Consider the following 102,415-nt stretch of genomic DNA (forward strand, 5'->3'; position numbering starts at 1 on the left):
TGAGCTGTGTGTGTGTATAACGTCCATGTGACTGAGCTGTGTGTGTATAACGTCCATGTGACTGAGCTGTGTGTGCGTATAACGTCCATGTGACTGAGCTGTGTGTGTATAACGTCCATGTGACTGAGCTGTGTGTGTATAACGTCCATGTAACAGCTGTGTGTGTGTATAACGTCCATGTGACTGAGCTGTGTGTGTGTATAACGTCCATGTGACTGAGCTGTGTGTGTATAACGTCCATGTGACTGAGCTGTGTGTGTGTATAACGTCCATGTGACTGAGCTGTGTGTGTATAACGTCCATGTGACTGAGCTGTGTGTGTGTGTGTATAACGTCCATGTGACTGAGCTGTGTGTGTATAACGTCCATGTGACTGAGCTGTGTGTGTATAACGTCCATGTGACTGAGCTGTGTGTGTATAACGTCCATGTAACAGCTGTGTGTGTATAACGTCCATGTGACTGAGCTGTGTGTGTATAACGTCCATGTGACTGAGCTGTGTGTGTATAACGTCCATGTGACTGAGCTGTGTGTGTGTATAACGTCCATGTGACTGAGCTGTGTGTGTGTATAACGTCCATGTGACTGAGCTGTGTGTGTATAACGTCCATGTGACTGAGCTGTGTGTGTGTATAACGTCCATGTGACTGAGCTGTGTGTGTATAATGTCCATGTGACTGAGCTGTGTGTGTATAACGTCCATGTGACTGAGCTGTGTGTGTGTCTGAGCTGTATCATGGAAGAGACCGCCCCCTGTGTGCAACTGAGATCAGAAAGAGCTGAGATTTAAATGAGTAAATTTAAAGATGACTGAATCCTTTCCCCCCAAACTACATATCAATCTGCTCTGGTCCTCCTGCTATATAACATGTTGTTCACAGTCAGCACTGCATTTCATGGTAACAGGTTCTCTTTAAAAGCTATTTACACCTTTATGGGCAAATTTCTTTATGATTGACTTTTACTCAGTTTGGTCTTAAAATAATTTTTTAAAATTGGTCTTTAAAAAAAAAAATCACTAGTAATAAAGGGTTAAGTTTTAGCCTATCTGTGAGCATCTTTCACTTTCACTTTGAGATGCCATCTGACGGCTATGTAAAGCCCTTATTAAATACTGTTTTATTCAATATTCTTCTTATCAGTTTGATAAAAATGTTATCTATAATGAGTGCTTATGAGCTGTCAGGGGTCAGAGATATGGCTTCACATGAGCCATCAGCTGAGTTTCCTGATGGAACACAGTGTAACTGAGAGCCTGCCTCTAGAGAATCTCAACACTGGACAGAGAAAGGGGCTGAACATTTTTATAAAGCTAGAACCAGCCCTGTACATCACATGGAACCAGAGGTCTCTCCATTCATTGGCAGTTCAGGGGAAGTGTCCTTTTTCTAGGGTCATTCTGTTGTAGTTCTTTCCCTGTAAGGCTCCATTCACACATCCGCAACGTGTTTTGCGGATCCACGAAGCCGCGGAGCCGCAAAACACGGAAAGCGGCAGTGTGCGTTCCGCATTTTGCGGACCGCACATTGCCGGCACTAATAGAATATGCCTGTTCTTGTCCCCAATTGCGGACAAGAATAGGACATGTTCTATTTTTTTGCGGAACGGAAGTGCGGACCCGCAATTCCGTGTCCGGGCAGCACATCATGCTGCCCCATAGGAATGAATGGGTCCGCAATTCCGTTTCGCAAAATGCGGAACGAAATTGCAAACGTGTGAATGGAGCCTGTCACAGCTTCTAACCGAAGATATGCTTCGTGGCACAAAAAAAATGAGGAAAAGAACAAAAAGCAGGAGGCGCGATACAGATACATTTTATTGAATAGCTCAATGGCTATACTAAATTTTTTTATTACATTCAAATACAAAAGTATTTAGATCCAGGGGCTGGATTGGAATATTTTTCATGACACAACCTTTTTAAGGGTCCATTCACACGTCCTGTTTTTTTTCATCCTGAAAAACGGTCCGTTTTTTGCGGATCCGTTGTTCCTGAAAATGTTTCCGTATGTCATCCGTATGTCATCCGTTTTTGCGGATCCGCAAAAAACGGGAACATGTATACATTTCAATAATCAAATAAAGTTGTTTGGATTTCTTTGAAAAAAAATTGAAAAAATAAATAAATAAATAAATAAATAAAAATTTGTTATGTGTTTCCAGGAACGGAATCCGCAAAAAACGGATGACATACGGAATGACATCCGAATGTCATCCGTTTTTTGCGGATCCATTGACTTTGTATTGTACCAGGATCCGTTTTTTCAGGACAAGAATAGGACATGTTTTATATTTAAACGGACATGCGGAACGGAACAACGGAAAGTGTGCTGTCCGATTTTTTCCAGGACCCATTGAAAATGAATGGGTCCAGATCTGGTCCTGATCTGTTCCTGAAAAAACGGAACAGATCAGGAAAGAAAAAAACGGACGTGTGAATGGACCCTAAGGGTAGCTTTGCATACAAAGAATCATTTGCAGTTTCCTGTGGTTTATTATATGCTTGCCTAGAGTGCCATTTACTGCATAGGAAAACAAATGTACTGTAGGTAGTGTGAATAGTAGCCTAGACATTTGAACAAACGAGTTCATTAAATGCAGAGGGATTTAGGTTTGCACTTGCTTTTGACTTCTTTTTAGCTATCTTGCCACTAGTTTTCACGTATTTGTCCTTACTATGGATGACTTGGATGTATTGGTCAGTGCTGCTGTTTTGCTGGTCACTGCTAGATGCATTAGATACTGAGTCAGACTCTGTAAGACCATGTTCAGGTTTGTGCTTTGATTTTACTTTTCTATTGCGTTCCACAAAGTGTTCATCAACATCATAGTTCCTCATATTTAGCTTTTTGCGATGATGTGGTGGTTTATCAGAGTCAATCGGGAATCCTCCTTCCCAGGATTTATACTGTATTCTTGCTGAGTCTCTTCCTGATAGAATATGACCATCTGTTCGATCACCAATGTAAAAGCGAGAAGGATGGCGAAGATCTGATAAGGAACGAGGCCGGGCGGATCTGCTGATTAAATCTCTCTGAAGTTCATCATCTTCTTCCTCACTGAGGTGCGGTGAGTAGGATCTTCTTGGAGTTTGAAGAAGATACCTCCTGACATTCCTTGGGTATAACTCCACTATATCCCCAGACTCATCCATTCGGAAGTGTCTTGGAAGCCTAGATGTTGAGCGTAGGAGCTTCTTTCGAGACTCATGTTCATTAACAATAAAATACCTTGTGTGTGGACGGTGGGACACAACATTTGGGACACTGGATCCATGATGCTCAGGTGTTACACGCCTGATTCCTTTTCTGAACAAAGGTTCTGATAGGGCATCTTCAGTTTGCTTCTTAGGCACTACTGGATTGTAGTTCTTGGTTCTGCAGATATCATTTGAACTTCCCAGTTTTACAGTAGGTGGCCTGTGAATAAAGGAGCATTAATGCATCAGTATACACATTTGAAGTGTATATACGATCTGAGAAATCTTTGGACAGAAGCTTTAACCCCTTAGTGACTAAGCCTGTTTGGGCCTTTATGACCAAGCGTTTTTCTTCCTTTTTCATGGTCTCGTTCCAAGAGCTATAACTTTTTTATTTTTTCGTCTATATAGCTTTATAAGGGCTTGTTTTTTACGGGACAAGTTGTAGTTTTTAATGGCAATATTTTGGGGTACACATAACTTTCTGATTAACTTTTATTAACTCTTTCTGTGAGGGAGAAAAATAGCAATACTGCCACTGCGTTTTTACATTATAAATTTTACGGCGTTCATTTTTCGGTACAAATAACATAATATCTTCTCTGGGTCAGTACGATTACAGTGATACTAAATACTTATAATCTTTTTTAAGTTTTACAACTTTTTTTTCCAATAATTTTTTCCAATAAAACCCCTTTTATTAACCCAAAAAATGATTTTGCATTGCCACTTCACAAGACCCATAACTTTTTTTTTTCTTTTTCTATGGAGTTGTGTGAGAGCTTGATTTTTGAGGGACAACTTGTATTTTTCATTGGTATCATTTTGGAGTAAATGCCGTTTTTTGATCGCTTGTTATTCTGTTTTTTTTCTGTGGAAACTAAGAATAAATTAGAAATTCGGTCTTTTTTTTTATTTATTTTTTAAGGTGTTCATCATAGGGGATAATTTATGCAATATTTATGATAGTCTGAGTCGTTACGGACGCGGCAATACAAAACATATTGGGGATATTTTCTTTTTGCAATTTTTTTCATTGAAAAGCGTATTTTCAATGGAAAAAAAGCATATTTTTTTATTTTATGGAATTTTTTTATTTAATAAAAGTGTATTTTTTTTCTATTTTTTTACTACTTAAAAGTCCCACAAGGGGACTATAATATACAGTATTTTGATTGCTTTTAAAATGTAATGCATTATCTCTATATGCCTGGGGGAGCCGTGCAGCGCTTAGACTGGGCCGCTGTAAAAACCGTGCAAGTGACCATGGCCATGCACTGCCAGGTGTAAACAGAGCAGGAACCGGAAGCTGGGGGCAGCGCAGAGGACCAGAGCGGTGTGGAGCAGGTAAGTATGAATCTTCTATTTCAGAGGCCATGCTGCAGGAACTTGTTTAAAACATTTTTACCAGAAAAGTGGCGACATTTCCTTCCATCCTGCCTCCTATTCATAAATCAGTGCTTTGCTTTACTGCAGAGGACAGGACTCACTGGTTATTACCATCTCCTGCCAATCCAGTTATAGGCGCCCTGCGGTAACAAGTAAGCACTTTACCTTGCTAGTGGGGAAGGCGCTTATTGGTTAACACTTTAATGACTAGGCCTGAAAAGACCTTAATGACCGGACACTTTTTTGTGATTTAGCGCGCGTGGTGGTTCAAATTGTGGTAGCTATCTGGTATTTGTTGGGCTACCAAAATAATTTTAGCAACAATTTTTATATGGGGAAAACTGTACAAAACATTTTTAAAAAGTATATATATTTTTTAAACTATAGCTCCTTATCTCCTTATTCTTTAAATATGCAAACTTACACCAACCTAAATTATTAAATTTAATTCCCTATTATGTGTAGGCTATTTTGTTATATAATATGTATAGTTTCACGTGAATGGGGCAGTATAATGGTGACAGTTTTGGTTGGTGTGGGTGGTTTTTCTTTTTTGTATTACGGTACATTTTTTTATTATATTTTTTTAACTTAATTTTTAATATATTTCTGCTACATAATATGTCCCCAAAGAGGTCATAAAAAGACCTTGGGGGACACCGGCACTTTTTAAAATTTTGCACTTTTTCCTTTTTATTTTATGCTTTTATTTGTATTTCATTAATATTTTATTGTATTATTTTTTTTTTATAATTGGTTTATTACTTATTTTAAATGTATTTTTGCCACATAATATGTCCCACAAGAGGTCATAAAAAACTGTTGGAGGACAATGAACAAAGTTTTATTTTTTATTTAATTTGTCTTTTTTATAATTTTATTTACAAACCGGATTCCAAAAAAGTTGGGACACTATACAAATCGTGAATAAAAACTGAATGCAATGATGTGGAGGTGCCAACTTCTAATATTTTATTCAGAATAGAACATAGATCAAGGAACAAAAGTTTAAACTGAGAAAATGTACCATTTTAAGGGAAAAATATGTTGAATCAGAATTTCATGGTGTCAACAAATCCCCAAAAAGTTGGGACAAGGCCATTTTCACCACTGTGTGGCATCTCTCCTTCTTCTTACAACACTCAGCAGACGTCTGGGGACCGAGGAGACCAGTTTCTCAAGTTTAGAAATAGGAATGCTCTCCCATTCTTGTCTAATACAGGCCTCTAACTGTTCAATCGTCTTGGGCCTTGTGGCGAAACCAACCTCGCCACTGGGTTTTGGAGAGGCCTGTTTAAAAGCCTCTTGCCTCAGGATTATGGCCCATACTAACTTTAAAGAAGACAGGCCGGCCGCACAGCTTAAATCTGTCTTTGGAATTGTATTTTGTTATGTGAGGGTACCCAGATGGCTAGTTTAATTGTATTCGTGTGGTCTGAGTGTCATTCGCCTAATGATATGCACTCAGACTTGAGCTATCTGGGAATATGTTAAATGTCTGTGGTTGCTGGGATTGTGTGACATTGTGTGTTTAAATGGTGATTTCTGTCCTGTTGTCCCCACGTGTGTATTGGCGATCTCCCCTTTGTCCTGAGAGATAATTGGATTATCCCCCGGTTGTCTCTGGGGCAGGGAGGAGGAAACCATGATGCATTGTGGGGATGTTTTGTATCTGTTCGGTGTGTCGCAGTCTCCATTCTGGTCCCCTGGGGGCGTGTCCACCAGATATGGACCTGCATAAATACGGGCGGGTAGCCCTCAATAAAAGGTTCCTGTTTTATCCTTCATCATGCTGAGACTGGTGTTTGGATAACTGATCAAACTGGGGGATTGCTATACGCTGAAGATTTGCTATACTCCCCTGGCATAACTACTAGCTCTTGTAAGAGCTGTTCCTGCTCTCTGGCTGGAGGAGAGGTTCACCCACTGGAGCCTGGAGCCTTGTGGTAGGTCCAGCGTGGGTGGAGGACGGTGAGACCCCAACCAAGCTGCGGCGGTTCGTGGGGTCTGTAGGGCGTACGGTGTCAAGTGGAGTGCTTGGAGTCCTCGGAAAGCACTAGGAGCATCTATCGACGGAGGTACCCGGTCGGGGTGCTAGGAGATCCGTTACAGGCCTTCTTTGTTGCACCTTCCTCTTTATGATGCGCCAAATGTTCTCTATAGGTGAAAGATCTGGACTGCAGACTGGCCATTTCAGTATCCGGATCCTTCTCCTACGCAGCCATGATGTTGTGATTGATGCAGAATGTGGTCTGGCATTATCTTGTTTAAAAATGCAGGGTCTTCCCTGAAAGAGATGACGTCTGGATGGGAGCATATGTTGTTCTAGAACCTGAATATATTTTTCTGCATTGATGGTGCCTTTCCAGACATGCAAGCTGCCCATGCCACACGCACTCATGCAAACCCATACCATCAGAGATGCAGGCTTCTGAACTGAGCGTTGATAACAACTTGGGTTGTCCTTGTCCTCTTTGGTCTGGATGACATGGCGTCCCAGATTTCCAAAAATAACTTTGAATCGTGACTCGTCTGACCACAGAACAGTCTTCCATTTTGCCACACTCCATTTTAAATGATCCCTGGCCCAGTGAAAACGCCAGAGCTTGTGGATCTTGCTTAGAAACGGCTTCTTCTTTGCACTGTAGAGTTTCAGCTGGCAACGGCGGATGGCACGGTGGATTGTGTTCACTGACAATGGTTTCTGGAAGTATTCCTGAGCCCATTCTGTGATTTCCTTTACAGTAGCATTCCTGTTTGTGGTGCAGTGTCGTTTGAGGGCCCGGAGATCACGGGCATCCAGTATGGTTTTACGGCCTTGACCCTTACGCACAGAGATTGTTCCAGATTCTCTGAATCTTCGGATGATGTTGTGCACAGTTGATGATGATAGATGCAAAGTCTTTGCAATTTTTCGCTGGGTAACACCTTTCTGATATTGCTCCACTATCTTTCTGTGCAACATTGTGGGAATTGGTGATCCTCTACCCATCTTGGCTTCTGAGAGACACTGCCACTCTGAGAAGCTCTTTTTATACCCAATCATGTTGCCAATTGACCCAATTAGTGTTAATTGGTCTTCCAGCTCTTCATTATGCTCAAATTTACTTTTTCCAGCCTCTTATTGCTACTTGTCCCAACTTTTTTGGGATTTGTTGACACTGTGAAGATTTGAATCAACGTATTTTTCCTTTAAAATGATACATTTACTCGGATTAAACGTTTGATCTGTCATCTACGTTCTATTACAAATAAAATATTGACATTTGCCATCTCCACATCATTGCATTCAGTTTTAATTCACAATTTGTTTAGTGTCCCAACTTTTTGGGAATCCGGTTTGTATTTTTTTCAGAATCTTCTATAATTTTTTTAAATATATTTTTGCCACATATGTCCCCCAAGGGATCATAAAAATACTGTTGTGGGACACTGAACACACTTTTATTTAGCACTTTTATCTTTTTATTGTATTTTATTTTTAAATTTTTGAATAATTTTCTATTTTTTTGTGCCACATATTTTATTTATCTTTTCTTTTATTTATATTTTATTATTTTTTTATTAATTTATTTACTTATTTTTTTATAGATATATTTTTCCCACATCATTTTTCCCCAAGAGGTCACTGAAAGACCTTTGGGAGACAATAAGTCACTTTTTTTTGTACTATTTCCACTGTAATTGGAGCATCCAAAGGAGCCCCAGTTACAGGAAAACCAGCCTGCTGGGGAAGGGGGGGGGGGGGGGCTTTGTACCAGGGCAGAGCTGATTGGGGTCTACTGACCCTGCAGCTCTGCGCTCCTCTGCCCCCGAGACACCCAGCGATCACGTGATCGCCGGGTCCACACTGCAGATGGCTCTTAGAGGAGAAAGCAGAAGCGCTGATAAAGCGCTTCTGTCTTCTCCTCGGCTTCCTCGCTCTCACTAATAGCTGAGGACTCTTTCTGCTCTTGCTACAGTGCAGTAACAAAACCTGTGATCCATCCGCTGTGCGGCGCTCCGGGCAGAAACATAGCTGATCGCAGGATCAGCTATGTTTCTGCCCAGCAGAACAGGGGATGCAAACTATGGCTCTGGGGGCTGCAGGTTATGCACCCCTGCTCTAAAGGAACAACTTTTAGCAAATGAAACAGTGGAAAAAGGGCCCAAGGGTCATTGAAAAGTTTTTAGGCAGAAACCTTTCTGTCCTGTGTGTGGGGCCTGGTTTGATCCTTGCTATGGGTCCCTTCTCTATGTACACCTATGTCCTGAGACATGGTTTTAAAAAAAATTCTGCAATACATTTTTGGTTCCCCCTTGCGCAAGGATGCTCTATTTGTTGAACCATTGGTCCACCATTTGTCCACCATTACACTGCCCACCGCCTCCCTTTTTTGTTTGACTGACAGTCCCTGGTATTTCAGAGCTGGTAGCAATGATGCAGGGAAAGCTGGATGCACCAAACAAAGCAGCCCTGCCCACGGTGCACTGAAAATCTTATCTGCATAAAAATTAAAAGAAGCATTTCTCAGGATTATAGAATCATATTTCCATAAGAAATGTATGGTTATGTTTGAAGCACTTATCCTACATGGTGGTATGCTTACTTAGGAATTTTGGAGGTGACCGACCCGTAGCTCCTTAATCTTAGTGCCTAGTTGCAGTGGCAGAGAGCATTTACTGATATATGTTAAGTTAATATTTTCTGTAGGACATATTTACAGAATATTTCATTGAATTTTAGTGCACACCTACCTGCTGGAAATGTTCTCCGCCCTCTGCTGTTTTACTCTAGATGCAGAAGGGCTCAGGTTTACATTTGGGATTTGGGGAACAATGACTCGTGGGGCAGATTGAGTGATGGTCTGTATTCGACTGTGTTTGCTGCCAGGGGATTCAAAGTTTACCACACTGCCATTCTTTCTTGGAGTTGAAGAGTGTACAGATGACTCTTGGCTGACTATGTCACTGTCTTGTTGTTCTCGTTTTTTGTCAAGTCCATCCTTGTTCTGAAACCGGGCTGAGTACACAAAACATAATTATGTATTAATATTGAAACCACGGTTCAGTACAAGAGATCTTTGCACAGTAGAAATGGTATATGATGTACACTATGAAATCCTGTAGTCTATAATGAGTATCTAAGCTAACAATTTCACTGAATATGAGGGTTCATATAAAGTTTATAAAGTTGGGCTGAAGTTTGATGAAAATCGAAAATTTTAAAATTGATCCAATGCAAATCATGGTACTCCACAGCCGTAAAGGAGTGTTTCGTTAAATGGTCACTGATACAACTCTACAAAATACCATAAGAAACTTTGTAATATATCTTATCAGAAAAAAATGCCTTGTTCTAAAGATATCAGCTGCCCCCCCCCCCTCAACCCACACACACACACACCTCCTATTTCTAAAATGACTTTGTCTTTGAAAATCATGAGAAATCTCTCTTGAACAGCTGCTGCTGCTCACTGAAGGATCACATCACATTTCCCCTTACGAGTCTAGGGAGAGGTGAAGGGGGAAGAGTGAGCAGGAACTAAGGAAGACACTAGAGAGAGACGCACACACACAGCAAAATAGAGTAACGGGCAGTGGTTGTGGACCCGCTGTGCCAACTAATCACTTTGACTTTGGGCTAAACCTAAGGGTGTTGTCCTGGCGGGTCCCTGGTATTTAACCTCTGTACAGGGATCTGGACTTCGCTGTAGAGAACTAACCAGGCTGCTACCTACTAGAGTAGTCCTGGTTGATGGCTAACCCCTGGGGGGTCACAGACATGGGTGCAAAGAACCAAGGACTCAGGAAAAAGTGTAGTCTGTAAGTCCAAAGGCAGGGCAGACTTACTACTTACAGTGGCGGAAATAATTATTTGACCCCTTACTGATTTTGTAAGTTTGTCCAATGACAAAGAAATGAAAAGTCTCAGAACAGTATCATTTCAATGGTAGGTTTATTGTAACAGTGGCAGATAGCACATCAAAAGGAAAATCGAAAAAATAACTTTAAATAAAAGATAGCAACTGATTTGCATTTCATTGAGTGAAATAAGTATTTGAACCCCTACCAACCATTAAGAGTTCTGGCTCCCACAGAGTGGTTAGACACTTCTACTCAATTAGTCACCCTCATTAAGGACACCTGTCTTAACTAGTCACCTGTATAAAAGACACCTGTCCACAGAATCAATCAATCAAGCAGACTCCAAACTCCCCAACATGGGAAAGACCAAAGAGCTGTCCAAGGATGTCAGAGACAAAATTGTAGACCTGCACAAGGCTGGAATGGGCTACAAAACCATTAGCAAGAAGCTGGGAGAGAAGGTGACAACTGTTGGTGCGATTGTTCGAAAATGGAAGGAGCACAAAATGACCATCAATCGACCTCGCTCTGGGGCTCCACGCAAGATCTCACCTCGTGGGGTGTCAATGGTTCTGAGAAAGGTGAAAAAGCATCCTAGAACTACACGGGAGGAGTTAGTTAATGACCTCAAATTAGCAGGGACCACAGTCACCAAGAAAACCATTGGAAACACATTACACCGCAATGGATTAAAATCCTGCAGGGCTCGCAAGGTCCCCCTGCTCAGGAAGGCACATGTGCAGGCCCGTCTGAAGTTTGCCAATGAACACCTGAATGATTCAGAGAGTGACTGGGAGAAGGTGCTGTGGTCTGATGAGACCAAAATAGAGCTCTTTGGCATTAACTCAACTCGCTGTGTTTGGAGGAAGAAAAATGCTGCCTATGACCCCCAAAACACCGTCCCCACCGTCAAGCATGGGGGTGGAAACATTTTGCTTTGGGGGTGTTTTTCTGCTAAGGGCACAGGACAACTTATTCGCATAAACGGGAAAATGGACGGAGCTATGTATCGTGAAATCCTGAGCGACAACCTCCTTCCCTCTGCCAGGAAACTGAAAATGGGTCGTGGATGGGTGTTCCAGCACGACAATGACCCAAAACATACAGCAAAGGCAACAAAGGAGTGGCTCAAGAAGAAGCACATTAAGGTCATGGAGTGGCCTAGTCAGTCTCCGGACCTTAATCCAATCGAAAACCTATGGAGGGAGCTCAAGCTCAGAGTTGCACAGAGACAGCCTCGAAACCTTAGGGATTTAGAGATGATCTGCAAAGAGGAGTGGACCAACATTCCTCCTAAAATGTGCGCAAACTTGGTCATCAATTACAAGAAACGTTTGACCTCTGTGCTTGCAAACAAGGGTTTTTCCACCAAGTATTAAGTCTTTTTTTGTTAGAGGGTTCAAATACTTATTTCACTCAATGAAATGCAAATCAGTTGCTATCTTTTATTTAAAGTTATTTTTTCGATTTTCCTTTTGATGTGCTATCTGCCACTGTTACAATAAACCTACCATTGAAATGATACTGTTCTGAGACTTTTCATTTCTTTGTCATTGGACAAACTTACAAAATCAGTGAGGGGTCAAATAATTATTTCCTCCACTGTATATATTCCAAATAGCAATTCCTAGGTTGGGGAAGGAAGAATACATGCGTAGTCCAGGTCACAATTCCAATGTAGGGGAAGGAAGCAAGGAGCAGATTCGGAAGACAGGCAGGGTAGTTACAAGGGTATTCAGACAAGAAATAAATCACCTTTGCTGGTTATCAGAGACTAGCAACCTCAAAGCTCCGGAGAGGGGGTGGAACAGTCCAACTAAATAGGGAGGCTGGTCAGCACTTTGTCATCAGATGGACAGAGAGCAAAAGGGAAAGATTAACTCCCACAGTGCTGAAAGGAAGTTCACTGAACACTAGTCCCAATATACACCGGGAGTGGAGCGACGCCCGAGACAGCAGGACAGCAGCAGAGATAGGCCAGTAGCCTAACATACTGCACAACTAGTTTCTCTCTCAGCCAAAGTTCTATATTCACATCTATACAGGTCAGTACTTCTCTGTAATGTCCTCCATAATCCTGGTGCTGCTTCTGAGTGTGAGAAAGTTGGGAAGTAGATTCCTTTACTTTCTGTGTGCAGTGGATGCCAGCCAACCTCCACCTACCAGATGTAGGAGAACAAGACATGCAGCATGCACAGGTGAAAACTTCTCACTAATATGTGATACAAGTTATAATGGCCAGAAATTGTAATTCATGTACACACTGTACTAATGATTAACGCCTTCAGGACACAGCCTTTTTCACCTTAGGACCAGGCCATTTTTTGCAAATCTGACCAGTGTCACTTTAAGTGCTGATAACTTTAAAACGCTTTGACTTATACAGGCCGTTCTGAGATTTTTTCGTCACATATTGTACTTCATGACACTGGAAAAATGAAGTCCCAAAAATTATTTTTTATGCATAAAAAAAATACCTAATTTACCCAAAATTTGGAGAAATTAGCAAATTTCAAGGTTTCAGTATCTCTACTTCTGTAATACATAGTAATACCCACAAAATTGTGATGACTTCACATTCCCCATATGTCTACTTCATGTTTGAATTATTTTGGGAATTATATTTTATTTTTTGGGGATGTTACAAGGCTTAGAAGTTTAGAAGCAAATCTTGAAATTTTTCAGAAATTTACAAAAACAAATTTTCAATTTTTAGGGACCACTACAGGTCTGAAGTCACTTTGCGAGGCTTACATAATAGAAACCACCCAAAAATGACCCTATTCTATAAACTACACCCCTCAAGATATTCAAAACTGATTTTACAAACTTCGTTAACCCTTTAGGTGTTGCACAAGTTATTGGCAAATGGGGACGAAATTTGAGAATTTAATTTTTTTACCTAATTTTCAATTTTAATCCATTTTTTCCACTAACAAAGCAAGGGTTAACAGCCAAACAAGACTGTATCTTTATTGCCCTGTCTCTGCCGTTTACAGAAACACCCCATATGTGGCCGTAAACTACTGTACGGCAACACAGCGGGGCCTAGAGTGAAAGGTGCACCTTTGGGTTTTTGGAAGGCAGATTTAGCTGGACTGGTTTATTTACACCATGTCCCATTTGAAGCCCCCCTGATGCACCCCTAGAGTAGAATCCCCATAATAGTGACCCCATCTAAGAAACTACACCCCTCAAGGTATTCAAAACTGATTTCAAAAATTTTGTTAACTCTTTAGGTGTTGCACAAGATTTAATGGAAAATAGAGATACAATTTCAAAATTTCACTTTTTTGGCAGATTTTCCATTTTAATATTTTTTTTTCCAGTTACAAAGCAAGGGTTAATAGCCAAACAAAGCTAATTATTTATGGCCCTGATTCTGTAGTTTACAGAAACACCCCATATGTGGTCGTAAACTGCTGTACGGGCACACGGCAGGGTGCAGAAGGAAAGCAATGCCATACAGTTTTTGGAAGGCAGATTTTCCTGGACTGTTTTTTTTTACACCATGTCCCATTTGAAGCCCCTCTGATGCACCTCTAGAGTAGAAACTCCAAAAAAGTGACCCCATTTTAGAAAATACGGGATAGGGTGGCAGTTTTGTTAGTACTAGTTTAGGGTACATATGATTTTTGGTTGCTCTATATTACACTTTTTGTAGCAAGGTAACAAGAAATAGCTTTTTTAGCACCGTTTTTTTTTATTTATTTACAACATTCATCTGTGAGGTTAGATCATGTGGTAATTTTATAGAGCAGGTTGTCACGGACGCGGCGATACCTGATATGTACACAATTTTTTATTTATGTAAGTTTTACACAATGATTTCATTTTTTAAACAAAAAAAATGTTTTAGAAATTGAAAACTATTTTGGGGTGCATATGACTTTTTGATTTGCTTGCTATTACACTTTTTGTGACGTAAGATGACAAAAAATGGCTTTTTTTACACTGTTTTTATTTTTTTACGGTTGGTCACCTGAGGGGTTAGTTCATGTGATATTTTTATAGAGCCAGTCGATACGGACGCGGCGATACCTAATATGTATACTTTTTCTTATTTATGTAAGTTTTACACAATGATTTCATTTTTGAAACAAAAAAAAATCATGTTTTAGTGTTTCCATAGTCTAAGAGCCATTGTTTTTTCAGTTTTTCGGCGATTATCTTGGGTAGGGTCTGATTTTTGCGGGATGAGATGACGGTTTGATTGTTATAATTTTGGCATACATGCAACTTTTTTGACCACTGTTATTACCTCTTTTGGGAAGTAAGGTGGGCAAAATTTCAATTTCATCATAGTTTTTTATTTTTATGGCGTTCACCGTTCAGGTAAAGTAACATGACCGTTTTATAGATCAGGTCGTTATGGACGCGGTGATACCAAACATGTGTAGGGAATTTTATTTTTTCATTTTTAATCAGTGATAAATGTGTTTTTAGATTTTTTTTCACTTTTTTTCACTGTTTTCACTTTTTTGACCCAGACCCACTTTGTTCTTGAAGATCCAGTGGGTCTGATGTCTGTATAATACAGTACAGTACACTATATAGAGTATTATACTGTATTTTACTTACACTTTGTCTGAACAGATCTATGCCTTTAGCACAGATCTGTTCAGCACCATGCACAGCAGGATGCCTGAGAATGCGTCCTGTTGCCATGGGTACCTTTCCCCCTCTGCTCAGTTGTGGCCACAACTGCGCAGACGGGGAAGGGTAAGGAGGGGGTCTGTCTGGGGGCTCTCTCCCTCTCCATCGGGGGGCTGCAAAGGCACAGCAGCCCCCCGATAGGGGAGGGAGGGAGCTCCCTGAGCTGTTAACCTTTTCCATACAGCGGTCCGTACGGACTGCGGTATGGAAAGGGTTAAACGGCTGACATCGCATCACAGATGTCAGCCGTTTATACCAGGGTGTCAGCAATGTGCTGGCACCCTGGTATACCCACTGTACACCAACGATTATTCAATGGGCGGCGGGCGGGGATCGCGATCCCGCCTGCCACACCGCCCGCCTCCCGCACCGTCCGCAACCCATCCCTCCTGCACCCCGCCAACATGAAATCATTCAGGGGTGCGGGGGGGGGGGGACATATATATTTTAGGCATAAAAAAGTTTCTGATCAGAAACTGCAAAAAGTGCAGCAAACTGCAGGTCTGAATTGACAATGATTTGAGCAGGCACCTTGTTCCGATCACCGCCGGCCGGGCGGCAGTGATCGGAACACCACATGACGTACCGGTACGTTATGTGTCCTTAAGTACCAGGACATCCGGCGGGCAGTTCCAGTGTCGGAATTAAACGCCGGATTTAAACAACGCTAGTGTGAAAGTAGCCTTAAAGGAGCACTCCCACAATTTTTTTTATTTTGATGATCCCAGAGAGCTAACTGTATACATGATAGTACCTTTGTTGGACTGTGACACTGTTGATCCAACTATATGGACAAAAGTATAGGGACACCTCTCCTAATAATTGAATTCAGGAGTATAGCCATGCAGACTGCCTTTACAAACATTTGTGACAGAATGTCATTCTAAAGAACTGCTGAATTCCAGCATCGTCCTGTAATAAGATGCCACTGCTGCAGCAAGTCAGTTTGTTACATTTCTTCCCTCCTATATATTCCACCAACAACTGTGAGTTGTGTTCTTTCAAAGTGGAACCACAGAAACTAAGCCAAGAAGTAACAGAACAGGATATGGTACAGAGCGAGGCTGCCACTGAGATGCATAGGCATAAAAGTCACCAGTGCTGTGCTCACTCAATAACTGCAGCATTCCAAACCTGGACTCGTGCAGTGGAAACATCTTCTGTGGAATGATGAATCGCACTTCTCTGACAGTCTGAGGGACAAGTCTGGGTTTGGCAAATGCAAGGAGATGCCTTGTGCCAACTGTGTAGTTTGGTGGAGGAGGGATAATGCTATGATTTTGCTGTTCATGGGTTGGCCTAGTCCCCTTAGGTCCAGTGAAGTAAAATCTTAATGCTTCAGCGTACCAGTACATTTTGGACAATTGTCTGCTTCCAACTGTGTGGGAGCATTTTGGGGAAGGAGCTTTTCTGTTCCAGCATCACTGTGCCTTACTGCACAAAGCAAGCTCCATAAAGTCATGTCCAGACTAATAAGAAAAATCTTAAGCTGGCCTTATTAAACCTCACTGTGGCTCTATTTGCCCAAAAAACATTTTTTTATAACCTGTCAATCACTTACTTAAGGTGCCCAAGGGGAGGTCCGTTAATATAGGGTGCCCAGCCGCACCCCTCGCCGCCCGGTGCCCAGCGCCGCCTTCCCTGTCTTTAGCGCTGCCTTCCCTGTCTTCAGCGCCGCCTTCTACAGCTCAGTGCCGCCTCTGCAATCCTCCCTGTCCCTCTGCCAGATCCCGTGCCTGCGCACTAGGCTCAGCCTGATGGGCCCGTGCGGACTCCGGGCAGTGGCTTTGTTGAGCGAAGTGCGCATGTGCTGGCGCTCAACGAAGCCGCTGCCAGGAGTCCGCACTGGCGCATCATTCTGAGACTAGTGCGCAGGCGCGGGATCTGGCAGAGGGACGGGGAGGATTGCGTGGCGGCGCTGAGCTGTAGAAGGGAAGACAGGGAAGTCGGTGCTGGGCACCGGACGGCGAGGGGTGCGGCCGGGCACCCTGTATTAACGGGCCTCCCCTTGGGCACCTTAAGTAAGTGACTGACAGGTTATAAAACCTGTTTTTTGGGGCAAATAGAGCCACAGTGATGTTTAATAAGGCCAGCTTAGGATTATTTTTATGGACATGAGCATATGTTTAGGTTAGAGGGGTTAAAACTGATGACAGAATCCCTTTAAAAAATGCTCGTCTAAATGACTGAGCAAAAATCCTGTAGAAAACCTTTCCACAAGAGTGGAATCTGTTTTAGCTGGAAAGGGAGCAACTATACTCCTGTATATTCTCTGTCAGCCCCAGTTATAGGGGAAGCAAGGAATTTGAAGATTTAGCTGTCAATTATATCAGGACAGTGCAGATGTGACATTTTCTGGATAAAAACATGAGTTACATGTGTGAGCAGGATTATTAACAACAGGAGTATGCTGAAAGTAAACTTCTTTTCAAAACCCACCTACAGCCAATTGAAACACTTTTTTCTTGTCTTCCGTCCTTTCCTAAAAGAAAAGCTCCATGTTTAAAAAGGGAAGTGGCATAAGTAATTATGGTTTTGAATGATTACTCACGGCCTCTACTTACAGTTTGGATCTGTGCTCTTAGCTGATTATTGGTGAATTTTAATGACCTTGCAATGCTTTGAAGGTAATAAATCAACATGCTAAGATAAAATAAAATACAGAAATACAATTATAAGTAATGAATGTACTTAGACAAAAATCATTATTTTGTGACACTAGCAGAATATACCAAGCCAAAGAGATCATACCGGCTCAAAGTGTAAGGCTAGTTTCACACTAGCGGCAGCCTTCTCTGGCAGGCTGTTCCAACGGGTGAACATCCTGTTGGATTCGTGCTGCCGCTAGTGCACGTGTGCTGCCGACATGTCATAGTTTTATTCCGGACGTCTCTCGGCATGTTTGCCGCGCTGCCACCGGAACTCTGTCCCGTCCCAACTATAGTCAATGGGGCTGCAGAGGACCTCCGGCGGCACCTGTGCACTAGCGGCAGCACGGATCCGGCAGGCTGTTCACTAGCCTAAGGCAGTATACTTTTTAAGATGCATTAAGCAGTTGAATAAACAGACTATATATAATATTAAGAGCACTCAAATATCTGTGAAGTGTAATGAAGTTATACCTCATACAGATAAATATAAAAAATTATAAAATGTTATTCAAATTATTCCAAAAAAAAGATTCTCTAGATAATCCCACATATACACAACATAATTTGTAAAAAAACATGATTGGTAAAAAAGAAAATGAAGAAAAAACAAAGAAAGGAAAATGTATAAGTTCACCAGTGTCTACTCATTGTGAAATCAATTGATTAAAAAAGATCGTATTTCCAGAATACTGTATATTTCACAGTGCAAATTTTGGTGCATATACTGATTGCGGCAATAGTCAACAAATTGACTCCGCACTGTCACTGCGCTGATATATCAGATAGCTGGAAAATAAGAGATTCGGAAACACCCGTTCAGATATACGGCTAGGAGGCTCCACAATATTACTAGTATACTGAATTGCTGGAGATATGAAGCTTGAATAAACCAGCTATAAATTACTTGCAAAATGTCACTGCATTGACTTCCCAAATTGCTGAAGATAAAGGGCCAGATTTATCATGACTCTGACAGCTCACTCCACTTTAACATATGGCTAAAGTCAGTTTTAGCCAAGTCAGATTTATGATCGGCCCTTTAAGACTGTAATAAATGTGGTTTGACGGTAGCAGTTTATCCATCAGTAAGCAGCTTTACAAAATTCGCACGTTTTTATGAAAAAGTCGCATGTTCTATTAAAAAGTCTCATAAGATAAGCATGGTCCTCACTGGAGTGAAATTGCGACTTTTTAAATAGTCCCAATAGTAAATCTGTCTAGAGATTCATTTACATAAGAAAACACGCCCACTTTCAGAAAACTGGCGAGCATAGTGCAGAGCAGAAAAAAGTTGCAAATTTGTGCGCAGTTTTAGCGTTTGGGACTTTTTTGGGGACTTTTTCACTCCATTATTCTGACCTGAGCTAATAATAAATCTGGCCCAAAAAAGCTTAGATAAACCAGCTTAGATAAGCAGCTAAAAAAGTTGACAGTGTGTCACAGCAAATTGTAACGTTCAGAATTTGCAGTATTCATAATATCCAAAAGTTCAATATAATTTGAGTTCCACTCAAATCAAACTCAATTGTTGGAATTTATGATCTTAAACAAGCCAGCTCTAATAAGCAAAGTAAGTTGCGATATGAGTAGCCTTTGAATCGTCCCATATAATTGTATGATTTTCCTAAAATATGACGTAAAGTCATGATTTTATGAAAGACACGGAGGCGAGTATTGCTTAACCCTTTCTTTACTGACACACAACAGCAGCAAAGAATTCAACAACAAAATCAACCAATGGGCACACAGCCCTCCCCCTAGCCCCAGTATAAAGGGACCACCCCTTCAGTCTGTCTTCCTCTTTCTTTGTCTCAACAAGTCCATCAACGGAAGAACTGGAACAACCGGAACCAGGAGAACTCCAATGAAGCGATCACCACGTCCCCGAACAACCAACTTGGAGGCACGGCGTCAACAGAAACCGCAGAAGATATCCACAGCAGGCCAACAGCAGCGAAGGATCAACCTTAAAAGAAATAAATAATAGTAATAATAGCAAGAACGTCAAGAAGCGTACATGGTACACCCATCCGGAGCACCCGACGCGGCAACAAAGCAGCAATAAATTAATATCAGTCAATCATGAACAACAACCTTAAACATCAACATAACCCCATAAACAGATCACATAAACCCAAGGGAGGGATAAACAAAGGGCGGGGCAATACTCGCCTCCGTGTCTCATAAAATCATGACTTTACGTCATATTTTAGGAAAATCATACAATTTTATTTCAAGACACGGAGGCTCATATTGCTAGTTTAAAGCCTTCCTACAATAGAGGTGAAAAGATGAGGATCCGGCCTAAAGTAAAACTCCCTAAACGTGGAGACCCGTGACCAATCCGCAAACCTCATGACATCCTCCAGGCGAGCACCAGATAGAGCCAAGGAGGTCGCCGAAGCACCACGAATGGAATGCGCCGTAAAGATGGTAGTGTCAATGCCAGACAGAGACAAGATCCATTTCACCCAACGCGAAAGGGTCACAGCGGTCACCGGAGCAAAGGGTCTCCGGAAAGATATGAACAGCTGTGAAGCAGAAGAGGACCGCAAAGACCGAGTCCTAGACTCATACTCTTTCAGACAGGTAACCGGACAGAGCGCCACCGAAGACGGAAAAGCAGGGTAAGACACAGACGTGATATGAGTCTTGGTACGCCGAGAAATGTGAAATGTAACGCCCTCCGGAAAGAAAGACCGGGCGTCATGATCCAAGGCCCGGACATCTGAAACCCTCTTGCAAGAAATAAGGCAAAAAAGGGTAACCAACTTGGCCGACAGTTGGCGAAGGGATAAGTCCTCATTGGAGTGCCAGGAGGAAAGAAAAGAGAGAACGGAGGAAACGTCCCAAGAACTAGAAAAACGAGGCCTGGGGGGCCGCGCAAATCGGGAGCCCTTTAGCAACCGGCACACCAAAGGGTGACGTCCAGCTGGACAACCATCGAAACCCCTATGACCGGAAGAAATAGCCGATCGAAACACATTTATAGTGCGATAGGCCTTCCCATCATCATACAAGGAACTGAGGAATTGAAGCAACTCACCTACAGCAGCTGTAGAGGGATCCAGGTTCCGAAGGAGGCACCAACCAGCCCAAGATCGCCAAGCTGCCCTATAGGCTCTTCTGGTACCCGGGGCCCACGCACTTTCCAATAGGAAAACAGCCATCTCCGAAAGTCCTTCGGTCTGCCAAGACAACCCGACACTCTGCAAGCCAGCAGACGAAGGGACCCGTCCATCACCAGAGGATGAGGATGGTTCAGAGGATCCAACAGCAGTGACGTCCGGAGGGGAAGCAGAAGGGGAATCTCCATCAGAAGTTCCAAGAGCTGAGGGAACCACGACTGAGTGCCCCAAAAAGGAAGCACCAACACCAGCTCCGAGGCATGTAGGCGTATCTTGGCCAAAATCCGCGGGATCAGCGAGAATGGCGGAAAGGCATACATCACCCCTTCAGACCACTGTTGAAGAAGGGCATCCACTGCCTCCGCTGCCGAGTCCGGTCTCCAACTGAAGTATCTGGGAAGTTGGGCGTTCCAGCGTGAAGCGAAAAGGTCGATTGAAAACGGACCCCAACGAGATACGATGACAGAAAAGACCTCCACGTCTAACCTCCAGTCGCTGGCATCCGAGATGTAGCGTGAGTTCTAATCGGCCAGCATGTTGTGCAATCCCGGTAGATATTCCGCCACCACCGAAACGTTGCGGTCCAGGCAATAATCCCAGAATTCCTTGGCCAGATGAGTCAACATCGACGACCGGGTACCCCCCATGGAATTGATATAACGGACAGCTGAGATGTTGTCCATGCGAAGGCGAATACATGCCCTGGCCCTCCCGCAGGTGAAGCTGCGAATGGCAAAGGAACCCGCCAGAAGCTCCAGGGCATTGATGTGCAAGTGAGACTCCCCCGTGGACCAAGGGCCACCTGTGGAAACCCCCTCGCAGTGGGCGCCCCAACCGTGAAGGCTGGCGTCCGACTCGATCACCAGATCCGGATGGGGGCCAAACAGAGCCCTGCCATTCCAGGCAGAGAGGTTGGCAATCCACCATTCCAATTCGTCTCCGGATCCAAAGAGACCAGATCCGCATAAGACGCACCGGCCTGCAGGTGAGCGATTTTGAGACGTTGGAGGGCCCGATAATGAAGGGGAGCCGGGAAGATAGCCTGAATGGAAGATGATAAGAGACCGATCACCCTGGCCAAATGATGCAGTGAAGCCCGTGGAAGGGAGAGAGTGCGACGTAACTCCTTGCGGATCGACCGCACCTTCGAAGGAGGAAGACTCAGAGTCAAAGAGAGAGAGTCCACTTGGAAACCGAGAAACTCCACGGTCTGAGCAGGAACAGACAAGATTTCTCCCGGTTGAGTATGAAACCCAGGGAGGATAGAAGACGTACCGACAACTGAAGGTGGGCCAGGAGCAAGGCCTGGTCCGCAGCCATAATCAGAATGTCGTCCAGATAAATTATGAGTCTCACCCCCCGACAGCGAAGCCACGCCACCACCGGGCGCAACAGCTTGGTGAAGCACCAGGGGGCGGACGAAAGTCCGAAGGGGAGACACGTGAAGCGCCACACCGACCCCTGCCAGCGGAAACGAAGAAGGTCCCTGGAGGGAAGCGCTATTGGAACCGTCAGGTACGCATCTTTGAGGTCCAACTTGGCCATCCAGTCCCCGGGAAGCAGCATGTCCCTCAGGAGGTGAATGCCCTCCATCTTGAAATGCCTGTACCTGACGAATGCGTTTAGGGCCTTTAAATTGATGACGGGACGGAACTGGCCTCCCTTCTTTTCCACCAGGAAAATACTGCTGATCACCCCATCGCGATCGAGAGGGGCCGGTTCCACCGCCCCCTTGAGATAAAGGGCCCGCAATTCCACGTCCACGAGGCTCTGCGAAGCCTGCGACCGGAACGTGGAAGGAAGAGGGGAGGGAACCACCGGGGGAGCGACAAGCTCTACAGGGAGTGCAGAATTATTAGGCAAGTTGTATTTTTGAGGATTAATTTTATTATTGAACAAAACCATGTTCTCAATGAACCCAAAAAACTCATTAATATCAAAGCTGAATATTTTTGGAAGTAGTTTTTAGTTTGTTTTTAGTTTTAGCTATTTTAGGGGGATATCTGTGTGTGCAGGTGACTATTACTGTGCATAATTATTAGGCAACTTAACAAAAAACAAATATATACCCATTTCAATTATTTATTTTTACCAGTGAAACCAATATAACATCTCAACATTCACAAATATACATTTCTGACATTCAAAAACAAAACAAAAACAAATCAGTGACCAATATAGCCACCTTTCTTTGCAAGGACACTCAAAAGCCTGCCATCCATGGATTCTGTCAGTGTTTTGATCTGTTCACCATCAACATTGCGTGCAGCAGCAACCACAGCCTCCCAGACACTGTTCAGAGAGGTGTACTGTTTTCCCTCCTTGTAAATCTCACATTTGATGATGGACCACAGGTTCTCAATGGGGTTCAGATCAGGTGAACAAGGAGGCCATGTCATTAGATTTTCTTCTTTTATACCCTTTCTTGCCAGCCACGCTGTGGAGTACTTGGACGCGTGTGATGGAGCATTGTCCTGCATGAAAATCATGTTTTTCTTACCTTGCAGACTTCTTCCTGTACCACTGCTTTAAGAAGGTGTCTTCCAGAAACTGGCAGTAGGACTGGGAGTTGAGCTTGACTCCATCCTCAACCCAAAAAGGCCCCACAAGCTCATCTTTGATGATACCAGCCCAAACCAGTACTCCACCTCCACCTTGCTGGCGTCTGAGTCGGACTGGAGCTCTCTGCCCTTTACCAATCCAGCCACGGCCCATCCATCTGGCCCATCAAGACTCACTCTCATTTCATTAGTCCATAAAACCTTAGAAAAATCAGTCTTGAGATATTTCTTGGTCTTGACGTTTCAGCTTGTGTGTCTTGTTCAGTGGTGGTCGTCTTTCAGCCTTTCTTACCTTGGCCATGTCTCTGAGTATTGCACACCTTGTGCTTTTGGGCACTCCAGTGATGTTGCAGCTCTGAAATATGGCCAAACTGGTGGCAAGTGGCATCTTGGCAGCTGCACGCTTGACTTTTCTCAGTTCATGGGCAGTTATTTTGCGCCTTGGTTTTTCCACACGCTTCTTGCGACCCCGTTGACTATTTTGAATGAAACGCTTGATTGTTCGATGATCACGCTTCAGAAGCTTTGCAATTTTAAGAGTGCTGCATCCCTCTGCAAGATATCTCACTATTTTTGACTTTTCTGAGCCTGTCAAGTCCTTCTTTTGACCCATTTTGCCAAAGGAAAGGAAGTTGCCTAATAATTATGCACACCTGATATAGGGTGTTGATGTCATTAGACCACACCCCTTCTCATTACAGAGATGCACATCACCTAATATGCTTAATTGGTAGTAGGCTTTCGAGCCTATACAGCTTGGAGTAAGACAACATGCATAAAGAGGATGATGTGGTCAAAATACTCATTTGCCTAATAATTCTGCACTCCCTGTATGTGGAAACCCTGAACCGTGGACAGTACCCACGGGTCGCTGGTAATGAACGCCCAAACATGCATAAAATGTTGGAGTCTGCCCCCTACATAACGGTCCGAAAAAGGGAGAAGAGGAGGTAGACTTACCAAATGGGCGTCTGAGGATTTCCTCTGTAAGATCTTCCTCGGCCCTGAGCACCACGGGAAGGGAAGAAGGACGGTTGGCGCCTCTGGTCTTGGACAGGCGGGCGGTAGGAGGTGAAGGAGCCTCGACCCGAACCTCGGGTCTGGAACGAGGAACGGCCGGACAGACGGCCCCCTGTACTGCCAGCCCTAGTGGAAACCCTTCCGCTAAATACCCTACGCATTGACGTCTGGGCTTTATCAAGGGCGGTAAAGGTCCCTACGAACTTCCCCAGTTCCTTAATGAAGGGATCCCCAAAGAGGAAACCTTGGGCCTCTTTACCTGATTCTGACAGAGCCATGTTAGTCAGCTTAGGCTCGATTTTTAAGAGGATGGCTTTGCGCCTCTCAATACTCAGGGAGGTATTTGCATTTCCTGCCATGCAAATGGCTCCTTGGGCTCAACCACGGAGTTCCTCCGGGTCGACCAGCTGACCTTCCGCCACGGCGGATTCCGCCAAATCAAAGATTTTTGTCAGGGGCCCCATAATGTCTAATAACTTGTCCTGACAAGCTTTGAGAGCTGAGTCTAGGCCTCTCTTGGGGCTAAATCCCGTTTTCGACAGGAATTGGACCATCTTTGGGTCCACGACCGGGGTTTCGCATACCTTATTAGGTATCGCCGGTCGAGGGCATTCAGCCCGGAGCTTGTTCCGTGCCTCCTTGCTAAGCGGCTTGCGGACCATGGAATCCAGATAATTGGCAACGTGAGGTGCCGGAAGCCACTCAGCGGACCTGGGGTGGTGCAGGGAGTCCGGGTCAAAAAGTGGGGCACCCGCCGGATCCAAAAGAGAAACGGCATGACCGGGTTCCGCCTGGTCGACCTCTACCGGTCGCCGGGGCAAAGGTGAAAAGGAGACAGACGTCCCTTGGAGGGGTGACCCATCAATATCCAGATCCCCGGAATCATCATAGGATTCCAACAAAGCCTCCTCCTCGGATTCCGCATTTGAATCAGACTCAAGCTCGGGTTGAGACCGGGCCGACTTCCAGTGCCGTGCTCTTTCTGCCTGGGGCGGACAGGCTCTTTTGCGCGGCCGAGGCGCGCTGTCATTAGATGGGACCAGGCCATCAGTCATATCAGTTCTGGAGGCATTAGGGGCAGGCATGGAAATGGGATTAGGGGTCACTGCAGCTGATGTATTAGCAATGAGCACCTGTGAGATTGAGTGGGTCAAGGCTGAGGACATGGACCCCATGGCTGACACAATGGCCTCAGAAATGGACCTCTGTAGGGACAGGGCCTGAGCATCAGTGGCTAAAGGGGCAGTGCCACCTGAAGTTATAACCCCCATAATCTGAGGGGGCAGGGGGGAGCCATCATGAGAGGGGGTCCCCAGTGTTGAGGGGAGCGCTTTCTGGGAGGACATGGTAATGCTCAGAAAAACGCCAGGCCAATATGTCAGGGGAAAGGTGCAAACCTAGCAGGCCTACTAGCAGAACAAACTGACCCTAAGGCTAATGTGGCTGACTAAACTAACTAAGCAGAGTAAGTCACCCTGCATGTGAGGAGCCGCCGTACCGGTGCCGCTGTTGGAGAGACCGCCCACCGAATGAAACTAGCGGTGCGGCTCTCCCAAGATGGTGGCCGAAATCTCGCGAGATCTCGGGCGCATAGGAGAAGCGGTGGGAATGAGCGGCAGAGCAGATGAAGGAGGCCCCGAGGTCCCGCAATATCGCGAGACCTCGGGCGCAACAGTACAGCGGCGGAGAAGGTAAGGGCGCCGCTAGAACAACCCCAGGGCCGCGATAACAAGGCGAAAAAATCTCCTAACCAGGAACAAAACGGCGACAACAAGGGGAGTTGCAAGAAACCCCCCTCTCCCCCAGATAGCTGGGCGATAGTACATAAAAACGGGCTACAAGTCCAGATACAATATGGATAGATAGAACCTACAGATCTAAACCACCTAGATATATATGGAACAAAACAATATAAACATATAGACCACCAGCACCTGCAAGCAGGAGGGTGGAATACTTAACTTGTGTGCAGCAGCAAAGAAAGAGGAAGACAGACTGAAGGGGTGGTCCCTTTATACTGGGGCTAGGGGGAGGGATGTGTGCCCATTGGTTGATTTTGTTGTTGAATTCTTTGCTGCTGTTGTGTGTCAGTAAAGAAAGGGTTAAGCAATATGAGCCTCCGTGTCTTGAAATAAAATTCACTGCATCATCATATCGCAATATTGGAGATACAGATTAAGTAAGCTTAGATATACAGTTTTGATATGCAGTGCACGTTACCACTCTTGAGCTTCGGACTTGTATGGCGATCCTTCCAGACTCTCGATCTGCAGTAAGTCTCACCTAATCAGCGTCCCACCTGGCGTCCCTGTCGATCCTTCCTGGTGATGTTTGTTCCAATGACTATTGCCGGCTCCTAGGAAGGATCGGCAGTCCCACTACACGTGGGACGCCGATTAGGTGAGACTTACTGCAGATCCCGAGTCTGGAAGGATCGCCATACAGGTACGAAGCTCAAGAGTGGTAACGTGCACTGCATATCAAAGCTGTATATCTAAGCTGTTTATCCAAGCTTACTTATCTAAATCTGTATCTCCAATATTGAGATATGATGATGCAGTGAATTATATGGGACAATTCATAGACTACTCATATCGCAACTTATTCTCTTATTTTCCAGCTATCTGATATATCAGCGCAGTGACAGTGCAGAGTCAATTTATGGACTATTGCCGCAATCAGTATATGCACCAAAATTTGTACTGTAAAATATACAGTATTCTGGAAATACGATTTTATTGAATCAATTGTCACTATGAGTAGACACTAGTTAACTTATACATTTTCCTTTCTTAGTTTTTTCTTTTTTTTTACCAATCATGTTTTTTTTTTTACTAATCATGTTGTGTATATGTGGGATTATCTATATGTATTAATTTGAATAACATTTTATAATTTTTAATATTTATCTGTATGAGGTATAACTTCATTACAATTACCAGATATTTGAGTGCTCTCCATATTATTTATATTCTCTTCCTTGCAATCCTCATCAGCATTGGCTGTTGCTGTAGGAGTTTGCAGCCACTGAAATTTACTATATTATCTTCCAGTTGAATAAACACTTTATACCTAATCTGTAATTTGACCTCCCCAAAAATGAGTGAACACTGGAAAACTGTGGGAAAGAAAGAAACCCACTCAAGCTTTTTCAGCACTGAGGGTTGTCCCCAACAGACTGGAGCCATTCATTGGCCTCAGTGGTGATGCATGTCCAAGCTGCACATGACCACCATCACTGGAACACAGCAGTTTTGAATAGGTGAGTGAGTTTCTTCCTTTTCCACACTTTTTTGGGGGTTGGACAACCTCTTTGATTGTGAAGTTATTTCCTGGGCAATGTAGTCGGCCATTACATCAAAGGCTTCTGACCTAGCGCCATATTCACTTTAAACAGGAACTAGCACTCATTGTTCACTTTAGGCTGGATAATAATAATGGATCCATTTTTAACAGATTGTATCATTAAACATAATGCATAATTACAATATCTTCTGATTGATCCACATTTGTGACTGTGAGATTTTGTGACTTCTGCCAATCATCAGTATGGAGGTACCATGCCACCTTCTTTATTCGGACACGGTAACTTGTCATCTGTGCGGCCATGCCTATTAGTTTTAGTTATTCTACTATGCCTTGATAAACTCAGATCCAGTGAAAAGGGCTGAATTGCTATACTAGTCACAGCTGTACATAAAGATGAGCTGCTGTGCCGGAAGACACTGGGAGTCCCAGGAATTAACTTCCACCAGTCACCATTTAATGGCCTAGTTTAATAGTGGCCACCGCTACAGCAATTAGACACGGTACACTGCTACTCTTTGCTTATCTCCCTGAAGAGCCATTTTGGTGAAAAACTTTATATGGGTCACCCTTCTCAGGGAAAACATTCCAACATCTGCCTGTCACAGGGCCATTAGATACACATTAGTTAGCCAGTATAGGGTATATATGCAATAAGATTTAACTGCACCTATTTCCGTGCCCAATAAACTCCTGGCACTATTGTACAGCGGTTGTGCTTGGTATTCACTTCAATGGGGCTGAGCTGTACCTAGGCCATGCGACCGATAAACGTGACTGTCACGGCTGAGGATGGGGAAAACCCTCAGCCGTGCGATGCCAGAAGATGTTAGGCTGCTCGGCCAGGATGACAGAATTAGGGAGCAGGTCACCTCCTAAAGCGTCCCTAACCTGACCCTAACTCCTAGCTGCATGGGCCGACCTTGAAGGTAGGAGGGCCCATGCTCAGGAACCTCGGATTCCTAACTCACCCTCCGACCGGTCCCTGAACTAGGAGTCAGGGTAAGACGGCCTGTTTCTTCTGGACACGGAGGAAGAGGGGTCTCACTGGCCAAGCTGCAAGGAATGGGGAAACACATACAACATACAGATATGACAGGCGAACTACTAGTTCCACACGTACCTGTCACAGCCACGCTGACTGGAACCCATGCATGCACTACTAATGTCCACAGAACAACTAGAGGACACAGCACACATAACACACAGGTAACCAGGACATCCGTAGTTGCAAATAAACAGAGACAAAGGAAAACATCAACTGAACATCAAGACATAAACTTCACAGATAAACCTATGACCACAAGGGTGGCCCCCACTGGCAGATGATATACACAGGAGGCTGCTCCAGCTAAGCATGGCTGAAGCAACCCACTGACACATGCCAAACACAGAGGCTTTATAGGCCTGAGAGGCCACACCCACGCAGACACACCCAGTGTCACACACACAGAAAGGGAGTTAACCCTTCCAACACCAGGGAAAGGAAAACACCACTTAAAGGGAAAGTGCACACAATAACATAAAACCAAGTGCACACATACCAAACGCAACCGCATGCACAACATAGCAAGCTGCCACGATACAGCTCAGACTGCTATGCTGCCACATACATACTGTTGCCAGAGGCAACCACAGGTGAGGCAAATGCCACAGCCCTCATCTGTGATTGACAACCAAACCAAAACCGCTGACAACCGCATGCGGTTCAGGAGTCACGACCATGGCCGTGACAGTGACATCACATGGCACTTATGCGAGCGCCGATGCCTTCTCAAACAGCTGATCAGCAGGGGTTCCGGGTGTCGTACCCCCATGATCAGATATTGATGACCTATCATGAGAATAGGTTATCGGTAAAAAAAAAAAAAGGAACCCAATTAATGCTAATTTCACATGGGTCAAATTTACTATGGATAATTCTGCTGAAAATCTGACCCTCATTCTGCAGGGAAATCTGCCATAAAATCTACACCAAATCATGCTTATTTGCTGTGAAATGTGATGTGGATTTTCTACAACATATTTTAACAGCTAACCTGAAAAAAAAAGAATGGTGTTCTCACCTTCTGCTGCTCCCATGCCGAGGCTTTACTGGTCCCCCAGCCAGTCCCTGTACTTCCAGCTCCAGAAATGATGTCTCAACACGTGTGACCTCTAAAGCCCATGATTCTCTGCAGTGGTCACGTGTCAACACAACATCTCATTGGAAGGGGCCAGTAAACTGAGGCCAGCTGGAGGACCAAGGAGTTTGCAACAATTGGGTTTTGTTGCAGATTTTCATTTTACAAGTGACCTCAAGAGGAAAAGTTCACAACAAATTTAAGGCCCATCGGAAATAGAAATTGACATGCCCCAGATTCATAAATCTGCACTGCAGGCCAATTTTAGTGTGAAAATTTTCCACTTCATGTGGATAAGGCCTTATGCACACGGCCGTGTTCCGCGGCCGAGAGCGGACCGTGGAAACCCGGCTGGGGTTCCTCCTGACAGCATGAGCGTACGGCGTCATTGGTTGCTATGACGCCGTGCGCTTCATGCAGCCGCTGCTGTACAGTAATACATGAGGCCTTAGATTTATTAAAATCTCCTTTTACATAGCTAGTACAGTAACCCACTTCCGATTTTCCATATGTGAATCCACATGAGAAATTTGCAGTATTTCCAGTATGTGGATATTCACCCTAAACGTGCTTTGGTTTAAATTGACTATCACTCGCACTGCATTCAATGGCTTGGATAGGGGGTGCAGTCAATGTGACTGCATCTATAAAACATAATAAATTCTAAAGAACATCTGAAAGAAGCAGATGTCTATAATGCTAGGAAACCTCTGTATTTGGAGTTAATGCTAGAAGTAAAGGGAGCAAATGCTAGGAGGACAAGACTATTGTAGATGCTGAAGCCACCTCCACCCATCATGTCATGTCATGTTATTTCTTGACAGCAGTTTATTAATAGGGTTCAATGGTAGCTATTTGCTCACCCAGGAAGTGACATTTTATAATTTCACCTTGCCTTTTGAGCTATATGCAATATAAATCATGGTCAAATATTTTTTTATAAACTATCATGGTTCATAGATCACTTACAAGAGAAGGAGCAGAGCTGGAACCACCACGACAGGGCTACTGACATAGCTCATGACCTTGTTGAACCAAGCTGGGAAATCTGTTTCAATGGTTTCTGAAATGATGTCATAAATCTTCTCTTGTCCACTGTTGGGATAATTGTTACAGAGCTTTACCTACATGACGAATGTCTCCAATGGAAAAGAAAGTAATAAGCATGGGCTCATTTATACATAAGAAAGTATTATTTTACCCCTTGATACTTAAAGGATAACTGTCACACTTAGACCCTAATTTCAATTTTCATATATGTAGTTACTAATAACATGATATTCCAGAATCAGTTACTATTAGACTGACTTACCCCATATTTAATAAGATTCAGCCCTTAACAACCAGTCTGTATAAAACAGGCAAATTCACTATTCAGTTAAGATGGCCGCCACTGCCCTCACCCTGAGGCTAATCCCGCCTGCCCTCACTAGCCAGTAACAATAGCCCCCCAAAAGTGTCAGTAACCAGAGCCCTCCCCCTAAAGGGTTAATCTCCTGCAGCACAGAGGGGTCCTCGTACCACATGTTGCTTTCATTTATACACTGAGCAGATGGCAGATCTCCCTTCCCTGCTATGCGCTGCTTCGACCCTGCATTGTCCAGCTCTGCTGAGTGAGGGAGCGTCTGCCAAGTGCAGGGACAGGGAGAAGTGCACACAGCCCAGGCACTGTTATCAGCTGCTGGGGAGGACCTGGCTTTAATCATTTACTTACAGTCCCTGGCTGTCAGTAATGTGACCTTGCACGCTGCGTGCTTCTGCGTCCTCCGTCCTTCAACACAGAGACGGACCATGCCTAGCAACCTTATTTTTAAGCACAGGTAAAAGTAGGCAGTACAGGGAACAAAAATGTGGAATTAAGGGGTAATTGAGTACACAGTGAAAAGTTGAAATAGAGCCACCAAGGAGATATTAATCACCACAATCCAATACTCCCCCCAAAAAATAAAAAATATGACAGTTATCCTTTAAATGTAATGCATGTAAAGCATCCGTGAATGCCTCATGGCATCAAAAACAATAATAAAATAAAAGTTTTTTTTTTATATGTTTCATAAGTGTCACAATCATATTTCATGCATGTTGTTAGGCTTAGTTTGAAAAAGTAGTTGAATTCAGCACAGTTGTAAATGTGAATATTGGCTTTGTTTAAATAAATAAAAAAATCTGCAGCAGCAATGGCACAGATGACATGACCGCTAGTGTAACCTGCAGTCTTACTCGCAGCACGTGTTTCCTGGTTTACCAACACTGATGGCCAGTCGGCTCATAGGGAAGCTATGATTATTATTTTTTTTTCCTACCCTAAGGGCAATAAAGACTGGTGACAGATCACCTTAGCAAAATGCTCTAATGGACTCGGCCGATTTGTTTAAATCTTGTTTGGGTCAGTTCAAGTAAAGCAGTGTTCACACTTCGTTGATTTCCATCAGTGATTGTGAACCAAAGCCAGTAATGAAGCCGACACAGAGATCAGGTATAAGGGAAAGATCTGCTCCTGCTCTGTGCTTAGAGCCGCACCTGGTTTTGGCTCACAATCACTGATCACTCACCAAATAACTGAAGTGTGAAGGTCTTAAAGGGGTCGGCCACTTTCTGGTTATTGTTGACCAATTTGTATATAAGATAATTATACAACACTTACTAATAAAGCCTTTGTTAAAATTCTGCACCATTTTCTTTATTTTATAAGGTACACAAAGTCTTTTGTGCTGTCCACACAGAGATCGTGTCCATAAAATGGCTCCTGAAAGGCAAATCACCTCCATGTGAGGTCTCCTCCATTCAGATACACTGCTCCTGCCATCTGCACTTGTTTAGCGCAGGTGCAGTGTATTTGAATGGAGGAGACATCACATGGAAGTGATTTGGTCACATGACCTTCCATCAGCAGCCATCTTTTGGACAAGACCTCTGTGTGGACAGCACAAAAGACGTGTATGAAATACAGAAAATTATGCAGAATTTCAACAAAGCCATATTAGTGTCAAATAAATATCGTATATACACATTGGTCAACAATAACCAGAAAGTGGCCAAGCCCTTTAAGTGACCCAGTTTTTTTACTATAAGCCCTTAGGGCGTCAACAATTGGTAAAAGATTGGCTCTAAGTAAATTCATGAATATTCTAGAAAATACTAAACCATCTGTGGCTTGAAAACACACATTAGATTGTTGTCGGCAGCCGATCCCCTTTGTCGACAGATCGCTGGGCATCCTTACACAGGGGAACGGTCAGGAACAAGCATACAAAATTGCCATTGCTTGCCCGATCATTTGCCTGTGTGAAAGGCCCTTTACTTAATATAAGAGACTGATTAAAAGTGCAAATTGTTCATATGGGATTGCAACATCAGCTGGGTTATCCACAGACACATAGGTGTACAACAATTTATTACCAGTGATGAGCGGAAGGGGCAATATTCGAATTCGCAATATTTCGCGAATATTCGTCATATAGTAGAGAATTTGTGATCTCCAGTCATTATTTTCTTGATTTCGAAAAATGTGCAGATATAGCAGCCTTCTCATTGGCCCACAAGCAAGAAGCAGTGAGGGATCATGGGTACTGATGAAAGAAAATCTAGAATATTTGCGATTACGAAGATATAACACTATATTCTAGATATTGGCGAATTCTCGAAGTTCCAATATTCGCGCTAAAAATTTGCGATTTAGAATATTCGCAATCAACACTATTTATTACGTTTAAAGTGGATGAACCCTTTGGCAATTTAGCGGTAGTAACCAATTTTATGTTTTGATTTAAGAGGTTCTCTGGGAATTCATTATAATGGCCTCCCACTATACAGGTGAGAGGAAGCTCTGCTCTACAATTAGATAAAAGTGATGTGGCCGTTAGTAAAGCACGGCCCTGCATCCCCTTCACCGCCATCTACTGCTACAGTGGGACACACCCCATCTGGTTCACATTCTAGGAAGTTCAGAAACCATTCATCGCAACAAATATGCAATAGGGGAAAAAACTTTTTTGTTAGCAGTTTGTGTGCTTTTAATGAGTGGTCAAGATTTTGCTGATGACTTACCTGAATGGTCCACAGTTTATGGATGGCTTATACCTTACTATAGCAAAAACAGTCGGCAGCATGCACAGGAAAAGCATGAAGAGGAGCATAGCCAGGTAGAAGTTGTTAGACCTGTAAGAAAAGATTGGAAAATGTTCTGTGTCATATTTATCTCATCCTGTACAAGTAGATTGGATACTGTACACTCATTCACAGAGGTCTATGACTAAAGGGTGTATTAGACACCCCGATGCTACGAGCGTTTGTCGGGAGGGAAGCGTTCACTTCTGGCAATCGACAGATAACTAGCAGAGGACACCGCTGCTATTACATGCAGCCAGGGCCGGCCTTAGGTGTTCAGGCGCCCTGTGCGAGCTAACCTTGTGGCGCCCCCCCCCCAAAAACAAACAAAAAACTGCTTGTTGCTGGCATCATGGCATAGGCTGGCTGACTATCCAACCAAGTAGTTACCAGCCCTCACACCCCAAAGGCCGGTGTAATGTTATACTTCCCTAGTTCGTGAGATTTCCCTACCCTCGTCACTTCCGGTCGCACCGGACATGACGTGAGGAGGTGTGCAGCATCGCGCAGGCGCACAACGACAGGTTAGGGAAATTTCACAGCAGAATGCGCATGCGCCAGGAGCCTCGCCGGCGGTTAGGGTAGGGAAAAACTATGGGCCAATGCGCAGGCGCAGTGATCGGATGGATGTTTTCAGCTGAACACCGGCCGACACTGCGCATGCACCGGGAGCCTCACCAGCGGTTAGGGAAGGGAAAAATTTACGTACGGGCCAGTGCTTTTTCCCTACCCTAACCGCTGGTGAGGCCCCCAGCGCATGTCGGCCGGTGTCCAGCTGAGAAAATTAGTTTCCAATGTAGTATTAATAACTAAACAATTAAATAATAAACATATTGCATTGTCTACTTACCACCAGGACAATAAGATGATCTGGACTCTGGCTGCAGTCTGGCTCTGGGGACTCCATTGTCACTCTCTCCCCCCCCCCCTTCCCTCGTCACTCTCATTATTCCCCCCCCCCCATCACTCTCATTATTTCCCCCCCCGCCATCACTCTCATTATTTCCCCCCCATCACTCTCATTATTTCCCCCCCCGCCATCACTCTCATTATTTCCCCCCATCACTCTCATTATTCTCCCCCCATCACTCTCATTATTCTCCCCCCATCACTCTCATTATTCTCCCCCCATCACTCTCATTATTCTCCCCCCATCACTCTCATTATTCTCCCCCCATCACTCTCATTATTCTCCCCCCCATCACTCTCATTATTCTCCCCCCCATCACTCTCATTATTCCCCCCCCATCACTCTCATTAGTCTCCCCCCCATCACTCTCATTATTCTCCCCCCCATCACTCTCATTATTCTCCCCCCCATCACTCTCATTATTCTCCCCCCCATCACTCTCATTATTCTCTCCCCCCCATCACTCTCATTATTCTCCCCCCATCACTCTCATTATTCTCCCCCCATCACTCTCATTATTCTCCCCCCATCACTCTCATTATTCTCCCCCCATCACTCTCATTATTCTCCCCCCCATCACTCTCATTATTCTCCCCCCCATCACTCTCATTATTCCCCCCCCATCACTCTCATTAGTCTCCCCCCCATCACTCTCATTATTCTCCCCCCCCATCACTCTCATTATTCTCCCCCCCATCACTCTCATTATTCTCCCCCCCATCACTCTCATTATTCTCCCCCCCATCACTCTCATTATTCTCCCCCCCCATCACTCTCATTATTCTCCCCCCCATCACTCTCATTATTCTCCCCCCATCACTCTCATTATTCTCCCCCCCATCACTCTCATTATCCCCCCCCATCACTCTCATTATTCCCCCCCCCATCACTCTCATTATTCCCCCCCCATCACTCTCATTATTCCCCCCCATCACTCTCATTATTCCCCCCCATCACTCTCATTATTCCCCCCCATCACTCTCATTATTCCCCCCCATCACTCTCATTATTCCCCCCCCCATCACTCTCATTATTTCCCCCCCCCATCACTCTCATTATTTCTCCCCCCCCATCACTCTCATTATTTCCTCCCTCCCTCTCCCTTTTCACTCTCTTTTCCACCTCTAGTGTAGCGTGGCCGAGCTCTGTTCGATCCGCGGTACAGGAGCATTTGTTTCCTGTACCCGGCCGGACTGACAGGAAGTGCACACTAAGTGAGCACTTCCTGTCAGTCCGGCCGGGTACAGGAAACAAAAGCTCCTGTACCGCGGATCGAACAGAGCTCGGCCACGCTACATTAACAGCACACAGCAAGCGCAGGCAGGATTCTTTAGAGCGGCAAGCGTTCAGCCTCAGCCACTCAGGCGGCGCAGAATGAGGGGCGCCGCCAGCCGCCCGAACTTATATAAGCAAGTTTTTTTTTTTTAAACCGCAACGTGCGCCCCCTGCTGAATACAGGGGAGGGGGAGATGGAGGGGGCGGGGGGCCCGCCCCGTGGGAAAACATAAGTGCCGCCTCGCCTGCCCATATTACATTGCGAGCTGTCGGCCGCCCGGCGCCCCTGTTGCTATGGCGCCCTGTGCGGCCGCACAGCCCGCACACCCCAAAGGCCGGCCCTGCATGCAGCGATCTCCTCCGCAACATGAGGAGGAGCAATCGCTATGTAATCGCTTGTCCCCATGCAGGACAGTGGAGTGTCGGCGGCAGATGTCTATTAGACAGTGTGATCTGCCGCCGGCAAATCCAGATCTTTCAGCATGCTTGATCTGGACTGCTCGTATATCGGGCACTTAGAGGCAGTATTAGGGTCCATTCACATGTCCACAAAATGGATCCAGATCCGTTCTGCAACGTTGCGGAACGGATCCGGACCCATTCATTTTCAATGGGACCGTAAAAGATGCGGACAGCACACAATGTACTGTCCGCATCCGCACTTCCGTTCCGCAAAAAATAGAACATGTCCTATTCTTGTCCGCAGACACGGACAAGAAAAGGCATTTCTATTAAAGTGCCAGCCATGTGCGGTCTGCAAAAAGGAGAATTCATAGGAACACTCATTACCAATTCTCAGTATAAAATCTGTCAGTCTGATATACCTTTTATGATATGGTCTCTAAGAGCTACTGTAAGGGTCCATTCACACGTCCGCAATTTCGTTCCGCATTTTGCGGAACAGAATTGTGGACCCATTCATTTCTATGGGGCAGCGTGATGTGCTGCCCGGATCCGGAATAGCGGACTTCCGCTTCCGCAATTCCGATCCCGAAAAAAATAGAACATGTCCTATTCTTGTCCACAATTGCGGACAAGAATAGGCATTTTCTATTAAGTGCCAGCGATGTGCGGTCTGCAAAACACACACGGACGTGTGAATGGACCCTAATTGTGTTTTACCATGATGTTGAGGTTGATGCATTTGTTATAAGCAGATTAGTAAAAACATTCAGAAAGAACTGCTACATGGTCAGTTACATCTGAGCTACTAAACTCTGCGAGGACCACGGTTAAAACATTTGTCTTAAACATTTATACCTAAGACCAAGAATCATACTATTATAGCAGATTTACAATTTATTAGTATGTTCTCAGCTTCACAAAATGTAGCCTTGAAACTTATTCTAGTGTAGATTCACTGTTAACTGGTAGATATTCCGAATAATACATTGCTAGTATGGCATCCTAGGCTACGGGCTCCATTTATCTTTATAATGTAGTGGTGAGCTGAAATATTGTGCCTCTGCCTCTTATGAGCTACTTACTACTGACCTTGAAGCTCGGAAAACCTGCTGATGTGGAACATTGCATGTCAGCACTGCCCAGCTTCTCAAATACATCAGGCCTATCAATTTGAAAACGTTGAAAGCCGGCAAGCACGGTGAAAAAAATGCTCCCATCCTAAAAAATTAATAAAAAAAGTTCTATATAAGTTTACAAACAAAAAAAACCTTTTACTATTATGAATAGACACACTTATCAATGCCCAAATCATTTCTCAGAAAGGAAGCTGTCACAGACATACCGAGACATACGGATGTTCCCGCGACAGGTGGCAGGAGATCTGTTACACTGGCAACACGTGGTTTGATCTGACATGTTTTCCTTTTGAATCAAATTACGTCTGTGTTGTTTCTGGTGCTTGTCACCATCTTTCGCCAGGTGTGGCTATGGTGGTCATTTAATTTTCTCTATTGCTGTTTCTGCCACTATGCTTTGCGGTTTATAGCTTCTGTTGAACTTGTTAGCTTGTGTTTGGTTCTCAGCTGAGTTCCTGGTGCTACTAAAGCTTCATTGAAGATCAGTGTTTCCTTTCCCTTTTGTATTTTGTTTATATACAGTACAGACCAAAAGTTTGGACACACCTTCTCATTCAAAGAGTTTTCTTTATTTTCATGACTATGAAAATTGTAGATTCACACTGAAGGCATCAAAACTATGAATTAACACATGTGGAATTATATACTTATCAAAAAAGTATGAAACAACTGAAAATATGTCATATTCTAGGTTCTTTAAAGTAGCCACCTTTTGCTTTGATTACTGCTTTGCACACTCTTGGCATTCTCTTGATGCGCTTTAAGAGGTAGTCACCTGAAATGGTTTTCACTTCCAGGTGTGCCCTGTCAGGTTTAATAAGTGGTATTTCTTGCCTTATAAATGGGGTTGGGACCATCAGTTGCGTTGTGGAGAAGTCAGGGTGTGAATAAAGCCTTCATGGTAGAATATCTGCTAGGAAACCACTGCTAAAGACAGGCAACAAGCATTGTTTGACCATGAAGGAGAGTGATGGGGTGCTGCGCCAGATGACCTGGCCTCCACAGTCACCGGACCTAAACCCAATCGAGATGGTTTGGGGTGAGCTGGACCGCAGAGTGAAGGCAAAAGGGCCAACAAGTGCTAAGCATCTCTGGGAACTCCTTCAAGATTGTTGGAAGACCATTTCAGGTGACTACCTCTTGAAGCTCATCAAGAGAATGCCACGAGTGTGCAAAGCAGTAATCAAAGCAAAAGGTGGCTACTTTGAAGAACCTAGAATATGATATATTTTCAGTTGTTTCATACTTTTTTGATAAGTATATAATTCCACATGTGTTAATTCATAGTTTTGATGCCTTCAGTGTGAATCTACAATTTTCATAGTCATGAAAATAAAGAAAACTCTAGGAATGAGACGGTGTGTCCAAACTTTTGGTCTGTACTGTATATGTGTGTGTGTTGCCTTTCCCTGCTTGTCATTAGGCCTGAGGGAGACTCCTGTTCGTCCTTCCTTTGGAGGAACAGGTAGACTCAGTCCTGACATTAGTTCCAGGGTCCTATAGGGTGAGATAGGATTCTAGGTATCCAGTGTATGAACTTGCCTACCTTTGGGGCCTGTTCATACTGGTAGTCTGTCAGGACTGAAGTTAGGGTTTTCTCTAGGAGGTGTCCATCTTACTTCCCTAGTTTCCAGGCCTTATTCCGGTATCCCCTTTCCCTCCTATGCTCGGTGTGGTGTTTTCCTCCCAGACACGAGCGTGACAGAAGCTGTCGCAATGAATGCAGTCTGATCTGCAGGCAGCGGGTTATAGAGCAGGAAGAGCAGAGCAGATTGATATGTACTGTAGTTTTTGGGGGAAAGAGTTAGTAAAACTTGTAATTTATTAATCTAGATCTCTACCATTTCTATGCTTAGGAGTCCAGTGGACTGACAGTTATCTCTGTATGCACAGGAATAGAGGGAAGGCTGTCAGTCACTGATAGGGCCGACCAATGTAGGATGAGCAGCAATTTGATGCAATAAATTACAAGTTCCATTAAATCTTTTCCTTAAAACTATATATCAATCTGATCAGCTGCTACTGCTGCTATTGACAGGTTACCATTAAAGCCACATTGTTCATGTCTTTGTGCATACATGTATATATGTTTTGTCTGAGACCCCTGCAGGATTTTTTTGAGTTTCTACATAAAATTATTATATAGGTAAACAGCACTAGAAACAAAAGATAAGACGCTCACAGAAGTCAGAAGCCTCTATCACGGCATCAACCTATGAACCAGGTCCCAACCGCCTTACATATACAGTACAGACCAAAGGTTTGGACACACCTTCTCATTGAAAAAGTTTTCTTTATTTTCATGACTATGAAAATTGTACATTCACACTGAAGGCATCAAAACTATGAATTAACACATGTGGAATTATATACATAAAAAAGTGTGAAACACTGAAAATATGTCCTATTCTAGGTTCTTCAAAGTAGCCACCTTTTGCTTTGATGACTGCTTTGCACACTCTTGGCATTCTCTTGATGAGCTTCAAGAGGTAGTCACCTGAAATGGTCTTCCAACAGTCTTGAAGGAGTTCCCAGAGATGCTTAGCACTTGTTGGCCCTTTTGCCCTGACTCTGCAGTCCAGCTCACCCCAAACCATCTCAATTGGGTTCAGGTCCGGTGACTGTGGAGGCCAGGTCATCTGGCGCAGCACCCCATCACTATCCTTCATAGTCAAATAACCCTTACACAGCCTGGAGGTGTTTGCGGTCATTGTCCTGTTGAAAAATAAATAATGGTCCAACTAAACGCAAACCGGATGGAATAGCATGCCGTTGCAAGATGCTGTGGTAGCCATGCTGGTTCAGTATGCCTTCAATTTTGAATAAATACCCCACAGTGTCACCAGCAAAGCACCCCAACACCATCACACCTCCTCCTCCATGCCTTACGGTGGGAACAAGGCATGTAGAGTCCATCCGTTCACCTTTTCTGCGTCGCACAAAGATACGGTGGTTGGAACCAAAAATCTCAAATTTGAACTCATCAGACCAAAGCACAATGTCCATTCCTTGTGTTCTTTAGCCCAAACAAGTCACTTCTGCTTGTTGCCTGTCCTTAGCAGTAGTTTCCTAGCAGATATTCTACCATGAAGGTCTGATTCACACAGTCTCCTCTTAACAGTTGTTCTAGAGATGTGTCTGCTGCTAGAACTCTGTGTGGCATTGACCTGGTCTCTAATCTGAGCTGCTGTTAACCTGCGATTTCTGAGGCTGGTGACTCGGAAGAACTTATCCTCCGCAGCAGAGGTGACTCTTGGTCTTCCTTTCTTGGGGCGGTCTGCATGTGAGCCAGTTTCTTTGTAGCGCTTGATGGTTTTTGTGACTGCACTTGGGGACACTTTCAAAGTTTTCGCAATGTTTTCGGACTGACTGACCTTAATTTCTTAAAGTAATGATGGCCACTCGTTTTTCTTTACTTAGCTGCTTTTTTCTTGCCATAATACAAATTCTAACAGTCTATTCAGTAGAACTATCAGCTGTGTATCCACCTGACTTCTCCACAAGGCAACTGATGGTCCCAACCCCATTTATAAGACAAGAAATCCCACTTATTAAACCTGACAGGGCACACCTGTGAAGTGAAAACCATTTCAGATGACTACCTCTTGAAGCTCATCAAGAGAATGCCAAGAGTGTGCAAAGCAGTAATCAAAGCAAAAGGTGGCTACTTTGAAGAACCTAGAATATGACATATTTTCAGTTGTTTCACACTTTTTTGTTATGTATATAATTCCACATGTGTTAATTCATAGTTTTGATTCCTTCAGTGTGAATCTACAATTTTCATAGTCATGAAAATAAAGAAAACTCTTTGAATGAGAAGGTGTGTCCAAACTTCTGGTCTGTACTGTACATACGCCGGCGGTCGGGACTTTAAATATGGCACCCGCTTGCGTGTGCAGAGGGCTCCATAGCTGCTGGACTCATGTCCGGGACTGGCGTTAACGTGACCACGGCATCTGGAGGCACAAAATCCCGGAAGTGTGTGCTTCAGGGTGTGTTCCGGCTCTCCCTGGCGGAGATCGGGGAAGCTGGAGTGTGTGTGCAGCAGCCCCTGTACTCCTGTGTGACAGAAGGCTGCTGCACATTAGTTCCTATGAAGAGCCTGTCTGTGGCAGGGTCCCATAGGAACTTAGTGTAATTCTCATAAACTGGCATAGGGAATTGGCACCGAGCATCCCTTACAGATGTGGTATGCAGACCTGTCAGTGTAGCAGGTATAGGCAGGAGCAGAAATGTCTGCCCTTGTCAGTTCTGTGCATGATGCAAGGCATATTGTACATGGCTATGGATTACGGATTCTACAGGTGAAACTCGAAAAATTAGAATATCATGTAAAAATGTCCATTTATTTCAGTAATGCAAATTAAAAGGAATTGCATTAATGCAGATTAAAATTAGAATATTGTGAAAAAGTTCAATATTCTAGGCTCAAAGTGTCACACTCTAGTCAGCTAATTAATCGATATCCCCTGAGCAAAGGGTACCTGAGATTGTGACTTTGGGGTTTCATAAGCTGTAAGCCATAATCATCCAGATTATAACAAATAATGGCCTGAAATATCTCGCTTTGCATGTAATCAGTCTATCTCATATATTAGTTTCATATTTTAAGTTGCATTACTGAAATAAATGAACTTTGCACGATATAAAAAAAATTCAAGTTTCACCTGTATATGCTCTGCAGTGAGAAGTGCTACAGAAAGGGCTTACATTTTTTTTAAAAAGACAGGTGCACTTTAATTTCTATATAAAATGGATTTCCCAGCAGGACAACAACTCTGCAATCAGGATGGACGGTGACATCCTTCACTACAATACAGAGTTACCCATAAATATAAACATTATTGTGACATAATACCAGCAGAGTACAGTCTAGAAATACACACAGACAATGGGACAGATTTACTAAGCCTGTGGATGGCATAAACTTAGACAGGCTGTCTAGGCCTGCACCACATTTATCGTCTCAGGCTCGATGATGGATGTGGTGCAGGGATAGACACTTTTGTCTAACTGTATACCAATTATTGGTTGGCTTACTTTGAGACAGAATTTTACGCCAGAATTGTGGTGCAACTTGGTACATATTTGGCCACGCCCCATTTCCTGTTAAGCCACACCCATGTTCCAGTAACCCACTCCTCCTTTAAAAAATATATGCTGAAAGTTTTTCTAAACATAGATGGGCCAAATTACGCCATTTATAAATAGTGAGTACCTCCAAGAGTATATTATGAATATTATATTTATTGATTGGGAGCAAATATAAAATGCAAATAAAAATACAGATATTTGTTCCTGATCAATCTATTTAATATTTTTTATATACTCCTGGAGATACTCACCCACTATTTACAATTTATAGTATTTCATTTTATTCTGTTGGCACCAGATTAGGGAGTTCTCGGACTATATTTTATAGATTCAACAACATCCAGCATTCAACAAGTGAGCCATCTTTAATATTTTTTATGTAACCAAATTACGCCATTTATTGGCACAATTTATGTAAAAATCTAGGAGTGCTCACATTAATAGTGGGAGTACTGTGAGGTCATCAGGATTGAGCTCTGCCCATGGATAAACTTCAAACTATTGGTATATCATTACAACAGAACACAGCCTATAAATATATGTAAACTCAATTGCCACATCATCACAGAGCTGCATCTTACTACACAGATTGTGACACCATCACGATAGAACCCACATTTTACATACACAGTCATTATTGTGATGGCAGGACAACAGTATCACATACTATTGTGACATCACCAACAGAGTGCAGTCTATAGATAAACACACTTTTGTGACATGTCCGTCATTGACTGTACCCTAAAAATGCAGACACCCTATTGTGCCTCTTGTGACTTAACAATAGGCCTGAGCAGACTGCCTTTTTTTTCAGAAGCAATGCCACGCTTGTCTATGGGTTATGTCTGGTATTGCAGAACCAGGGAGAATGGAACCAGAGGGCATGAGTAACCCACATGGCAGTTAGGCTACTTTCACACTTGCGGCAGAGTGATCCGGCAAGCAGTTGCGTCGCCAGAACGGCCTGCCAGATGCGGCAAAATGTATGCCAACTGTTGGCATTTGGAAGACTGATCAGGATCCTGATCAGTCTTAAAAATGCCTGATCAGTCAAAAAAAATGCATTGAAATGCTGGATCCGTCTTTCCGGTGTCATCAGGAAAAACTGATCCGGCGTTTACTTTTTTCACATCCGGCATTCAGGCAAGTCTTCAGTTTTTTGGGCCGGAGATAAAACCGTAGCATGCTGTCTTGAGTCTAGTTTGGGGTATTTACTTGTAGCTAGTAAGGACAGCTCCATACCAGGCAGTTTTTCGCTCTGCGATTTGGGTATAACTTGAAAATGTGCAAAAAACAAAATAACAAAATAAATCATACTTACCTGCTCCATTTGCTTGCGACGGGCCAGCCGCCACCTTGCTTGAAGATCTCGGCCAAAATTCTGTGCGCGATGACGTATGACATCACCACGCCGGCCGCCGTGATGGCGTCATCTTGGGCCACGCAAGATTTTGCAATAGACCTTCAAGCAAGATGACGGCTGGCCCGTTACTAGCAAATGGAGCAGTTAAGTATGATTTTCAATAATAAAAAGATACTGGGCACTCTCTAACTAATGGAACCTAATAGTTTAATAAAATACATCATATACACTTCAATACATTAAGCATAAAAATACGTATAATAACGAAAAAATAGTAATAAAAATAGGTTCCTCCACCTATTGGTACCAATAAAAATGTATGTTTGTTAAAATAGAATGAATGGCCTCTAGGTATTCGGGGTGTAAATCACTCCTTGAGATATATGTCCTTAGGACGAATGACTGAGGAAGGGGTAACAATAGACCCCGAAACGCGTTTGGTGCCAGGACCCCCGTTACATTTGGACATCGAGGACTATTATACCGCTATTATTGGAACCTCTGCTGCTGCAACCACAGTCTTGACGCGCACTCTCTGGGAACGGACTTTAACATCTAAACACGCTCACCAGCACAACGAGTGCAGCGCGAGAAAAGGAGGCTGTGATAACATCTAAGCGCCGGCTCTTTCATCTACGGAGCGACGCTAGAGAAACAGCAGGGGAACCGCGGACTGTCGGCGAAATCCCTGATTCAAAGGACTTTTACAACAGGGGAGCTTAACGCAGGAGTTTAACAGTGAGTAACAGCGGGACGCCGCTCAATACAATCACTGCATCAATTTCTGATTGCGACAACTTGTTCTTGCGGTTCTATATAAAGTCATTCGTCCTAAGGACATATATCTCAAGGAGTGATTTACACCCCGAATACCTAGAGGCCATTCATTCTATTTTAACAAACATACATTTTTATTGGTACCAATAGGTGGAGGAACCTATTTTTATTACTATTTTTTCGTTATTATACGTATTTTTATGCTTAATGTATTGAAGTGTATATGATGTATTTTATTAAACTATTAGGTTCCATTAGTTAGAGAGTGCCCAGTATCTTTTTATTATTGATTTTCTATTTAAAGGAAGGGTGATATCCTTTTTACTGAGAGCACCTCCTGTGTCAGTACCAGCCCAGTGCGCCACTTCTCTTTTCTACTAAGTATGATTTTTATTTTTATTTTACACTAGATTATTGCTATCAGATGCCTCAATCATGCATGAACACCGCACCTGAGGGCTACAATGATGGGGGTGGCGCAACCACGGCTCCCTTTCATTGCACCCACTACTTACAAAGAAATTTGTCACGGAGGAAATTTGTTTATAGAATTCGGCTAGGCAGCCATATCTAATTTTACAATACTTCGGTCATCTCTAGTGAAAATCTTTCTGATTAGACCATTATACCTACCAAATCATTCCTTGATTGTAGACCAGATGCAGAACATTCTCAGCTATTTTGAATTCTCCATATTCTGGCTAAATACAGGGTAACACATTAATATCAATTATAAATTACTGTAATAGTCATTATCTGTTATTTTTCTTCTCAGATTAAAAATGATTACATGGATGCTTTGAACAAACACAGGTCAAATGCTGCAGAGAGGGTTAAATCCAAACCACAAAACAGGGAAATCAAATTATATCTCGTTCTCTTGGTAAACATCCAAATATAATATATCCTAATAGCTATCCATACTCAACAGCAAGGACAGATATGGAGAAATGATCCCTCCACACAGCATCATCTCTACACATATTAAACAATTATGGAAAACACATGACAGTATGACTCAAACCTTATTGCCTATGAGAGATACCAATATACCCCAGTCACATAATGCATGCACTGGATAGTAGTGAAGGCTTCCACATAAAGCTGTTAGTGGTCTCTCTAATAGTGATAAGTAGAGTTGAGCGAACACCTGGATGTTCGGGTTCGAGAAGTTCGGCCGAACATCCCGGAAATGTTCGGGTTCGGGATCCGAACCCGATCCGAACTTCGTCCCGAACCCGAACCCCATTGAAGTCAATGGGGACCCGAACTTTTCGGCACTAAAAAGGCTGTAAAACAGCCCAGGAAAGAGCTAGAGGGCTGCAAAAGGCAGCAACATGTAGGTAAATCCCCTGCAAACAAATGTGGATAGGGAAATGAATTAAAATAAAAATTAAATAAATAAAAATTAACCAAAATCAATTGGAGAGAGGTTCCATAGCAGAGAATCTGGCTTCCCGTCACCCACCACTGGAACAGTCCATTCTCAGATATTTAGGCCCCGGCACCCAGGCAGAGGAGAGAGGTCCCGTAACAGAGAATCTGTCTTCATGTCAGCAGAGAATTAGTCTGCATGTCATAGCAGAGAATGAGGCTTCACGTCAGCCACCACTGCAACAGTCCATTGGCATATATTTAGGCCCAGCACCCAGGCAGAGGAGGGAGGTCCCGTAACAGAGAATCTGTCTTCATGTCAGCAGAGAATTAGTCTGCATGTCATAGCAGAGAATGAGGCTTCACGTCAGCCACCACTGCAACAGTCCATTGGCATATATTTAGGCCCAGCACACACACAGGCAGAGGAGAGAGGTCCCGTAACAGAGAATCTGGCTTCATGTCAGCAGAGAATCAGTCTGCATGTCATAGCAGAGAATGAGGCTTCACGTCAGCCACCACTGCAACAGTCCATTGGCATATATTTAGGCCCAGCACACACACAGGCAGAGGAGAGAGGTCCCGTAACAGAGAATCTGGCTTCATGTCAGCAGAGAATCAGTCTGCATGTCATAGCAGAGAATGAGGCTTCACGTCAGCCACCACTGCAACAGTCCATTGGCATATATTTAGGCCCAGCACCCAGGCAGAGGAGGGAGGTCCCGTAACAGAGAATCTGTCTTCATGTCAGCAGAGAATTAGTCTGCATGTCATAGCAGAGAATGAGGCTTCACGTCAGCCACCACTGCAACAGTCCATTGGCATATATTTAGGCCCAGCACACACACAGGCAGAGGAGAGAGGTCCCGTAACAGAGAATCTGGCTTCATGTCAGCAGAGAATCAGTCTGCATGTCATAGCAGAGAATGAGGCTTCACGTCAGCCACCACTGCAACAGTCCATTGGCATATATTTAGGCCCAGCACACACACAGGCAGAGGAGAGAGGTCCCGTAACAGAGAATCTGGCTTCATGTCAGCAGAGAATCAGTCTGCATGTCATAGCAGAGAATGAGGCTTCACGTCAGCCACCACTGCAACAGTCCATTGGCATATATTTAGGCCCAGCACCCAGGCAGAGGAGGGAGGTCCCGTAACAGAGAATCTGTCTTCATGTCAGCAGAGAATTAGTCTGCATGTCATAGCAGAGAATGAGGCTTCACGTCAGCCACCACTGCAACAGTCCATTGGCATATATTTAGGCCCAGCACCCAGGCAGAGGAGGGAGGTCCCGTAACAGAGAATCTGTCTTCATGTCAGCAGAGAATTAGTCTGCATGTCATAGCAGAGAATGAGGCTTCACGTCAGCCACCACTGGAACAGTCCATTCTCAGATATTTAGGCCCCGGCACCCAGGCAGAGGAGAGAGGTCCCGTAACAGAGAATCTGTCTTCATGTCAGCAGAGAATTAGTCTGCATGTCATAGCAGAGAATGAGGCTTCACGTCAGCCACCACTGCAACAGTCCATTGGCATATATTTAGGCCCAGCACCCAGGCAGAGGAGAGAGGTCCCGTAACAGACAATCTGGCTTCATGTCAGCAGAGAATCAGTCTTCATATCATAGCAGAGAATCAGGCTTCACGTCACCCACCACTGTAAGAGTCAATTTTCATAAATTTAGGCCCAGAACCCAGGCAGAGGAGAAAGGTCCCGTAACAGACAATCTGGCTTCATGTCAGCAGAGAATCAGTCTTCATATCATAGCAGAGAATCAGGCTTCACGTCACCCACCACTGTAAGAGTCAATTTTCATAAATTTAGGCCCAGAACCCAGGCAGAGGAGAAAGGTCCCGTAACAGACAATCTGGCTTCATGTCAGCAGAGAATCAGTCTTCATATCATAGCAGAGAATCAGGCTTCACGTCACCCACCACTGTAAGAGTCAATTTTCATAAATTTAGGCCCAGAACCCAGGCAGAGGAGAAAGGTCCCGTAACAGACAATCTGGCTTCATGTCAGCAGAGAATCAGTCTTCATATCATAGCAGAGAATCAGGCTTCACGTCACCCACCACTGTAAGAGTCAATTTTCATAAATTTAGGCCCAGAACCCAGGCAGAGGAGAAAGGTCCCGTAACAGACAATCTGGCTTCATGTCAGCAGAGAATCAGTCTTCATATCATAGCAGAGAATCAGGCTTCACGTCACCCACCACTGTAAGAGTCAATTTTCATAAATTTAGGCCCAGAACCCAGGCAGAGGAGAAAGGTCCCGTAACAGACAATCTGGCTTCATGTCAGCAGAGAATCAGTCTTTATGTTATAGCAGAGAATCAGGCTTCACGTCACCCACCACTGTAAGAGTCCATTTTCATAAATTTAGGCCCAGCACCCAGGCAGAGGAGAGAGGTCCCCTAACAGAGGATCTGGCTTCATGTCAGCAGAGAATTAGTCTGCATGTCATAGCAGAGAATGAGGCTTCACGTCAGCCACCACTGCAACAGTCCATTGGCATATATTTAGGCCCAGCACCCAGGCAGAGGAGGGAGGTCCCGTAACAGAGAATCTGTCTTCATGTCAGCAGAGAATTAGTCTGCATGTCATAGCAGAGAATGAGGCTTCACGTCAGCCACCACTGGAACAGTCCATTCTCAGATATTTAGGCCCCGGCACCCAGGCAGAGGAGAGAGGTCCCGTAACAGAGAATCTGTCTTCATGTCAGCAGAGAATTAGTCTGCATGTCATAGCAGAGAATGAGGCTTCACGTCAGCCACCACTGCAACAGTCCATTGGCATATATTTAGGCCCAGCACCCAGGCAGAGGAGAGAGGTCCCGTAACAGACAATCTGGCTTCATGTCAGCAGAGAATCAGTCTTCATATCATAGCAGAGAATCAGGCTTCACGTCACCCACCACTGTAAGAGTCAATTTTCATAAATTTAGGCCCAGAACCCAGGCAGAGGAGAAAGGTCCCGTAACAGACAATCTGGCTTCATGTCAGCAGAGAATCAGTCTTCATATCATAGCAGAGAATCAGGCTTCACGTCACCCACCACTGTAAGAGTCAATTTTCATAAATTTAGGCCCAGAACCCAGGCAGAGGAGAAAGGTCCCGTAACAGACAATCTGGCTTCATGTCAGCAGAGAATCAGTCTTCATATCATAGCAGAGAATCAGGCTTCACGTCACCCACCACTGTAAGAGTCAATTTTCATAAATTTAGGCCCAGAACCCAGGCAGAGGAGAAAGGTCCCATAACAGACAATCTGGCTTCATGTCAGCAGAGAATCAGTCTTCATATCATAGCAGAGAATCAGGCTTCACGTCACCCACCACTGTAAGAGTCAATTTTCATAAATTTAGGCCCAGAACCCAGGCAGAGGAGAAAGGTCCCGTAACAGACAATCTGGCTTCATGTCAGCAGAGAATCAGTCTTCATATCATAGCAGAGAATCAGGCTTCACGTCACCCACCACTGTAAGAGTCAATTTTCATAAATTTAGGCCCAGAACCCAGGCAGAGGAGAAAGGTCCCGTAACAGACAATCTGGCTTCATGTCAGCAGAGAATCAGTCTTCATATCATAGCAGAGAATCAGGCTTCACGTCACCCACCACTGTAAGAGTCAATTTTCATAAATTTAGGCCCAGAACCCAGGTAGAGGAGAAAGGTCCCGTAACAGACAATCTGGCTTCATGACAGCAGAGAATCAGTCTGCATGTCATAGCAGAGAATCAGGCTTCACGTCAGCCACCACTGCAACAGTCCATTGTCATAAATTTAGGCCCAGCACCCAGGCAGAGGAGAGAGGTCCCGTAACAGACAATCTGGCTTCATGTCAGCAGAGAATTAGTCTGCATGTCATAGCAGAGAATCAGGCTTCATGTCAGCCACCACTGCAACAGTCCATTGGCATATATTTAGGCCTAGCACACAGGCAGAGGAGAGGTTCATTCAACTTTGGGTAGCATCGCAATATAATGGTAAAATGAAAATAAAAATAGGATTGAATGAGGAAGTGCCCTGGAGTCCAATAATATATGGTTATGGGGAGGTAGTTAATGTCTAATCTGGACAAGGGACGGACAGGTCCTGTGGGATCCATGCCTGGTTCATTTTTATGAACGTCAGCTTGTCCACATTGGCTGTAGACAGGCGGCTGCGTTTGTCTGTAATGACGCCCCCTGCCGTGCTGAATACACGTTCAGACAAAACGCTGGCTGCCGGGCAGGCCAGCACCTCCAAGGCATAAAAGGCTAGCTCTGGCCACGTGGACAATTTAGAGACCCAGAAGTTGAATGGGGCCGAACCATCAGTCAGTACGTGGAGGGGTGTGCACACGTACTGTTCCACCATGTTAGTAAAATGTTGCCTCCTGCTAACACGTTGCGTATCAGGTGGTGGTGCAGTTAGCTGTGGCGTGTTGACAAAAGTTTTCCACATCTCTGCCATGCTAACCCTGCCCTCAGAGGAGCTGGCCGTGACACAGCTGCCTTGGCGACCTCTTGCTCCTCCTCTGCCTTGGCCTTGGGCTTCCACTTGTTCCCCTGTGACATTTGGGAATGCTCTCAGTAGCGCGTCTACCAACGTGCGCTTGTACTCGCGCATCTTCCTATCACGCTCCAGTGCAGGAAGTAAGGTGGGCACATTGTCTTTGTAGCGTGGATCCAGCAGGGTGGCAACCCAGTAGTCCGCACAGGTTAAAATGTGGGCAACTCTGCTGTCGTTGCGCAGGCACTGCAGCATGTAGTCGCTCATGTGTGCCAGGCTGCCCAGGGGTAAGGACAAGCTGTCCTCTGTGGGAGGCGTATCGTCATCGTCCTGCCTTTCCCCCCAGCCACGCACCAGTGATGGACCCGAGCTGCGTTGGGTGCCACCCCGCTGTGACCATGCTTCATCCTCATCCTCCTCCACCTCCTCCTCATCCTCGTCCTCCTCGTCCTCCAGTAGTGGGCCCTGGCTGGCCACATTTGTACCTGGCCTCTGCTGTTGCAAAAAACCTCCCTCTGAGTCACTTCGAAGAGACTGGCCTGAAAGTGCTAAAAATGACCCCTCTTCCTCATCCTCCTCCTCCTCCTCCTGGGCCACCTCCTGTTCCATCATCGCCCTAAGTGTTTTCTCAAGGAGACATAGAAGTGGTATTGTAACGCTGATAACGGTGTCATCGCCACTGGCCATGTTGGTGGAGTACTCGAAACAGCGCAACAGGGCACACAGGTCTCGCATGGAGGCCCAGTCATTGGTGGTGAAGTGGTGCTGTTCTGTAGTGCGACTGACCCGTGCGTGCTGCAGCTGAAACTCCACTATGGCCTGCTGCTGCTCGCACAGTCTGTCCAGCATGTGCAAGGTGGAGTTCCACCTGGTGGGCACGTCGCATATGAGGCGGTGAGCGGGAAGGCCGAAGTTACGCTGTAGCGCAGACAGGCGAGCAGCAGCAGGATGTGAACGCCGGAAGCGCGAACAGACGGCCCGCACTTTATGCAGCAGCTCTGACATGTCGGGGTAGTTGTGAATGAACTTCTGCACCACCAAATTCAGCACATGCGCCAAGCAAGGGATGTGCGTCAAATTGGCTAGTCCCAGAGCTGCAACGAGATTTCGCCCATTATCACACACCACCAGGCCGGGCTTGAGGCTCACCGGCAGCAACCACTCGTCGGTCTGTTGTTCTATACCCCGCCACAACTCCTGTGCGGTGTGGGGCCTGTCCCCCAAACATATGAGTTTCAGAATGGCCTGCTGACGTTTACCCCGGGCTGTGCTGAAGTTGGTGGTGAAGGTGTGTGGCTGACTGGATGAGCAGGTGGAAGAAGAGGAGGAGGAAGCCGAGAAGGAGGAGGTGGCAACAGGAGGCAAAGAATGTTGCCCTGCGATCCTTGGCGGCGGAAGGACGTGCGCCAAACAGCTCTCCGCCTGGGGCCCAGCTGCCACTACATTTACCCAGTGTGCAGTTAGGGAGATATAGCGTCCCTGGCCGTGCTTACTGGTCCACGTATCTGTGGTTAGGTGGACCTTGCTACAGATGGCGTTGCGCAGTGCACACTTGATTTTATCGGATACTTGGTTGTGCAGGGAAGGCACGGCTCTCTTGGAGAAGTAGTGCCGGCTGGGAACAACATACTGTGGGACAGCAAGCGACATGAGCTGTTTGAAGCTGTCTGTGTCCACCAGCCTAAATGACAGCATTTCATAGGCCAGTAGTTTAGAAATGCTGGCATTCAGGGCCAGGGATCGAGGGTGGCTAGGTGGGAATTTACGCTTTCTATCAAATGTTTGTGAGATGGAGAGCTGAACGCTGGCGTGTGACATGGTTGAGACGCTTGGTGACGGAGGTGGTGGTGGTGGTGTTGGTGGTACATCCCCTGTTTGCTGGGCGGCAGGTGCCAACGTTCCTCCAGAGGCGGAGGAAGAGGCCGAGGCGGCAGCAGCAGAATAGGCCGAGGCGGCAGCAGCAGAAGAGGTAGCAGGGGGAGCCTGAGTGACTTCCTTGGTTTTAAGGTGTTTACTCCACTGCAGTTCATGCTTTGCATGCAGGTGCCTGGTCATGCAGGTTGTGCTCAGGTTCAGAACGTTAATGCCTCGCTTCAGGCTCTGATGGCACAGCGTGCAAACCACTCGGGTCTTGTCGTCAGCACATTGTTTGAAGAAGTGCCATGCCAGGGAACTCCTTGAAGCTGCCTTTGGGGTGCTCGGTCCCAGATGGCGGCGGTCAGTAGCAGGCGGAGTCTCTTGGCGGCGGGTGTTCTGCTTTTGCCCACTGCTCCCTCTTTTGCTACGCTGTTGGCTCGGTCTCACCACTGCCTCTTCCTCCGAACTGTGAAAGTCAGTGGCACGACCTTCATTCCATGTGGGGTCTAGGACCTCATCGTCCCCTGCATCGTCTTCCACCCAGTCTTGATCCCTGACCTCCTGTTCAGTCTGCACACTGCAGAAAGACGCAGCAGTTGGCACCTGTGTTTCGTCATCATCAGAGACATGCTGAGGTGGTATTCCCATGTCCTCATCATCAGGAAACATAAGTGGTTGTGCGTCAGTGCATTCTATGTCTTTCACCGCTGGGGAAGGGCTAGGTGGATGCCCTTGGGAAACCCTGCCAGCGGAGTCTTCAAACAGCATAAGAGACTGCTGCATAACTTGAGGCTGAGACAGTTTCCCTGGTATGCATGGGGGTGATGTGACAGACTGATGGGGTTGGTTTTCAGGCGCCATCTGTGCGCTTTCTGCAGAAGACTGGGTGGGAGATAATGTGAACGTGCTGGATCCACTGTCGGCCACCCAATTGACTAATGCCTGTACCTGCTCAGGCCTTACCATCCTTAGAACGGCATTGGGCCCCACCATATATCGCTGTAAATTCTGGCGGCTACTGGGACCTGAGGTAGTTGGTACACTAGGACGTGTGGATGTGGCAGAACGGCCACGTCCTCTCCCAGCACCAGAGGGTCCACTAACACCACCACGACCATGTCCACGTCCGCGTCCCTTACTAGATGTTTTTCTCATTGTTATGGTTCACCACAACAACAAATATATTATTTGGCCCAATGTATTGTATTCAAATTCAGCGGGATATAAATTTGAGGCCTAGTATTTAGGCGCTGGGTGACCGGTATGGATTTAGTGACAGAATTAGACTTGGAAATGCACAGAAGCGTGTGTGTGTGAAGTTATTCTGAATGACCCAATGTGCACCTTGAATATTATATACCCTTTTAGGGATAGATTTCAAATAGCTCTGATATAGCAGAAACCACTAAATTATGAAATTGCTAAATTGGGAATTGTACTTCAACCCAGAACAAAAAATGTGCTTTGACGGACACTAAATATCTTGCCCAGCAACAACAGTACAACGGTGGGTAACGAGAGATTTAGAGGGAATTAAATTTGAGGCCTAGTATTTAGGCGCTGGGTCACCGGTATGGATTTAGTGACAGAATTAGACTTGGAAATACACAGTAGCGGGTGTGTGTGAAGTTATTCTGAATGACCCTATGTGCACCTTCAATATTATATACCCTTTTAGGGATAGATTTCAAATAGCTCTGATATAGCAGAAACCACTAAATTATGAAATTGCTAAATTGGGAATTGTACTTCAACCCAGAACAAAAAATGTGCTTTGACGGACACTAAATATCTTGCCCAGCAACAACAGTACAGCGGTGGGTAACGAGAGATTTAGAGGGAATTAAATTTGAGGCCTAGTATTTAGGCGCTGGGTCACCGGTATGGATTTAGTGACAGAATTAGACTTGGAAATGCACAGAAGCGTGTGTGTGAAGTTATTCTGAATGACCCAATGTGCACCTTCAATATTATATACCCTTTTTGGGATAGATTTCAAATAGCTCTGATATAGCAGGAACCACTAAATTATGAAATTGCTAAATTGGGAATTGTACTTCAACCCAGAACAAAAAATGTGCTTTGACGGGCACTAAATAACTTTCCCAGCTACAACAGGACAACGGTAACGAGAGATTTAGAGGGATTTAAATTTGAGGCCTAGTATTTAGGCGCTGGGTGACAGGTATGGGTTTAGTGACAGAATTAGACTTGGAAATACACAGTAGCGGGTGTGTGTGAAGTTATTCTGAATGACCCTATGTGCACCTTCAATATTATATACCCTTTTAGGGATAGATTTCAAATAGCTCTGATATAGCAGAAACCACTAAATTATGAAATTGCTAAATTGGGAATTGTACTTCAACCCAGAACAAAAAATGTGCTTTGACGGACACTAAATATCTTGCCCAGCAACAACAGTACACCGGTGGGTAACGAGAGATTTAGAGGGAATTAAATTTGAGGCCTAGTATTTAGGCGCTGGGTCACCGGTATGGATTTAGTGACAGAATTAGACTTGGAAATACACAGTAGCGGGTGTGTGTGAAGTTATTCTGAATGACCCTATGTGCACCTTCAATATTATATACCCTTTTTGGGATAGATTTCAAATAGCTCTGATATAGCAGGAACCACTAAATTATGAAATTGCTAAATTGGGAATTGTACTTCAACCCAGAACAAAAAATGTGCTTTGACGGGCACTAAATAACTTTCCCAGCTACAACAGGACAACGGTAACGAGAGATTTAGAGGGATTTAAATTTGAGGCCTAGTATTTAGGCGCTGGGTGACAGGTATGGGTTTAGTGACAGAATTAGACTTGGAAATACACAGTAGCGGGTGTGTGTGAAGTTATTCTGAATGACCCTATGTGCACCTTCAATATTATATACCCTTTTTGGGATAGATTTCAAATAGCTCTGATATAGCAGAAACCACTAAATTATGAAATTGCTAAATTGGGAATTGTACTTCAACCCAGAACAAAAAATGTGCTTTGACGGACACTAAATATCTTGCCCAGCAACAACAGTACACCGGTGGGTAACGAGAGATTTAGAGGGAATTAAATTTGAGGCCTAGTATTTAGGCGCTGGGTCACCGGTATGGATTTAGTGACAGAATTAGACTTGGAAATACACAGTAGCGGGTGTGTGTGAAGTTATTCTGAATGACCCTATGTGCACCTTCAATATTATATACCCTTTTTGGGATAGATTTCAAATAGCTCTGATATAGCAGGAACCACTAAATTATGAAATTGCTAAATTGGGAATTGTACTTCAACCCAGAACAAAAAATGTGCTTTGACGGGCACTAAATAACTTTCCCAGCTACAACAGGACAACGGTAACGAGAGATTTAGAGGGATTTAAATTTGAGGCCTAGTATTTAGGCGCTGGGTGACAGGTATGGGTTTAGTGACAGAATTAGACTTGGAAATACACAGTAGCGGGTGTGTGTGAAGTTATTCTGAATGACCCTATGTGCACCTTCAATATTATATACCCTTTTTGGGATAGATTTCAAATAGCTCTGATATAGCAGAAACCACTAAATTATGAAATTGCTAAATTGGGAATTGTACTTCAACCCAGAACAAAAAATGTGCTTTGACGGACACTAAATATCTTGCCCAGCAACAACAGTACAGCGGTGGGTAACGAGAGATTTAGAGGGAATTAAATTTGAGGCCTAGTATTTAGGCGCTGGGTCACCGGTATGGATTTAGTGACAGAATTAGACTTGGAAATACACAGTAGCGGGTGTGTGTGAAGTTACTCTGAATGACCCTATGTGCACCTTCAATATTATATACCCTTTTTGGGATAGATTTCAAAGAGCTCTGATATAGCAGGAACCACTAAATTATGAAATTGCTAAATTGGGAATTGTATTTCAACCCAGAACAAGAAATGTGCTTGAACGGACACTAAATAACTCGCCCAGCTACAGCACTAGGGACAGATTTAGCTGGATATAAATTTGAGGCCTAGTATTTAGGCGCTGGGTGACCGGTATGGATTTAGTGACAGAATTAGACTGGGATATGGCCAAAAAATGAACAGACTATTGCTGGTTAAATGCACTTGGTGTGACAGCTTCACCCTGATGTAGGCTTTAGCCAAAAAACAACCACACCATTGAGGGTTAAATGCACTTGGTGACAGGCGCAGCTTGCCCCTGATTTTGTATATGGCCAAAAAATGAACAGACTATTGCTGGTTAAATGCACTTGGTGTGACAGCTTCACCCTGATGTAGGCTTTAGCCAAAAAACAACCACACCATTGAGGGTTAAATGCACTTGGTGACAGGCGCAGCTTGCCCCTGATTTTGTATATGGCCAAAAAATGAACAGACTATTGCTGGTTAAATGCACTTGGTGTGACAGCTTCACCCTGATGTAGGCTTTAGCCAAAAAACAACCACACCATTGAGGGTTAAATGCACTTGGTGACAGGCGCAGCTTGCCCCTGATTTTGTATATGGCCAAAAAATGAACAGACTATTGCTGGTTAAATGCACTTGGTGTCACAGCTTCACCCTGATGTAGGCTTTAGCCAAAAAACAACCACACCATTGAGGGTTAAATGCACTTGGTCGCAGCTTGTGCTGGCGCACCACAAGACACAAAATGGCCGCCGATCACCCCAGAAAAATGAGACTGACAAACGGTCTGTGCAGCCTAAAAACAGTGAGCAATTGAGGATCAGCAGCTCAATGATCCACAGCTGCAGATCGATCAGTTAATCAAGTCCTTTGGAGGAGTTAATCTGCCTAATCTCGCCCTACTGTCGCAGCCGCAACCTCTCCCTACGCTAATCAGAGCAGAGTGACGGGCGGCGCTATGTGACTCCAGCTTAAATAGAGGCTGGGTCACATGGTGCTCTGGCCAATCACAGCCATGCCAATAGTAGGCATGGCTGTGATGGCCTCTTGGGGCAAGTAGTATGACGCTTGTTGATTGGCTGCTTTGCAGCCTTTCAAAAAGCGCCAAGAAAGCGTCACAAAAGCGCGAAGAAAGCGACGAACACCGAACCCGAACCCGGACTTTTACGAAAATGTCCGGGTTCGGGTCCGTGTCACGGACACCCCAAAATTCGGTACGAACCCGAACTATACAGTTCGAGTTCGCTCATCCCTAGTGATAAGCGGCATAGGCAATATTAGTTTTTGCGATATTTTACAATTTTTTCAGATAATATTCACAAATTTTAGCATTCGCGATCTCCAGTCATTATTTTCTCGATTGCGTAAATCGACACTAATGATGCGCATATTTTTTTAGCAATACATGCAAATTCACATTTTATCAGATATTACTGATTGGTGCACTAAGTATTGTTGTGACATCACAGCACTATGTCTGTAGCATGTATGTATGGACAGCAGAACGTATCACGATCTAACTTACACTGACTATCTCCCACTAACTATCTGTATTATACACTCACCTAAAGAATTATTAGGAACACCTGTTCTATTTCTCATTAATGCGATTATCTAGTCAACCAATCACATGGCAGTTGCTTCAATGCTTGTGGTCCTGGTCAAGACAATCTCCTGAACTCCAAACTGAATGTCAGAATGGGAAAGAAAGGAGATTTAAGCAATTTTGAGAGTGGCATGGTTGTTGGTGCCAGACGGGCCGGTCTGAGTATTTCACAATCTGCTCAGTTACTGGGATTTTCACGCACAACCATTTCTAGGGTTTACAAAGAATGGTGTGAAAAGGGAAAAACATCCAGTATGCGGCAGTCCTGTGGGCGAAAATGCCTTGTTGATGCTAGAGGTCAGAGGAGAATGGGCCGACTGATTCAAGCTGATAGAAGAGCAACATTGACTGAAATAACCACTCGTTACAACCGAGGTATGCAGCAAAGCATTTGTGAAGCCACAACACGCACAACCTTGAGGCGGATGGGCTACAACAGCAGAAGACCACACCGGGTACCACTCATCTCCACTACAAATAGGAAAAAGAGGCTACAATTTGCACAAGCTCACCAAAATTGGACTGTTAAAGACTGGAAAAATGTTGCCTGGTCTGATGAGTCTCGATTTCTGTTTAGACATTCAAATGGTAGAGTCTGAATTTGGCGTAAACAGAATGAGAACATGTATCCATCATGCCTTGTTACCACTGTGCGGGCTGCTGGTGGTGGTGTAATGGTGTGGGGGATGTTCTAGGCACACTTTAGGCCCCTTAGTGCCAATTGGCCATCGTTTAAATGCCACGGGCTACCTGAGCATTGTTTCTGACCATGTCCATCCCTTCATGACCACCATGTACCCATCCTCTGATGGCTACTTCCAGCAGGATAATGCACCATGTCACAAAGCTCGAATCATTTCAAATTGGTTTCTTGAACATGACAATGAGTTCACTGTACTAAAATGGCCCCCACAGTCACCAGATCTCAACCCAATAGAGCATCTTTGGGATGTGGTGGAACGGGAGCTTTGTGCCCTGGATGTGCATCCCTCACATCTCCATCAACTGCAAGATGCTATCCTATCAATATGGGCCAACATTTCTAAAGAATGCTATCAGCACCTTGTTGAATCAATGCCACGTAGAATTGTATGAAGCAGCCGACACGGAGGATCGCTGCAAACAGGGAGAGCAGAGAGCTTGAGATGACTCTGGCTCTGTGTAGAACTCCGTGTGCTGGTGTCTTTTTGAGATACCAGCGCAAGAGAGCGCAGGTTTTAATAAAGTGTTTTAATAAAGTGTATCAAATGTATCAACCTAGAATAGGGAATAAGCATCTATATGTAGCGCTCAGTCTAGCGCAACTGTAGCCTACTCCTTCACATGTTAGATACAAGTATACACATATCCCAGTATCTTCTTCTAATTGACGTAATTGAAGGCTATCTAGGAGCCTCATTATACTAAACACGCCCCTCCTTATCTCTGTACCTCCCTCTGATTAACCCGCCAAAACAGTGTTTTAAATGTTCCAATTACAAGCAAGTTTGCATTCTGTGAATTGTCCTGACGAAGGGGGCACTCCGCCCTTGAAACGCGTTGACCTAAATAAAAAATCATTACAAAACCTGAAGACTCATCTATATGCCTGCAGCGCCGGATAGTGGTCTCCCACTTTTGTGATTACGTGTATACTAATTGTTCCTGGAACTATCGAGACAGGAAGAGGCCCAGGCAGCAGCACGGCATCCCTTTAAGCTGGTGGGGATAGATACCAGCCAAAGCATCTACAGCTGTTGTGACTCTTCACAACAGCATCTGGTAAGCGAATTACGCACTTAATATTATATTATTTATAAGACGATACCACACATGAGGCGCTGTGTTTTTTCTTCTTTTCTTGTCTATAATTAATCCGGACCGAGTATCCCATACTAAGACCGGAGGACGTACGTCCGAACGGCTGCCCTGAGAGTGGAACGTCTTGACAGATCACTACCAACGCACTATGGAATATTTCTCACAGAGAATTCAACAACGGAAACTTATAATATCGCGGTTCACCGCTCGCAATGAGAAAGGTACTCTAGCCCTTGGGGCTACAAGTGGAAATATAACAATGTTTACAGATGAAGAAACTGACAATATGTTGGATTTGTTCAAATCACTAGAAAGTAACCTAAAAAATGAACTGTTTCATCATTTGGACGTAATGTTTCTAGATATGTATCTGAAGGAGAATTTAGCTCCTAGAGGTCTAAGACTATATATAAAACCAACATTTCCAGACGACCCTGACTTTGTATATGAATGGAATGACTATCTTGATCAATGTTCAGCAGGCCTTATTAGAACTGTTTTGAACAAAAGAAAAATTCTAACTGACCTACACACAAAAGAAATAGAGGCAAATATAAGAGAACTACAACAATACAAAACACATCCAGATTTCCCTACAATTAATCTTAGTGTGACTAATAGAATTTATGAAAATGAACAGGATATTATAGCAAAAAAATCTCACAAACTGATAAGAGACAGACTGGATAGAGAACAGGATATATATCGCAACCCCACAAACAGGAACAGACCTAACACACAGATACAGGAACCAGCACCCCTAGATCCACATAGGAATCAAAGAAACATGAGAGACACAACAAACAAAATGAGAAAAAATGAAGGGAACTCAAAAACCAGGTTCTTCACAAACCAGACATATAAAAAAACAAACACAGTCAAAACGCACGAAAATTACAAGAAGAGTTCTGAACAATACCGCTGGTCCAGTGATAATGCACATCCCATTAAGGAAACAGCAGCAAAAGACCCCCCAGCCATCCCCAGACCATGTGAAGATATTATTAATAATAAAATGACCATGGATCCCCTCAACACCAAATCGGATAACCCCAGTACCATAATAAACACCAGCCACATAGATACAGATGAGTTTTTAGAAAAATTCAGAGCATTAAAATCAAGATATTTTGATTACAAATCAAGAAAAAATACATCTACTTATGGGACACATCACAGCCCCCAGAAAAACATACCTACACCCACACGCATCAAGTCAGGTCCTGCTGACAGCAACACCATACAGGACCCTTATAACATTCCCAACCTAGGTCTCCTCCCCATAGAGACCATAGATGACCCTGATAACATAGCCCACCCCCATGACTATACTCTTCACCTTTCCCCCACCCCCACCCCCAGTCCCCACTATTTTCCTCTGATTGAAATTGATGAACATATTTCGGTTATTGACAACACAGCATCAGGCTCTAATGCATGTGTACCATTCCTAAATCATGCCAGATCACTTAACACACATAGCGTTCCTTTTTTAGAGGTGGGGTTACGTCCCTCCCCCCCCCCCCGTCTAAAATCCAACCCACAGATTACCCAATATTTCCCAAAAATAAAAAGAAAACTAGAACACGAGGAAAGAGAGGGGGACAACACCAAAAAAGGAAGAGTGATGTAAATTCAAATTCAAAGAAACTTGAACCCCCTACCTCTACCAAAGAAACATCCACAGTGAAAATATTTAATTTATCATCACATACGTTAACAACTCATGAAACCAGCCTTCTACAGAAAGGACTGTCTTTTTGCCCCCAAAATAAGATTGACCCTCTGGGTCTATTCATAGATGTCCAGAAGTTTAGACGTAATTTAACAATAAAGAGACATTTCGATCTGGAAAATAACAAAATACCTACCCAAAGACAAAATTAAAGATCAACTAGTAGAAAAGAGATCATAGAAAACAATGGAGAAATCCAAACAACAGATACGGACAACTTCAGACATATAGAAGTTCGACCTAAATCAAATTTTTTCCCACTACATAGTCAGGGACATTGCATCCCGACTTTCTTTGACCTTGTATCTACTGATCTGAAAAAGATCGCGATTGGTACAGATACTGATAAAAGTAAGGCATTTAAGGGAAACCTAACACACCATGAACGTAGAGCACTGGACACACTAAAAAAGAATAATGAACTGACCATTCGGCCTGCGGATAAGGGAGGGGGTTTGGTCATACAGAACTATGAGGATTATGAAAAAGAAGCACAGAACATTCTTAGCGACACCACCTATTATGAACGCATCCTACATGATCCGTTCCCTGAAATTACAAAAAAACTAAATACTCTGGTTAAGAAGGCATACGAAAAAGGGTATATTAATAAAAAGGAACGCAACTTTTTGTCTCCAAAAACACCATGTATCCCATATTTCTACCATCTACCCAAAATTCATAAAAGCATACAAAATCCCCCCGGCAGACCTATTGTTTCAAACACAAAATGTGCTACCAGCAATCTATCACAGTTCATGGACATGTTCTTACAACCCTACGTGAAGAATTTGCCAAGCTACCTCCACGACTCAAGTCAATTGATCCGAGAACTTAAACAAATAGAGTGGAAGGACACATATGGCCTTCTCACAATGGACGTCACAGCCCTCTACTCGAACATTGAGCACGGTATAGGAATAGAATGTGTAAAAACAGTTCTACAAAATGATGATACGCTAACATCAACCCAAATAGAATTTCTCCTTGACGGCTTACGTTTTATACTTCAGAACAACTATTTCATGTACAATAATACAGTCTACCATCAGTGCAAGGGGACCGCTATGGGGACGCGAGTAGCGCCGGCGTTTGCAAATTTATTTATGGGGGAATTCGAAGAAAAATTCATCACTAACCACCCTGATTTCCACAAACAGATCATATATTATAAAAGATATATTGATGATCTGTTTATTATTTGGGATGGGAAGGAAGACACGGCAAAAATATTCTGCAACTCCCTTAATGAAACAGATTGGGGGATTTCTTTCACTCCGAATTTCAATAAAGTAGAGATAGAATTCCTAGATATTATTATCTCATGTCACAACAATCTGCTGAGCACAAAAACATATTTCAAAACAGTGGACACTAACAGCTATATTCACTATTCTAGCTTCCATCATAAAAAATGGCTGCAAAACATACCATATAGCCAATGTAAAAGGATTAGACGGAATTGTACAAAGAACTGAGGATTTTAAAATACAAACAAAGATCTTGGAGAACAGGTTCCGAGATAAAGGATACCCAAAACAACTTGTGAAAGACGCTATAAAAAAGAGCAGCCTACAATCACAAGAGGCATGCCTATCAGTTAACAACAAACCTAAGGGCCCTAATGAAATAGTCCGCTTTATCACTCAGTACAATACGTCTAATAGACAGATTCAAAAAATCCTTAAAAACCACTGGCATGTTCTTCTACAGGATCCACATGTAGCAAAATACCTACCCCCTACACCAAATATTACCTATAGACGGGCGCCGACTATAAAAAACATATTAGCCCCGAGCCAACCAAAACAACACACCCTAGCGATAGGAGCTAGTGGACCGAGCCAAGAAAAAGTGAAAGAGAAAGGTAGCTATAAGTGTGGATCTAAGAGGTGCCTATGTTGTAAAATCATCACACATAGACAAACCTCCTTCACTTCCAACTATAATGGTACGATATTTCCAATAAAATACCATCTCACATGCCACTCTACCTATGTCATTTATCTTATTGAATGCGGATGCGGCCTACAATACGTTGGCCGAACCACCCAAGCCCTTCATTGCCGGGTGAATCAACATAGGTATAACATCCGCAAACAATATATAAAACATGGGGTTTCCAGACATTGTGCATCCACCCCAGAAAAAGACAAACATAAGATAAAAATTACTCCCATTGATTTTATACCAGAAAACCCGCTGAATCGTTTTGAAAAACTACAGAAGAGGGAAGTATTCTGGATGTACCAATTAGATACACTGAGTCCTCGAGGTTTGAATGAAATCATTGAGACTATCCTATGAAGGACATGAATGAGATTTTTGAGATAATAAAAATAATACACATATATAATACTAAATAAGGATTATATAAAGATCAACAATATATACATATCCGAGAGACAATGACGCACAACTCTGTGTGTGTATGTGTGGGTATGTTTGCTTACATGTGTATATATATGTATGTGCGTTTATAAGTGCTTGTGTGGGTATATATGTGTGTGTATTTATATACACATGTATATATGCCTGTATAAACTTTCTATGATAATGGTCCATATAAAATTAGGACCAGCAGAATTAGGATAGAGAATATTGAATATATGTTTTTATTACATACATACATCCGTATGCACATCTACTGTATTTTTTATGTGATTTTATTTTGCCTAATCCTGTGCAACTGGATGAGTCAATTTTTATCTTTATTCTTTTTATTTTTATTTTTATCTTTATTATATATATATATATATATATATATATATATATTTATTTTTTTTTCACATTGATACCTATTCATCTTCTATTTATATTACTATTATTATTATCATCACTATTTTTATCTTCACATTTAGATGAAAATTTTTTTTATATATACCTTTAAATGTATAATTTTATATGTCTTATATATCTATCTATCCATCTATATAACTGCCCCTATTATCTGTGTCCCCTATGAGCCCATCCATTTTTTGCAGAGACCTATTGTTACTGCTATTACTGTTGTTATTATTGTTTTTATCATAGCATATAAGAATGCAGTGAGAATTATTGGTTTAATTCTTATATATATATACAGTTTTAGTATATTTGGACACAATCCACAATATTTTCTGAAAGACAATTGGGGACTGATTGTGGTGACAACAATAATAATAATAACAATGTGCTAATCCCTTTGGCATAGACTGGCCAGCCCCAATTGCAAGTTTACACTCACCTCCGCTTCAGACCGGCAGCCTATACACATGATGGATATCGGGACCAGGCGTCCAAATAAAGGCACAGACAGGAATCACCCCACTACCTGTGAAACCTATGAAACGAGAGCCCAGCATCCCGCAGGGCTATTACACTAGCTGAAATGGGATTACACCAGCACCAGCGCTTGCTACCGCTTCCAGTCCAGAGATCGAGCAGCGCTGGTGTTTTTCATATAACAGGCAGTATTGTATGAAGCAGCCGACACGGAGGATCGCTGCAAACAGGGAGAGCAGAGAGCTTGAGATGACTCTGGCTCTGTGTAGAACTCCGTGTGCTGGTGTCTTTTTGAGATACCAGCGCAAGAGAGCGCAGGTTTTAATAAAGTGTTTTAATAAAGTGTATCAACCTAGAATAGGGAATAAGCATCTATATGTAGCGCTCAGTCTAGCGCAACTGTAGCCTACTCCTTCACATGTTAGATACAAGTATACACATATCCCAGTATCTTCTTCTAATTGACGTAATTGAAGGCTATCTAGGAGCCTCATTATACTAAACACGCCCCTCCTTATCTCTGTACCTCCCTCTGATTAACCCGCCAAAACAGTGTTTTAAATGTTCCAATTACAAGCAAGTTTGCATTCTGTGAATTGTCCTGACGAAGGGGGCACTCTGCCCTTGAAACGCGTTGACCTAAATAAAAAATCATTACAAAACCTGAAGACTCATCTATATGCCTGCAGCGCCGGATAGTGGTCTCCCACTTTTGTGATTACGTGTATACCACGTAGAATTAAGGCAGTTCTGAAGGCAAAAGGGGGGTCCAACACCGTATTAGTATGGTGTTCCTAATAATTCTTTAGGTGAGTGTATATATGAGTCAACTAACTATCTAATGTAATCGGATAAGGAATAGGATCCAGATGAAAGCACAGAGCACAGCAATGTCACTGCTCTCTCTTTCTCTCAGAACTGCATAAAAACTGCAGAAAATGGGGAGTTTCTTATATAGTAAGGGGTAGGCAACTTTACTATTGTTTGCTAGGGATGTTGCAAAGCTCAGACAAACACATTGCAGCCTTCTCATTGGCCCACAAGCAAGAAGGGAGGTTACTGATGAAAAAAAAATCTAGAATATTTGTGATTCCGAATATATAGCACTATATTCTACATCTTTGCGAATTCTAGAAGTGCCGATATTCATGATAAAAATTCACTATTAGAATATTCGCGATCAACACTACTCTCTATTGTGTACCAATATTGTAACTTACATGATCTGTCACCCGGGTAATATATCATTTTGCAACTTTTGCACTTAAACGGGTTATACCAAGTTTTCAAGTTATTCCGTAACCACAGCATAGGGGATAACTAACTGATCAGTGGAGTCTGACCACTGGAACCCCCACCTATCCCGAGATGGTCCCATTACCCTGTCCTGATGGAGCGGCAAGTTGAGCATGTGTCCTGCTGCTCCATTCATTTTCACATTGTACAGTGTTTGCATAATGTAAATTTGAAATTGTTGTTTTAAATTATTTTAACTAATACCGGATCATTCCATCCTTGAATATCTTTTTTTCTAAATAGCTATACATATTTTGTACCTGTGTTAATTGATTTTATCTTTTACTTTAAAGCGAACCTGTTGGGAGATTTCATCTGCCCTATCGGAGAACAGGATATGATGAGAGAAGTTGAGCCCTGTGATATATCGGTTTATATGATTTGGAGCAGGATTTCTTTGTAAAAAGTAGAGATGGTCCTGACAGGAGAGACAGTCCAGATTACTTCGACCAAACAAGATGATTGATGGTTCTGCTTGTATCTGTATGGCTGTCAATCATCCTGTGTGGAGAGGTTATCTGGACTCTTATGGGGTAATTTGCTAACCAGAAATACGCCTATATTAGAAGCGTACCAGTTTCTACGTCTGGTTTAGGCATCGAAAATGGTCTAAACGTAAGACAGCTAGGAAGCTGTCTTACATTTAGATTTGACGGTGGATCCGCCTGTAGCTGGCCAGCTAAGACCTGTCCTAGGTTGCTAACTTGACTTACATGTTATACAGCTAGACTTGCCAATAAATGTAATACAGTTCCTATGTTTTTATATTAGAGACAGAAAGAAAGTTATTTACAGTGACTTTATGTTTCTGGATGTCATATAACTGTTATATATTGTGTTCACAGAAGCAGAAAAGATAATATGCCTTTAAGATTCAATAAACTAATGTAAGGTAAGCTCAATAACACAGCAAAATTAACAGAAAGCATAGAGTTAAACTTTTGTTACTGCCCAGGAGTCTTAACCAATCACAGCCAACCTCACACTGAGTATGTGTGGGAAATCCCCTGGCAGAACTTTCTGGAGTCAGTATAGACCAGAGAAGAGAAGCTGAGAAGACATTTCCAATCAGAGCTGTGTTTTATGGGAACAAGAGGCCAATTAGGTATTTAGAACGGTTATATGATGTGCATATTGTTAATATTGTGATTTGAACTGTATACTGAGACCAGTTGTATATGTTTGTTTACAGTGCTACCAAATCGAACTATGCACAAACTGCGCAAACTGAGCAAATCAAACTAAATCAAACTATTGGTTAAGCCTCAGATATGCCTCTCAGAGTGATTATAAAGTGCTTAAATAACTTAGAGTGAGAGTACAGATACTGAAGAGAAATACAGTATATCCACCATTTATGTTGAATGACAAGATTGAAGAGTTAAACCACCATCTTATGCATACCGCCATTTTGTGATACTTTATGCAACATGTGTTTGTACATGGACTATCTGCTGCAGAGGTGGCAGTGTTATATATGAAGAAAAGTTGAAGTTAATAAAGAAGTTATTTTAAGCATTTGGTGTGCCCTTTAAAGGGAACCTGTCATCAACTTTATGGTGACCTCACTGGGGGCATCATAAATTAGTGACAGAAATGCTGATGTCAGCGGTGTCATTCATGAGCTAAAAGTAAATGGTTGCTGAGAACCAGCATCATAATCATTGCAGCCCAGGCCTTGAAAAGAGTCAGATCTACCTAAGAAGAGTCCTGGTTATTCATGAATTCTTGCTCTCCCCCCCATCTGATGATTGGCAGTTCTCTCCTACAGAGAAAACTAGGTATAAGCCTGTGAGTCATCAGCAGATGGGCGGGAAAACAGGAGATTATGAATAACCATGGCTCTTCTCAGGGAGATTGGACTCTTTTCAAGGCCTGGGCTGCGATGATTATGAGGCTGGTTCTCGGCAACCACTTACTTTTAGCTGATGAGTGACACACCGCTGACATCAGCATTTCTGTCACTAATTTATACTGCCCTCAGTATGGTCAGCATAAAGTTGATGACAGGTTCCCTTCAAGCCTACTGTTTCCATAAAACAGTGCTAGAAGAATTAAAGTAGAGTAACAGACATTCTGGTTGGACTAAAAAGTTAGAGATATCAAATTCTTCTAATGCCATAGCGGAAAGGGCACTTCATAGTGCTGCGCCTGTCACACCGCCGAAGTTATGGAGAGGACGGTGTCTCTACATAACTCTGGCGGATCAACCGCCAGCTATAGGCGATATTAAGCCCGGCGTCTAAAACGCCTAGGAGTCCTGTCAGATTTACTTTTTATTCCGAAACCCTGCTTCCAACCGTATTAACCTATATATTAAGGAGCTTACATTCTCCTCAGATAGGGCAGCAGAAATCTCCCGATAGGTTCACCTTAAGAATGATTTTATAACATTCCAATACATAGCAAATATTTGATCCTATACTCACAAATTTGCTTTCAAGGTCCCAGCAGCAGCAGCCACTCAGATACCTTACAAACAGGCCGCGAAAGAAGTCGATAAGGAGGATACTGGCCACTGTGAAAATCATATCAATAATGGAAAGCTTCAGCATCTCCTGAAATAGGAAGTATCCAATAATTACGATCAAAAGTGTCACAAATCTTTAAACATAACTGGAAAATTCTGTGCAATTGGTTGGTTCACTTTCATCTCAGTCTTCCAAGGTTTCTCAGAAAAAATGAAAGTATAGAAGATAAAAGAGAGTCATTCTTTAGATTATATTTTCTAAAAATAACTGAATATCACATGTTTCATCATTCCTCTGCTGCCTCCCTGCCACAACTGTAAAATAAATGTTCTTGTTCAGTGCTCTATCTTTTCTTGAAAAAAAAAATATATCCCAGGCCATGTAACTGACTTCACTATGTTTTGTGTAATCAGAACTCCTCCATCATTCGTGTGTAGTCAGGGCTGGTGCAAGGATTTTTGCCACCCTAATTTTGCCGCCCCCTTGACTCCGCCCATTGACTACGCCCTTTGACCCTCCCACAGACCCCCCATCAGACCTCAGATCAGCCCAAAGACCCCCACTCAGCCCCCATTCAGAACTCAGATAAGCCCAAAGACCCCCCCCCCCACTCAGCCCCCAATGCCCCCTATCAAAACTTAAATCATTGCGGCAGGCAGAATTAACTACATATTATAATACTTACCTAGAATGCTGCGGCTCCTCTTCCTCGCGCTCCCGTCTTCCCGCCGGCGCTGCACTGTCACCTGATAGCGTGCAACGTCAGGTCATAGTGTGCGCACTACGTCCTGACGCTGTACGCACTCAGGAGGATAGTGCAGCGCCGGGGCCACTGCCGCCAGGGAGCTGGGACAGTGTAAGTTTAAAGTGGCGGGGCTGGCTGCGCAGGCATGCGTGTTGGGTCCGGACCGGGATCACCCCATCATACATGTCACCCGGTGTGGCCCGCACCCGCCTCACCCCCCTCACAACGCCACTGCTAGTAGCAGTCTGCTACTGTGACTTCTATTGCGGCCAGACTCCAGAGCGCTGTGGCCTACTCTACTTATGGGTGGCGCCGCCCCTGTGTGTAGTGGTATGTCCCACTAAGTTGTGAAGGGATGCTCTGAGTGTTGTGAACCATACCACTGTACACAAATAGCGGTCGGGGTCAGACTATTCTGAAAACCAGTAAAGTCAGTTACTGGAGAATTTTCTTTCCTAGTTTGTATTGTTGAATAGAGATAATGAAAAACAATAAATAGATAAACATGGCATCCATTGATTGTTTCTGTATCTTCCATTCAGTATAAAGGAGAATAATGGCTCCTTTACATTGCTCGATGCAGGAGAAGATTGTCGGGAAGAAAGTGTTAATTACATGCAGCGATCTCCTCCAGAGTAATACGCTTGTTAAAATCCCTATTTAACGACGATTCCCTATATAGGGTTCTTACCTTTGTCTGTGGCTTAGTTTCCATAAAAATCGCTTCACTACCAGCAAGTAGGGTGTCTACTTGCTGGTAGCCGTCGCAAAAAAATGCCCCCTCCTCCTGTTGATTGACAGGGCCAGCGATCGCTCTCCTCCTCCGGCTGGCCCCGTCAGCATTTCAAATCCTGCGCCTGTCTTCATTCAGCGCAGACGCTCTGAGAGAAGGAGGCTCACCTCCTCAGCACTCCCTCAGTGCGCCTGCGCTGATGATGTCACCAAAAGAGAAGACGTCATCGGCGCAGGCGCACTAAGGGAGTGCTGAGGAGGCGAGCCTCCTTCTCTCAGAGCGCCTGCGCCGAATGAAGACAGGTGCGGTATTATTCTGACAGGGCCAGCCGGAGGAGGAGAGTGATCGTTGGCCCTGTCAATCAACAGGAGGAGGGGGCGGTTTCTTGCGGCGGCTACCAGCAAGTAGACACCCTACTTGCTGGTAGTGAAGCGATTTGCATATTTTAAAAGATCGATTTTTATGGAAACAAAGCCACAGACAAAGGTAAGAACCCTATATAGGGAATAGTCGTTAAATAAGGATTTTAAGAAGCCCCCCCCCAAAAAAGTGTTTTGGGGGTGACAGAAGCCCTTTAAACTTAGTTTTTTCTAGCTTCTGCGAGTGTAAATAAAAATACTACTATTATATTCATGTATAGGTGTGCTACAGGACGATGTAAGCACTGTATATGGCCATATGGAGGTGACAGACTCCCTTTCAACCCTTTGCCATGTAGCACTTTGGTTGGCTCACCTGCCCTACATAGGTTTCCCAGCATTCATTCTTCTGTGGTCGGATGCTTGGTATAACCCAGGGTGTTGTCTGGTTGTCAACGAGTGCCAAAGGCTTAGTCATGTTCTGCTCAAATTCTACAATAACGGTAGAGTTTATGTCCATTCCTATAGCAGGAGTTGCTGTAGAGAACACGGTGACTGCTGTGGTGGCATAGAGTGGGGCAGCGTCCATTAATGTGCCATTACTACTATTCTGAAACAAAAGATTTGAAAATGCGTTAACGCTATAGATAAGCAATTTGACAAATAAGAAGAAAATGCTACAATAGGACAACATAACATGTTAGACAATAAAATATTCTTATTTAAGCTCCCAAATTAGATCCTGCAGTAAAACGGTGTATTTTATGTAATACCCATATTATCCTGCACCTAAACTGTCCATGTAATGCACGGATAGGCAGGATCCTCCAGTGAGAGCTACATTCTTTGTAGCCAATTGACAGAGGTCTCAAATGAGGGACTCCCTCCATTAAATTAGAGAGCCCAAAAAAGTACCAGTGCTTAAGAATAAGTTTCCTAAACCAGACTGACTGCTTCATGAAGACAAGTCAGTTGATATTGAGACCTCATTTGGAGTATTGTGCTCAGTGCTGGAGACTAGAGTTGAGCGAACACCTGGATGTTCGGGTTCGAGAAGTTCGGCCGAACATCCCGGAAATGTTCGGGTTCGGGATCCGAACCCGATCCGAACTTCGTCCCGAACCCGAACCCCATTGAAGTCAATGGGGACCCGAACTTTTCGGCACTAAAAAGGCTGTAAAACAGCCCAGGAAAGAGCTAGAGGGCTGCAAAAGGCAGCAACATGTAGGTAAATCCCCTGCAAACAAATGTGGATAGGGAAATGAATTAAAATAAAAATTAAATAAATAAAAATTAACCAAAATCAATTGGAGAGAGGTTCCATAGCAGAGAATCTGGCTTCCCGTCACCCACCACTGGAACAGTCCATTCTCAGATATTTAGGCCCCGGCACCCAGGCAGAGGAGAGAGGTCCCGTAACAGAGAATCTGTCTTCATGTCAGCAGAGAATTAGTCTGCATGTCATAGCAGAGAATGAGGCTTCACGTCAGCCACCACTGCAACAGTCCATTGGCATATATTTAGGCCCAGCACACACACAGGCAGAGGAGAGAGGTCCCGTAACAGAGAATCTGGCTTCATGTCAGCAGAGAATCAGTCTGCATGTCATAGCAGAGAATCAGGCTTCACGTCAGCCACCACTGCAACAGTCCATTGTCATAAATTTAGGCCCAGCACCCAGGCAGAGGAGAGAGGTCCCGTAACAGAGAATCTGGCTTCATGTCAGCAGAGAATCAGTCTTCATATCATAGCAGAGAATCAGGCTTCACGTCACCCACCACTGTAAGAGTCAATTTTCATAAATTTAGGCCCAGAACCCAGGCAGAGGAGAAAGGTCCCGTAACAGACAATCTGGCTTCATGTCAGCAGAGAATCAGTCTTCATATCATAGCAGAGAATCAGGCTTCACGTCACCCACCACTGTAAGAGTCAATTTTCATAAATTTAGGCCCAGAACCCAGGCAGAGGAGAAAGGTCCCGTAACAGACAATCTGGCTTCATGTCAGCAGAGAATCAGTCTTCATATCATAGCAGAGAATCAGGCTTCACGTCACCCACCACTGTAAGAGTCAATTTTCATAAATTTAGGCCCAGAACCCAGGCAGAGGAGAAAGGTCCCGTAACAGACAATCTGGCTTCATGTCAGCAGAGAATCAGTCTTCATATCATAGCAGAGAATCAGGCTTCACGTCACCCACCACTGTAAGAGTCAATTTTCATAAATTTAGGCCCAGAACCCAGGCAGAGGAGAAAGGTCCCGTAACAGACAATCTGGCTTCATGTCAGCAGAGAATCAGTCTTCATATCATAGCAGAGAATCAGGCTTCACGTCACCCACCACTGTAAGAGTCAATTTTCATAAATTTAGGCCCAGAACCCAGGCAGAGGAGAAAGGTCCCGTAACAGACAATCTGGCTTCATGTCAGCAGAGAATCAGTCTTCATATCATAGCAGAGAATCAGGCTTCACGTCACCCACCACTGTAAGAGTCAATTTTCATAAATTTAGGCCCAGAACCCAGGCAGAGGAGAAAGGTCCCGTAACAGACAATCTGGCTTCATGTCAGCAGAGAATCAGTCTTCATATCATAGCAGAGAATCAGGCTTCACGTCACCCACCACTGTAAGAGTCAATTTTCATAAATTTAGGCCCAGAACCCAGGCAGAGGAGAAAGGTCCCGTAACAGACAATCTGGCTTCATGTCAGCAGAGAATCAGTCTTCATATCATAGCAGAGAATCAGGCTTCACGTCACCCACCACTGTAAGAGTCAATTTTCATAAATTTAGGCCCAGAACCCAGGTAGAGGAGAAAGGTCCCGTAACAGACAATCTGGCTTCATGACAGCAGAGAATCAGTCTGCATGTCATAGCAGAGAATCAGGCTTCACGTCAGCCACCACTGCAACAGTCCATTGTCATAAATTTAGGCCCAGCACCCAGGCAGAGGAGAGAGGTCCCGTAACAGACAATCTGGCTTCATGTCAGCAGAGAATTAGTCTGCATGTCATAGCAGAGAATCAGGCTTCATGTCAGCCACCACTGCAACAGTCCATTGGCATATATTTAGGCCTAGCACACAGGCAGAGGAGAGGTTCATTCAACTTTGGGTAGCATCGCAATATAATGGTAAAATGAAAATAAAAATAGGATTGAATGAGGAAGTGCCCTGGAGTCCAATAATATATGGTTATGGGGAGGTAGTTAATGTCTAATCTGGACAAGGGACGGACAGGTCCTGTGGGATCCATGCCTGGTTCATTTTTATGAACGTCAGCTTGTCCACATTGGCTGTAGACAGGCGGCTGCGTTTGTCTGTAATGACGCCCCCTGCCGTGCTGAATACACGTTCAGACAAAACGCTGGCTGCTGGGCAGGCCAGCACCTCCAAGGCATAAAAGGCTAGCTCTGGCCACGTGGACAATTTAGAGACCCAGAAGTTGAATGGGGCCGAACCATCAGTCAGTACGTGGAGGGGTGTGCACACGTACTGTTCCACCATGTTAGTGAAATGTTGCCTCCTGCTAACACGTTGCGTATCAGGTGGTGGTGCAGTTAGCTGTGGCGTGTTGACAAAAGTTTTCCACATCTCTGCCATGCTAACCCTGCCCTCAGAGGAGCTGGCCGTGACACAGCTGCCTTGGCGACCTCTTGCTCCTCCTCTGCCTTGGCCTTGGGCTTCCACTTGTTCCCCTGTGACATTTGGGAATGCTCTCAGTAGCGCGTCTACCAACGTGCGCTTGTACTCGCGCATCTTCCTATCACGCTCCAGTGCAGGAAGTAAGGTGGGCACATTGTCTTTGTAGCGTGGATCCAGCAGGGTGGCAACCCAGTAGTCCGCACAGGTTAAAATGTGGGCAACTCTGCTGTCGTTGCGCAGGCACTGCAGCATGTAGTCGCTCATGTGTGCCAGGCTGCCCAGGGGTAAGGACAAGCTGTCCTCTGTGGGAGGCGTATCGTCATCGTCCTGCCTTTCCCCCCAGCCACGCACCAGTGATGGACCCGAGCTGCGTTGGGTGCCACCCCGCTGTGACCATGCTTCATCCTCATCCTCCTCCACCTCCTCCTCATCCTCGTCCTCCTCGTCCTCCAGTAGTGGGCCCTGGCTGGCCACATTTGTACCTGGCCTCTGCTGTTGCAAAAAACCTCCCTCTGAGTCACTTCGAAGAGACTGGCCTGAAAGTGCTAAAAATGACCCCTCTTCCTCATCCTCCTCCTCCTCCTCCTGGGCCACCTCCTGTTCCATCATCGCCCTAAGTGTTTTCTCAAGGAGACATAGAAGTGGTATTGTAACGCTGATAACGGTGTCATCGCCACTGGCCATGTTGGTGGAGTACTCGAAACAGCGCAACAGGGCACACAGGTCTCGCATGGAGGCCCAGTCATTGGTGGTGAAGTGGTGCTGTTCTGTAGTGCGACTGACCCGTGCGTGCTGCAGCTGAAACTCCACTATGGCCTGCTGCTGCTCGCACAGTCTGTCCAGCATGTGCAAGGTGGAGTTCCACCTGGTGGGCACGTCGCATATGAGGCGGTGAGCGGGAAGGCCGAAGTTACGCTGTAGCGCAGACAGGCGAGCAGCGGCAGGATGTGAACGCCGGAAGCGCGAACAGACGGCCCGCACTTTATGCAGCAGCTCTGACATGTCGGGGTAGTTGTGAATGAACTTCTGCACCACCAAATTCAGCACATGCGCCAAGCAAGGGATGTGCGTCAAATTGGCTAGTCCCAGAGCTGCAACGAGATTTCGCCCATTATCACACACCACCAGGCCGGGCTTGAGGCTCACCGGCAGCAACCACTCGTCGGTCTGTTGTTCAATACCCCGCCACAACTCCTGTGCGGTGTGGGGCCTGTCCCCCAAACATATGAGTTTCAGAATGGCCTGCTGACGTTTACCCCGGGCTGTGCTGAAGTTGGTGGTGAAGGTGTGTGGCTGACTGGATGAGCAGGTGGAAGAAGAGGAGGAGGAAGCCGAGAAGGAGGAGGTGGCAACAGGAGGCAAAGAATGTTGCCCTGCGATCCTTGGCGGCGGCAGGACGTGCGCCAAACAGCTCTCCGCCTGGGGCCCAGCTGCCACTACATTTACCCAGTGTGCAGTTAGGGAGATATAGCGTCCCTGGCCGTGCTTACTGGTCCACGTATCTGTGGTTAGGTGGACCTTGCTACAGATGGCGTTGCGCAGTGCACACTTGATTTTATCGGATACTTGGTTGTGCAGGGAAGGCACGGCTCTCTTGGAGAAGTAGTGCCGGCTGGGAACAACATACTGTGGGACAGCAAGCGACATGAGCTGTTTGAAGCTGTCTGTGTCCACCAGCCTAAATGACAGCATTTCATAGGCCAGTAGTTTAGAAATGCTGGCATTCAGGGCCAGGGATCGAGGGTGGCTAGGTGGGAATTTACGCTTTCTATCAAATGTTTGTGAGATGGAGAGCTGAACGCTGGCGTGTGACATGGTTGAGACGCTTGGTGACGGAGGTGGTGGTGGTGGTGTTGGTGGTACATCCCCTGTTTGCTGGGCGGCAGGTGCCAACGTTCCTCCAGAGGCGGAGGAAGAGGCCGAGGCGGCAGCAGCAGAATAGGCCGAGGCGGCAGCAGCAGAAGAGGTAGCAGGGGGAGCCTGAGTGACTTCCTTGGTTTTAAGGTGTTTACTCCACTGCAGTTCATGCTTTGCATGCAGGTGCCTGGTCATGCAGGTTGTGCTCAGGTTCAGAACGTTAATGCCTCGCTTCAGGCTCTGATGGCACAGCGTGCAAACCACTCGGGTCTTGTCGTCAGCACATTGTTTGAAGAAGTGCCATGCCAGGGAACTCCTTGAAGCTGCCTTTGGGGTGCTCGGTCCCAGATGGCGGCGGTCAGTAGCAGGCGGAGTCTCTTGGCGGCGGGTGTTCTGCTTTTGCCCACTGCTCCCTCTTTTGCTACGCTGTTGGCTCGGTCTCACCACTGCCTCTTCCTCCGAACTGTGAAAGTCAGTGGCACGACCTTCATTCCATGTGGGGTCTAGGACCTCATCGTCCCCTGCATCGTCTTCCACCCAGTCTTGATCCCTGACCTCCTGTTCAGTCTGCACACTGCAGAAAGACGCAGCAGTTGGCACCTGTGTTTCGTCATCATCAGAGACATGCTGAGGTGGTATTCCCATGTCCTCATCATCAGGAAACATAAGTGGTTGTGCGTCAGTGCATTCTATGTCTTTCACCGCTGGGGAAGGGCTAGGTGGATGCCCTTGGGAAACCCTGCCAGCGGAGTCTTCAAACAGCATAAGAGACTGCTGCATAACTTGAGGCTGAGACAGTTTCCCTGGTATGCATGGGGGTGATGTGACAGACTGATGGGGTTGGTTTTCAGGCGCCATCTGTGCGCTTTCTGCAGAAGACTGGGTGGGAGATAATGTGAACGTGCTGGATCCACTGTCGGCCACCCAATTGACTAATGCCTGTACCTGCTCAGGCCTTACCATCCTTAGAACGGCATTGGGCCCCACCATATATCGCTGTAAATTCTGGCGGCTACTGGGACCTGAGGTAGTTGGTACACTAGGACGTGTGGATGTGGCAGAACGGCCACGTCCTCTCCCAGCACCAGAGGGTCCACTAACACCACCACGACCATGTCCACGTCCGCGTCCCTTACTAGATGTTTTTCTCATTGTTATGGTTCACCACAACAACAAATATATTATTTGGCCCAATGTATTGTATTCAAATTCAGCGGGATATAAATTTGAGGCCTAGTATTTAGGCGCTGGGTGACCGGTATGGATTTAGTGACAGAATTAGACTTGGAAATGCACAGAAGCGTGTGTGTGAAGTTATTCTGAATGACCCAATGTGCACCTTGAATATTATATACCCTTTTTGGGATAGATTTCAAATAGCTCTGATATAGCAGGAACCACTAAATTATGAAATTGCTAAATTGGGAATTGTACTTCAACCCAGAACAAAAAATGTGCTTTGACGGGCACTAAATAACTTTCCCAGCTACAACAGGACAGCGGTAACGAGAGATTTAGAGGGATTTAAATTTGAGGCCTAGTATTTAGGCGCTGGGTCACAGGTATGGATTTAGTGACAGAATTAGACTTGGAAATACACAGTAGCGGGTGTGTGTGAAGTTATTCTGAATGACCCTATGTGCACCTTCAATATTATATACCCTTTTAGGGATAGATTTCAAATAGCTCTGATATAGCAGAAACCACTAAATTATGAAATTGCTAAATTGGGAATTGTACTTCAACCCAGAACAAAAAATGTGCTTTGACGGACACTAAATATCTTGCCCAGCAACAACAGTACAGCGGTGGGTAACGAGAGATTTAGAGGGATTTAAATTTGAGGCCTAGTATTTAGGCGCTGGGTCACCGGTATGGATTTAGTGACAGAATTAGACTTGGAAATGCACAGAAGCGTGTGTGTGAAGTTATTCTGAATGACCCTATGTGCACCTTCAATATTATATACCCTTTTAGGGATAGATTTCAAATAGCTCTGATATAGCAGGAAACCACTAAATTATGAAATTGCTAAATTGGGAATTGTACTTCAACCCAGAACAAAAAATGTGCTTTGACGGACACTAAATATCTTGCCCAGCAACAACAGTACAGCGGTGGTAACGAGAGATTTAGAGGGATTTAAATTTGAGGCCTAGTATTTAGGCGCTGGGTCACCGGTATGGATTTAGTGACAGAATTAGACTTGGAAATGCACAGAAGCGTGTGTGTGAAGTTATTCTGAATGACCCTATGTGCACCTTCAATATTATATACCCTTTTAGGGATAGATTTCAAATAGCTCTGATATAGCAGAAACCACTAAATTATGAAATTGCTAAATTGGGAATTGTACTTCAACCCAGAACAAAAAATGTGCTTTGACGGACACTAAATATCTTGCCCAGCAACAACAGTACAGCGGTGGGTAACGAGAGATTTAGAGGGATTTAAATTTGAGGCCTAGTATTTAGGCGCTGGGTCACCGGTATGGATTTAGTGACAGAATTAGACTTGGAAATGCACAGAAGCGTGTGTGTGAAGTTATTCTGAATGACCCTATGTGCACCTTCAATATTATATACCCTTTTAGGGATAGATTTCAAATAGCTCTGATATAGCAGAAACCACTAAATTATGAAATTGCTAAATTGGGAATTGTACTTCAACCCAGAACAAAAAATGTGCTTTGACGGACACTAAATATCTTGCCCAGCAACAACAGTACAGCGGTGGGTAACGAGAGATTTAGAGGGATTTAAATTTGAGGCCTAGTATTTAGGCGCTGGGTCACCGGTATGGATTTAGTGACAGAATTAGACTTGGAAATGCACAGAAGCGTGTGTGTGAAGTTATTCTGAATGACCCTATGTGCACCTTCAATATTATATACCCTTTTAGGGATAGATTTCAAATAGCTCTGATATAGCAGAAACCACTAAATTATGAAATTGCTAAATTGGGAATTGTACTTCAACCCAGAACAAAAAATGTGCTTTGACGGACACTAAATATCTTGCCCAGCAACAACAGTACAGCGGTGGTAACGAGAGATTTAGAGGGATTTAAATTTGAGGCCTAGTATTTAGGCGCTGGGTCACCGGTATGGATTTAGTGACAGAATTAGACTTGGAAATGCACAGAAGCGTGTGTGTGAAGTTATTCTGAATGACCCTATGTGCACCTTCAATATTATATACCCTTTTAGGGATAGATTTCAAATAGCTCTGATATAGCAGAAACCACTAAATTATGAAATTGCTAAATTGGGAATTGTACTTCAACCCAGAACAAAAAATGTGCTTTGACGGACACTAAATATCTTGCCCAGCAACAACAGTACAGCGGTGGGTAACGAGAGATTTAGAGGGATTTAAATTTGAGGCCTAGTATTTAGGCGCTGGGTCACCGGTATGGATTTAGTGACAGAATTAGACTTGGAAATGCACAGAAGCGTGTGTGTGAAGTTATTCTGAATGACCCTATGTGCACCTTCAATATTATATACCCTTTTAGGGATAGATTTCAAATAGCTCTGATATAGCAGAAACCACTAAATTATGAAATTGCTAAATTGGGAATTGTACTTCAACCCAGAACAAAAAATGTGCTTTGACGGACACTAAATATCTTGCCCAGCAACAACAGTACAGCGGTGGGTAACGAGAGATTTAGAGGGATTTAAATTTGAGGCCTAGTATTTAGGCGCTGGGTCACCGGTATGGATTTAGTGACAGAATTAGACTTGGAAATGCACAGAAGCGTGTGTGTGAAGTTATTCTGAATGACCCTATGTGCACCTTCAATATTATATACCCTTTTAGGGATAGATTTCAAATAGCTCTGATATAGCAGAAACCACTAAATTATGAAATTGCTAAATTGGGAATTGTACTTCAACCCAGAACAAAAAATGTGCTTTGACGGACACTAAATATCTTGCCCAGCAACAACAGTACAGCGGTGGGTAACGAGAGATTTAGAGGGATTTAAATTTGAGGCCTAGTATTTAGGCGCTGGGTCACCGGTATGGATTTAGTGACAGAATTAGACTTGGAAATGCACAGAAGCGTGTGTGTGAAGTTATTCTGAATGACCCTATGTGCACCTTCAATATTATATACCCTTTTAGGGATAGATTTCAAATAGCTCTGATATAGCAGAAACCACTAAATTATGAAATTGCTAAATTGGGAATTGTACTTCAACCCAGAACAAAAAATGTGCTTTGACGGACACTAAATATCTTGCCCAGCAACAACAGTACAGCGGGGTAACGAGAGATTTAGAGGGATTTAAATTTGAGGCCTAGTATTTAGGCGCTGGGTCACCGGTATGGATTTAGTGACAGAATTAGACTTGGAAATGCACAGTAAGCGGTGTGTGTGAAGTTATTCTGAATGACCCTATGTGCACCTTCAATATTATATACCCTTTTAGGGATAGATTTCAAATAGCTCTGATATAGCAGAAACCACTAAATTATGAAATTGCTAAATTGGGAATTGTACTTCAACCCAGAACAAAAAATGTGCTTTGACGGACACTAAATATCTTGCCCAGCAACAACAGTACAGCGGGTAACGAGAGATTTAGAGGGATTTAAATTTGAGGCCTAGTATTTAGGCGCTGGGTCACCGGTATGGATTTAGTGACAGAATTAGACTTGGAAATGCACAGAAGCGTGTGTGTGAAGTTATTCTGAATGACCCTATGTGCACCTTCAATATTATATACCCTTTTAGGGATAGATTTCAAATAGCTCTGATATAGCAGAAACCACTAAATTATGAAATTGCTAAATTGGGAATTGTACTTCAACCCAGAACAAAAAATGTGCTTTGACGGACACTAAATATCTTGCCCAGCAACAACAGTACAGCGGTAACGAGAGATTTAGAGGGATTTAAATTTGAGGCCTAGTATTTAGGCGCTGGGTGACAGGTATGGGTTTAGTGACAGAATTAGACTTGGAAATACACAGTAGCGGGTGTGTGTGAAGTTATTCTGAATGACCCAATGTGCACCTTCAATATTATATACCCTTTTAGGGATAGATTCCAAATAGCTCTGATATAGCAGGAACCACTAAATTATGAAATTGCTAAATTGGGAATTGTACTTCAACCCAGAACAAAAAATGTGCTTTGACGGACACTAAATATCTTGCCCAGCAACAACAGTACAGCGGGTAACGAGAGATTTAGAGGGATTTAAATTTGAGGCCTAGTATTTAGGCGCTGGGTGACAGGTATGGGTTTAGTGACAGAATTAGACTTGGAAATACACAGTAGCGGGTGTGTGTGAAGTTATTCTGAATGACCCAATGTGCACCTTCAATATTATATACCCTTTTTGGGATAGATTTCAAATAGCTCTGATATAGCAGGAACCACTAAATTATGAAATTGCTAAATTGGGAATTGTATTTCAACCCAGAACAAGAAATGTGCTTGAACGGACACTAAATAACTCGCCCAGCTACAGCACTAGGGACAGATTTAGCTGGATATAAATTTGAGGCCTAGTATTTAGGCGCTGGGTGACCGGTATGGATTTAGTGACAGAATTAGACTGGGATATGGCCAAAAAATAAACAGACTATTGCTGGTTAAATGCACTTGGTGTGACAGCTTCACCCTGATGTAGGCTTTAGCCAAAAAACAACCACACCATTGAGGGTTAAATGCACTTGGTGACAGGCGCAGCTTGCCCCTGATTTTGTATATGGCCAAAAAATGAACAGACTATTGCTGGTTAAATGCACTTGGTGTGACAGCTTCACCCTGATGTAGGCTTTAGCCAAAAAACAACCACACCATTGAGGGTTAAATGCACTTGGTGACAGGCGCAGCTTGCCCCTGATTTTGTATATGGCCAAAAAATGAACAGACTATTGCTGGTTAAATGCACTTGGTGTCACAGCTTCACCCTGATGTAGGCTTTAGCCAAAAAACAACCACACCATTGAGGGTTAAATGCACTTGGTGACAGGCGCAGCTTGCCCCTGATTTTGTATATGGCCAAAAAATGAACAGACTATTGCTGGTTAAATGCACTTGGTGTGACAGCTTCACCCTGATGTAGGCTTTAGCCAAAAAACAACCACACCATTGAGGGTTAAATGCACTTGGTCGCAGCTTGTGCTGGCGCACCACAAGACACAAAATGGCCGCCGATCACCCCAGAAAAATGAGACTGACAAACGGTCTGTGCAGCCTAAAAACAGTGAGCAATTGAGGATCAGCAGCTCAATGATCCACAGCTGCAGATCGATCAGTTAATCAAGTCCTTTGGAGGAGTTAATCTGCCTAATCTCGCCCTACTGTCGCAGCCGCAACCTCTCCCTACGCTAATCAGAGCAGAGTGACGGGCGGCGCTATGTGACTCCAGCTTAAATAGAGGCTGGGTCACATGGTGCTCTGGCCAATCACAGCCATGCCAATAGTAGGCATGGCTGTGATGGCCTCTTGGGGCAAGTAGTATGACGCTTGTTGATTGGCTGCTTTGCAGCCTTTCAAAAAGCGCCAAGAAAGCGTCACAAAAGCGCCAAGAAAGCGACGAACACCGAACCCGAACCCGGACTTTTACGAAAATGTCCGGGTTCGGGTCCGTGTCACGGACACCCCAAAATTCGGTACGAACCCGAACTATACAGTTCGAGTTCGCTCATCCCTACTGGAGACCATATCTCCAGAAGGATATTGATACTTTGGAGAGAGTTCAGAGAAGAGCTACTAAACTAGTACATGGATTGCAGGATAAAACTTACCAGGAAAGGTTAAAGGACCTTAACATGTATAGTTTGGAAGAAAGACGAGACAGAGGGGATATGATAGAAACTTTTAAATACATAAAGGGAATCAACAAGGTAAAAGAGGAGAGAATATTTACAAGAAGAAAAACTGCAACAAGAGGACATAGTTTTAAATTAGAGGGGCAAAGGTTTAAAAGTAATATCAGGGAGTATTACTTTACTGAGAGAGTAGTGGATGCATGGAATAGCCTTCCTGCAGAAGTGGTAGCTGCAAATACAGTGGAGGAGTTTAAGCATGCATGGGATAGGCATAAGGCCATCCTTCATATAAGATAGGGCCAGGGGCTATCCATAGTATACAGTATATTGGGCAGACTAGATGGGCCAAATGGTTCTTATCTGCCGACACATTCTATGTTTCTATGTTTCTAATTGCTCTTTACTCATTTAGATAACCCGTTAATGTCTTTATTATAGAAATATGTCTGGTATGGATTTGATTTAAAGGGGTTGTCTTACTTCAGCAAATGACATTTATCATGTAGAGAAAGTTCATACAATGCACTTACTAATGTATTGTGATTGTCCATATTGCCTCCTTTACTGGCTTCATTCATTTTTCCATCATATTATACACTGCTCGTTTCCATGGTTATGACCACCCTGCAATCCAGCAGCAGTGGCCGTGCTTGCATACTGTAGGAAAAATTGGCAGCCTCTCTGGTGGACCCCAGGAGTGAGCATAGGCCATAGGACTTTTTTCTATACTGTGGAAACACGACCACCACTACCGGATTGCAGAGTGGTCAAAACCATGGAAACGAGGGGTGTATAATGTGATGGAAAAATTAATCTAGCCAGCAAAGGAAGCAATATGGACAATCACAATACATTAATTGTATTAACTTTTTCTACATTATAACTGCCATTTTGTCACAACCAGACAGCTGAGAAGCTCTGACAGAAGCCTTTCAGAACCTCCTCCTTGAGTTTTCTTTGTTGTGGTGTTCAGTTCCTCATCTCGTTAGCCTCTCTCAGCTGTCATGTAGTTGGACTGATTGCATCCCTTTAAATTCCGCCCCATAATGCATTACTGGGCGGCTTATACAACTTCCTGGAGTGTGTGTGCATGCTGATCCTTTTTCCCAGTCTGCTACAAAGTTAAATGCTGTACATTTATTTGTTATTTTCTGTTTGCTGGATCCCAGGTAACCCTGACTCCCTCCGTGTCTGGTGTAGGGAGCCGGTGGTCGTGTCCCCTCACTATTGTAGGGTGTTCAGGTGTTATATAGTCGAGGTACGTGGATATGCAATCATCCACCTTTGGGATTTTTGCATAGGCTGAGCAGCAAGGGAAAGTGCCAGGTCTTATGCAGGGGTCTCCCTTTTGTTCCTTAGCTTTGGATCCAGTGAGTCATATATTCATGTTGCATTGTCTTGTTTCCTGTACACCTTCCGTGACATTATAAGCCGCCAAAACCGTCTCAAGCATGGATCTGGTTTCACTTCTTGCAAACTCCATTTTCGCCTTCTTCCCCATTCCTCTGGTGATGAGGAACGGAGGGTGGGGATAATTATATCGCTGCTCAGGGGTAACGCTCAGTCCTGGGCCTTTTCGCTGCCGGAGGGGACACGGCCCCTCCGTTTAGTGGATGAATTTTTTTTAGCCCTGGGTCAGATATATGATGATCCGGATCGTATTGCTCTGGCTGAGTCTAGACTACGTCTATTATGCCAGGGTAAACAATCCGCAGAGATATACTGCTCAGAATTTCGGAGATGGGCAGCTGATACTGGTTGGAATGATGCTGCACTCCGAAGTCAATTTTGCCATGGTCTTTCAGAGGGATTGAAAGATGCATTTGCCTTTCATGAGAGGCCTATTTCCTTGGACTCTGCTATGTCTCAGGCCGTTCGTATTGACAGGCGTCTTAGAGAGAGAGGAGAGATCTCTCCTTCCTGTCATACTCAGTCCCAGGACAGTGCAGCGGTCTCATTCTGTGCACAGGGGTCTCAGTCGCTGTCAGCCCCTTCTGAGCAGGAGCCCATGCAGCTGGGGTTGATTGCTTCTGACAATAGAAGATTCAGCCCGCATGGGAGGGTTTGTTTTTGTTGTGGAGGTATAAATCATTTGGCAAATGTTTGTCCCTCTAGGAGATTCAGGCAGTTTTCTGGGAGTAATAAAGAAACAAAGAGGAAAAAATCTTTTAAAAATGTTCCGTCTGTTACTATTGGCAGGGTTGAGGCGGAAATTGAAGGTTTTCCGTTTGCTTGTAGTTCCCGTTTTGTCCTGCCTGCTAGGGTGGCGCTAGAGAGCAAGAGCATTTTTTGTGAGATTTTTGTGGATAGTGGAGCAGCTGTCAATCTCATTGATAATCAATTTGCAATAACTCATGGTTTCCAGGTGTGCACTTTGGGAAAGTATATTCCTGTTTTTGCTATTGATTCCGCTCCACTTTCTCAGAAATCATTAAAGGGCATAGTTCACAATATCCGTTTAATTGTGAGTGATGCTCATGTTGAGGATGTGTCATGTTTCGTCCTTAGCGGTTTGCCTACTCCTCTAGTGTTGGGGCTACCCTGGCTCACTAAACAGAACCCCACCATTGATTGGCAAGCGAGGCAAATAAATAGTTGGAGTGACTTTTGCAGAGAGAATTGCCTCACGACATCTGTTTCTGAGGTTGCTACTAAGACTGTACCATCTTTTCTCTCTGAATTTTCGGATGTCTTCTCTGAGAGTGGAGTTCAGGATTTTCCCCCGCACAGGGAGTACGATTGCCCTATTAATCTCATCCCAGGCGCCAAGCTGCCTAAATCTCATTTATACAATCTTTCCCAACCTGAAAGGATCGCTATGCGTGCTTATATCTCTGAGAGTCTGAGAAAAGGACACATACGACCCTCGAAGTCACCTGTTGCCGCTGGTTTTTTCTTTGTTAAGAAAAAAGATGGTTCTTTAAGACCTTGTCTGGATTTCAGGGAGCTGAACAGTATCACTATTCGTGACCCGTATCCGCTTCCTCTGATCCCGGACCTGTTTAACCAGGTTGTTGGGGCTAAAGTCTTTTCCAAATTAGATCTAAGAGGGGCATACAACCTGGTCAGGGTCAGAGAAGGAGACGAATGGAAGACGGCCTTCAATACCCCTGAGGGCCATTTTGAAAATTTGGTTATGCCTTTTGGTTTGATAAATGCCCCAGCCGTTTTTCAGCATTTCGTGAACAGCATTTTTTATCATTTGATGGGAAAATTTGTATTAGTGTATTTGGGTGACATTTTAATTTTTTTCTCCTGATTTCAAAACTCATAAGGAACATTTACGTCAGGTCTTGCTCATCCTGCGGGAGAATAAATTATATGCGAAACTGGAAAAATGTGTGTTTGCTGTTCCAGAAATTAAATTTCTGGGGTTTCTTCTCTCCGCTTCTGGTTTTCGCATGGACCCCGAGAAGGCCCGCGCTGTGCTTGAGTGGGAGCTTCCTGAGAATCAGAAGGCGCTGATGCGTTTTTTGGGCTTTGCCAATTATTACAGGAAGTTTATTTTGAATTATTCCTCTATTGTTAAACCACTCACTGATATGACCAGAAAGGGGGTAGATTTTTCTTCTTGGTCAGTAGAGGCGCGTAAGGCTTTTTCTAATATCAAGGAGAGTTTTGCTTCCGCTCCCATCTTGGTGCAACCTGATATTTCTTTACCCTTCATAGTTGAGGTTGATGCTTCTGAGGTGGGTGTGGGTGTGGTCTTGTCTCAGGGTTCCTCTCCTGCCAAATGGCGACCGTGTGCCTTTTTCTCGAAAAAACTCTCCTCCGCAGAGAGAAATTACGATGTGGGAGATAGGGAATTGTTGGCCATCAAGTTGGCTTTTGAGGAATGGCGCCATTGGCTAGAGGGAGCCAGACACCCTATTACCGTGTTTACTGACCATAAAAATCTGGCCTACTTGGAGTCAGCCAAGCATCTGAACCCGAGACAGGCCAGATGGTCTTTGTTCTTTTCAAGATTTAATTTGGTTGTCACGTTCCGCCCTGGGGTTAAGAATGTGAAGGCAGATGCCCTGTCACGTTGTTTTCCGGGAGGCTGGAATTTTGAAGACCCGGGTCCCATTTTGGCCGAAGGTGTGGTGGTCTCTGCTCTTTTTTCTGAATTGGAGGCAGAGGTGCAGGCAGCCCAGTCAGAGGCTCCTGATCTTTGTCCTCCTGGGAGGTTGTTTGTGCCTCTCGCTTTAAGACACAAGATTTTTAAGGAACACCACGATACGGTCCTTGCTGGGCACCCGGGGGCAAGAGCCACACTGGATCTCATCGCTCAGATTCTGGTGGCCTGCGCTTCGTAAGTCGGTTGAGGGTTTTGTGGCAGCCTGCGAGACTTGCGCTCATGCCAAAGTCCCTCATTCACGGCCATCAGGTCCTCTCCTTCCCTTACCCATTCCTTCCCGTCCTTGGACACATCTGTCCATGGACTTCATAACGGACCTGCCTCGTTCCTCGGGGAAGACTGTGATTCTGGTGGTGGTGGACCGTTTTAGCAAAATGGTGCATTTCATCCCTTTTCCTGGTTTGCCCAATGCTAAGACGCTGGCGCAGGCATTTATTGATCACATTGTCAAATTGCACGGTATTCCTTCAGACATAGTCTCTGATAGGGGCACGCAGTTTGTTTCCAGATTCTGGAAGGCTTTCTGTTCTCGCTTGGGGGTTCGGTTGTCATTCTCTTCTGCTTTCCACCCGCAGTCGAATGGCCAGACGGAGCGCGTCAATCAGAATCTGGAGACATATCTGCGCTGTTTTGTGGCGGAGAATCAGGAGGATTGGGGTTCTTTTTTGTCCCTTGCTGAGTTTGCTTTAAATAACCGTCGTCAGGAGTCCTCTGATAAGTCACCATTTTTTGGTGCATATGGGTTTCATCCGCAGTTTTGGACTTTCTCGGGAGAGGGGTCTTCTGGTTTACCTGATGAGGACAGATTCTCCTCGTCTTTGTCATCTATTTGGCAAAAGATTCAGGATAATCTAAAGAGCATGAGTGAGAGATATAAGCGCGTGGCAGATAAGAGACATGTGCCTGGTCCGGACCTGAATGTTGGTGATCTGGTGTGGTTGTCTACCAAGAATATCAAATTGAAGGTTCCCTCCTGGAAGTTGGGTCCTAGGTTTATTGGGCCTTATAAAATCCTGTCTGTCATCAATCCTGTTGCCTACCGTCTTGATCTTCCTCAGACTTGGAAGATCCATAATGTTTTTCATAAGTCCTTATTGAAACCTTATGTTCAACCCATTGTACCCTCGCCTTTGCCTCCTCCTCCGATTATGGTTGATGGGAATCTTGAATTTCAGGTCTCTAGGATTGTGGATTCTCGTCTTGTCCGCGGTTCTCTCCAGTACCTTGTTCATTGGGAGGGTTATGGTCCTGAGGAGAGGATGTGGGTCCCAGTGACGGACATTAAGACCTCTCGTCTCATCAGGGCTTTCCACAGGTCCCATCCTGAGAAGGTGGGCTCTGAGTGTCCGGAGTCCACTCGTAGAGGGAGGGGTACTGTCACAACCAGACAGCTGAGAAGCTCTGACAGAAGCCTTTCAGAACCTCCTCCTTGAGTTTTCTTTGTTGTGGTGTTCAGTTCTCATCTCGTTAGCCTCTCTCAGCTGTCATGTAGTTGGACTGATTGCATCCCTTTAAATTCCGCCCCATAATGCATTACTGGGCGGCTTATACAACTTCCTGGAGTGTGTGTGCATGCTGATCCTTTTTCCCAGTCTGCTACAAAGTTAAGTGCTGTACATTTATTTGTTATTTTCTGTTTGCTGGATCCCAGGTGACCCTGACTCCCTCCGTGTCTGGTGTAGGGAGCCGGTGGTTGTGTCCCCTCACTATTGTAGGGTGTTCAGGTGTTATATAGTCGAGGTACCACCTTTGGGATTTTTGCATAGGCTGAGCAGCAAGGGAAAGTGCCAGGTCTTATGCAGGGGTCTCCCTTTTGTTCCTTAGCTTTGGATCCAGTGAGTCATATATTCATGTTGCATTGTCTTGTTTCCTGTACACCTTCCGTGACACATTTGCTGAGACAACCCTTTTAAGTACTCTTTAAGGTATTCTGACTATCGTTACATTCTTCTGTAAAATGTTATTGTAACTTCTCCCTTTAAAAGGGGGAGCATTATCAGTAATAAGCCTTTGGGGTTGTGGTGAAGGTCCTGCAGGCAAGTAGAATGCAGGCTTCCTACAGTCTAGTGCGCACTATATTCTTTCTATGGCGCGCTCTATCGATTATCAATGCGTGTATAAGCTTCACGGTTTACTTACTTCACTCATGCTGTTGACTTTGTCCAGTAGGGCAATGATTAAACTGTACAGATTCCCTAGATACAAAACCAGAACCCTGTAGACAGAACAGATCAAGTAATTGTATGAGCAGCATGCTTCCAGTGTTGTCAGTATTACTGGAATTAACCATATGCATGCCCCTTAGTCTTACCTTGCCAACTGGAATCTCAGTGTTGTTCTCGGATGATACATTTCCAAGGTAGCTACAAGCTCAAATGCTGAAGGAGCAATCATAGTTATGAGTGAAACCACAACGCTCACCTGTAAAGAGATATACAGCATCTAGGACATTAATATCACGCACAACATATCTGCATTAATAATTTTGCGCAGGTGATATAGTTGTTCTTCATTAAAGGGCTTGTCCCATCAGAACAATCCTTGTCCTTATTTCTTATTAGGACATATGGAGATCTTGGAGAAGGGTCTCCTGCTCAGGACTTCCCCTCTTTGAGCCAGAATGGAGAGCTACAAGCCGCCTAAAGCTTCTTCCCACTGGCTGATTAGGTCATTTATCTGGACGGAGCATTCCTGTGTCAAGGTGCCACTGTTCAGCCATTGGGTGAAAGCATCAGTGATGTGGACACCGAAATCATACTTTCTGGGCACTGATCTACTTCCCAGAAACAGTGATTTTCTATAGGACAAGTTATCACAGTAGTGACTGTTCAACCCCTATACAGAGGAGATGATTGCTGCATGTATGTGCTGCTCTCACCTCTTCTGATGAGCAAGCTATTATTGGGAATAAATAGTTTGTTCCCCTTAATTTCCTGCTGAATCAGCTTGTGTAATGGTTCCTTTAGTGGCTTCTATTCTGGCTCATCGATAAATTAAATGACCAGCCATTCATTTGCGGAGGAAATCCAACTTCCCTCCATGATATCAGCTGATAGCTGAATCAGAAACCAACTTCATTTTCAGAAGGGGCTGTCAATGATAACATTTTTCTTGATGGCCACTGATACAAAGATAGGCCTCATGTAGAGAAAGTTCCTACAATATACTTACTAATGTATTGTGATTGTCCATACTGCCTCCTTTACTGGCTTCATTCATTTTTCCATCATATTATACACTGCTCGTTTCCATGGTTACGACCACCCTGCAATCTAGCAGCAGTGGTCGTGCTTGCATACTGTAGAAAAAAATTGGCAGCCTCTCTGGTGTCCGGGACTTTTTTCTATACTGTGGTAACGCGGCCACCACTACCGGATTTGCAGGGTGGTCATAACCATGGAAACGAGGGGTGTATAATGTGATGGAAAAACTAATCTAGCCAGCAAAAGAAGCAATATGGACAATCACAATACATTAATTGCATTAACTTTTTCTACCTGATAACTGCCATTTGCTGAGACAACCCTTTTAAGTATTCTTTAAGGTATTCTGACTATCGTTACATTCTTCTGTAAAATGTTATTGTAATTTCTCCCTTTATGCACATGGCCGTTGTTCGGCCATTCTGTGTATTGGGGACCGCAATTTCCGGTTCCCAATGCACGGGTAACATCCGTGCGTCTGCTGCAATGGATCCAGACCCATTCAAGTTTTATTTTTTTGGGGGGTACAGAGGCACGGACAGAAACTGTGCCTCCGTTCTGCAACGCAGCTCAGAATTACGGACCCATTCATGCGGGGAGCACATGGCCAGAGCCCACATATTGCGGACCCGCTGTTTACGGGTCACAATATGGGCCACTGCCAGCAATGGCCGTGTGCATGAGGCCATATTCAGATGCATTTCTGACCCATAGCTTACTTTGAGTTACAGAAGTGGTGGGACTGCAAAATACTATCTGAGGGAAAGCTAGTGCTGTATGTATGAAAACACAAGATTAAAAGCAAAGAACAGAAAACATACATATTACTCTAGTTTCTGTTCTTTGGGGGACATTTACCATTCCATTTACACCACTTTTTTGGAGTAATAAAGTCGCAGATTTTGTTGTACGCCATATTTGCAGCAAAATCTGCGACTTTTCCCCCTTCACGCCACATTTTAGAGGAGGGGAGTTGGCGTTGCAGCAGGTCTGCCGCATATATCTTTATTCACACCAGAAAACTAATAAAGACAGAAATCTATGGCAGCTAGGAGGCTATCTTGGAGGCTATCTTAGATTTTAGACTGTTGCAAGGCCAGCGGAAGGATGTGCCTAATCCATGAGCGGCGTGTGCCCCTACATACATTTGGCACATTCTCTGGTGGCGTAGGGGAACCATGACTGGCGTTGAAAAAAGACGGTTTTGATCAATCTCCCCCTTTGTCATACTTTAGGCTACATAACATGATGTTTTAGACCAAACAAGAATACGTTTTGAATCTAAAGGAGCAATGTAAGCAATGCTAATCCTGATTACCCTAATTACAAACCGGATTATTACACTACTAACATTACTACAGAGCAAGGAAGTGAACCGAAGCAAATTTACCTCATTTTTTTCCCAAAGTGTTAGCTCTATTTTTGTACGTTCCAGTCTTTGTGATCTGTCTACCACAAAGTAGATCACGTAAATGCTGCCGGCCAGAGACAACAGAACTAAGATGTTGGCAAGAATGCGGAGACTTATTGCAACTGCCCTGAAAGCAGAACATGTGGTCAGGTAAGGAGGGTTTCACACTTTCGTATCTGTTACAAAACAACATTATTAGGCTTTGTTCAGTTGCAGATTCCGTTAAAAAAGCTGGACAAAAAGCCGGGCTCCCTGACAGAAACCATTTTGTCAGTGGAGTCTGTTGGGATCTGGTGCTTTCTGTCCTAAAATGTTTTCTTTTTGTTTTCCCACAGATGTGAATGGATTCTTACCAATTAACTTGTTAAAAAGAATCTATAAATTCAAATGCATCACTGTATACATCTAAACCTATGAGCATACTAAACTACTTAAAGGGGCTGTCCGTCCGGGTTCAGAGCTGAATCCGAACATACCCTTATTTTCACCCAGGCAGCCCCCCTGATGTTGGCATCGGAGCATCTGATGCTCCGATGCACTCCCTTGCCCTGCGTAGTGTGTTTTCAATAACACACTGCCGGGCGGAAACTTCTGCCCGGCAGTGTGTTCGGTGACATCACCGCCCGCCCATCAGTGCCGGTGACGTCACCGGGCTTCCTGGCAGCCCTATGGAGAGCCCTGGTACGTCACCAGATCTCCAAAAAGTGCTAAATCGCGCAGGGCAAAGCAGAGCATCGGAGCATAAACTGCTCCGATGCTCAAGTCAGGGGGGTTTCCTGGGTGAAAATGGAGGTATGTACGCAACCCCTTTAAAGGGATTATCCCACAAATGTAATACTCTTTTTTTTCTCACTTATCTGCTTATCTAAAGGAATTTCTTCCCTTTCTGTGGACGAACAGCAGCTCACATGAGACTGTCAAACACCTGCATCTCCCAGAAAGCATTTGTTAAAGTATACCTAAACCTTCGGGCAAACTTCATTAAAACCTCTTCTACATGTGATATGTGGAAATAATATTTGTAATATAAGTTCAGGTGCCTATTGTAGTTTGGAATCCTTACTCTTGCTGTGTATGGGAGTACTGATTCCTCTGGGGCTGTGCTGAGCTCAGGTTATGTCAGACTTTAGCACAGCGGGCACAGGCAGTAGGAGCGATGATGCTATAGAGATCTCCTGCCCTATCTTCGTTCAACTCTGCTCTGCTAATAGCCTATACCAGGGATCAGCAACCTTCAGCACTCCAGCTGCTGTGAAACTACCATTCCCAACATGTACACTTACTCAGCAGTTCTTGAAACTCCCACAGAAGTGAAAGGAGGATTCTGGGAGTTGTAGTTTCAGAACAGCTGGAGTGCCGGAGGTTGCTAATCCCTGGCCTATACCGATATGGCATGCAGTCTATTAGCGGAGCAGAGTGAGTGCAGGGTAGGAGCTCTCATTAGCACATCGCTTCTCCTGCGTCTGCCCGCTCTGCTAAAGCCTGACATAGCCCATCTGTGCCAGACTTTAGTAGAACAGTTCTGGTAAAAGCATGACATAGCCCATGGAGGAGCAAGGTATGCTCCAGCCGGTATAGCGCTCAATGCGGCTGCAGGGTAATCTGTAAAATAATTAAAGTATATTATATTACAAACTTTACTTGCTTCACATGTAGAATAGGTTTTTAATAAAGTTTACCTGAAGGTTTAGATATATTACACCCCTCCGACAGAAAATGCTCTCTCACATACAGCCCCAGAGTTACCTATGGTATGTAACATCTATGCAATTTCATTCTCCACTCTCTAGAGCATATACTGTAGCTACTATATATTTCTATTCATTTGCAAGAATGGATGAATAAAAGAAATTTGTCTGGGTGCATGTCTGGTACTGAAAGGAGGAAGAGAACAGGGATGCTACTGAGTATACTATTCCACCGCTGAATGCAGGAAAAGGTGAACCAGAAGGATAAACAGCCGAGAGGAAAATGAAAAAAGATTTTATTGCAATTATATTACATTAATTCTTCAATTGAAATGACCTGTTCATTGAATAGTAATGTGTTTCATAATATAACCCAGCTCTACGTGTTAAAGTATAGGGTCTGAAGTTTGTGCATTAGATTGAAGATTGTTACATCCATGTGATATGAATGTCCTATATGTTGATAAAATGGATTATAGAATTTTTTTCATCCAAGCAGCAGGTCCTAGTAAATTAAAAAAATGTATGTTCACCTTTGAACGCCATATTACTGAGTACCTATAGAATTTCTTTTATATAAACTTATACTGCGCTTATCCTAAGTAAGAGTGTAGACAACTGAAATGCTGTGTGGTTGGCCCCAATCCTGCAGGCTACGTCCACACGTTTCAGCCAACGGCCGGACGGTCATCATTCACAACTGTGTACAGTCATCACCATCAACGTAAATGGGGCAAAGCAACAAAACAATATTTCTCATAATCCAGTATGAAAGCTAAAAAAGAGACTTGTCATAATACTTACAAATTGTTGCTTTTTCGCTTTTCCTGCTCTTCCAATATTGCTTCCTTTATGAAAAATAAGAATAGAAAGAAAATTGCTGACCGGATTGCACAATACAACTGGTCGAGAGGTAATCTAATAATACTACCAATGTCATTACAGACTACCCATCCCCTGGATAAACGTTCTTGTTGCCTGTGGCTGTGATACGTTCTATATAATATTATACATAAATGTAAGAATTTTATTGTATTTTAGAGCCAAGGCACATGTTCACTAGCCAAGTAGCGGAGTGTCACCAGATCAGGAGTAGATCCGAAAGGGAGAAAAAGGAGTAAAGCCTTCCTTCTTATATTCCCTTTTGGGTCCATTACTGATGTTGGTTTTAAAATGTATAAACCCAAACTGCAATAGTTGAGCCAGATAGGTCCTCAGATTGCGCCTACTATATTGGAATGTGGCGTTACTCACTAAACGGCCCAGTTCCCACGATCGCTCATTCCTGACAATCTGCTCATCTGAAGGTACCACAGATCACCCCACGAACAAGTGAAAGGCTCGTTCATCGGGTGAAATGATCTGTGGTGTAGACGCCTCAATCATTGTTACTGGCCACAAGATTGTGTCTGAACAACACTCTGCTGCAGCTGTGTGAGGAGGAGCCATCGCTCCCATACTGTGGAGGAGATTGCTGTATGTAAATGCAGTGCTTCTCCTCCACTAATGAGCAGGCAATTGTCCGGAAGGAACTCTTCCTTCCCAACAATCGTCTGCTCATCAGCACAGTGTAAATGCACTTTTTATATCTCAAATATAGTGCATGTACCGTCAAATAGGTACATGCAGAAGTTTTAATATCACATTTTGAGTGTATACCCATCTCATCATGACTTTCAAGAAAGTCTCAGGACAAGCCTGGTTGACAAATATGTGTGAAATCTAAGGGCCCATTTATATGGACCAGCAGGCAAGTCATTGATCAGGACCTTTCTCTCCTGATCATTGCCTGTTCATGTCCATGCAGCAATCATCCACTCTGTATGGGGATCAACAATTGCTACTATGATCTTTCCTTCCCAGACAGAATTACTGTTGGTTGGCAGAACATCCCTGTTTACACTTTGGGCACTTCACAATTTAGAGACTATAAAATAATAGTATTGCGTTCATATAAGGACAATATAGAGGAGAATATCAGGTAATCGGTGCTGTACTACAATCTGAAGAGCCACTTTTTGCTCAAATATTACTGATAAAATGTATTTAAAGAGGTATTGCAATCTTAGATAGGATAGGAGTCGGGGGCCTTAGTTTTGCAGATAGTCCCTGAAGAAGGATCTGCATCTATCAGAAATTTCTAGCATATCCTGTGACCATTTAATAATTGTCATTTAGGAATACCCCTTAGACATATCAAATATTGATGGTGTTGTGAATGTGATGTTATGTATTTATGGAAAATTCTGATGTTCATGAAATTACTGAAACACTCACTCTAATGCTATTTACTATGGCAGCGGCTTTGCTCTCAGCAGCCTCCGGATTCCCAATGAGATAATCCCATGCACAGAAGATTCTCCAGCAGAAAGTGTAGTTTTCATCTGATGCACTGGCCAAGCTCAGCTTTGAATTCTTTGCCATTCTAAGAAGTTCATAAAAGATCGTTTTAATTCTGCTATTTAGAAAATCAACGTAAACTGTAATCTGTAGCATCACTTTATACAGGGTTTACTAAGAAGTTTAAGCATGAATTATGTTTTCAGTCTTTTAAAATGAATAGAATTATTTTGGGATCATGTGTAAAGGATGTAAGGTGCAATTCAGTGACAGACTGGGAACTTAAAGTGTCCCTGGAAAAAATACTAAAAGTGACCTTGTTTTGTAGTCGGGTCCAAATTGATGGAAGGCAGGACCACCAATACCATAATGGGACACATTTTACCGTCCCAACAGAGCCAAATACCAAAAAATACTACTGCCAGCAGCACAAAATACGTCCCCAAAAACTTCCACTGACCGGCTGTAATGACCGGCGTCACGCAAAGGGAGGGAAAAGGGAAGGCCCTGCCCAAGGGAGAGGGAAAGGTGGTGACCCCTGACTCACCTTGCGGCTGGCACCTGACTGCCCTGACGTCCCTAGACGGGTTCCTCACCCGTACGCCGATCACGTGCCTAAACCCTGGCTTTCCCTAAAATGAGCCCTAGATAGTGAACGGGCCGGTGGGATCGCTAGCCCGCACCACTGACATTAAGAGGGAAACACCAGGGAGAGGACAGACAATACAGACAAACACATAAACCCAGGTGGGCGACCACAGCAGACCACAAAGGTCCAACAGGGATCCAGAGGGAAACGTTCTGGACCAACAACCAGAGAACGCAGCTACACAGCTCCAGTGGGTCAGTATAGAAGTCCAGGCAGGAAGCTCTATATCTGGCAACCAGAGACGTGTGAGAGGGGAATATAAGGAGATTGGGAGTGACAGACAAGAAACATCTGAGGAGAAGGAGCTACGGATCCCTGAGTGAGCCAAAAAGGGTTGCAAAGCAAACCCAGAAAGCTGCCATAAAGAAACAGCCCTATCTTTCTACATAGAACGCGCAGCCAACCGCTGCGACTTCCTGACCCCGGGTATAACGGAGTCAGGCGTGGTTCTTGACACCCTCGTGACACCAGCCATGAGGAGGGCTCAGGCGGACCCCTGGGCATCAGCCCACTGGGATATTTCCCTGTAAGGTCTATGGCCAATCCACCCCTGGTGCAATTACACTACAGAGACGAGCAGATGATTATCAGGAACGGAGTGTTCCTGCCCAATAACTGCCTACTCGTCAGTGGCATTTACATGAAGCGGTTATCTCCACTATATGAAGAGGAGTGGTGGCTACTGCTGTCGCTCATCCTCATACAGATTTATTGCTTCTGGGCAGCAGCTCACTTTTCACACAACACACTGGTGCCCAGGAGCAATGATCATCTCACCTGATAAATTGGCATCTTACTTGTCTGTTGGGTGATCGCCAGCACCTTTATACAGGGTTTTTATCAGGAACAAGCATTTCTACACTCATCTCTGATAACTGACCCAATGATTGGTCCCTGTAGAAGGACATATATTGTGACCCTAAAGGGAATCTGTCAACACATATATTAGCATTAATCCAGCTGACATGTGAGATGTGCGCTTCTCAGCTGAATGTAATGCTGTCGCTCCCATCTCCATAGGTAGCTGCAATGCTGAGAAAAGTAGCTGTTTACTAATATGTAAATTAACCCCTTGGTGCAACGAAGGTAGTGCCACTGCACGTTGTGGCACCCAGAGGCTCCGCTCCCTGTCTCCTATGCCATGCCCCCATTACTTTGACTCACAGGCCAGGCAGTGAAAACATCTTCACGTCTGGCCCTGAAGTCTTGCAGGAGTGCGTTCAGTGCACACACTGTACAGGGATGGAGACCGTGACATAGGAGACAGGGAGCGGAGCCTCTGGGTGTAACAAGCTGCAATGGCTCTACCTTCATTGCACCATGTCTAATTTTACATTACATTCAGCTGACAAGTGAGAAGTATTGCATATGGAAATCTCATTAAATATTTTTCAGAGGACCTATATGGCACCCACTGGTGTATATAATTTTTTTTTCTCCCACAGTCCCCTTATATTGCTTCAGAGGCTGCCAGAATCTCGGCACCATCTTACATATCTGTTGGAATGGGTAATAACCAGTTAATTTTTCTATTTCCTTTTTCATCTTCAATTTACCTATTAGGCAAAAGCTTCTTCTTTCATTTCAAAGGGGTTTTTCGGGATTAGTCATCAGTATCTGATTGGTGGAGGTCCGACACCCAGGACCCCCGCTGATCAGCTGTTTGAGACGGTGGTGTGCTTGGTAAGCTGCAAGAAGGCCGTGGCACTCACAGGAGCACCGGTGCCTTCTCAAACAGCTGATCTGTGGGTCCCAGGTGTTGGATCCCCTGAGAATAGGTCATCAGTATCTAAATCCCATAAAACTCTATAAATGAATACAGTGTATTCTAGTGATGCAAGTATACATGAAGCTCATGAAAATTGCAACTTTTATCCTACTCAGCAGTCGTTGAAGGGGTTGGCCACTTTCTGGTTACTGTTGACCAATGCGTTCGTGAGATGATTATATGGCACTTACTGATATAGTCTTTGTTAAAATTCTGCACCATTTTCTATATTTCATAAGGTATTCTCCCTTGTTTGCCAAGTCTTTTGTGCTGTCCACACATAGGTCCTGTCAATAAAATGGCGGCTGATGGAGGGTCCTGTGACCAAGCAAATTACCTCCATGTGATGTCTCCTCTGTTCAGATACACTGTACCTGCCATCAGCACCAGTACTTTTGAGAGTTTATTGTAGGTGCAGTGTATCTGAATGCAAGGGACATTGTCACGAGGGTGTCAAGAGCCACGTCTGACTCTGTTATACCCGGGGTCAGGAAGTCGCAGCGGGTGGCTGCGCGCTCTATGTCTAAAGATCACGGTGTTTCTTAGTGTTTGTTTTCTGTGTTTGCCTTGCTATCCTTTTTGTCTCACTCAGGGATCCGTAGCTTCTCCTCCTCAGCTGTTTCTTGTCTGCCACTCCCAAACTCCTTATATTCTCCTCTCACACTTCTCTTGTTGCCAGTTATAGAGCTTCCTGCCTGGACATCTATACTGACCCACTGGAGCTGAGAATCTGGTTGTTGTTCCAGAGTGCTACCCTCCGGATCCCTGTTGGGCTTTTGTTGTCTCCTGTTGTTGCCCACCTGGGATTATATGTTTAGTTTGTATTGTCTGTCCTCCCCTTGGTGTTTTCCTCTAGAGCTAGTGGTGCGGACTAGTGTTCCCACCGCCCTGTTCACTATCTAGGGCTCATCCTAGGGAAAGCCAGGGTTTTAGGCACGTGATCGGCGTACGGGTGAGGAACCCGTCTAGGGACGACAGGGCAGCCAGGTGCCAGACGCAAGGTGAGTCAGGGGTCACCACCTTCCCTCTCACTAGGGCAGGGCCTCCCTCTGTTCCTCCCTCCGTGTCACGTATGTGACAGTTACGCCGATCGTGATATTATAACTGGCCCTTATTTTTTGAGAAAAAAAAAAAAAAAAAAAAATTTATTTTAAATTTTTTTTCTCTACTTAGAATCCAATATGGATCCTATTGCTGCTTTGGCAAAACAGCTTCAAGGCCTGTCTTTGGAGGTGGCAGGATTGAAGGCGTCTGTCCTCCAACAGCAGCAGCAAATGCAGCAGACCGTAAGCCCAGCGGTTGCTATGGGTAACCAGGTTGTTACAGAACCCAAGGTTGTTCTTCCTGACAGATTCTCTGGGGGAAGGGACAAATTTGTGTTGTTCCGTGAGGCCTGCAAATTATATTTTAAGCTGCGCCCTTACTCCTCAGGTAATGAAGAACAGCGGGTGGGGATTGTTATTTCCCTGCTTCAGGGGGACCCGCAATCCTGGGCATTCTCGTTACCCCCTGGTTCCCAGGCTCTCCGGTCAGTGGAGGGATTTTTTGGGGCTTTGGGTCTCATATATGATGACCCTGACCGTGTCGCCCTGGCTGAGTCGAAGTTACGGAGACTCCTACAGGGAGATCGGCCAGCAGAGGAATATTGCTCAGAGTTCCGCAGGTGGGCTACGGATACTCAGTGGAACCACCCGGCTCTCAGGAGTCAGTTCTGCTCTGGGTTATCTGAAAGGGTTAAGGATGCGCTGGCGCTGTATGAGACCCCCCTTTCCCTTGATGCTGTTATGTCCCTCTCTATCAGGATAGATAGACGTCTTAGGGAGAGATCGAAAATTCCTGAGCAATCGGTAACCTCTCCCAAGCAGCAGTTAGTCTGTACGGACTTGGATGAGCCTATGCAGCTAGGAGGAACTTCTCGTCAGGTCCGTCCTCCTGAGGTTCGCCGTAGGTGGGGGGCTTGTTTTTTCTGTGGGGGGAAGGGTCATTTCATTAATGTCTGTCCCTCCTTTCCCAAAAACAAAAGACCGTCGGAAAACTACTAACCCCAGGCTGTGCGGAGGATGTCAGCCGGGGGGTATACGTTTCCTCCATACGAACATCTCAATTTGTGTTGCCAGCGGTTATTGTTTTTGGTGTTAAGACGGAGTCTATTTCTTTTTTTCTAGACAGTGGTGCAGGGGTAAATTTGATAGATGCCCATTTTGCCCGCACTATGGGTTTGTCTCTCTGTACGCTGCAGAGACCCATTCCCATATTCGCTATTGACTCTGCTCCTCTGTCTCAGAGAAACCTCACTCACGTTGTCCATAACTTACATCTTCGGGTAGGGGACCACCATAAGGAGCGTCTTTCATGTTATGTTCTGGAGGGCCTTCCCTCTCCTGTGGTATTGGGTCTTCCCTGGTTGGTAGCGCACAATCCAGTGGTGGATTGGCAGGCCAGGGAGATATTGGAGTGGAGTGAGCATTGCAGAGAGAATTGCTTAAATAACAATTGCTTAATCGCCTCCATAGCTTCCCTACCTACATTTATTTCGGACTTTGAGGACGTTTTTTCTGAAAAGGGTTGTCAGAAGCTACCACCTCATCGTCCTTATGATTGCCCGGTTAACCTGATTCCCGGTGCAAAATTACCCAAGTCCAGGTTGTATAATCTTTCGGGTCCAGAGAGACAAGCCATGAAAGATTATATCTCCGAGAGTCTGGCCAAGGGACACATCAGACCCTCTTCTTCACCCGTGGCTGCAGGGTTTTTCTTTGTTAAAAAGAAAGATGGGGGCCTGCGTCCTTGCCTAGATTTCCGTGAGCTAAACCGGATAACCGTCCGAGACCCATACCCTCTTCCTCTCATTCCTGACCTTTTTAATCAGATTGCGGGTGCTAGGTGGTTCTCCAAACTTGATCTTAGGGGGGCCTACAATCTGATTCGTATCAAGGAAGGGGATGAGTGGAAGACAGCTTTTAACACCCCTGAGGGGCATTACGAAAATTTAGTCATGCCTTTCGGTCTGACCAATGCCCCTGCTGTCTTCCAACATTTCGTTAATGATATTTTTAGTCATCTCATCGGCAGGTTTGTAGTCATATACCTAGATGATATCTTCATTTATTCGGCTGATCTGAAAACACATGAAGTACATGTCAGGCAAGTACTGCAGGTCCTACGGACGAATAAATTATATGCGAAAATTGAAAAATGTGTCTTCGCCGTTCAGGAAATACAATTCCTGGGATATCTATTATCTGCTTCAGGTTTCCGTATGGATCCTGGGAAGGTCCAGGCAATTTTAGATTGGGATCTTCCTGAGAACCTTAAAGCTCTACAACGGTTTTTGGGTTTCGCAAATTTCTACAGAAAGTTTATTAAAAATTATTCAGTGATCGTTAAACCCCTTACTGACATGACTAGGAAGGGGACTGATTTTTCTAAATGGTCTGACGCCGCTAAAATTGCATTTTCCTCTCTAAAAGAGAGATTTACCTCGGCACCTGTTCTAATTCAACCTGATGTCTCCCAGCCTTTTATTGTTGAAGTTGATGCGTCGGAGGTGGGAGTGGGGGCTGTATTGTCTCAGGGTCCGTCTCCTGGCAAATGGCGTCCTTGCGCTTTCTTTTCCAAAAAATTATCTGCAGCAGAAAAGAACTATGATATTGGAAATAGGGAACTGTTGGCGATTAAACTGGCGTTTGAAGAGTGGCGTCACTTCTTAGAGGGAGCAATCCACCCCGTCACGGTAATTACGGATCACAAAAACCTTCTGTACCTAGAATCGGCTAAGCGTCTCACCCCTAGACAAGCTAGGTGGTCGCTATTCTTTACCAGATTTAACTTTGTAATCACCTATCGTCCTGGGGCAAAAAATACCAAGGCAGACGCATTGTCTCGTAGTTTCCCTGGAGGGGGTAATGTTAGTGATCCGGTACCTATTTTACAAAGAGGAGTGGTTGTCTCGGCTGTACACTCTGTTCTAGAGGGAAAGGTGTTAGAGGCCCAGGGGGACGCCCCGGCCTCTTGCCCCTCAGAGAAATTGTTTGTACCGTTAAACCTGCGTCTTGAGTTATTGAAGGAACATCATAATTCGGCACTTGCTGGGCACCCAGGTAGTAAAGCAACCTTGGAGCTATTGTCTCGTCATTTTTGGTGGCCAAGGTTGCGTCAGGATGTAATAGATTTCGTGTCTACTTGTTCTACTTGTGCACGCGCGAAAGTCTCTCATACACGTCCAGCAGGGTCTTTATTGCCACTTTTCATCCCCAATAGACCATGGACACATCTATCAATGGATTTCATCACTGACTTACCTTTGTCTGCGGGTAAAACAGTTATCTTGGTAGTAGTAGACAGGTTTAGCAAAATGGTACACTTA

The 102,415-nt window shown here is 44.3% G+C and overlaps 1 protein-coding gene across 1 annotated transcript; it reads right to left on the reverse strand.

Annotated features, from left to right (window-relative positions):
- Positions 1-2,566: 2,566 nt before the first annotated feature.
- On the reverse strand, positions 2,567-95,716 carry TMC3 (transmembrane channel like 3). The gene is made up of 18 exons (XM_044277065.1): positions 95,570-95,716; positions 94,097-94,140; positions 91,584-91,731; positions 89,302-89,411; positions 89,135-89,205; positions 71,421-71,446; positions 70,956-71,189; positions 68,701-68,829; positions 45,584-45,651; positions 37,667-37,795; positions 33,928-34,038; positions 30,850-30,975; positions 17,656-17,734; positions 17,531-17,573; positions 11,722-11,774; positions 11,467-11,476; positions 9,326-9,590; positions 2,567-3,419 (listed from the first exon to the last, which is right to left on the reverse strand). Exons 1-18 carry the CDS (start codon positions 95,714-95,716, stop codon positions 2,567-2,569), a joined length of 2,646 nt encoding a protein of 881 aa, XP_044133000.1.
- Between the last annotated feature and the right edge of the window lie 6,699 nt (positions 95,717-102,415).

The sequence above is a fragment of the Bufo gargarizans genome, chromosome 2, assembly GCF_014858855.1.
Source record: "Bufo gargarizans isolate SCDJY-AF-19 chromosome 2, ASM1485885v1, whole genome shotgun sequence".
Taxonomy (NCBI): domain Eukaryota; kingdom Metazoa; phylum Chordata; class Amphibia; order Anura; family Bufonidae; genus Bufo; species Bufo gargarizans.

Excerpts from the sequence above, each read along its gene's own strand:
- TMC3 (XM_044277065.1), bottom strand. The coding sequence starts at position 95,716 with ATGGCAAAGAATTCAAAGCTGAGCTTGGCCAGTGCATCAGATGAAAAC. Across the intron at positions 71,447-89,134 it reads GGACAAAGTCAACAGCATGA|ACCTCTGTCAATTGGCTACA; the intron begins GTGAAGTAAGTA and ends CCCTCATTTGAG. Across the intron at positions 11,775-17,530 it reads AGTGTTTCAATTGGCTGTAG|GTCAAACGTTTCTTGTAATT; the intron begins GTGGGTTTTGAA and ends GCAAGCACAGAG.